General features: G+C 54.3%; 8 protein-coding genes, 2 non-coding genes and 2 pseudogenes across 30 annotated transcripts in view; 11 read left to right on the forward strand and 1 right to left on the reverse strand.

Annotated features, from left to right (window-relative positions):
• LOC142451664 (protein BUD31 homolog pseudogene) overlaps positions 1–2,206 on the reverse strand; it is a 3,802-nt pseudogene extending 1,596 nt beyond the window's left edge.
• Positions 2,207–10,949: 8,743 nt separating this feature from the next.
• On the forward strand, positions 10,950–11,070 carry LOC142452130 (small nucleolar RNA SNORA16B/SNORA16A family; annotated as a pseudogene).
• Positions 11,071–16,550: 5,480 nt separating this feature from the next.
• PIANP (PILR alpha associated neural protein) lies at positions 16,551–20,121 on the forward strand. Its single transcript, XM_075553131.1, has 5 exons — positions 16,551–16,567; positions 16,860–17,371; positions 18,523–18,604; positions 19,533–19,754; positions 20,100–20,121. Exons 1-5 carry the CDS (start codon positions 16,551–16,553, stop codon positions 20,119–20,121), a joined length of 855 nt encoding a protein of 284 aa, XP_075409246.1.
• A 5,840-nt stretch (positions 20,122–25,961) lies between these two features.
• Positions 25,962–44,596, forward strand: ZNF384 (zinc finger protein 384). 9 transcript variants are annotated; one of them, XM_075552137.1, is made up of 12 exons: positions 25,962–26,057; positions 27,184–27,243; positions 33,040–33,110; positions 33,403–33,640; positions 33,874–33,921; positions 34,126–34,459; positions 35,303–35,395; positions 38,797–39,021; positions 39,734–39,916; positions 41,230–41,308; positions 42,136–42,294; positions 43,006–44,596. In XM_075552137.1, the coding sequence occupies exons 3-12, from the start codon at positions 33,045–33,047 to the stop codon at positions 43,420–43,422; spliced, it is 1,842 nt and encodes a 613-aa protein (XP_075408252.1). In that variant the 5' UTR covers positions 25,962–26,057; positions 27,184–27,243; positions 33,040–33,044; the 3' UTR covers positions 43,423–44,596. The 9 variants fall into 9 exon arrangements, with proteins under 9 accessions (XP_075408252.1, XP_075408251.1, XP_075408253.1 ...); XM_075552136.1 differs by lacking the exon at positions 25,962–26,057 and adding an exon at positions 26,068–26,304 and having other exon boundaries at positions 43,006–44,595; XM_075552138.1 differs by lacking the exons at positions 25,962–26,057; positions 33,874–33,921 and having other exon boundaries at positions 26,543–27,243.
• A 1,999-nt stretch (positions 44,597–46,595) lies between these two features.
• Positions 46,596–53,093, forward strand: ING4 (inhibitor of growth family member 4). 8 transcript variants are annotated; one of them, XM_075552150.1, is made up of 10 exons: positions 46,613–46,681; positions 47,104–47,198; positions 48,087–48,542; positions 49,385–49,456; positions 51,065–51,231; positions 51,399–51,513; positions 51,671–51,779; positions 51,889–52,036; positions 52,265–52,326; positions 52,425–53,093. In XM_075552150.1, exons 4-10 carry the CDS (start codon positions 49,429–49,431, stop codon positions 52,462–52,464), a joined length of 669 nt encoding a protein of 222 aa, XP_075408265.1. In that variant the 5' UTR covers positions 46,613–46,681; positions 47,104–47,198; positions 48,087–48,542; positions 49,385–49,428; the 3' UTR covers positions 52,465–53,093. The 8 variants fall into 8 exon arrangements, with proteins under 8 accessions (XP_075408262.1, XP_075408264.1, XP_075408263.1 ...); XM_075552152.1 differs by having other exon boundaries at positions 48,359–48,542; XM_075552153.1 differs by lacking the exon at positions 48,087–48,542.
• A 137-nt stretch (positions 53,094–53,230) lies between these two features.
• On the forward strand, positions 53,231–69,235 carry ACRBP (acrosin binding protein). The gene is made up of 10 exons (XM_075552146.1): positions 53,231–54,588; positions 54,897–55,115; positions 55,315–55,409; positions 55,850–55,973; positions 57,484–57,952; positions 58,427–58,559; positions 65,844–66,023; positions 66,150–66,317; positions 67,651–67,734; positions 68,197–69,235. Exons 1-10 carry the CDS (start codon positions 54,336–54,338, stop codon positions 68,317–68,319), a joined length of 1,848 nt encoding a protein of 615 aa, XP_075408261.1. The 5' UTR covers positions 53,231–54,335; the 3' UTR covers positions 68,320–69,235.
• LOC142452041 (U6 spliceosomal RNA) lies at positions 64,638–64,744 on the forward strand. The gene has a single exon (XR_012785106.1). It is a non-coding gene; the product is annotated as a U6 spliceosomal RNA (small nuclear RNA).
• A 10,961-nt stretch (positions 69,236–80,196) lies between the features above and the next one.
• LPAR5 (lysophosphatidic acid receptor 5) lies at positions 80,197–81,372 on the forward strand. The gene has a single exon (XM_075553376.1). The coding sequence runs from the start codon at positions 80,197–80,199 to the stop codon at positions 81,370–81,372; it is 1,176 nt and encodes a 391-aa protein (XP_075409491.1).
• Positions 81,373–92,927: 11,555 nt separating this feature from the next.
• CHD4 (chromodomain helicase DNA binding protein 4) lies at positions 92,928–122,487 on the forward strand. 5 transcript variants are annotated; one of them, XM_075552157.1, is made up of 40 exons: positions 92,928–93,084; positions 93,948–94,125; positions 97,452–97,573; positions 97,774–97,989; positions 98,195–98,313; positions 98,435–98,676; positions 98,905–99,032; positions 99,203–99,338; positions 99,488–99,666; positions 99,882–100,121; positions 100,936–101,139; positions 101,279–101,484; positions 101,803–101,934; positions 102,032–102,128; positions 103,237–103,428; positions 103,888–104,088; positions 104,246–104,383; positions 104,634–104,755; positions 104,854–105,027; positions 105,335–105,476; positions 105,563–105,694; positions 105,789–105,906; positions 106,910–107,034; positions 107,308–107,545; positions 107,704–107,879; positions 112,350–112,530; positions 112,615–112,701; positions 112,796–112,884; positions 112,995–113,128; positions 113,373–113,517; positions 113,626–113,791; positions 114,048–114,145; positions 114,239–114,380; positions 114,710–114,781; positions 115,013–115,150; positions 115,384–115,492; positions 115,598–115,730; positions 120,617–120,812; positions 121,537–121,700; positions 121,863–122,487. In XM_075552157.1, exons 2-40 carry the CDS (start codon positions 94,026–94,028, stop codon positions 121,878–121,880), a joined length of 5,751 nt encoding a protein of 1,916 aa, XP_075408272.1. In that variant the 5' UTR covers positions 92,928–93,084; positions 93,948–94,025; the 3' UTR covers positions 121,881–122,487. The 5 variants fall into 5 exon arrangements, with proteins under 5 accessions (XP_075408272.1, XP_075408273.1, XP_075408275.1 ...); XM_075552158.1 differs by having other exon boundaries at positions 112,353–112,530; XM_075552160.1 differs by having other exon boundaries at positions 99,527–99,666.
• Positions 113,826–113,965, forward strand: LOC142452275 (small Cajal body-specific RNA 11). The gene has a single exon (XR_012785295.1).
• Positions 122,488–124,067: 1,580 nt separating the features above from the next.
• Positions 124,068–132,504, forward strand: NOP2 (NOP2 nucleolar protein). The gene is made up of 16 exons (XM_075552161.1): positions 124,068–124,190; positions 124,422–124,531; positions 125,629–125,674; positions 125,864–125,952; positions 126,131–126,366; positions 127,554–127,609; positions 127,724–127,878; positions 127,979–128,178; positions 128,290–128,379; positions 129,029–129,116; positions 129,193–129,333; positions 129,719–129,858; positions 129,972–130,061; positions 130,144–130,266; positions 130,389–130,617; positions 131,751–132,504. Exons 2-16 carry the CDS (start codon positions 124,426–124,428, stop codon positions 132,395–132,397), a joined length of 2,436 nt encoding a protein of 811 aa, XP_075408276.1. The 5' UTR covers positions 124,068–124,190; positions 124,422–124,425; the 3' UTR covers positions 132,398–132,504.
• Positions 132,505–132,954: 450 nt separating this feature from the next.
• Positions 132,955–135,691, forward strand: part of IFFO1 (intermediate filament family orphan 1) — a 12,935-nt gene continuing 10,198 nt past the window's right edge. The window contains exon 1 of one of the 2 annotated variants that reach the window (XM_075552163.1): positions 132,955–133,791. In XM_075552163.1, the coding sequence (XP_075408278.1) occupies positions 133,001–133,791 (791 nt within the window). In that variant the 5' untranslated portion in view covers positions 132,955–133,000. The remainder of the gene's footprint in view (positions 133,792–135,691) is intronic. The other variant, XM_075552162.1, reaches the window with a different exon arrangement.

Raw genomic sequence — 135,691 nt, forward strand, 5'->3', positions numbered from 1 at the left:
CCTCAGTATCTTGGGACCATTGTTTCTCTACTTGCCCATTTTAAAAAACCACTTATCCTTTCTTTGTTTCCAACTTCCTAATTCCAGTCTCTAGTAATCGTCGATGCATCTTGATCACAGCTCTGATTACTTGCAGACTGCAGAAATTTTAAAAAAATGTTCGATTTTTCTATCCTTGACATTATTGGTTGTTGCATAAATTTGAGTAACAGCCATGTTAACCAGCCTTCCTTGTAGCTACGCCCATATTATTGCATCATTGGCAGTGTTGTAGTTCAGCTAGACCTTTAAATCTTCTTTTGCCAAGAATGTGACTCGGTTCCTCTTCGTATCATCAATGGATGTGACTCAGTTCCTCTTTATGTCCCCTACTATTCCCGGCATAGTAGATCATATGATTCAAAATGGTAACGCTAGCTCACTTCAGCTCACTAATACCTAGCATATTGATCTTTAAGTGTTCCATTTCATTTTTGACAACATCCAATTTTCTGATTCCAACTTCATACATTTCATGTTCTGATTGTTAATGGATGTTTGCAGGTGCTGCTTTTCAGACTGAGTCTTGCCACACCAGCAAGGGAAATTCCTGGCCCCTTTATTCCAAGTCATCAGGGTGGAGGACTCCTCTTTAAGGAGGCAATTCTTCCCCAGTCCTACTTTCAGTGCCTATAACCTGAGGGGCTCATCTTCCGGCATTGCATCAGGCAGCATTCTGCTGTGCCCTGTAAGGTGTTCACTGGCTAACTGTGGGCGACCTGCCTCCACAAGTGAATAGGTCCTAAGGGGAAGTTGTGTGATTGACAGGTAAATGAAAGAAAAAAATTGACAAGATATGCAAGTGCTCACCTCTTCTGACGGCGGGATGGAAGGAGAGAGGAAGGTCTAATGTGTTCTACAACATGCTTATATAGTCTTGGGCTAGCAAGCTCCAGTAAGCACATAGTTAACAGGAAGGGGATGTGATCGAGCCATACAAATAACAGCAAGGTATGTAGATAACAAGACGGACCTGCTCTAGAGTTAGGATGGTGGCTTAACCTTGGTCACCTGTGAGCTGGCTCGACCTTAAATGTCCTTGAGCTCTCCTCCATGGGAGAAGAGCCTTATGATCTTGGAAGGATCTATGATCCTTAACACAAGGGAGTGGATCATACTTAGAATGGGGTGGTCTGATCGCTTTTTTTTGGCTACAAAAGGAAGCTTTATTGTTCCCATTGGTCCAGGGCTTGGGAGTGGGGCCCCAGGGTGGTGGCGCTGCAGCTGCAGGGGCAGGTTTGGGCAGAGGGGCTAAGGCTGTCGGTGTGAGGCAGAGGGACCTCCGTCGCAGGTGGCTGGGGTCGTATTTGAGGCAGACCGCTGGAAGAGAAAGCCTAGTCTGGGCTGGGGCCTGGCCCACCTGCGGAGGTGGTCAGGGGGTCCCCTCCTCCTCCAGCAAGTGGTGGTTCAGAAAGTCTGAGAGATGGAGGTCTGTGTGCGTGGACCCCACGGCATGCAGGTCCGGAAAGACCTGGTTGAAGCTCTTCTCCAGGGCCAGGGCCAGGGCCGCTCCCTCCCGCAGCGTCTAGGCTTCTGCCCTGCTCCTCTTGGGAGGGCTCTGCACATCCAGGAAAAGGCGCAGCCACCGCGCTGATTCTGCAGCGCCCACAGCTGCTGGGCCTCTCGCCCTTCTTCACCAGCTGCGGAAGAAGTGTCCCATGCCCTCCAGGGCCTCATGGACGCGGTTGAAAAAGAAGCCCCAAGAATGATTCAGAAAAAGAAACGAAACAAACTCCGGAGAGGCGTCAGAAACCTGCAGGTGCGGATGGACCAGGCCTCGGCTTAGGCGAATCATTCGGCCGGTGCTGAGAGCTTGTGATCGGTCCAAGTTTGGAGGTCACCGCACACAAAATGAAACAGGGCTGGCTGGTCCCAATTAGAGGGGTGACCTAGGAGATGGTCCCGGAGGGGACGCGTGGAGAGGAAACTGGAGAGGGGCGAAGGTTGGAGGAAGGGAATCCCCCCAGTGGGGTTTGTCCAAACAGTGTTGGACAAGACGCAGGTCCACGGGTCACCCGGCGAGCCTTCAAGTGTACAGCAGCCACCGCGCGCTAGCCAGCTGCATCTGACAATTGACGTTGTTAAGGGGGCGTGGTGGGGCATAACTTTGAGTCCGGAGAATGTGCTCGGGATTCGCCTCCAACTCACAAACGTGGAGGCCCCCCATCCCTCAGCGTCTGGGCCTCGCAGACTCCTTCAACGTGAGCGTGGAGAATTTGCCCTCATGCACACTCTTCCAGGTTCTTAGTTGACCACAACCAAGTTTTGCAGAAGCAGGTTGGTAGGTCCTTGCCAGTTTGTCGTTGTGTGGAAGCGCTGCTGAAACCATTCAGCACTGGCCATTGGTGACCCTGCTCATATTTGAAATATCGGTGGCCTCGTTTTGAGCATCATAACCAGGAAGTCACAACGGTAGAACCAGCTGACAGAGGAATGATGGTTGATAAGAATACTCATATTAAAATGAATACTTCATGATATTTGAAGATCACTAAAAGAGTGAAAGGACAGGTCACAAACTAATATTTACAACATATATAACAAGCAAAAGATTATTATTCAGAATACTGGGAATCAATAAGCAAAACACAAACAGTCAGAATGATCCAGCTTTTCCCCAAAGAGGAAATTCATGAGACTAATAAGCATATGAAAAAAATGTGCAAGCACATTCATGATTAGAGAAGTCCCAAACAAAACCACAGTGCGATCCGATGGTCCATCTACTAGATGAGCCGAGACTGAGAAATCTGAAGATACGGGAAGGTTGGAGAGAAGGTCGATCAATGAAACTCAAATATCCATGGCAGACGTACAAGTTGAAAAGACGATTTGACATTATATTCCGGTTGATTATTTTAATACTTGCTCACCTAGCAAGCTCACTCCTAGGTATCTGCCCTAGAGAAACCCTTGCACATATACAGAAAGAAGCAAATATATCATTTTCATAACAACAATGGTTATAATAACAAGTGGAAACAATTCATTAGCCTATCACCAGGAGGGTAAATAATTTATGGCATATTTATACATACACAATGGCTCATTATATTCCAGTGAAAATGCTTAAACCTTACCTACATGCGGTAGGAGGCATAAATCTTGGGAACATAATAATGGGTGGTGAAATTTTTGCCACAAAACTACCTAGGATATAATATTGTTAGTTTTTGTTTATCTTGTTTTTTAAATAGAGCAAGATATTGATCTGATCCCATTGTATATGGAGTCACTATGGGTTAGGGTCAACTCTAAGCAGCTAACAATACCAGTAACAAACAGCCTACTGATTAAGCTTATATCCATTTGTGAGACAAATTATGTTTTTAAAACAGCATAATTTTTTTAATTGGGAGCACAGTGATTGTGGGGAGAGGTCAAACGCTTACAGACATCCTCCCCAGGGCAGTCAGTCACCAGACTATATGGCAGGCCTCGCTCCCTGCTACTGGGGACAATAAGCTATTCCTCCTTGAGGCCTGTGGCCAAGCGTTCTCACCCTACTGATAATGATCTCTATCAACTGAGTCAGGGAACAGGCCAAACTGACTCTGTGACATCCAAGTTAAGTTATCCGCCCATCTTATCAAATGTATACCCCAATCCCTCCTTTTACTGTTGCATGTTTGTCCCTAGACCACCCCTCTCATTACTGCATTACCTATGGCACAACCCCTCCCGGTGACGTATGTACTCACCTGTAATTAGGGGGCTTACACGTCCCTAGAGAAGATAATAAGCTTGGGCTAACATTAAAGAAAAATTCTCTCCCTCCACGTGGACCATCAAGTGGGGCTGAGGTGAGCATGCTACCATGAATTGTTTCTGACTCCATTTATTTCAATACTTCACTTCTTTTTTTAAAAAAAAACAATTTATTAGGGGCTCATACAACTCTTATCACAGTCCATACATATACATACATCAATTGTGTAAAGCACATCCATACATTCCCTGCCCCAATCATTCTCAAAGCATTTGCTCTCCACTTAAGCCCTTTGCATCAGGTCCTCTTTTTTCTTTCCCCTCCCTCCCAATACTTCACTTCTATCTCTCATGCTCTCTATGACTTTACTATGATCTTTACTTGTTATGGCTGTACAATTGCGCCTACCGGACCCGTAATGCTGTGTTAGGGGCTGGCTTCCCCTGACAGTGAGACAAATTATATTTTTAAAACAGCATATTTTTTTTAATTGGGAGCACAGTGATTATAGGAGGAGATGGGGATTGAGTAAAATAGGAGTGTAGTGTCTAGATGACTGGTAGCTTTCTAGTTTTAGAATCGTGTGTTGGATTCACCAGCATTCCTGTTTCCCTATGCTAGAACTAACCTAGCTCTTGGATATCACATAAGGTGACTTCTAGATCAAATTTGCCCACGTTGTATCGTTTCATCAAATGTATTCAATCTGCATGCTGAGCAAATAACCCAGGAAGCGGGACTATAGGAAAGTGTGCCATCAGGATCAGAGGAAGGCTTAGTAAAGACCTTCTTCAATAAGCAGAAGACATAAGCTTGCTTGCCGAAAGCGAGGAAGTCTTGAAGCACTTGCTGATGAAGATCAAAGACTGCAGCCTTCAGTATGGAGTGCAACCCCCAGTAAAGAGTACAACCGGGCCAGCAGATAAGATAATAAATGGAGCAAAGATTGACGTTATCAAGGATTTCGTTTTGCTTGGATCCACAGTCAGTGCTCGTAGACTCGGCAGTAAAGAAATGACTGTGCAACACAGAGTCTGATCAACGACACTGAGTGATCCGTGTAAAGCTGTGGACTTGGAGAATGCTTTGTTGTGTATATTTTTGTCACAATTTAAAAAATAATAATTACATGAATAACAATGAGTACAAGGACGAAGAAAATGTTCTAGGATTGACGGTGGGGATAATCGTACAACTCTTCCTGATATGATTGGATTACTGAAGTGTATGACATGTGGATGAAGTGCCAATTGAACTGTTAAAAGAAAAATGAAGTGGAACTCTACATTGCGTTGGGCAAATGTGTTGCTGTAGACGAGACCTCTTTAAGACACGGAGGTCCACTGATGTCACTTTGGGGGTACGATCCCCTTGACCCAAACCACGATGTTTCCATAACCTCAGAAGCATGTGAAAGTTGGACAATGCGTAAGGAAGACTGAATTATGGTGACAGGAAATGATCCTGAAAGTACCCTGGCTGCTAGAAGAACAAATAAATCTACGACAGGAGAAGGACAGCCAGAGTGCTCTTTAGAAGCAAGGATGGTGAGACGTCATCTCGTGGACCTTGGACACGTCGTCAGGAGAGGCCAGTTCCTGGAATAGGACACGTTCGGTAAAGCAGAGGGTCGGGGACAAAAGGGAAGACGCCGAGAAGATGGTCTGACACAGTGGCTGCAACAATGGACTCCAACAGAATTCTGAGGATGGCCCAGGACCAGACAAGACAGTGTTCTCTTGTGCATAAGGTCACAGTGAGTCTTCCCTCGCCCCAGGGCACTGAATAACAACACATCAAATGACACACAGAGAGACGCTAAGGAGTCCTGGGGGCTCAGCGGTGGGTTGCTAACTGCAAGGTCACCAGTTTGAAGCCACCAGCTGTTCCTTGGGAGAAAGATGGGCTTTCTACTCCAGTAAAGAGTTACAGTTTCAGAAACTCAGAGAGGCAGGACAATGGCCACAAGCCTACAGCTATAGATCTTAATTACAAGTGAGTGCAACTCCTAAATCTTTCAGTCAAACTTGTAGGTAAGTTAGAAGAGTTAGATCAAACATCAGCCAAATATTTGTCTTAGTGGATAGCAGACAATGGACCTTTCTACATCTAAGAAGCATTAAAGAAACACTTTCAAGTACAGAAGGACACCTCTAGCATGATGTATGTAGCAAAAGTAGTGTTTATTTTTTTCTATTATGAGCCATTGCTGGTAGAAGGAGCTTCAGAAAGTTGGTGGAGAAATGACATTAAAAGATAATTATGTACCTCTATTGTTTATATAGCAGGCTTTCTGGAGGTTGTTTTGCATGTTACATAATAGATAACATTGTAACCCAGGGACAGCCTATATTTCAAAATAACAGATAGAAGCCACCAGCCAACTATAACCAGAAACAGTTGCCAATGAGTTGACTCCTACTCAAGCAGATTCCATGTGTGTGAGGGTAGACCTGTGCTCCAAAGGGTTTCCACCTGCTGAGTTTCTGAAACAGATTGCCAGGCCTTTCTGAAGCACATCTGGGTGGACACAAACCTCTAACTTTCCGTTACCAACAAAGTGAGTTACTTGCACAACCCAAGAACTCCAGCCAGCTAACACTGAGATGCTTAAAGCAATAACAACAACAACAATCACAATACTTCCAAGGTACTTGTTCTGAGCACCTAAAAGAATGGAGATGCCCCTGATCAAGAGAAGAACCATTGAGGGAGAGGCAGCTGTGCAGTTGGATAGACAACTCTGGGAGCTGGGAAGGAGATATAAACCCGAGAATCGTCAAAAGAAATTATACAGACCAACGACCAAGGAGATTCTCTGGGGAGCAGCCACAGAAAGGATGTGGCAGTTACATAACCTCCTGTCAACTTGCGAAGGAGTGGGGTCCAGCCTGTCAATCAGGTCACAGCTTGATGCCCTCATTTGGAGGCACCATGGAGAGAGACCAGATACACTCCCACACTCTGCTTGTCTTCCTGCTGATAAGCCACATGGAGACCCCTGATGGAACCAGAGCCTTGGAGCTGGAGGAGCCACGTGTGGAGACCCATGCAGGCGCTTAGATGCTTCCACTGCCACTGGATCCACAAGACTTTCCACCCACTGGCCTGTGATCTTCCTGCATTCAGCGTCATTGCATGGCTGAGTGAGTCTAAAGAGGAATTTATGGACTAGTATCCACATATGGGGTAATATCGGACTTGTGGACTTGATCTGGACTGGGCTAGGATGTTTTCTTACTATACAATGATTCTTTGATAGAAAGTTCTTTCTTATACATATATGAGTATCTCTGGATTTGTTTCTCCTAGACTAACACCGAGGAGAAGGGAGCCAAGATGTAGCAGCCAGTGAGATGGGGAAGAACTAGCCATGGAGATTGAAAAGGAGCGACTTGTGTGATAGGACGCAATCAAGGGAGTTTAGGGTCTTCGAAGACAAAGCACATCAAGAGATGAATTAATAGACAAAATGTGTCATCTACACATGAATGCCGTGTTACTGGTCTGAGAGAGACGACGGCCCGATGCATGCACAACTGAGTGGCAAGTGTACGTCGCTCTCAAAAGGACAGTCTATGGTTTCACTCAGAAGACACAAGCAAGGAGAAATCCAAGGTGGTTCGTGGTGAAGGGAGTCCCTGTAAGTGCAGTGGCTGAGTACTCCACTGTTAACTGAAGAGTCGGTTTGAACCAACCAGCTGCCCTATGGCAGAGGGTGGCAGCCCGCTCCCATCAGAATTACAAACTAGGAAACTCGGTGGGGTACTTCTACTCTGTCCTGTAGGATGGCCATGAGTCAGAATCGACTTGAGGGCAATCGGTTTTATAGGACCTGGGGTGCATGTTTGCGGAACATTGAGGATATGTTAATGGTGGTGGTCTCCTTTCGTAAGACGTAGGGAGGATGGTGGTATATATTTATTTATTGGTGGTATACCTTTAAGAACATTGTCAGTGTCGTTGACTTTACATGTAGGAATTGTTTGGATGGCATGTTGTGTTATACAGGTTTTCCCCACAATAGAATGGAAAATAAAAGGCAAATACACAGAGTGCGTCCAGAAAGGGACATGATGAGCAGAGGAAGGGCTAACGATAACAGATAAAATGACACTGACAGCAGACTGCTGAATTTGGAAACATTCACACGAAGAGTGTCAGTCGGGTGGCTTGGCTGGTAAAGCCAGATGAAAATGAGTTCGAGAGAGATTGTGTTCTTCTGAGGAGCAATGGGTGGGTCGAAGCCACTGACCTTTTACTCTTTTTCTTTTTTTTTAATGAGAGTGAGTGAGTCAGTGAATGAGAGTGAGTGAGTGAGTGAGTGAGTGAGTGAGTGAGTGAGTGAGTGAGAGTTGCCACTGACCTTTTGGGAAAGCATTGGACTGCTAACTGACAGGTCAATGGTTCAAATCCAGTAGCTACTCCTAGGGGGAAAGTTGAGGCTATCTGCTCCAGAAAAGATTTGCAGCCTCAGTAGCCCTATATCGCACTGCTGAGTCAAAATCAACTCAATGGCAACGGGCTATACTTTTATATCCTTAAAGTAGTTCCTAAATACGCGAATGTCTTACCAATTCCAAACGACAGGTTACAAAGTCAAATCGTATGGAGCTAAGGTGACAGAATGAAAAGAAGTGGAATGAGGAAAGCGTGGGGCAGATGGTGATGGAGACCCTCTGAGATGTGTTCCTGGAAGGGGAACAGAGACGGGCAGGTGCTGGTGGGGAACACACAGCCAAGGCCAAGTTGTTTTCAGCTGGATCGGATCCAAGCATGTTCACCTGCTGCTGGGGATAATCAGGTAGCAGGAGGGGAGAGATCCTGCCTGAAGGATAGTGACAGGCATTAGGATGGATGCAAGCACCTGGGACTCAGCTCCCTGGAGGAAGCCTGGGGCTGGCAGACAGGAGGGGACAACTCTCCTCAGAGAAAGAACAAGAAGAGGATCAGCTGATAGGGAGAAAAAGGGACTCTGAAAAACCAACAGGAATTTACAGAGACAAACCGGGGAGCCTTCCAAGAGCATGGAGATCGTGGTGAAGATATCAGGAAAGATTGGAACCAGAATATTTATAGACTGTGGATGTGGGAAGTCCCTCAACTTGCTCTGAAGACAAGTTTAACACTCTGTGTGGTCTCCAGGAAGGGTGTGAAGAGTTTGTTGTTCTCCACAAGAGCCCCAGACCTTGCACCAGGTGCTGCCCCCTTGCTTCTGATTCCTGGTGACCTGAGTATGTTGGCATAGGACTGCCATGCCAGCGGGGTTAAGTCCTAAAGAGGGCAAAGACAAGACAAAGGCAAATTGATCTGGAGAAGGGACCATCAGCTTGCAGCCATCGGGGTGCCCAAGGATTCACAGAAATGCAGCCACTTAAATAGGACCAAGGACGCTTTACACAAATCACAGTCGGTCAGGAGCAGATCAATGCGTCACTGTTGCAGCGGGGCGGGGAGCGTGCAAGGAACCATGATTGGTATAAGCACACAATTGAAAATTGGAAAAAGATTGACCGGGCGCACCTCTGACCAAGCCAGTGGAGATGTGACTCAGGACCTTGCAGCGGTGCAGCACTGTCCCCCAGTTTCCACCAAGCGCACACCCAGACAAGCCCCTGAGGGCGAGGCTGCCCCCCTGGCTGGTTAGGGGGAGCTATAGCAATCCACTTTCAAACACATGCTGCCTTGGGGCAAAGCTTTTCCCATATCTGGTCAAATGTGCTATCTGCTCTCGGACCTCCTATTGACTGATTTCTCAATAGTAGATTGCCAGGCTTTCTTTCTTTTATCATTTTATTGAGGGCTCCTACAGCTCTTATCACAATCCATACATACATCCATTGTGTCAAGCACATTTGTACATTTGTTGCCCTCATCATTCTCAAAACATTTGTTTTCTGCTTGAGCCTTTGGTATCAGCTCATTCCCCTTTCCCAACCAGGTCTTTCTTTTGAGGTACCTCAGAGGGGACTTGATCATCCCACCTTTCACTCAGCAGTCAAGGGCAAAAGCTGTATCAGCAGGAACAATGGCCCCCGGCACACTATCTAACATATGATAGTTGTTGGGAGAGAAAAATTAAGCAATTTTTTGGGAAAAAGATTAATCAAGAATATTAGACATAATTGATAATGAGCCAAAGTCTTCATTATGAAAGGCACTTACACTGCTAGTGACTATTCATTTGATAGATTGGGTCCACACCCATTACACAATAGGTTCATTTAGAGTGTATCCTTGGGATGCACACCAGCCTCCAAGAGCCCCGTTTACATCACATCAATGTGCACTGTCTTTCCTTGGCCACTGTGGTTCTGACCTTGGCATGAAGGGCTGTCAGGGACACCCAGGCAACTGCTACAGATACTGGTCAGAACAGCAGGCTGCCTTCCGGGAGGCAGGAGTGCCAGGCTAATGATAGTAATAAGCCATCGGATGAAGGCGAGAATCTGAAGGCGCGTGGGTGTGAGCCTGAATCATTCAGCACAGGGCAGAGATCAGGAGGACTGGCAGATAGTGAGGAAGGGCATGTGGTGCACAGAGGAGAGAATGCAAAAAGTCCAGGGTGGACATAGGTCCCAGGAGCTCGTTAAGCAAATATATACTGAGCATCTACTTTTTATATGCCAGACAACTCCGTAGGCATTGGCATACAGGGTGAACCAAAAATGAGATCTTGGTTCTTTCGTGTACATAGGGGATGTGCGTTTGCGTAGGGGGTAGATAAGAGTATTTAGAAGAGTGAAGGACAGTAATGAGATAGAGGCCACTGTAGATTTTGAAGGAACCCTGGGACATAGTGGTCACATAATGGACTACAACTGCAAGGTCGGCAGTTTGAAACCACTAGCTGCTCTGAAGGAGAAAGATGTGGTTTTCTACTCCCACCAAGAGTTAAAGTCTCAGAAACTTGTAAGGGCAGTTTTATATTGTCCTAGAGCAGCAGTTCTCAACCTGTGGGTCACGACCCCTTTGGGGGGGGTGTCAAATGACCCTTTCACAGAGGTCGCCTAAGACCATCGGAAAACACATATGTCCGATGGTCTTAGGAGCCAAGACACTGCTCCTGTATCCGTCTCCAGGGGGGTCTGCCCACGTACAGATTCCCCCACATACGAATACCCAGCATGAAGACTGTTACCCATGCTACACCATGCTTCAAGAGAAAATTTCATTGATTAGTCATGAGAAATAACTATTTCGTGGCCCTTATCGGAGCTGCAGTTGCTTCCACGTAGCTGCTGTCGTCAAAAAAAGAGCCCACAGAGAGTTTTTCCTTGACGGTCGCCATTCGGTTTGCAACATTTCAGGAAAAGACCTTCCCTATCGTGTCAGCCACTATAGCCGGAGTGAGCTCTTGCTCACTTGGCATGCTTCCCGAAGCCAGCAGCGAGGGCTGGGGACAGGACTGGAGATGAAGCACACAGGTGTCCTTAAAACTAGTGTGCCTGGCCTCCAACCTTGGTTACTGTGCTCACACAGCTGTGCTGAAGATCCCAGGAAACCTCCGATTGGTGCTCTCCGGGGGAGAATTGTGACAGGGAGCGGGGCCATGTGCCCTGGGACCTGGATGTCCTTGCTTTTCCTGGCTGTTAAAGAAACTTGAAGATGTAGCTGTGCTTTTGAAAAGCAGATGTGGGTAGTAAAAGAGCCTTGACATGCGATGACGCACAAAAGACCTAGAGCTTTGCGCACCGAAGCACTGTGGGAAGAACTTCAAGCAAGCCGTTGTATATGCAGAAAAAAATTTAAATGTACCTGGCTTAACAAATAAAAAAAGACGGGGAGTGAAAAAAAAACAAAGGAATAACTATTTCACAATATATAATTATATATTGTTTTTGTGATGCATCACTGTTTTAATTAGGTTCAATATGCAACAGTGAAAATACGTCCTGCAAAGCAGATATTTACATTATGATTCATAACAGTAGCAAAATGACAGTGATGAAGTAGCAATGAAAATAATTTTATGGTTGGAGGTCACCACCCCATGAGGAACTATCTGAGAGGATTGAGAACCACTGTCCTGTAGGGTCACTGTGAGTTGGAATCGACGCAATAGCAGTGAGTTTGGTTTTGGCTTAGGGTTTTTTTCCCCCAAAGACTATTTTCTTAGGCGCTAATCCAGACATCATACCATTCCGTAGTCTAATCACACCAAGCAGTATTGTACAGTTGCTACCAAAATGGTTTAGATAGTGAGCAGAGATCTGAATGACAGAAGGAGCCAACCAAGTGGAGATGGGAAAGGGAGGGGTGCGTTTCCAGAAGTACAGGGGTGCCAAGCGAATGGTTTCAGATGTGCAACAGTAAGGAGCCCCTGGGGGTCACAAATGGTTAAGTTCTGGCGTGACCGGCTCATCCAGGACCCCAGAAGAAAGGTGTAAGGATCTCCTTCGGTGGTTCACAGCCATGAAAACTTAGGGAAGGCAGTTGGTTCTACTTCAAACACCATGGGGTCACCGTGACTGGGTACTACGACAAATCTCCTCTGGAGCATTGTGTGTGTGTGTGAGTCATTTATTTTTACTTAGCTACATTTTCATTTAATCCACATATCATACAATTCAGTAGTTCAATCATTTAATCATATCAAGAAGAATTGTACAATCGTGACGCAATCTATTTTAGAACACCCCCACCCCCACCCTCCATGGTTAAGTTGCCTTTGAAATGAGTTGTGTAATCACAATCAGTTCTCTCTTGCTTACTCCCCCCACCCCAGCATTGTTTATGAGTGGGGAGTACAAGATGGTGGGCCTTTCCTGAAAAGGAGTTCAGATTTATTCCAAACACAATGAGAAGCCACTGGAAATTTTTCAGCAGAGGAGAGAAGGATATGATTTAGGCTTTTAAAACATCACCGAGCATTGTGAAAACTCTCTTACAAAGGACAAGGGCAGAAGCAAGAAACCAATCGGAAAGCTCTTGAGCAACTCCAGATGGGAGACGACGGCATGAACCGAGAGATTGAGACTGATACAGACGGGGCAAAGTTGATACATTTTGGAGGCAGAGCACGCAGGACCAATGCACTCCATGTAGGAAGGGGGCCAGGAAAAGAAGGGTTAAGGAGGAAGGACGATTCCTAAGTTTTTACCCCAAACAACTCGCAGCTGCCGTGCTCTGGGACGGGGAGCACTGAGAAACGGGCTGCGGCTGAGAGGATGAAAGGCATCTATTTTGGCCACATTTGCTTTGTGTGACATCCAAGTGGAGATGTCAAGTAGGCTGTTGGATAAATGAGTCTGGAGATCTGGATATAAATTTAGGACTCCCTGACATTTACATAGTATTTAAGCTCCGGGACTGGATGAGATCATTAGACAACGTTGGAAAGAGAAGAGGGCAAGGACTCAGTCCTCGGGAGCTGCAGAGGTTGCGCAGAGGAGAACGGAGAAGAACCAGCTAGTGAGGCTAGAGAGAAGCTAGGAGAGTGTGGGGTGCCAGCGTGTGGGGAGGAAATCAGAATGTGGTAAGACAGGAACACGATGGAGTGAGAGATGGGGCTGCAGAGGCTACTTGTGGTAGATAAGCCCAAACCCAACCCAAGGGGGTTCAGTCAAGTCTAACCAGGTGCCCCTAGTGTAGGACAGAGTCCAACTGTCCCCATAGTGTTTTCAGGGATGTGGTCTGTGTGGGCGCAGACTGCCACAACTCCCTCCCATGGAGACCGCTGATGGGTTTGAACTGCCAACCTTCCATGAGCAGCCAAGCACTTAAGCCACTGTGCCACCAGGACTCCTCTCATCTCCGATGGGTTAGGAATGCCTCCCAGAGAAGGAGACCTGGGAGCCAGAGGGGCTGGTAAAGAGTGAGTCATTGTGAAAAGCAGTCTGGGCAGACAGGACAAGGGCCAAGGCCCTGGGGCAGGAACACAGGGCCAGGAGCAAGGTGACCTGAACACAGCTAGCAGCAGGAGGTCGCAGCAGGGGGGTCAGCAGCTTGCTAGTGGTCAGGGCTCACAGGGTCCGGGGAGTTTGAGTGGAAACCCGTAAAAAAACCCAGTGATGGGCGACTTGACTTATTTCTTCGGAAGATGAATTGGGTTGCTTTAGCGAGAAGCCAGCACCGTGGTTTGGGTTTCGCTGGGTCTTCGGGAAGGATGCATGTAGCTGGACCAGAATGAAATAGTGCATCCGTTTGTTGGCATAATCCCAGATGGTGTGGGGTCTCCTGTCCCTGAGCCCTCAGAGGGAGGCCGAAAGGGCATGGAATAGAGTTGGGGACCCAAAGGGTTGGGTGACTCAAAATCTCAGAAAAGGATAGAGGCGACCATGAGTGTCCATGTCGTTGAGGCGAAGGAAACAGCGAAGTCCACCATCACAACGCGAGGAACTTCACGGCCCCTCGTGCCCGGCTGCTCTCTGCCCACCCTGCACGCGGCGCAGCGCGGCAGCGGGCGGGTTAATCCGCGGGGCCTGCGGGCGGGAGGGGGAGAGGCGGAGACGGCGCGGTCCGAGCTGCCGCGCCGAGCCCAGCCGAGCCGAACCGAGCCGAGCATCTCCCGCCGCCGCCGCCGCCCGGTGCCCCGGGCGCCCGCCCCCCACCCGCTCCAGCTCCCCGCTGCGGGCCAGACCCCCGGACCATGCCCCGCACCCCCCACGCTCCCACGCCCCCCCAGCCTCGCGAAGCCCGGAGCGTCCGCAGCCGCCGCGCCGCCGCCCCCGGCATGCAGGTGAGAGCGAGGGACCCCACGGCCCCCCGGAGGGAAGCACGCCCGCCCCGCCGACCCCCGCCCCGCCAGGCGCGCCCCTTCCCCGGCCTCCAGTCTCCGGCCCCCGCGCTCCTTCCCCGCCGTGGTCTCCATCCTCCCGCCGGTCCCGGTGCAGCGCTCTCGGGCCCCGCGGCTGCCTCCACCCCTCCTACGCCGGGCCGCCGGCTCGGGACCCCTGCCTCCGGGCCCCCGGGCCCACCTCGGCGCTACCCCCCTCGGCGCCCCCCTGCTCCTCGTCCCGCCCCCGCCCCCATTCTCGCCGCTTCCCAGCCCCATCGGGGCCCGCGGGCTCGCGGGTGGGGTGGGGTGGGGGCCGCGCGGGGAATGGAGCCCGGTCCGCGACCCCCCAAGGCGCCCGCCCCACCCCACCCCCCAGGCTCGTCTCCTGCGCACAACAGGTCTGTGAGTCCAGAGGAGAGGCTGGGGGAGGCGCCAACCTGGGGACTGCGGGCTTCCTGGAAGGGGTGGCTAATAGGGGTGCGGGGTCCCCGGTTGGAGTGGACGCTGGTAGGTGCGGGGTGCACAAGTCGGAGGGGTAACCGAGTCCTGGAGTCGATCAGCCTCAGACGTCCGCGGGAGACCTTCTCCGCTTCACTGGTTCGCTCTAACACTGCTCCCTGTGGCTCGACTCTTTCCCTGCTTCCCTCTCCCCTCGCCGGCCGTCTCCCCACCTCCCTTTAATGTGAAGAAATAATTCGCAACTCCTCCATCTTTGTTGTTTCGGATTCCTGCGGCCCCCCAGCCCCTTCCTGGGCTCATTTTCTTCCTCCGCTCTTGGGTCCTTTCTGTCTCCATTTTCTGTCTCCCCATCCTTGGCCTTGAGGGTGGGGGTCGCTTCCCCAGACCCTCTTTCCACTTCTCCATCTGAGCTGGACCCTTTCCTCCCCCTCCCCCGCACCCCCCCCCTCCGGTGCTTTCTCTTCGTCCTCGGCTCTTTGACCTCTCCATCCTCGCCATTCGGACTTTCTCGGGCCCCTCGGTCCCCCTTCCCTGGACCTGGTCTCCCTTCTGCTTTCCACTCCACTTTCCTTCAGGGCAGACGCCTCGCTTTCACCTTCTACTTTAGGACTGCTTTATTTTCACGGTTCTCCTGCCCCCCCCCCCCTCGCGCAGCCCTTCACACCTCTTCCCACCGCCTACTTCCCATTTCCATTTCCCTGCCCATTCCCATCGGTGTCCCTGTGATCCTGGGGGAGGACACCCTCTGCAGATCGAGACAGGTTCAGGGGGCACAGGGTAGCATAGCTTCATTTATTGTGGGGATCCTGGCCCCCGGAGGGGGTGGGGGCGGCCGTCCACCCCTCCGCTCTGAGAGCGTGCTCTTTTTCAAAGCCAATGGGCCCCAGTGGTCCCAGGATGCCTTGCCCAGGCAGCTCCATGCGTGAGGTGGTCTCTCCCCAACTCTACCTCCCTTCCCAGGGCACCTGTGCATTTGGACGATTACACATCCTGTAGTTTTTCTCCCACCCACCTTTTACTGTCTCTCCCATCTCTCCTCCTCCTCCTCCTCCTCCTCTTCCTCCTCCTCCTGGAAGCAGCAGGCTTCTGCAGCCAGTCTGACTACAAGTGGGATGGGCAGGCTGCCCCCCCCCTTAACCTCTCTCTCACTTTGACTTCCCCTTCCCTCCCCCCCACCCTCAGACTCCCTCCCTAGCGGTAGGTGCTCAAGGAATCACAAGGTTCTTGACTCTAAATTAAGATCTAAGAAAAGCTGGGAGCTGCTGGCAGAGGCAGGGAGAAGGAAGGAAGCTGCCGAGGGGAGAGTAGACCCCGGAATGGGGCGGTAACAGGGCCTGGGAAGTTGGAGATAGGGGGTGGAGGTGACATGCAGTAGAGGGCCACTATGGGAGCTTTATTCTTCAAAAGCTTGTGAAGAAGCCGGTGGGGGGGAGGGGTCTGGGTGGCAGCAGCACAGCTGGCTAGGTAGATTGGGGGTATCGGGTGGGACGAGACACGGGAGTAAGGATGGATGGATGGATGAGCTGAGGACATCCGCAGGGCAGGCTTGGAGTGTGACTGTCCCCTTCCACCTCCCCCAGTAAACGCTGAAAATCTGGGTCACAGCTGAAGAAGACCTCAGACATGGAGCCCAGGATGTGGTAAGTTTGGCACAGCACACGGGGGCCTGGAGCCTATTCTCCCTGGGCCCACCCAGGGTCTTTCACCCGGGGCTCTAGACTAGGGGGACAGGAAATACAATACGGATAGACTCTGCCCAGGGCCCACCTGTTTTGGGGGGGACACCCACAGGAATCCTTGGCAGCCCAGACCTCTGGTATGAGCCTGTCCTTCCTATAGCCAGACCCAGGGGGCGCCTGGGTCCCTTCCTATAGCAAGATGAGGTGGGAGGGGGGGGCGCTGGGGCTTACTCACTTTCTCTCCCTCTTGCAGGCCTGCACTGATGCTCTCCCACCTCCTCCCTCTCTGGCCATTGCTGTTGCTGCCTCTCCTGCTACCTGCACAGGGCTCCTCCTCCTCCCCTAGAACCCCCCCAGCCCCAGCCCGCCCCCCATGTGCCCGGGGAGGCCCGTCGGCACCACGCCATGTATGTGTGTGGGAGCGGGCACCCCCACCAAGCCGATCCCCAAGGGTTCCAAGATCACGCAGGCAAGTCCTGCCAGGCACTGTGCCCCCTGCCACCCCATCAGGCTTTGAGGAAGGGCCCCCCTCTTCCCAGTACCCTTGGGCCATTGTGTGGGGCCCCACAGTCTCTCGAGAGGATGGGGGAGACCCCAACTCTGCCAATCCTGGATTTCTGCCTCTGGACTATGGTTTTGCAGCCCCCCATGGGCTGGCTACTCCCCACCCCAACTCAGACTCTATGCGGGGTGATGGAGATGGGCTCATCCTTGGAGAAGCACCAGCTACCCTGCGGCCATTCCTGTTTGGGGGTCGTGGGGAAGGTGAGTGGGAGAGCCTGGTAGGGATGTGAGGGTGGGAAGGTGGGTTGCAGAACTTAAGGGACAATCCAGGGCAGATGATCCCTTCAGGACCAGTGGTGAGAGTGGCGATACCAGGAGGGTGAAGGGAGGGTGGGGTGGAAAGGGGGAACCAATTACAGGGAGCTACATATAACCTCCTCCCTGGGGGATGGACAACAGAAAAGTGGGTGAAGGGAGACATCAGACAGTGTAAGACGTGGCAAAATAATAATTTTTAAAGATTTATAAATTATCAAGGGTTCATGAGGGATGGAGGAGTGGGGAGGGAGGGGGGAAAATGAGCTGATGCCATGGGCTTAAGTAGAGAACAAATGTTTTGAGAATGATGCGGGCAATGAATGTACAGATGTGCTTTACATAATTGATGTATGTATGGATTGTGATAAGAGCTGTTATGAGCCCCCAATAAAATGATTTTTTTAAAAAGACCTTAAGGGCTGGAATAGGGGCTTTGTCTGTTAGTCCCTTCAACATATGGACCAGTGTTTATGCTGGGCACAGGCTGCAGAGAAGATGATGCCGCCTGAGCCCCAGGAGTCCAGGTCCATTGGAAAAGACAGATGTATAAGTGCTCAGAATGAGTCGACGTTCATGATGTAGGGGGCCTGGTGGCTCAGTGGGTTGCGAGTTGGGCGGTGATCTACAAGGTCAGCAGTTCGAACCCACCAGGCGCTTTGAGAAGGACTGGGCTTTTTGCTCCTGTAAGCAGTAACAGCCTCGGAAACTCACAGGGTGCAGGTCTACCCTGCCCCGTAGGGTTGCGATGAGTCGGCATCGACTCGGTGGCAGTGTGTTTTGAGTTTGAGAGGCATGTACAGCATCTCTTTAGAAAAACAAACAGAAAAAGGAGTGACTGCTTCTGCCTGGAGAGCAGGAAACCGTCAAGGAATTGACATTTGGGTTGGACTTTTAAAAAGGAGCCGTTTGTTCCGGGCAGGGAAACAGTGGGATGAAGGGGGCTACCAGGGTGAAGTCTCAGCTCAGGGAGGATGGAGGGATAGGACCAGTGGTTTCGGTGGGGCCACCATGGAGATGGGCTCTGCCCCTCCTCCTCACATGTGCCCTGCCCCTACCACCTCAAGCCTCCCTAAACTTTCTCCCCACCCGGCCAGGTGTGGACCCCCAGCTCTACGTCACGATCACCATCTCCATCATCATTGTCCTTGTGGCTACGGGCATCATCTTCAAGTTCTGGTAAGTTGGGTGAGGGGGAAGCTGGCCGATGGGGACTGGATTCGAACAGCTGGGCAGGAGGCAGAAATGAAGTAAGGGCAGAGGCTTTGGTACCGGTAGAGGAGGAAGACACGGTGGTGTAAGGCCAGGCCTTAGGACAAAGCAGTGAGGCTTTGAAAGGATGGAGCAGTGCAAACTCAAGTCAGACTCTCTCCGGGGGACGAAGAGCCTTCTGGGAGCTCCAGGGAAGCATTTATACACGCAGAGGCTTTGGGAGGAGCTTTGGTGGTGCAGGGCTTAAAGTGCTTGCCTTCTGGCTGAAGCGTTCTGCTTCCATGAAGATTCGTAGCCTTGGAAACTGGGGGGCAATTCTACTTTGGGGTTATTAGCAGGACTTGGAATCAGCCTGCTGGCAGTGGGGTGGGTACCACTCCCTCCGAGGCAGAAAAAAACTGACCGAGCCTTTGAAACTGACTGGAGAAGAGGGAGAAAACCGGGCCCTTCCTTTGGGCACCCTTAATCATGGGGCACTCAGTCCTTCACACGTTGGTGGAATCATTACTCACCTTCTTCAGGTCATTAGCTGACTTTGAACTAGAAGGAAACCTGCTAGGTGCCTGCTGAGGAGGAAGTGTCTCTTTGGGAGGGGGTGGGGGTAGGGCGTTTTCCTGTGCCTTCCTGGGGAGAGAACACTCCTGCTTCCATCTGGATCAGACTGAGGTGTGGAGGCCCAGCCCTGGGAGCACTGGCCCTGAGCCCCCTGGGAGTGGGGGGATGGTATCGGGGCACACAGCCCCAGAAGACTTGGCTAGGGAACTGTTGGAAGCAGGTTTCTCTGCTGGGAGATGTTGGGAGTGCCTGGGGGAGGCTGAGGGTGACCAGGGCCATTGGCCAGAGTTGGGGGGCATACTCTGTGTGAGAGAGCCCCTTTCCCTTTCTGGTGTCCCAGCTGGGACAGAAGCCAGAAGCGGCGAAGACCCTCAGGGCAGCAGGGTGCCCTGAGGCAGGAAGAGAGCCAGCAGCCGCTAACAGATCTGTCCCCTGCTGGAGTCACTGTGCTGGGGGCCTTCGGGGACTCGCCCATCCCCACCCCTGACCACGAGGAGCCCCGAGGGGGACCCCGACCTGGGATGCCCCAGCCCAAGGGGGCGCCAGCCTTCCAGTTGAACCGGTGAGGGCAAGGGCAAAGGGCTGAGGGCGTGGGGTGGGGTGGGACGGAGGTGGGAAGGCAACTTAGGTCTCCTGAGCTGTGGTGGGGTGTTTCCAGGGTGGGTGGAGAAGGGACAGACATAGCCCTCCCCCAGACCCTGGCTCTCCTTCCCAGGGGACGGACCAGCTCCTGTCTGGGGGTCTCTTCCTCTTCCCTGACGTTGTCTTGCCCTGTGTCCTGTTGCTTTACGGTCCTTGAGCTCCAGCTGTGCCCTCGAACCCGACACCCCATCTTCACCTCAGCCCTCTTGGCTGATGCTGACCTGCCCCTCGATCCCTGACTGTACCCTTTCCCTCTTCCTCTCAGGATCCCCCTGGTGAATCTGTGATGCTCCCCAGTCCTGGGGTGCCGCCGAGCAGGAGGCCAAGGGGCTATCACAGCCCTCACCCCATGAGGGTGGGGAAGCTGTGGGGAGCGGGGGCCACAGGTGCTCCCTTGCACCACCCCCTCTTGGAATGCTCCCTGGCCATGTAGGCAAACCTACCTGCTCTCCCTCCTGGAGGTGGGGGGGCCTCATGCATCGGTGGCTCCTGGTCCCTCATTCTTACCCTTGCACACTCACATGGAAGCCTTGCACACTCACCTTCACCCTCACCGGCCAGGCCTATGTGTGGCCAGTCTTCGGCACCCTGGTTGTGTCCGTCGATACCTGTCCCATCAGCTAGTCCCCCACGTCCGGTCCACCCTCCCTCTCGTTCCACATGTCTCAGGCATTCTCTTCTCCCTCACCCGGCCCCTGGTCCATGCGCACTTCACCCCCCCCCCCCCGTGCATTTCCTGTTGTGTGTGCTGTTGCGTGTCGTGATTACTTTCATCTAACGGACCCCCACTGGTCTTGTCTGTGGCCCCTGCATGCAGCCCCGTCCATGGGTGGGAAGTGTGTCGGGGACCCTTTGGCCCTCCTTTGTCACGGTCCCATTCCCATTTCAGGCCGTGGGCTCCACCCGCTTCCGTCCCACTCCAGGGGTGTGCGCTCAGCTCATTACCCAGTGGGCTCCAAACTCTTCTCCCCACCCCACTGCTACATTCTGTTGTCACAGACCTGGGTTTGGGGGAAGCCACCTACTGTACCCCGGGAGAAAGTGGCTCCCGTTGGCCCTTCCCTTCCTCTTAAGGCCCTTGTGTTTGTCTGTCCTGCTGTCTGTGTTTGTCTGGGAGCTCCCTGAGCCGGCCCTCCACTCCCCAGCCTGCCTTAGGGCCCCCCTAAGTTCACCTCAGCGGTTGCCAGGGATGGAGCCAGCTGGTTCAAGGCCATCGGAACTCTGCTTCCAAAAGGACCCCTCCCCTTGTTGGGTTTCCTCAGTCCCCTTCTTCCCTCCCTTTGTCTTCTCTCCCTGTCCCTGCCGCTCCCCCCCCACCCCCCCAGCCAATTTCCCTCTCCTCAGGTTTCCACCTTAACTTCTCTGCCTTCCTTCCTCCGTCCCCTCTTACCTGGCTCCTATGCTGTGATATATATTTTTGTATTATCTCTTTCTTCTTGTGGTGATAATATTGAATTCTTGTGGGATGTAAGTTTCCAAAATTTTCCAATAAAGCCTTTGCAAGATATTCGAGTCCCTTGGTTCTGCTTTGTGACCCCTGTGTCTAGGGGAGGGGCGGTGAGGGGCAAAGGCTGGAGGGAGGGAAAGAAGGATGGGGTGGGGAGATGGCACAGTCCTGCAGACCAGATGTGACCTGGCCCAGAGCTGGGGCTTTTGCTTGAGACAGGTTGAAAGGAGGGAGACTGGCAGGAGCAGCTCTGGGAAGAGGAGCTTGCTCGTTCCTTGCCAGTGAAGGTCAAGAGAGACCATGAGAACGGAGGCAGGCGAGGGGAAACTGATGGAGGAGATGAGCCAATGCAGTGAGCGGAAGGACGGACAGAGGAGGGAGAAGAGGGAAATGGAGCAAGGGCAGGGAGATGAAAGGTAGCCCCAGGAAAGAGGCAGCCTGGCTTATTTTCAGCTTCCCTCCCTGTAAACTCCCCCCCTTGCCTGCACCCCCAAAACTGTGCAGAATGAGAAGACCTGTGGGAAGGCCTTTCTCTACCCTGCCTGCTCTGAGAGAGGAGGCGCTGGGGGGCTGCAAGGGGTGAAATCAAGAGTTGTGTTCAGAGGAGGGAGTCCAGGCTGCCCAGGTGGGGTCAGTCACCTCAGAGCCCCCAATCCTAGGTTTGCTTCTCCAGTGGCAGCCCTGCCACAGCCCACACAGCAGCCTCTCCACTGTTGCTAGGCTCCGTTGCTATGGTAACCACCCAGGTCCCATTCCCCACCCCCCAATCTGTGCCCCACTTGCTCCCCGGAAATGGGGTAGCCCCCAGAGGGTGGATGACAGACTGGTGTGTGTGCAGGAGCTCTGTCTGGGACGCCTGGGGCTGCACATGGTTCTGGGTGTTTATCTCTGAAGTAGAGAAGCGGGGAGGTGTCTGTGCTGGTAGGTGTGTGTTTGAGGCGTTAGGGAGCTTTGCTGTGTACCCAGGGAAGTGTGCCCCCGTGCCTGCGGCAGGGAGGGCGCGAGTGTTTCAGGACCTGAGCAGTGTGTTCTCGCAGGGCGCCAGACTCCCTAAGCGAGGGACAGACTGCTCCAGAGGAAAAGACGCAGAGTGGGGCCATGGCGTGAGAAGCCAACTATAAACAGAGGTGTGAGGGCGGGCTGGGATCCGCCCAACTGGGTGGGGCCTGAAGAGATGGCAGCCAGCCCAGGGCAGCAGTGCCAGCCTCAGCCCTGGAGGAAGGGAGAAAGTCCCCCAGAGAGCACCAGGGGCGCTGAGAGAGTGTGAGGAGGAATTGGAGGGAGGCATTCTCAGAGGACAGGAAGGGAAGCCTCTTTAACCTGCCTCTTCTCTCCCCACAGGAATCTAGTCCTCGCCAGGTGAGGCTGGGGGTCGGGTAGGTAGGAAGAGAGGTGATGGCACAGCGGGGGGGGGGGCGGGGAGCACAAGGTCCTCAGGAGCTCTTTGGGACACCTGGCTCTATCACCTTCAGCAACTATCAGAGGGACGTGTGACCCCACAGCTCATACATATGCAAGAGGCACACATGGCAGGCCCCTAATGAAGAGGGAATTAATTACTGCCTGATTGGACTGCTTCGGGTCTACATTTAAATAAATTAAAATACACTGCCCTCTCTTTCCCCATCCCAAGTCTGACAGCGGGAAAGACAGAACAGAGGCCACCCAAGCCTCCTGCTTGTCCTAAAGGAGGGACTGTCATTCTCAGGGTGACAAGCGCAAGGAAGCCTTTGGGGACAAACCCTAGCCCGTAACTCTTCCTGGAGTGGAAACAGGGCCTGTGGACTCTTGGGAGGCTCTCAGAGGACTACAAATGGCCAAGCAGAGTCCCTGCTTAGTGATGGACCAGGAGCATAAACAATGGCCGCATTGCCCCCTGGGGAGTCAGGAGGTTGGGAGGCCATGCATCACTGGCCTTCCCTGGGGTCGGCATCTCATCACCAGGCTTCCCTGGCTCCTGGGCTGTGCAGCAAATGACTCAGCCAGACATCTCTTAAGCATTTTTCTGGAATGCTTACCACTGTGCCTCAAAGCGAACCAGAGAATGGGGAAGCCCCCAGGAGGAGGGCTCTCCCCTGCACGCTCGGGGTGTGGAATGATTCAAGATATAAACAGTGTACCAGCTGGAGAACCCCAGGCTAAAATTAACAGCCCTCCTCCCCCTCCACCCCACATTTATCTCCAGAGCTTGTCTCTAAGGAGTTCAAAGCACTTACATTTGCTTCTTATAACACAGGCAGGAGCAGGGCTGACAGCTGGGGACACTGAGGCCCAGAGAGTACCAGGGGGTGTCAATAGGAAAGGAGGAAGAGAACCAACCCTTCAAATGGTCACCATGCTTTTGTTCCAGCCCCAAAGTCAAGGCTTCTCAGAATCGGTTATCTCTAAGGAACCCTTGCAGCTACTAGGTCCCATCCGAGCCCTCAGGACTCTTATCATCCTGCCAACTGTTGCCAGTTAACAAAGTGGGCTGGGTCCAAAAGTGTGATAGCTATACAAACCCGAGGTAAACATCTGTTTAAATATGTAAATGTCCTTTTAGGTGTCTGTGCTACTTCTTTGCTGTGACCTTGGAGAAGTAACTTAAAGGTTGAGTCTGATTTTAAGTAACTAACATATATCATGACTTTGGTTCCATTGCTTTCTAAGCAAGGGGCTGTTGTGTGCCAACTTGTAGCTGCCCCGTGAGGTTTTCTTGGCTTTACGGAAGCAGATCAGCAGGTCTTTCTTCATTGGAGCCCCTGGGTAAGTTCCAATTGCCAGCCTTTAGGTAACTGAGCACTTAACCATTTGCACCACCAGAGCGCCTTAAGCAGCGGCCTCCTACGATTGAAAAGGTGGTCTTCCGCTATGCAGCAGCTGATGTTGTGGGCCCAGCATGCTGACCAGATCAGGCCACACACTGGTGGCAGCCTTCTTTTACCTAAGCAACATAGATTTCCTTAACATCTCTAATGTACTCAGTAAAGCAGAGAGCGAGCGATGAGAGGACAGTTTCTTCCCTAATGGAGTGACGGTCTTGGTGTGGGGGGTTTGTGAGGGGGAGCCATTGAGTCCACGCCAACTCATGGGGACTGTATTCAACAGGACGAAACACTGCCTGGTCCCGGGCCCTCCTCAAGCATTTTTATGGTTGAGCCTATTATTGCAGCCATTGTCAATCCATTTTGTCAAGCGCCTTCACTTTTTTCGCTGCTGTTCTACTTTTACCTATACATGAGCACAGTGGTTATTCGTTGGGACTGCTAGCTGCAAGGTCAGCAGTTTGAAACCACTAGCCGCTCCTCCGCAGAAAGACGGGTCTTACTACACTCATAAACAGTTACAGGGGCATTTCTGCCCTGTGCTCTACAGTTGCTATGAGCCGGCATCGACTCAATGGCAGTGAATTGGGTTTTGGTTTTTCACTTCTCCAAGCATGACGCCCTTCTCCCGGAACTCATCTCTCTTGACAACACGCCAAAAGACAGTGCCACATATGTGGTATTGCAATAAAAGGTACAAACTATTGGCGCAGTGGAAATTTAAGAAACGGACTATTATGGGTTGGAGCAGCCGGGGAAAGCTTCCTGAAAGAATTCGTGAGAAGAACTGCAGCTGGCTTCTTCATACAACCTATGTTTACTGACTGTTTACTAATGGCAGGCTGTGAGGGCACAGAAGTCTTGCCTCTTGTGGGAAGAACTGGACAGTGAACGATGTAAACACAAGTATGGGAATAGAGACAGCAACATAAAAAAGCCGAGTGAAAAAATAAATAAGCTGAGCGTGAAGAATTCATGGTGGAGGATGGCTCCGATTTTGGTGACTGGGGGAAGTTATTAATTACTCTCTGGGTCTGAGGATGGCTGGCGGCAGGGTGGGTTATGTACTGGGCTGCTAACCACAAGGTCAGCAGTTCAAATCCAGCAGTTGCTCCTCAGGGGAAAGGCAAGGCTTTCTGCTCCCTGAAAGATGAACAGCCTCAGAAACCCAAATGGGAACGGGCTCTCTTCTAGAAGGTTTACTGAGTCTCGATCACGTGACAGCAGTGGGGGTTTTGGCAGCCCGAGTGATGATTTCAGAAAACCGCGGGACACATCCTTGATGGGTTAAAGCAAAGAGCTGTGACATTCCTGGGGTTGCGGGTGTCAAAGAGAAACAATTTCCTACATCTCCGCTTGAGTGGAGAGAAAGGAGACCCCAGCCTTTTTAAAATTTATTTTGCATACATAGATGTTTTAAATTTTGTTTTACATTTTATTAGGGGCTCATACAACTCTTATCACAATCCATACATAGACATACATCAATCGTATAAAGCACATCCGCACATTCTTAAGAACCTATACCTTTCCTTGAGTCTTGACGCACAGTTAGGGACCTGTGGCGCGTCTCCACGCCCCCACTCCCCGGAAGCCCTGCGCTCGGGGAGCCCAGCTCGGCTCCGGGCGGGACCCGCCTCCACTTCCGCTGGGCGTCACGGCCTCCGAGAGCGGCACGGCGTCCCCGGCGGAAGCCACTTCCGCCCCGACTTGTCGTCACTTCCGCCCGGACGGTCCTGCAGCCCGAGAAGCGCCGGACGTGCCCCAGCCCGTCCCGGAAGTGACTCGGCCTCGCCCCCCCCCTCTCCACTACTGCCCCCCCCCGTGCTATTTCCCTCCCCCCCTTTTCGTTTCCGGCTCCCGCCTTCTCTCCGCGGCGGCTCTTCTCTCCGCCCCCGGGGGGAGGGTGGGAGGGAGGGGGGCGTGGAGGAACTGGGGTTCTCGGGAGCCGGAGCTGCAGCACCACTTCCGGGTGAGTGAACGGGGAGGGAGGGGGGCCACCCACCGCCTCGCGCCCCCGCCCTGAGGGTGTCTCGCGCGCATTCCGCGCGTGGGAGCGTGGGGGGATGTCTCGCGCTTGAAGCCGTGCCCGCGCTCCGCCTGGCGCCCGCCCCCTCCCTTCGCCCCCCGAGCCCGCCCGCCCCGCGGGGCGCCCTCCTCCCCCCGCAAACGCCGCCCCGCGCGCGCCCTGGCTCTGCCGCCGCCGCAAACGCCGCCGGGTGAGTCTCGCGCCGCTACTGCCGGCGCGCGCCCAGCTCCCTGCTCCTCCCCCCTCCCATTTTGTTGGGGGGGCGGAGAAGGGGGGGTCCACGGTGTGACTGTGTGTCCGTCCCGGAACCGGAAGTGGTTGTGGAGGAGCGGGCGATGGGCAGGAATGGGGTGGGGGGGTGCCTAGGGGGCGGGTGCGGGTCTGGTGGGGAGCAGAGTTCAGCTCCCTGGAGGGAAGGAGGGGCATCCTGAGGCAGGGTCGTTGAGGAAGGGGTGTAGGTAGGACGACATCTGGAGCAGGTTCCCAGGGGCTGTCTCAGGGGAGCGAAGGTTTGGCTGGGGGGACAGCTGGGGTCTCCAATAGGTGGACCCCTGTGCAGGCTCGGGGAGGTACTTCTTGGCGCAGGGTCTCGGAGGGGGCAGGGGGCGAAGTGCTCACAGAAGTGGGGGGAGGCTCGAGGAAGTGGCTGGGCCCGGACTGGCACGGAGCCTGACACCGGGGCTCGTGCATCCCCTCCCTGCCCTGCGCTCTGCCTTCTGAGCCACTCAGCAGGGCAGGCACCTTCCTCCTCCTCCTCCTCCCATGCTCTCTGACCTCTGGGTACCTGTGGCCCCGGCCTGACCGCGGACCAGTGTCTGGACCCGGGAGTGCATTCCAAACGCTGGTGACACGAGTTCATCGTGTGGAAATTGGATTTCTTGCCCTTGCGCCCACCTAGGAGGTGGCACCGTAACTGCCGCTGTGTAGCCTTTCATCATTGGACTGTTGGCTGGGGGGCAATCTACCTGCCTCCCAGACAGCTGACAGCCAAGCCATTCCTGAGGTTCTCCACAGCAATATCAGGGTTGCACCTTTACTGGCCCCTGTAACCCAGGCGATTTGTTTACAGAGAGTTCTGGAGCCCTGGAAAGGAGAAGGTATAAATCGGCAGGAGGAAGAGAGAGAGAGGGTAAGAAATGCGAGGGTAGTGGTGGTGGTGGGGGAACAGCGGTAATAATCTTATGGGCTAATTTGTGACAATGTGGCTGACCTGCACTGGGGGTGGTTGCCTTTTCCCCACCTATTACCACTTGAGGGTACCAGGGAGCTTTTGTGTTTACAGTTGGCACTGCAACCTGTACCACTCTCCAGCCCCGTCGGGATTCGTGGGGAATAAAATTCGAAACGCGCACAGAATCCGCTGGGTACTGTTGCATTGTGTCCAAAGGAGACATTCCGTTTGGGGGGACACATGACACCCTATGGAGTTAAAGCTCTGCGCACAGAGAGCTGAGTGAGAGTGCAATTTCTGGAGAGCACTCCAGTGGCGGGCCTGAAGTCGACGTGTTGGGTGCGCAGAGCCCATGGCACAGGGTTATTTGACTGTGGTGGGGGGGGGCGTGTTTTCAGGAAAATAGCTTGTTCTTGGCTTGTTGGGAGTCACTAATGCATGTAATGGACTCCAGACGTTGAGCTGGACGGATTCAGAGCGAGAGGCGGGATGGAGAAGGCCAGAGTTCTAGGTAACCTGAAAATGACGAGGTGTGCGTCACCTCCAGAGTTGCAATTGGAGCTTGCGATCCTCTAGGTCTCTTTTCAGAACCTGTACCGGGGCTGCTTATAAAGGGTATTCCTCCAGGCTTCTGAGCCCAAACTATTTGGTGCCATCCCTTTCCCTCCACCCTCTTTTCTTTGGCGGCTTCACTTTTCCCCAGCTCCATCATTTTTAGTGACAGTGGCAGGCGAAGAGGAACTGCTCTGTTGTCCTTCCCCTGGGGTACAGGAACCCAGTGGTGCCCAGCGTAGAAGTTGCTGGCCCAGATCGCCAGCTGTGTAATGGTCCTGCTGGTCTGTGTAGGCCTGGGGTGTCTCCGCAGAGTGCTTCCCGAGAGATAGAGTTGGACTAAGCCTGTATGGAGTTACTTTTTTTCGTACCGAGTGTTCACACAGAGTGCCAGGCCCACCACCATCGAGTCAATTCTGACTCACAGTCACCCTGTGCAGGGTTTCAGAGGCTGCGGATCTCTCTAGGAGTAGCCTCAACTTTCTCCCGAGGGGTGGCTGGTGGGTTTGACCCTCCAGTAGTTCACAGATGGGAAGAGGGTCCCAAACGCTTGTGGGTGGTCTTCTTGGATGTCCGTAGAACTTGAGAAGGAACTTTGGACTCCTTGTTGAGAAGAATTGGTTGTTTGTTTGTTTGTTTTTAGAGTTGGTTTTCTGTGTTTCTTCATTTCGGTCCCTTGGACCCCTGGCAGCATCGTGGTCTAAGCCAACTGCCAGGTTAACCACATTTCCGTGGGAGAAAGGTGGGACTATCTGCACCTGTCAAGTTTTAAAGTCTCGGAAAGCCAAAAGAGCAGTTCTCCCCTGCCCTATAGTTTCCCTATGAGTCGGAATCAACTTGAAGGCGATGCGTTTGGTTTGGTTTGGGGGATTGTTTTTTTGTTTGCTTGCTTTTTCATTTCAAGGCCCTAGCTAATCGATCGAAACTTTTCTGTAGCTGGGCGTTTTGGAGTGGTTTCTCCCTGGGTAGTGCAAACCTTTGCACTCAATTACTAATACTAACCTAAAGGGGCTGGTTTGATCTCACCTGGTAGTGCTGAGGAGGAAAGGCCTGGCGATCTTCTGTGAAGATTTCAGCCAAGAAAACTCTGGGATGGGACGGGGAGACCTGCAAGAGTCAGAACTCAGCGCCTCGCGCTACACATTCACATCTTGTTTTTCTGGGTCTCGCAAGTTTTCCGCCTTTGACAGGATGGTCTCACCGCTCTTCTGTTGCTCATTGTAGTAGAGAAGATTTGAATTTTCCATCGGAACTGTTTCTGCATTACACAGGTTCCAACTTTGATGTTTTACTGTGACCATGGGTCTCTGCGTCGGTCGGAATTGACAGCACCGGTTTGGCCTTTGGTTTCTCCCGATACAGTGGCTTAGTCCACGGGCTGGGTTTTTCTGTGGTTGATTTTGAATAGCTTACTCATTCTCTCTCTTTTTCTTGATGCCGCGTTGGTCCATGTTGGTGATGGTCAGGCTGGGGCTGTAGATCTAATGCCTTTGGCTCGTCCCCTTTGGCATCAGGCCGGCAGTGTCATTTTCCCTAATCACCACCAGGAGTTCTCATCAAGTGGCAGTAGTTCTCTCTCTTCCTTTCAGGGGCACGTTGAGACTTTTTCTTTTTTGTGCTTCCTTTCTCCCATCACCATATGTCTGTGAACTTCTTGGGGGGGGGTCATTCCCTTCTTCCCTCCACCCCAATAGAAACTTGTTTGTGTTTCTTCACTTCTGGCCACTGAAAAACCCCGGCAGCATAGTGGGCCATGCAAGGTTGCTGGGAGCTGCAAGGTTGGTGGTTCAAACCCAAAGTCATCCCTGAGTTCAGAAGTCCCAATTCCTAGCAACTAAATTTGGTTGATGTGCTTTATGATTTTTTTTAATGGTTGAATGTGTTAAGGGAATGTTATTTTCTTGAGAGCTGAAAATCATCCTGTACTTGAGAGAGAGGTTTTGTTTTTTTTTTGTTTTTTTGAGAGACAGTCTAAAAAAATAGTGGTAGCTACCAGGAAAGAGGTAGAGGTCACCACTGTGTCTTCCCGAAGCACATGTTGGAGCCAATGGCTTCTTTATCCTTGGATGGTGGATAGCACTGTGGGAGAATGTAGTCGGAGAGTCCAGGGGCTGAGCCCGGAGTTGGAGTGTTACTGTGGAGAGAGAGAGAGAGAGAGAGAGAGAGAGTGTGTGTGTGTGTGTGTGTGTGTGTGTGTAGACTTCGTAGGGTTGTAAGAATGTTGATATGTGCCTACTTGGATGGTGGTTGATGGTTGGCTTGATGAGATTCCTCCATGTACGGTCGGTCCAGAGTAGGACAGCCAGAGGCATATGGACAGGAGACAGCTGTTGGTGGATGGGGCGCCAGGGACACATCTGCACGGGAGCCTTTTACTTTGTGCACTGGCCACAGGTGTCATTCGTGCTGCTCCAGCCGATCTACAGAGATTTAAATCTGCCTCACCCACCCGAGAATGGTTTAATATTTCTTTGGTGTCGTTTCGCAGGCAAAGAGCACCTGTAGTGGGGCCACTATTCTCCATATGCTTTTTGTATGAAAAGCCCGTGAGTTCCTTGATCTTGCCCCGGGACCTACTCTAGTTCTGCTCTTCAGCGTTGTTCTTTAAGGAACCAGATCAGGTGTCACTGTGAGTGGTACATGTAGAAGCTTTACTTGTATATTTTTCTGCTATTTGTTTTTGTTAACAGAAATAAATTAGGGCCCTAGACTGGGTATCCAAATAAAGTAGAGGGACCTTTTCTTTAACCCCCTCTCCAGTCTGGCTTTTCTTTCCATACAGATTTTATTCTGAAATCTGTTCATCTTGGTAGTCAAGCCAGGACTCATGGGCTGTGGACTGAGAATGTGATCGGAACTGTGTGTGGTTCTCTGTTCTCAAACTCTTTGATTCTGAAAACACTTCTTGCGATCTGCCTAGAAAATGTATAGAGTACATTCCTTGGGAGTATTCCACATTTAAATTCCTGGCTCATGCTACAACGCCAGAGTCGGCGGGGTGAGCTGTGTGGGTTAAGTGCCTTGTAGAACCTTTTTCCCTGGCTTGATTTTTGGTGCCTGGATTCCAGTCCCTCCTTCGCTGTGTTCCACAGGTTTGAGTCATCTAGGAGATGGGGATTACAATGCCCCTCAGAACTGGGGTGAGGGTTAATCGGTGTCATAACTGTAAAATGCTTAGGGCACCACCTCGTTGGGAGTAAGCCCTTAATAAATGTTAATGGTGATGATGTTGGCTACATAACTGTGTGTGTGTGTGTCTTTCTAAGAACCCATGGGGCTACTTTCTAAGCAACTCTGATTCACCAGTCGGACAGTGCGAATGACTGGACGGGTTGAGGCGGTGGGGAGAGGTCTTGTTCAGGATTCCCATCTGAAAGTGTTCTTATTCCAGGCTGTCAGTCCCTCCTCCTGAGAGTTCACATCCATGGCGGGGTCTGGAGGAGAGTGACAGCTTATGTAGCAGGCGCACCTGTTTTAATTTTCTGCACCATCCTTTCCTTCCTTGGCTCGCTGCTCTCCGCTGGAAGGTTAGACAGGTCAAGGTGTGAGCCCCTAACATTGTTTCAACCTGTGCACACACAATCCGCTTTGGGTTGGCTCGCTGTATGTGTGATTGTGTACGTGCTCAGTGAACACGTATAGGAAATGTGATCTCTGCCCCCAAAGAGCGTAAACTGTCATCTAATTTTTACCCCTATAGAAAGCTAGGGCAAGAAGGACTAGATGAACGCCCAGACTGTCTGGTTTTACTGTGCATACTTGATAACTCAAGAAGTAGGACTGACTGCAGCTAATTCCTTAAACTGTTCTAGTCACAGATTTGCACATTTTCCTCCTCTATATTGCTGCCTTTTAACTAAAAGGCTGGGATTCCGTTCTGCTTCCCTCTATACCGATATAATGAGTAGTAGGGGCCCTGTTTTACTGAGCAACAATTTTGATGAGATCCTTGAAGAAAAATAAGGAGAACAGGCTTACAGTTAGAGCGCTGTCCTTTCTCTTGTAACGCCGTTGTTGAAAGTATTTCCCTAATTGTCTTGTTGGCCACTTGAAATGCAATTTCCGAGACCAGTCCGGTCTCCGTCTCCCAGCATCTCTGCTCCCAGCACGTGCTCAATGGGCCCCGTGTGCTTGGGAGTCCCATCTGATCCCTCTCTGCTCGGTGTGGGGTAGGTGGGGGTGGTTATTTCCCTCTGGTCCTCCTGTCCTTCCCACCAGTGTCACACTCCCCGTCTGCCTGCCTTCTGCCAGGCTGGATCTTGCCCAGGATTTGGAAACTATTTGTGACCACACAACTGCCACGTGGGACTCACCCAGGCTAAGTGATCAGTGTGTGGAACCTGGGTGGTGGGATGCTCAGATCCTTTTCCCACAGGGGCTTGCAGTGAGACCCCGAGTGGCTACTTTTCTTGAATCATACCTCACTCCCAAAGCTTTAAACCTGCGGTAGCCCCATCACAAGAAACATTGGCACTCTTGTCAAGCAGAGTGTTTGAGATGCACACTTGTCCCGGTTCTGACTCCCCGAGGTGGGCATCTGGGAAGCTGCTGGCAGGACCCTTTCTAAAGTGCCGGGTCCTCGCTGCCCACCAGCTCACAGGGCACCAGCATGCTCTCAGACCTTGGTGGGCTTGGTGGGCACGATCACCAGACCTGAACTGATTCCCACCAGCGCCATTCTTTGACCCCTTTAAGACTTTTGGACAGGAGCCCTGGCGTAGGAAGTAGGTGCAGTCTCAGAAACCCACAGGCACTATAGACAGATTGCTTGGAATGCTTGAAATGTTTATTTCAAGGAAGGTGGATTTGAGGGGTTAAGAGAAAGAGGAACAGTGATAAGTACGAGTGATTGGCTTTGTGTAACTCTGGGCACATCCCTTCCCCTCTCGGTCTCGGTTTCTCTCTCGTCAGCAAAGGAAAGCCATACTGATTTCTGCTTCCCTGGGGCCTGGGGAGATCCCGCGGGTACCGGAGCTCGGTGTTAAGTGCTTCCGCAGCCATTGCTTCAGCCGGCATCGCTTGGTTGTGGGGGGAGCTAGTGCCGAGGAGTGGGTGTGATCAAGGGTACTGCTATCTAATATCCCTAGGGCTGACGACGACGAGCCTGTGGTCAGACCACAGACCCTTCCCCTCGCATTCTCCAGCACTGAGCTGCTTCCGTTTCATTCCTGGGTGTAACGTGGTCTCCCTTCCTTCCTGCAGGTAGAATGGAAGAATCTCACTTCAATTCTAACCCGTACTTCTGGCCTTCTATCCCCACAGTCTCAGGACAGGTAGGTGGCATTTGCTCCTTTGTCGCTCCTCCATGGGGTACTTTTATTTTTCTTCATTGTGAACTTTAAACCTGAGTCGTAGGCTGTATGATGTGGATGCAGAAGTCGGCTAACCCACAGGCTGCTCCACTGAGTCCCAACCACGGCACATCGTGCCCCACTTCTCTCGGGAAGCCCAAAGCAATCCACTCCTGGCTCCTTGATCTCTGAGGCAGACAAATGATGAGAAAGGGGCCAGGAACAGCCCGAATCGGGCTCTGAAGACGGCGCCCCCCTCCTCTCTCTCTTGTAGATTGAGAACACAATGTTCATCAATAAGATGAAGGACCAGCTGTTGCCAGAGAAAGGCTGTGGGCTGGCTCCACCTCACTACCCCACCTTGCTGACAGTGCCTGCCTCAGTGTCCCTGCCATCAGGCATCAGCATGGACACAGATTCCAAGTCCGAGCAGCTGACCCCACACAGCCAGGCATCCGTTACCCAGAATATCACGGTGGTCCCTGTGCCGTCGACAGGACTGATGACAGCTGGTGAGCCCCTCTGCTCCTCCCCGCTCTGAGGTGCTGATCTCCAGTGATCAGTACCCCAGGCTGGAGGGCTCCAAGGACACGGGGAGTGGGCTGTGCTTGATTGCTCAATCAGATTTTTATTAAGTGCCTACTGTGTGCCTCGCCATGTGCTGGGCACTGTGGGGGATACAAAGAAGTAGAAGATGCGGTCCCTGCCTTTGAGGAGGTGACATTCTTTCCTTCTCTGAATCAAGGAGTCTCCTGTTCTCAGAGGTGGAGAAGAGAAGGGAGTCAATCAAGGGGTAAATCTCACTGTTACCAGGGGGGCGGGGACAAGGGTTAGGAGACCATTATTTTTCTATAGGGTTTGGGGTTTCCTCTGTACTTTGGGTTGGGGGGCGGTGGCGGGGTTATTTAGACAGTGGTCTGGGGGGCAGTGACATGAAATACAGGCCCAGGAGGCGGCCTGGGCGCCCTAACCCATCTCCCTTTTCTCCCAATCCTAGGTCCGGGGCTGGTCATCACATCCCCCTCAGGCTCTCTTGTGACCACAGCCTCCTCCGCTCAGACCTTCCCCATTTCGGCTCCCATGATTGTCTCAGCTCTTCCCCCTGGCTCACAAGCCCTGCAGGTGGTCCCTGACCTTAACAAGAAGGTAGCCTCCACCCTCCCAGAGGAAGGAGGTGGCGGTGGCGGCGGCAATGTGAATGTGCCTCCTAAGGCCCCCCGGGGCCGGAAGAAGAAGCGGATGCTCGAGTCAGGGCTTCCTGAGATGAATGACCCTTATGTCCTCTCCCCGGAGGATGAGGATGACCATCACAAAGACGGCAAGACCTACAGGTAGGAGCCAAGGGACAGGATGGGGCAGGGATCGCTGCCTTGAGCCCCCCACACCTTGATCAGCCCCTTCCTCTGACAGCCTGCCGCCTCCGGTCCACTTGCATGTCAGGTGTTCTGGTGTGCGGAGGGCACGTGGAACACCGGCTACTGGCTAGTGCCTCTTTCCCCAGGAGGCTGGCCCACATCACTCTGCCTTTTCACTCAGCTCCAGGGCTCTTCAGCTTTGGCTTGTTGTGAAGTGACAGAATGTCGTTTCTGTCTTGTAATAATGGCTGTGGACTTGGTTGGAGATTTTGTGACCAGCTCTTTTTTTTTTGGCTCTCTCCATTTTCTATTCCTATTTTTCCTAGACACCTTTCTTGGAAGCACCTAGTCCTCACCTGGGTGCCACCTCGTGGTTTTTGGGCAGTATCTGAGCACTGAGCCTGCCGGATCGTGCATGGTTGGGATGGTGGGAGGGGCCTACAGGAAAAGGTGGGAGGAGTAGGAAGCCTCCCCTGCTTTGGGTTACACGCTGAGAAAAAGTGGCTGCTTGCTCACGTTCCAATTCATGGAAACCCTTAGATCCTTTACGTCCTTCATGTGGTCCATGAGCCCAAGAGTATGACATGCCTATTTGCATGTGGTACTCTCCATGCGTGATTCTGTGAGTAACGCCCTGCCTTTGAATGCTGAGAGGCTTCTAGTCACGGTGAGGCTGCCAAGGGCCCTCGTGGGTTTGGGCCCCAGTGTACGGAGCGGGGAACCACTGCCACAGCTTGGCTGCAGACGGGCAGATGTGCATGGCTGGGAGACGGGTCTGTCCTTAGTGTACCGAGATGGGCAATGTTGTTCCCATTTTAGGAGCGAAGGGAACTGCGACACAGGAAATGGACAGAGCCTTGGGCTCATGGATTCAGTTCCCGGCTCCACCACGAACTTGCTGTGTGACCCTGGGCAAGTCCTTTTCCCCTCTCTGGGCCTCAGTTTCCTCATTTGTAAAATGGGGAGAATTCTGTGTATGCCTCCCATTTGTTGGGGACCGCCAGAGAAAGCGCGTGCAGGAGTCAGCCATCGGCGTTTAGAGCAGCCACGGCGACGGGCTGTCTACGTCCTTTGTGCATGAACGTGAGGGCAGGGTTGCTATGCAGAGAAGGAGTGAGCACTGCCCAATTCCTGTTCATGGCAGCCACCTTCTACAGTACAGGCACGCCCACCCTGTGAGGTTGAGGTGTCCCTGGGAACCGCTCACACCCCATCATGTCTAAAGCACACCTGGCATTCTCTTATGTGTCATTTCATAAGGGAACTCCCCCCCTTTTTTTTTTTGATTGATTGTATAGAAATCTGGGTTTTTATGCATTGGCCCTGGATGGGGTCACTGGGACATGTTGTAGACGGAGTGTCTCTGAACATGCTCTAGCACCTTGCGAGTGGCCCCTGGTCCTCTGGCTCTGACTGGGGTCTTTTGGATCCCCAGACTCTGCATGTGGAGAGAATATACCACCGGGAGGAGGCCGTGGTGGGCTTCTTCCTGCCTCCCCGGGCGACTGAAAAGATAGCTGAAGCTTAAGGAGGAGTAACTCATCTAGGTGAACAGGTGGGACGTCTTCAGAAATTCAGAACTCTCTGTTCCAAAAGAACTTGTTGCTCACAAGGAATCCCAGTGTCCACTGACGCGTGAGAAAGCCCCTCCACCCGTGTGGCAGCCCCACCAGGTGCTTCCTTTGACCCTGGGCAAGTCCGTCAGCCCCTCGCCTGTGTCCCCCACCTGTCCCTGGGAAAGTTGGTCACAAGGAGACCATCAGACTATCTGCTGGAAGTGTTTTAAAGGAACATTAAGTGCCTGAAATGAGTTTGAGCATCTCAGGAAGGCGAGTTGAATGATCATTCAAAGTAAAGGTAGCCCAGAAAGTTGTACTGTGTGCTTCTGAGAGCACGCTCCTGGCTGCGTTTGGTGTGGCCAGTGCCCCTGCAGCTGTGCCCCTCTGCTATGGAGGGCTGCCCTCCTCTGCCCCGGCCTGCAACTCTCCTGAACCACGTGCCTTCCCAACGGCCCACAATCTCGTACTCTTCAGAACGGGAAGCACTTTGATGACCGTGCAGCCAGTCCCTTCTCTGTGGCTTCAGTCCTCAGGGGACTCCATCCTCTGCGCGAAGGCCTCCAGCGCAGGGTTCTGAAATTCCATTGGAGTCGTGGCAGCGTGGGGAAGGACTGGTTCCCCGGGACATAATCACCTCACCCTGCGAGCATTACACTTGCCAGGCCGGTGTGAATAGAAACCGTGTCCTTCTGGAAAGGGTCTATCGGGTCCTGCAGGAGCAGCACCACAAATGGCAAGAATTTTTATTATCATTGTCTGACGTGGACCGGACCCCGGCCCTCCTGCACGCCAAGCCGTTGTCTGTGTCTTCCACAGACTCTCCTCTTGTTGGGAACGGCCGCAGCGGGTCCTGCCCTCTCAAAGTCACTGTGACGGTACAAGTGCAGCAGTGTCACACAGGACTGCGAGTTGGCGAGTCTCGGGGTGTTCTTTGATCTGGAGAAACTTTGACAGGTGGAGTGCTTTGCAAGGTCACCACGGCTGTATCTGAGTGAAGGCCATAGTGGCCCGAGCTGCTTGCCCTCAGCACTGATGGTACCGTGGGCTTACCCAACTGTCCTGAGTGTTTGCCAACCTCCTGAGGGCCAGATGTCCCGTCTCCATTTGACAGATGGGAAGGGCGAGACGGGCACACAGCCCTGTACTAGAACCCTGAGTCCACCTCGCTGCCCAGGCCCCTCTTGGCTGTGCCCGAGATGGCGCGCACAGTACGCAAACTCTCCTCCTGTACAGCGATTGAGCAACCGTCAGGGATGGGAAACTGGCAGCCAGATTTCCTTGAGAGCTACCAAGTGAATTGGGAAATAAATAGGAACAGGCCTCAGTTATTGGAATCTCAGCAAAAATATTACCACAGGGACCTTCTCCCAACAAACAGTGATAACTCTTCGCCTGCTGAAGACCTCAGGGTTTCATCTTCAACCATGACCTCAGTTGTCCTCTGAGAATGCTCATGAGATCAGGAAAAAAGGTCAAAGCCAACACCTCCTGCCCTGTCCAGCACTTCCTTCTGACAGAGAGAGGCTGGGAGAAGGGAGACTTGCCCGGCTTCGCGGCCGCTGCCTGTCTGAGCACATTTCATGCCCTGCCGAGCCGCTTGGGAAAACGAGGCTCTCACACATACCTAGCTCTTAGCCAGGAAAGGCTGAGTGCGGGGCGCTTTCATGGGGCGGAGGCCTCCTGGTTTGATGCTTTCGGACGGCCGCTGAGCAGGAGGCAGGTGTGCCGACTTGGGCCCTGGGTGCAAGCCCAGCCACATGGTGCTGGCGTGGCCCCGGGGGCCATGTGCTAGGGACAGCACGGCTGATGGTGTTGGGAGATTAGACCCCACCAGCACTTACATTGGCTCAATGGAAAGTGATTCTCACTTGTGTGCAGAGGCCTGGTCAGGAGCTCTGGTGGCGGCGTGGCTACGCATTGGGCTGCTACTCGAGGTCAGCAGTTCAGATTCACCAGCCACCCCAAGGGGGAAAGGCGAGGCTCTTCATTCCCATATCAAGCTACAGTTTTGGAAACTCCCAGGGGCAGTTCTGCCCTGCCCTGGGGTCCCTGTGAATGAGAATCAGGAGGATTGCCAGGAGCTTTGGCTTTGGAGTTTTGCTGGGGGCTGGGAGCGGGGCGGGGTGGAGCACATCAGACAGAGTTGGGGGCCAGTCATAGGTGGTTTGGAAGAGCCCCTCCTAATGATTGTGCTAATTCTTTCCACCACTGCCCTCCCAGGAATCACTGCCAAAGAGGAAGTCAGGGGAAACCCGAGAGAGGAAGGCTGACAGGGAGGGGCTAGAAACGGAGTCTTTCTGGGGGTCTCTCAGAGTCATCTGGTTCCTCATTTGTCATCGCTTTCCTTGGGAAAGGAGTTCTTTAAAGGTTTGAGATCAAGTTGTCGGTAGAATAAAACCGGAGTAACAGAGGTTCCCGTCTAGTTCTGGCCCATTGAAATCCAGTTTCCCAGAGCCCGCAATAAGGTTCGGTTTCTTTTTTTTCTTCTGGCTGGTTTCTCATTGTTGTGTGCTCTGAGGTCCTGTCCCTCCGCAGCCTTTGGTCAGGTGTCTGTCTGTAGCGTGCGGGACACTGCGTTAGGGGCTTGAGCTGTGGCAATGCACAAAGCGACCCTTTGCTGGGGCCGCCCTGGGTAGTTGGAATGGTGAGAGGTGAGCGAGCTAGGTGGGCTCCGCTGGAAAGCGGAGGGGAGGGGAGGTTCGGCCAGGCCTTCTTGCCGGGACGCCTTCTAACCGTTGCCCCTCGCTTGGCCAGGTGCCGGATGTGCTCCCTGACGTTCTACTCGAAGTCGGAGATGCAGATCCACTCCAAGTCCCACACGGAGACCAAGCCCCACAAGTGCCCGCACTGCTCCAAGACCTTCGCCAACAGCTCCTACCTGGCCCAGCACCTCCGCATCCACTCGGGGGCCAAGCCCTACAGTTGTAACTTCTGTGAGAAGTCTTTCCGCCAGCTCTCCCACCTTCAGCAGCACACCCGGTAAGACTGCTCTCAGTTTTGCCTGGCTGTGGCCTCCCTGCCCGCCAGGGCCTAGTGGCCTACTCCTGCGCCTCTCTCCACGTCACTGTCTTCTCCCTCTCCCTCTCCCTTCCCAACTGGCCCTCCTCCAGCCTCCGTTTGCTCCCGTCACTGACTGAAAAATGAGCGCTATCCTGGCGGCTTGCGTGTGGTGTGGCGGGGTGGAGGTGAGGTCTGAACAGTTCTGGCCACCAGTCCCAAAGTCTGGCACAATTGTTGTGGTTTCTCTCTGTGTCTCTGTGTTTGGAACTCTGCAGAACAGGCCCTGCTTTTACTCTGTGCTTCACTTGAGAGCCGAGGTGTGCATCCCACGGCAGGCCCTTGGGGCACAGGCGGTGTTGGTCTTGGTTCAGGTTACTGTTTGGAAGCAGGGTGTCTGTGGTGAGTCTGTGACCGTAGGTAAACAGAAAACAGCAGAGGGTCGACGAGACTGACTACTCCCGGAAGGTCACCAGGCTCCCTGGTTGCCACATTCCATCTCACTGCCGCGCTAGCCAACGACTAGAAACCAGCGCCGGGCGTCCTCGCCGTGAGCTGCTCCACGCTGGAGCGGCTTGGGGAGGAGGGCGGAGGGGTGCTTCCATCCTTCGAGCAACATCATTTCACCCAGCAGAGAGCTGAGCCTCGGGGTCGAACGGCTTCCTCCTCCCCCCCTTCCTCTCCTCTCCGGCAGGATCCACTCCAAGATGCACACGGAGACCATCAAGCCCCACAAGTGCCCGCACTGCTCCAAGACCTTCGCCAACACCTCCTACCTGGCCCAGCACCTCCGTATCCACTCGGGGGCCAAGCCCTACAACTGTTCCTACTGCCAGAAGGCCTTCCGCCAGCTCTCCCACCTCCAGCAGCACACACGGTAAGGGTGAGTGGCAGGCTGCTGCCCCCCGCCACGCTGGCATGCCCTCCCCACCCCCGCCCTGGACACACAACGGCCCGCATGCGGGGGGCGGGGGAGAGACCTGGCTGGAGGAGAAGGCCTCTGGGAGAGGAAGACCAAGAGCGGCAAGAGGCCAGAGCTGCGGCGGGAAGAGATGTGGCTGTGACGACCCCGTGTTACGGAGGAGCAAGGACTCTCTCTCCACCGAGTCTTCCTCTGCAAAAGAAGTGGCACACCTGGCCAGGATTCCTCCTCGATGCCAAAGCCGGGCACGTGACCGCGGGAGAGGGCACCTCTGGCCCCGAGGGACCAACTGTGAACGAACAGGAAATGCCATCGGACGGGAGCTGGGAGCCAGCCTGGGCACACCTAAGACAACAAACCAGCCTCAAGTCAGGAAAGCACACACACCGAGCAGCGGCATAGGACTGAACTTGCAGTGCACTGTGCCCGTCCGGGCCCACGCTGCCCCACGAGACTGCGTGATTCCGAGGACCCAAACCTGCCCTGGGGAGAAGTGGTGCTCTTTGGCGGTCTCAAGTGGAACTCTCAGCCTCCTCACCGGCTTCCCGTGGACGTGGGGCTCCACCTTCGGGTGTCCAGTCACTTCACTTTCGGAAGAGGAGCCAGCTGTCCTCTTAGGGAGGAGACGTATTGTGCAGTGTTTTCAAGGTTGCAGATTGGAGAGACACAGGAGCACTGGGACACTCGGGTTGTTCTGAAGGCCGTGGCTGATCTCAGTGACAGGCCCTGTAGACTTGGGCATGGAAGTCAAAGGGGTACCAAGCTAGGGATTTGTGCCACGAGGGGCTGGCCTGGGCAGAGTGCCGTGGGGTTTGTGACGACTGGCTGTTCCTCAGCTCTTCTCTGACCGGTGAGCTTTCTGAGGCTTGAGGCGGAGCGGTTGACTTCTGACTGTTGGTGGACCAGAGGAGTGTTGTGTTGTCTCTGTGTTAGCTGTACGTGTCTGGACAGTGATGCGAGACAGGTGCTGGAGGACCTGGTTTGTGAGCCACACTGTGGTGCCTTTCCCCTGGGTGTCGAGCCTCCCGTTCCCCTGGTGTCCAGTAGGAAGGAGGTGTGGCTTGAGCTCAGTCATGTTGGCAGTCCAGCCTGATCCTGGTTCTGGTCCAGCTCAGGGAGGACCTGAGGCTGCTGCCTCCTGGAGAGACCTGCCCAACGTGCCCCTCGGAGAGCAGGAGTGGCCGTGGGAGTGAGGAGGAGGAGGAGGAGCCCCTTTGGAGGGGCCTTGTTGACACCCTCTCCCTTTGCTGTGTTCTCATCCTGTGCAGAATCCACACCGGCGATAGACCGTACAAATGCGCACACCCGGGCTGTGAAAAGGCCTTCACACAGCTCTCCAATCTGCAGGTAAGTGCCCCTCCCGTCACACGCGACCTGAGCCTGAGGCTTGAGGCTCGGGTCTGCAGCATCCTCAGGACTGCTCCTTACTCTTAAAAATCACAGAGGAACCCAAAGAGCTCTTGTCAGGTAATGTCTTTCTACAGACACTGAAACAGATAAGCCTGAAGGGCTCTTAATAATTTTAAAATAACAATTTAACACATACTTACATATGAGAAGAATGGTGGGTTTAACTGCCATCTTTGTAATGTGAGCGTCTGGCCTCAGAGAAGCAGAGGGGGTGGTGTTTCTAGCTGCTGTAGTTCAGTCTGCTGCAATGTCACGCAGTATGTAAACCAGCCGCCTGCCTGCCCTCGGGTCCAGTCTGACTCAGTGGTCCCCACGGGCAGGGTGGAGCTTCCCCTGCGGGTTTCTGAGCTGTAGCGCTATGGGAGCAGGAAGCTCGTCTGTGTCCCGGGCCTGGCTGACCTTGTGGTCAGCAGCTCCCCCTGCCTTGCCCCCCATGCCGTACCTGCTGCACCCCTGGGGCTCCTTTGCCCTCTGTGTCATCAGGTGGAAATGCGTAGAAAGGGACAACGCGCCATCTTGATAGGACTTTGAAAGCAGTGTTGACCTTGTTGGGCCCCAGATAAGGTCTTGGGGTTCTCTAGAGAGCCCCATTTCCCACTTGGAACCGGAACCCTGGCGTGTGCTGCATGAAGCATGCTTGCTGCCGCCTCTGGCTCCGGACATTCCACATGTACCATCTCCACTGCCTGTGAGCAAGAGCCCGGAGAGCAGGGTCCTGGGAGGAAAAGGGCATGCCCTCATCCAGGTTCCGCCGTTGTGCTCAGTCCCACAGGCGGCAGCACAACAAAGACAAACCCTTCAAGTGCCACAACTGCCACCGGGCGTACACAGACGCGGCGTCCCTAGAGGTGCACCTCTCCACGCACACGGTGAAGCATGCCAAGGTGTACACGTGCACCATCTGCAGCCGGGCGTATACGTCGGTGAGTGCTCGCTTCCCCGCCTGCTGCCTGGACAAAGGCCGGCCCCAGCACAGGGAATAGCACGCTGCCGCCGGAGCAGCACCTCCAGAGTGGGTAGAGAGAATCCACGTTAGGAAGTTAGGGGGCCCCTGACCCATAAGCCCATAAGCAATGATTGAGAAACAATAACTATTTCTCTTAGGCATCAAGCAAAATAAAGCTTCGGAGAGCTTGCGGGGTGGGGTTGTTCCATGACATGTTTTCCATTCGACTCCAGGAAGAGGTTCTAAAGTGCTTCAGGCAGACATCTCTGCAAAAGGCCACCTGATCCTCCTGCCAGTTAAATACCCATGGGGTCTTCTTAAAGCACCCCTCTCCACTCTCTGAAAAGTGAACACTGAAAACTTGTCCTTGGGAGAACCTGTTGTGACTCTAGACCAGCGGCTCTCAACTTGTGGGTCGCAACCCCATTGGGGGCTTCGAACAACCCTTTCACAGGGTTGCCCCACTCATAACAGTAACAAAATGACAGTTATGAAGTAGCAAAGAAAGTAACTTTATAGTTGGGTCCCCACCACATGAGGAACTGTATGAAAGGGTTGCGGCCTGAGGAAGGTTGAGGACCACTGCTCTAGACTATTTGTGTGTCCAAAATGCTCTATTTAAAGCATAGGAAGAGCTCGGGAACTACGTCTCTTTCATTCCTCATTCATTTTTAATCATCTCTTTCAGGAAACCTACCTTATGAAGCATATGCGCAAACACAACCCTCCTGATCTCCAGCAACAAGTGCAGGCAGCGGCGGCGGCAGCAGCAGTGGCCCAGGCCCAGGCCCAGGCCCAAGCTCAAGCTCAAGCTCAAGCTCAGGCCCAAGCTCAAGCTCAGGCCCAAGCTCAAGCTCAGGCTCAAGCCCAGGCCACCCAGGCATCACAACAGCAGCAGCAGCAGCAACAGCAGCAGCAGCAGCCACCACACTTCCAATCCCCTGGGACAGCCTCCCAAGGTGGGGGTGGTGGGGACAGCAACCCCAACCCTCCCCCTCAGTGTTCCTTTGACCTGACCCCCTATAAGACGGCGGAGCACCACAAGGACATTTGCCTCACTGTCACCACCAGCACCATCCAGGTGGAGCACCTGGCCAGCTCTTAGAGACCTGTGCTACCACCCACCAGGAAGAGGGGAAAGAAGTTCTGGTCCCTTCTTTCTCCGGTTCCTCTTCTTCCTTGACAGGCCTTGGCTCCAGCTCCTTAGGCCTCAGGCACAGCCTTTCTTCACAGGATGCCGTCCTTACCCTAACTCTGCAGAAGGAACATCAGCCCTCCTAACTGGCAAAAGAATGCTGAGCTGGTAGTGTAATCCAGCAGCCCCCGCCCCGCCCAAGCATAGCTTTTAAAACTCGGGGGTTGGTGCTCAAGGGAGGGATTTGCTGTGACCTCATAGAAACTTGTCCATTGTAGGCACTTACCCTCTCCTTCACCCTCCTCATCCTCCACGGTTGGGCTGATAGAAGACTAGAGGCTGGCCCTCCCAGATAACAGAGAGGAGGGAGCCCTACATGGAACCGGCCTCCTGCTGTGTTCTTGCCTGCAGAAGAACAGCGGTTTCTCACATGCCCTCCCCCGGGAGCCCTCCCTTCCCCTCCGTGCTCTCACTGCACCTCCTACCAAACGCTGGAGGAAGGCGCCCCGGGTGGGAGCCAGGCCTCCCTTTATTTATAAGAGGGCAAGGGCTGAGAGGTGGTCCCCAAGGGGCCCAGGATTCTCAAGGCGGTCAAGGATGGCTTAGAAGTAGTCCCTCCCCCTGCTCTCTGTCCACCAGGACCCTGGACCCTCAGTCTCCCTATCCCAGACCTCAGGGGGCTATGGGAGCTGTGCGCCCTCTAGGAACTCCCCGGCGAAGCGGGGTGCTACAGAGAAGGGAGAGTTCAGGGCAAACCCAGACTGGACTCAACTCCCCAGGTGCCACGGTCGGTTGCCGGACATGGATTTATATATAAATACATATATATATATAAATATATATATACCCACTCATCACAGCCATCTTTGTTGTAACCATTTCTGTGTTTATAAATGCATTATCTCTTAAGAATTTTCATACTGGTTTATTTTAAATTTTTGGCTTGGTTTTTCTTTTCCACCCTGTCCCTCTGGCCATAGCATTTTTGTTTTCGTTTCTCTCTTTTTAAATCATGGCAGATTTCCGAGAAAATGGAAAGAAAAAAAAATCAGGAAACCAGTTGTTACAAAGCAATTTACAAATGAAGACAAAAAAAACCCCAACTACTTCTGTACAAAACAAGGGGGGTTTTTAGAATATTGTATAGAAATAAATTCATGTTCAAGGATCAGAGGCAGTGCAGCGACTGATGTGAGTGAACGAGGTCAGTGTCAGAGACAGACTGAGGATTTACACCATGATGTGCGTGCATGTGTAATCCCCAAGCCATGAAAGGACTGCTGGGGGGGGGGGTTCACTGAAATCTTGATTTATGGGGATTTCTTTAAAAGTATGTCATGGGGCTACATTGCCAAAATTGGTGAGACCCAGATTTGTTACGGAAGCGAAGGCTCCTTATCAAAAAGAGCAAGCAAAAGGTCCGTGTCCGCTCCAGTTGGTAGGTGAGTGTTGTGCACATGCACTGTTGCCCGTGGCGCCTCCCACTTGAGCTTCCCAGTGGGGTGAACGGCCACCAGCTACTGGGGACAGAATTGAGTTTAGGAGTGTTCCAGTGCGGAGGAGAGAGTGGGTCAGGAAACGTGGGTTTCTGCTCTGGTTCTACCATCCACTGTAGCGCAGTGCGAGCCAAGACGCTCTTCCTCGGAGCAATTGGGCTAAATCGCCTGCAAGGTACTCTTGAGAACTTGACCCTCCAAGCCCTGAAAAGGGGGTGACAGCTCCCCCATCTGAGAGCTGGTGCCCGATCTCTGACACTGCCCGCCAACAGGGCTCAGGACCCCAGGGGCATGTGGGCAGCTGATCACGTGACGCCCATATAACTTCAGTTAGAGGTCGTAGCTAAGGTTGGTATTGCGACATCAGTGACTGGACCACATACGACCACATGCACTACTGGGTTTTTTGCTTCCAGAATACTTAGCTTTGACTTGCTGCTTTCGCCCACTGTTGAAAGGCAGCGGCATGAGAACCAGTCTGCTCTTGCTAAGGGCCCTGCGTTCTGTGTGAGTACCCATATCCTCACCAGTCCAACGACCTTACGAGGTAGCAGTTGATATTCCTATAATTAGAGGGAGGTCTGTTCTGTACTGCCGAAGGGTGCCTCACCTGGCCGCTAGTCAAATTGAGGTTCGTTTTGTCTTCTCATGTCAACTAATCCAAGGTACAGGTGGGAGATGTGTCGTCTGAAAGCTTGAGCGCGTTTCATTTCTGTCAAAGATGTGAGTTCGGGGTGATAACTCCAAAATACATTCTGCTGACAGTCTGGTGGTGGAATTGTGGGTAGGTTTTGTTTCCTAGTGTGGGGGCACTGGCCAGGCATGATGGCTTATGGCGTTGTCAGGGGTGGTGTCAGCAGTGTGGGCCCAGCAGGTCTTCCACTGCAGTCCAGTTACAGCCTGGGAAACCCACAGGCGCAGCTCTGCCCTGCCCTACAGGTCTCTGAGTTGGAGTGGACCAGGGCTGGGGCGGTTATTATTTATAACGATGTTGGCATCTAACGGGCTCAGCCAACCACGATGGAGCCCAGATTCAATGCTAGTTAACATTACACAAAGCCCCTTAAGAAGAAGGGAAAGGAAGTGCACGGGCTTTCAGAGACGGCAAGGTCAGACGTGGTTAGCGTGTTACACGTGGCAGTGTCGGGGCTGCTGCCCACGGACCATCTCCGAGACGGTGGCATCCCACTTTGTTAAGTAATGGCGTGCCTATGCTTCGGAAAGAGTGCTGGGGAGAGGGTGCCCGTGGAAGGAAGGCGTGTGAGCCTCACAATGCCAATTCCTACTGCGCTGGCCGACGTCGCCGCCCGAAGACGACCCTCCCCAAGGGAAACACGCGCGCCCCCAGTCCCGAGAAGGGGCATTTGAGCATGAAGGCGAGGACGCCCCCCACCCGCTCTGCGCCCCCCGTTACCGCACCTCCCCGTTTTGGAGGGAAAAGTTGGGGGCCTCATTCAAAATGGCGCCGCCCACGACGTCGCGCGCTCCGGCGGCGTCCGCGGGCCTGGGGGGGCGGGGCGGCTGCCCGGAGCGGAGGCCGGCGCCGCGTCGGGCGGAAGTGCCCGGCGGAGGCCTCACTGAGGGCGGAAGTCGTCCTTTTGAGGGCGGAAGGGATGCACCCTGGGGCTCGCTCGGGCGCCCCGCGCGTCCCGGTCACTTCCGAGGTGGAGCGGAAGTTGCTTTGTTTTGCTTCAAGATGGCTGCGGGGATGTATTTGGAACATTACCTGGACAGTAAGAGCCGCTGGGAGGAGGGGTCAGGGGTCAGGGAGCGCGGGGGCCGGGCGGCGAGGCCCGGCGGACGCGGCGGTGACCGAGGGGGGCGTTCCGCGGGCAGGAGGGGTGGACGGCGCGGGGCTGCGCAGCGGGGCCCGAGGCCGTCCCTGGAGCCCGGCCGCCACTGCCCGCCGAGGCGGCGGCACATCGCTGCCGGCCGCGCCCCGCTTCTCCCCGAGACCGGCTCGCGGTGCGGCCCGCTGCCAGCTGCGGGACCCGAACGAACGGCTTCCGTCGTGCCGCGAAGATCCGAGGCCCGTTCCTCGCGGCGCCCGTGTTGTCGTTGATGCTGCGTGTGTGAGCCGCCCCGTCACAAACCTGTCACCTACAGGATGCTCAGGAATCAGTCCGTGTCTTGTTTTTGTGTTTTTTTTACTGAGGTGCTGCTCTTGAGTCGAGCCGTAACGTCAGACCCAGGCCTTAAGATTCTCACGGTCGAGCAGGAAACATTCTGTGTAGAAATGGTTATTAAACGGTAGGACGAGACATGTATCAAAAAGCCGCACTGAAGAAAGCGACAGTAACTGTCTGGGTTGGTAGGGAAAGCTTTACCGAGAGAGGGTGGTGTTGGAATCGAATCTTGAGGTTTTGCGTATTTATTTGTCAGTATGAAAGGGAGAAGAAATTCTGGGTATAGTGACAGGCAGGTGGGGGGGGGGATTGACGTCAGTGTGGTTGCTATTTAGGATTTTATAAGGGAAGATGGGGAACTGAGATTGAATAGAGAGGCGGGGGCAAAACTGCACAATATATATTTTAAGCCAAACTAAAAAGTTTGCATTTTAAGGAGAGAGGAGCCAACCAACTTCTTAAGCAGGGTGTGATTTTTATCAAAGGAAATGACTGATGTGTGCTAAATTGATTGGTTACAGATCAACTAATGATAGCAATCCAGGAGAGATCAGTTCCCGAGACCAGGGACTGAGGGAGCAAAAGGAGTTCAATAGGACCGAATTTGTGAGATGACTGACAGGTGGAGGGAGGGCAGCAGGGAATCCTGGGTGACTTTTAGATCTCCTGCTTGGGGGGGGTGGAGGAAGGGAAGTAAGGTAGATATATACTAACAAGGTAGGAAATCCAGAAGTAAGTGTAACTTAATTCTCTGTTAGATTTAAGCATATGAATGGCAGTTGTATATTAGCATGAATAACTCCTTTCAGGGGAAACAAGTGAGAAAATGCGAGGATTAATGGGTGGGTACCTCAAGAAAACTACCATTTAAGGGAAGGGCTAAGGAGACCACAGTGTTAGACTTACCAGAAGGTATATGACAAGATAGGGAATTCTAAAAGGAAGAAAGTTACTTGAAGGGGAGGACACTGTATCAACTGCTACAGTTACTCTTTTTAAAAATGCCCTACAGAAACTAAGCCCATTACCATTTCCACTCCTGTCCACCCTACAGGACAGAGGAGGGACTGCCTCCTAGCAGGCTTCCAAGGACGTAAGTCGTGTGGAAGCTAATGAGCACATCTTTTTCCCGATAGAGTAACAGGTGGGATCGAACCACCGACCAGCACTCCGTTTTAGGATAGGACTGATTAACGACCGTTTGATAAATTATTGGTGACTGAAAAGAAAAAGTCACAGTAAACCGCGGTTGTAGGCTGAAGGAGTGAATGTTTTTTTAAAAAGGTTGAGGTGGAGCCGGGGAAGCAACTGCACCTGTATGGGAAAGACGACTGTATTTATGCATCTGTGCGAGTATTTATTATCTTCCATATCCAAGCCACCCTTCCAAATACCGGAGAAGTGCAAGACAGGCATGTTCCAGCCTTCCTGGAGGTCAGAGAAGACCCAGAACTCATTATACAGTTAGGTGTGTGAAAAGCGAGACATACAAGACCTTCACAGCATACATCCTCAGAGGCTGAGGAAGTCATATTTGACCTGAGCTTTGAAAGATAAACAGGAGCTTAATAGGCTTAGAGATAAGTTGGGGTTGGGCTTGGATTAGGTTGGGTGTGAAGGAAGGCTGGACAGAGAGAAGACTCAAACCAAATGCACCGCCACTGAGTCGATGCCAACTCCTGGTGATTCACAACAGGGCAGAGCCGCCCCTGTGGGCTTCCTAGACAGACTGTGGCAGTCCAAGGCCCCGTCTTTGTCGCAGGCAGGGAGGACAGCGCGTCAACAGCCTCGGGGCTGGGAAAGCACTGGCAGGTGGAAAGCACTAGAAGACCAGTGTGGTTCGCAAAGGCAGAGTGCACAGTGGGGCGCTAGCAAGTGTGAGGTAAGCAGGGCCCCCAAAGTGCACAGCGTCCCAGAGCAGGACGTCAAGAGGGGGCTGTGAGCAGCAGGAAAGTGACCTGATCCAAAGAGCACCCTGGCTGCTAAGGAGTAGACTGTGTGCATTATGAGCAGTAGCCGATCCAGGGAGGCCCTTTCTAAGTGGCGGGCACGAGGCCTAGAGGCAGAGATTGGAAACCAAGGACGGAGAAGGGCCAATTTGTAGCACCAGGCTGGGAGAGCTGCCCAGATGAGGTGAGTGGTGGGCAGAGATGGACGAGACTTTCCCCGAGAAAGGAAGCGGGCAGGCGGTTTCGGCTCCACCTGCAGGTCCCCAGGAGGGCAGACTGGACCTGTGGGCCCGCTTTGGAAATCCCCTTTAAAAAGCCTCAGGCCTGTGGAGTGTGACTCCGCTGCTCTTCCTCTCCGTAGGTATTGAAAACCTGCCCTTCGAGTTGCAGAGAAACTTTCAGCTCATGAGGGACCTAGACCAAAGAACCGAGGGTACGTAAAGAGTCAAGAGCCCATGCAAATAGTGAACGTCCGTGGTCATGTCTTTCTCTACTAAGTGTCCTAAGTGGCTGGAGAAGAGCTGGAGAAATGGCTGGCCTCTCTGTCTCCCTCCCTCCCTCTCATTGTCACTGTGAGTCTTAAAGAGAAATTAGAGACCCTCATTTCCGTGTCAGCTCTTTCCCAACAAGTGGACTGTGGAGACAGTGTATCAAGAACCAGGTACTGTGTTCTGTATACCTTCCTCCAGAAGAACGGAGGAAGCGAGGTCCACTCCAGAATCCTTTCTGCCGCCCGTGTTGGTCTTAACACCACCTTTACAATGGCGTCAGCCTGCAACTCAAGTGCTGGTAGGATCTTTGCTGAGACAGATGCTGCAGAGAAAGCCGTCAAGAGAGCGGTCACTCACACCAGGGTCTCTGCGCTGTGTTCTTCAGTCTTGCGAGGATCCTTAGCTACCATCCATCCATGGCCTTGGACTCCAGAAACCGTTGAACAGGTTTGGCCGCCTTGGGTCCTTCTGATGTCCAGGCGGAGGCTACACTACAGGGGTCCCGTGGTCTCCTCAGAGTCGAAGCTACCTGTGGGCACTCTTAAGCCCCTCCCCTCTAAGGGCATCCACATCTCCTCCATCCTCACGAGGCCCTGCTCCAGGATGTAACCGGCCGTGTGCAGATACCTGACACTGGTGACGTCCCTGTTAGTCTAGGCAGGTTCGCTTGGGAAAAGACAGCCCTCGTCTGAAATCCTGGACACAGCTCGGAGAGCTGCCTGCGGAATGCTAAGGACCAGCTTGCTTGCTTTGTCAAACACCCGAGTACGTCCCCAGAAAGGTCCGTTGAAGATTCTGAAACCCTTTCTCGGCTTGCTTCAAAGGCCTGGAATGAACTGGAGTCGCAGAGCCTCCCTGGTGATCCCTTGCTGCCCCTGTGGACAGCCTGACGTTTGTCCCTCTCTGTCTGCCTTGTTTGTGGTCCCTTCCAACTCCCGGGCAGGACACACATCCGTAGCCTCAGAGTTCTGGGGTATCCCCAGGCTTCCAATGCTGAAGTCTCCGCTCCAATGAGTCACTTGCTCAGACAAGCAGAGCGGGGGATGGGAAAGGCAAACAAGTTGGCCGATGATGAGCAGCCAGGCCTGTGTGATGGGAAGGCCAGGGCCTGATTTTAAACGGCGAACTCACCGACCGACCTAGAGACCTGGAAGTGGGTAGCAGCATTTCATCACCTGGTGTGCAGCCGTCTGAGCTGCTGAGGAGTGCTGTGGAGAAGCAGAACCAGGCGACTTGAAAGCCAAGTTTAGGGTGAAGCAACTGCAAGTCCCGCAGAGAGGCTCCCACAGACCTCAGCAGAGTGACAGTGCCCCTCGCTGCCTTTTGCCCATTTTACGTTCCCACGGTGAGGGCGGCCGTAAGACAAATCCCGGTGCGTGTGTTGCGTCCCTCTGGGTGCGTGGCAGGCCCCATCCCTGGGAACGCGCAGTGCCCGTTTCAGTGGAAAGGCTGCGGTGGTGAATGGCAAGGCCTGCGGAGCGAGAGGAGGCAGTGGGTTTCCGGCCTGGCCACCAGGGGCCATTGTGACCAGGCCTCTGTCTCTGTTGTAGACCTGAAGGCTGAGATTGACAAGTTGGCCACTGAGTACATGAGTAGTGCCCGCAGCCTGAGCTCCGAGGAGAAGCTGGCCCTTCTCAAACAGATCCAGGAAGCCTACGGCAAGTGCAAAGAGTTCGGGGACGACAAGGTGCAGCTTGCCATGCAGACCTATGAGATGGTAGGGCCCTGTTTGTGGCTCCCCGCCTACCTCCCGTCTGCTCCTCAGGGCCCTACACTGCTCCTTCTGCCGGGCTGGTGCCGGGCCTGGCCCATCCGTGTCGCCTTTGTCCGCCACTGTGCTGGAACCCGCCTTGTAGCTCTCCCCTCTTGTGCCTTGCCGCCCAGGTGGACAAACACATCCGGCGGTTGGACACAGACCTGGCCCGGTTTGAGGCGGATCTGAAGGAGAAGCAGGTCGAGTCCAGTGACTACGACAGCTCCTCCAGCAAAGGCAAAAAGAGTGAGGAGGGGGCGGGGCTCCGAGAGGTGGGGCAGGGAGCCAGCGCAGGCTCTTCACCGGTCCAGGAGGGGTGTCAGCTTGGAGGTCGGGGGAAGAAAGCTGGTACTTCACCTCTCTTTCTGTCTCCCTGCCTTCTGGCGCTCCCCTTTTTCCCTAGAAGGTCGGACTCAAAAGGAGAAAAAAACTGCCCGGGCTCGGTCCAAAGGGAAAAACTCCGATGAAGAGACCCCCAAGGCTGCCCAGAAGAAGCTCAAGCTTGTGCGCACGTGAGTGCCTCCCGGAGGACTTCCCTGGTAGACCCGCTCTTCCCTCTCCTCAGTCACCCGGCCAGCGGCATTGCCCCTGCAGGTGACACTCTCCCCTGTTGGCCTGCAGAAGTCCTGAGTACGGCATGCCCTCGGTGACCTTCGGCAGCGTCCACCCCTCCGATGTGCTGGATATGCCCGTGGATCCCAATGAGCCGACCTACTGCCTTTGCCACCAGGTCTCCTACGGAGAAATGATCGGCTGTGACAACCCTGATGTGAGAGCCAGTCTGCCTCAGGAAGGGCAAGGGCTCGGGCTTGGGCTCGGGAGGGCAAGCCAAGGGTGGGGGGCGCCATGCTTGAATAGGAAGCAGGTGGATGCTGGCTGGCCTGGGACTCCAAGGCGTCTCCAATGGGATGGAACAAAGGTGTTGGTTGAGGAATCTGAGAGCACCCCCCTCCCACACACACTCACTCAGCTCTCTCCCACCATCTTCCTTTCCCAGTGTTCCATTGAGTGGTTCCACTTTGCCTGCGTGGGGCTGACGACCAAACCCCGAGGGAAATGGTGAGTGCGCACCGTGGCCGGAGCTGACCGCCCTGCGTTCATGGGCGCGGCCGTGGTCCTTCCTCTTACTCGCCTTCCCCGCTCTTGTGCTACTCCAGGTTTTGCCCACGCTGCTCCCAAGAACGGAAGAAGAAGTAGATGCGGCCTGGGAGTGCAACACAGTTTCTCCCACGCCCTCCTGCCCCCCCACCCACCCCAGATCTGGGCTGGTGGGGAGAGGAATGCCTGTGCTGGGCCCGGGGGTGCAGGGAGAAGGGGGCGGTGTAGTCCCGCCATCTCTCCTTCGGCCCTCCCCCTCTTCTGGTGCTGAGGCTGCATCCCAATCCTGCAGGGAGGGGTGCGCAGCCACCATGGTGTGGGTGCGTGCTTGCTCTCGTCCCCCCAGAGGGCAGCGCTCTCGCCCACTCCCTTCTGCCTCCACGCCGAGGCTGGTGCTGTCTTTCAGAGGGGTGGGCTGCTCCACGCCCCTTGCTTTGTATTTAAGGACTGGCGCAGTAAGCATGGGGCCGCCACCAGCCCTCCAGCTTCTCCCCACCCACCCCCATGGGGGGCGGCTATGGTGTGACCAGTTTTCTTCTTCGTTCTCTTCCTGCTTTTTCCACGGTGCGGGCTCCCCAGAGTATCTGGGCTGTGGCCCTGTTTGCAAGGACACACCTTCCCCCACGCCAAGGGGATTCATCCCGGCCTTGTGACTAGGGGAGGGCAGGTGATCCTCAGATGACACATGTAAATGAATTGGGGTAGGTGAATAAAAGCTATACATGTCAGCCTGCTGTGTTTATTGTACACGCACCATGTCCGAAGAATACGCAGGGCCCCCTGTTTGTGCCCCCCAGAGTGGGTAAGAGGCAGGAGCCGGCCCTCTCCACCAGGAGTTTCAGCGTCTCCGCTTGGCCCTCCGAAAGTAGAGAGACCAGCCTCCAGTCAGGGCTCTCCACCCCAGTTAGCTAGTGCAGCTTCTCCGGTAAATAGGTCTCATGTCTTCAACAAGGACGTCTGGGTCCTATGCCTGTGCTGCTCTGCTGCAGCACAGGGCGTTTCCTCTCAGCCCATTGGCGGGCTTGCCCTCCTCCTGCTTGAGAACTGCTAGCTTAGACCACTGAGCCGTCTCTAGACCCTAGCCCTGCTTCGGGGCACATGTATTACATGACCACACAGGCTTTTCCAGTTCTGTCGCATCGACGCTGCTTTGTTGCATGTCCCTGGTCTCTGCCCCAGGGCCCTGCCTGGACGTGCATCCCAGCCTCACCAGCTCGAGCTAATCGCGCTCTCAGCCCTGTCCTTATCTGGGACGCCGCCGTACGCCCTGTGGGGTGACTGGACGCTGAACAAGGTAAAACGAGACCACTTCATTGAAGAGTGTCAAAAGCGAACATCTCAGGTCCCCCAGGTTGAAAACCCTAGCCGCTCCAGGGCCGTTTACTCCCGTGGAGAGTTCGTCCTAGAAACTCGGGCAGCGCTGCCCTGTCCTAGAGGCGCGTGGTTTTCCGTTTTGTTTTGACGTACCATGATTGAACATGAGGTTTCTAATGGAAAGGCCAATGGTTCAAAGGGCCCGTGCTCTGCTCCTGGGAAGGTCACACCCTGGGGAGTATACGGCCCTCCATTGTCGTCGTGGGTCCCAATAGCACACCACAATATACAGCGCAACTGGGAACTCTGAACAACAAAAAGGCTCACTGGCTAACGGGTCAGTCAGTGGGTGGATCTCGAAACCACGTGCTCCTGAGTATGCAGGCTTCTCACCTTGGAAACAGGACACTGGTTATCGTCTGCGAATGAATTCAAGTCTGAATGTCAGTGGACCTCACGCACACGGCACAATGAGTTGAAGCAAGGTACGCCGCTTTTTAAAAGATACATAGTTAAAAGCAAAGCTACAAACATTAGACACAAACTTGCACCGTGCTTAAGAGCAATGTGTTCCGAATATATGTCAGGTTCTACAGCAGCTCACGGGGAACCTTCAGTGTCATGGACGAGACAGCTCCATTCAGCCAGGCAGTCTCATGTCACGGTGCTGCAATGGACGGCTCTGGGCCTCGTCTGGGTGGGGAGGGTCCAGGCCAGGGTCAGTTTCCCGAGGCCCCGCCCCCCGCGCTTGTGACGTCAGCCCCGCACCTTCTAAACCCTCCCGTGCTCCGGCCGCCGCCTGTGTGGCTGCGCCGGCCCGTTGGAGGCTCCTTTGGTGCGCGCAGCTCCGCGGATCTGGTGGGGCCATGAGGAAGCTGGCTGCTGGCTTCCTCCTGCCCATCCTGAAGGGTAAGCCACCCCCCAACTCCTGCCCTGCACTCCCGATCTGATCTGAGCACCCGCCTTTCCCTGGCGGTGCCCTGGGCGCTGCTTCCTAACTTCCGAGACCCTCCTGGGATCTGCCTCCCTGGCGCCTGGCCTTCGCCTCTAGAACTCCTGGAACCCCCTCAGCCCCCAGGACTCCGCCCTCTCTCCCCCGCAGTTCCTCCAGGACACACCACGCGGGGCTGCCAGACTGGCTCTGTCCTATGCCCTGAGCCGGTGTGGGGGTTCTGTCCAGCCATCTGTCTGCCCCGACCCCACCCCCAACCCTGCAGTGCTGCTCCTGAATCCACTTCCTGTCCGAGCGCAAGATTCCACTTCCAGCTCCACCCCAGGCAGTCCCCTCTCCCCCACCGAGTATGAGCACTTCTTCGCCCTGCTAACCCCGACCTGGAAGGCCGAGACCACCTGCCGGCTCCGAGCGACCCACGGCTGCCGGAACCCCACCCTGGTCCAGCTGGACCAGTATGAAAACCACGGCCTGGTGCCTGATGGTAAGGAGCTAGTTAGTGGGGAGACGCGGGCAGGGGGGCAGAAGGCACCCCACCCCTCAGTGCGTGCTCACATGGGACAGGCGAGGAGTATGGTCCACAGCCCCCAGGCCCATCTCCACTCTCCAGCACCAAGGAACCCACCGCCCTCCTGAGGAAGGGCCTCCCCTGGGTGTTCACTTCCCACCCGGCCTTTTCTCAGGTGCTGTCTGCTCCGACCTCCCATACGCCTCATGGTTTGAGTCCTTCTGCCAATTTACTCAGTATCGCTGTTCCAACCACGTCTACTACGCCAAGGTGAGGCCCAAGGCCGAGGCTGCCTCTAGCGCCCTAGGGTCAAAGGAGAGGTGGGGGGGTGGGGGGCGGGGACAGGCATTTGAAGAGCTTCAAGAGGGTACTCCCTCCCGGCCATTTTGCCAGGGGTTCACAGGCATGAATCCAGTCTGGCCCGGAGCTCCCAGGCTACCTGAACCACCTTGACATTGAGAGAAGCTAGGGCAGAGAGAATGGACCAGGGCGGAGATATGCCCGCTACCATTTCTTCTGAGCTCAGTGGTTTCCTCCAGGGCCAATGCAGGGGAGCCCCAGCAGGTGTGTGGTCAAAATGAGTTTGCTCTTCCAGGGGGTACGGCTTCTAGCATCCCTGCCCAAGGATTGTGAGCGGTGAGCATTGGTGGGAACAGGAGTAGGAGGACCGAGCCCGCGGGAAAGACCTTGCTTTTCTTCCCTTCTTGCAGAGGGTCCGTTGCTCCCAGCCCGTCTCCATCATCTCCCCTAACACTCTCAAGGAGATTGACACTCCCTCTGAAGTCCAGTCCACCAAGCCACTCGTGACCTCCCCCACCTCATCGCATGCCACAGGTGAGATCTTGCAGCACCTGACAGTCTCCCAGAAACGCCTTCCACAAGTCCCAGAGGCCAGGAGGTACAGCATTCCAAACAAAGTAGGAAGCACCATCATAGCGTTCATTTCAACCCACATCGGACCTGCAGGACAGACTCAGCTGAGCTGCTCCACCTGTCTGAGGCTGCGAATCTCCACTGACACAGCTGCTTCCCCTTTCTCCCACGGAGGGGGCCGGAGGGGGCCGTGGTTTCCAATCACAGACCGCGTCTTTAACAGCCCATCATTTAGCCCATCATTGGTAGGGAAATGGGAACGGGGCAGCGGGAGGGGGAGGCCCTGGTGGCATAGTCGGCTAATGAGCTGCGTTGGTAACTGCAAAATCAGCAGTTCAAAGCCATCAGCCCCACTGAGGGAGAAAGATGAGGCTTTTTACCTCCATAAAGATGTACAGCTTAGAAACCCACAGGGGTGTTTCTACTCTGTCCTATGGGGTCCATGTGAGTCAGAGTCCACTAGTAAGTTTGAGTTGAGAGGGAGCCCGGGAGGAGCTGGTGAATAGGTCTGTTTTGTGGGACTATAAGTTAGGGTTTGCTTTTTTAATTTAATTTAAATTTTTTTAGGGTTTTCTTTCTTTTCACTGTGTGAAACCACTTATTAAATAAAATTTTTTTAAAAGTCAGGAATACACTGAAAAAACGGGTGTCATTGCAGCGAGCCGTACATCTTTGGTGCCATTGTTTTTAGGTTTTATCAGCACCTCATCTACATGTCGCACAATTCAGTGACCCCAGCCTAGCAAGAAGTGTTGTACAATTATCACCACCGTCCTTGAACGCCGTCTTCTTCCTTGTGCTCATTGTTATTCTTGTAATTATGATTTTTTTCTAGTTGTAGCAACAACACACACAACAAAACATTCTCCAAGTCCACAACTTCTACGGGCATGACTCAGCGCTGATGCTCTTTGTGTAGACCAGCCATTAGTGAGCTCCTTTTCCAGATGTTTCCACCACGAGTTAGGTTTTCTTATTCCAGACCCTCGCCCACTAGCTCGTCACTTTCTGCCCCCTTCCTTTCTTTGGAATTTCCCTCCATTTGGAAGCCCTCGAGACTTAAGCTGGCATCTTTACTTTAGAGAAGACTGGTTGCTGGCTATTAGGTGTTTCCTAAATAAGGTGGTAGTTGAGGTGGGAGTTAGGGAAGCAGGTCACTGGTAGAAGTTGGAAGATGACACATACTCCTAGTACCACCATTTTGCTACAATGTTATTCTTTTTTAATAGGCACATTCTTCTTTGTGTGTGTCTGTTAGTTGCCTATGAATGATTGGTTCGCCTTTCCTTGGCCTCTGTGTGCGTGTGTGTGCGCGTGTGTGCGCGTGTGTGTCTGTGTGTGCGCGTGTGTGTGTGTCTGTGTGTGTGCGTGTGTGCGTGTGCGTGTGTGCGCGTGTGTCTGTGTGTGTGCGTGTGTGTGTACAGAGGCACTCAGGCTATGAGCTTAATTGTCTCTTTCCCGTCTGCTGCAGCCACGGAGCGACCGTCTTTCCAGGCCTGGCCCGAGCGACTGAACAACAACGTGGAGGAGCTGCTGCAGTCCTCCTTGTCCCTGGGAGGCCAGGAGCAAATGTTGGATCACAGGCAGGAACAAGGGCAGGAGCACAGACAGGAGCAAGGCCAAGAGCATAAGCAGGAGGAGGGGAAGGAGCAAGAGGAAGAGCAAGAGGAAGAGCAAGAGGAGAGGGCGAAGCAGGAGGAAGGACAGGGGACACAGGAAGGCCTGGAGATAATGTCTGAACTACAGACAGACCCAGAGCCCAAGTTTCAGTCTGAATCTTTGTCTTCCAACCCTTCCTCCTTTACTCCCCGAGTGCGGGAAGTGGAGTCCACTCCTGTGGTGATGGAGAACATCCAGGAGCTCATTCGGTCAGCCCAGCAAGTGGATGAAGTCAGTGAAGTCTCGCATGACGGACCCTGGAAAAATACCAAGCGTGGCAGGTAAAGGAGGTTCTCAGTCCCACGCTGGCCCGGCCCTCTCTTCCAAGGCTGCCTCTGGGAACAAGAAGCCCACCTTCCCAGCTCCGACCTCCAGACCCACTCAGACCTGCTTGGGCTTCAGGCACATCACGCAGCTGCTGCCTCACCCGGTCTGTGCCCGTCACTGGCTTCAGTGTGGTGCTTGACGTTCCTTCTCTACAGGATACAATAGAATGAGCCCTAGCCCTGGAGCTGCTGGGCCTGGATTAGGCCCCCTTGGCCCTGGTCCTGTTCAGCTCTGCAGCCTTGAGAAAATCACTTCCCCTGCCTGGACTTCAGTTCCTCGTTGGTCCAAAAGCCTCTAAGGCCTTATCCAGCACACTCACTGTGTGTGTGATTGAGACCAGATGCTAAGGGGAGGGGCAGAGAGTGGATGTGGCCTTCTGCTCCCCGTCCCCCGCCCATTCCCCACCAGCCAGTGCTGTCTTCTTGCAGCCTCCTGCAGCTGCCCCATGTGGAAGCCATGCTGGTACTGTGCTATTCGATTGTGGAGAGCGCCTGCATCATGACCCCCACTGCCAAGGCCTGGCAGTTCATGGAGGAGGAAATCCTTGGTTTTGGGAGGCCGGTACGCCCTTCATGCTCTTTAATGGATCCATGTTCCCTGGGCAGCTTCTGGAAGTGGGAGATAGGCAGTTATATAAACACCGTGAGGCATGGTTGGGGAAAGGCTTTCCCAGCTGGGATCCCTTCTCTGGAAAGACATCTCCAGCCCACCTTCTACAAGGAAGGGTTGGTCCCAGTTGGGAAGTCATTCCGGTCCAGCAGGCATTCTTCAGCGGTCCACGTTGTTGGGCCTTGAATCGCCTCTTGAGCCATTGTGAATGCCTGGCATTGCCTGAGACTCCGCTCTCCTCCTTCCCAGAGCGTGTGCGGAGCGCATTCCAGGGAACTTGTAAAGAGAGTCCAATGTTAATGTATCCTGAGGACCCATCAAGTTTGCTCCCAGGAAAATACACTTAGATTTCCAGTTTCTGTAAGTGAACAAAATGCATCTAATTTGTCAAAAACTTGAAAACATCTTTTTAAATTATAAAAGCGGTATAATTTAAAAAGAGCATGACTAGGCCATCCACTCTACAAATAGTGGTTGGGCACCAACTCTTTACAAGGTCTTAGAGATCTTAGCAATGAGTCCAATTGATGGAATCCTCTGTCCTCTTGGAGTCTAGTTGGGAGAGTCAGATGAGAAGATGGACAGTAACGTCCGATGGGGTCATTGCTGGGCTAGAGAGAAGAACATAGAGAATGAGGGGCGGGGGCGGGTGATTTCCCCACCTCCACCCCCGTTTGAGAGGGGCAAAGGGACTGACAAACTAAGACCTGACGAAGTGGTTAGGCAAAAGAGGGGGCCTGGTAGAAGGTTGCTAGCAGAGGGAATAGTGTACCAAGGCTCTGGAATCCGGAAGAACAGAGAGTTCATGAGGGACTAAGAATGGGCATAATGCTCCTGCCCTCCAGGGGCCGAAAGCCCATAAAGGGGGTTCCGTGGCCACCGCTGTAACGGGAGTACAAGAGGTGTTGGAGAGAGGTGTTTGTTATTCACGTAATGGCTCAGAACTCCGGAATACCGCAGTGCTCACTGGATGTTAGGACTTGGTCCAGGGCCTAATACAGCATCCATTGACTCGGAGCAGAACAAGAGGGTCGTAATCTGAAAACTCTGAAATGGTAGTCTAGAGCATTTGGCTTTTCATTGGTCAGGGAGAGAGAATACAGCCCAGGTTGGGGGCAGGGCCGGGCTGTGGTCATGAGGATTGTCCACTGGGCTGGGCTGCATGGGGCTCGTGTCCTGGGACAGGCTGTGTCCACCGGTGAGGAAGGAGGGTGACAGACTTGACTTGAGCTGCGGCTTAGCCAGAGCCAGAAAGTTCAGCCAGGAGACAGGTGAACCTACTGTACAATACCCTCCAAGGACATGGAGGTTTCAAACCTGGGTGCTCGGGTACAGCATGGATTTTGGACCTAGATAGACCTCGCTCCACATCCCAGCTCCACCCTATACTAGACATAGGACTTTGCGCTGGTTACTGAACCTCACCGGGCCACAGCTTCTTCAGTCAAATGGGATTGTTACTCATGTATTTTCTATTATAAGGAGCCCTGGTGGTGGTGTGGTTATGCTTTGGGCTGCTAATCACAAGGCCAGCAGTTCCAAACCAGCAGCAGCTCCTCAGAAGAGGAGGCTTTTCATGCTCATAAAGAGGCCGTCTCGGGTGAAGTTAGGAAGCGTTGTTGCTTAGGGGGCATTGAGTTGACGTTCACGGTAGTGGAATAACTTGGGAAAGGATCTCAATTATGGTTGTATGAAGAGTATCCTCAATGGCACTGAATTGTACACGTAGGAGTTGTGGAATTGGAGGATGTTGTGTTATGTGTATTTTTGCCACAGTTAGAAAAAAATAGTTTCATGAATAATGAGTACAAGGAAGAAGAAAATGTTCTGGAATTGACTGGTGGGAACTGTACAACTCTTCTTGATATGATCGAACTATTGAACTGTCTGACATGGATGAAGTGCAAACAAAACTGGGAAACCCACATGGTCACTGTGAGGCAGAATCGACTTGGTGGCAGAACGATCAAGAAACACTGGTGATTGGAAGGCAAACAATGGAAACTAATAGGGAGGAAAGATTAGAAGCTGGATTAAAAGGATCGGTCACAGAAACGAAGATTCCCTTCACAGAATTTTGCCAGCCCAATAGCTTCATTGCAAAGATTTTTTTTTCAACAACATAAACAGCATCTATCCACGCGGACCTCACGAGAGGAACCAATTTGCCCACATTACTAGAGTTACTCCGGAGGAGTTGCCAGCACCAAGTGGCTTATAATAAAAGGAAGGACTTTATTGGGTTCTTATCTAGAGCCTGAGCCCCACCCACCCCTACCCCCCAGGAGCACCGTATAAGGTAGGAGAGTGGATTCATGGGGTTGTCTGGGTCGGTCGGTCAGTGAGCCAGCAAGCTGTTGGTTACACAAGGCCGTGCGGGGTGTGGGTGGGGGTAGCAAGTGGGTTACAGAGCAGAATGGAGGAGGGTGCGTGTGAAGGTTGCCGGGGAGGGGCTTTGCCCATTCCACAGGCTGCTTTATCTCTGGAGCTGTCGTGCCTCAACTCTACCTGTGGGAGAGATGACAAAGAAGGCAAAATAAGGCGGGGGGAGGGGGGGGAACTACTGTGGAAGAGACCCTCAGTCGCTCATACGTAAGTGTAAGTTGAAATTGGAGAAAGTCAAAACAAGTCCACAGGAACCAAATTGATGCCCTTGAGGCCGCCCCCCGCCTGAAGTTAGAGACCGTCGCAAGAACATCTGTGAAAGGACTGACGCGCTGGTGAGTTGAGCTGACACCAAAGACATCCTCTATGAAGACAGCAAGAGAACAAGAAAAAGACAGGACAGAAAGAAAAGACCAGACTGGATGGCAGCGTCTCTTAAACATCAAGAAGCTAAAGGCGGTGGAAGAAATGAAGACAGCTGAGCAGGAAACGTCCGAGAAGATGCATCACAATGAAATCCTTCAAGGCCCACAGCAAAGGAGAAGGCTTTGCAGACTGAGCTGGGCCACCGAGAGGAGAGGCTCTGAAAATTACGGAGAGAGGGACGCGGGGTGGGAGGGGAAGAAACAAAACATAGATGGCGGTGTGACGTGATACTATTACTGATTTGATGTGGTGAGATCACTGCAACTGTAGAGAATGTTTTACTTTAAAAACCAAACTAGTGAAGATTTAAATAAATTTAATTTAAAAAGTGAAGCATCCTGACCCCTCTGATGGAAACCTATGTCTGAGTGGCCCATCGAGGAGGAAGGTAAACTGAAGCAGCTGTGGATTCACTAAGGATGCACAGTTCATTTCAACGCTCAGTGGGTCTCAAGCTACAAGAACTCAAACCCCCAAAAAGTCAAGCATCAAGTTGTAATAGTGAGTGGATTACTGGAGATAATAGGTTAAAATTTAGCATTATCATTTGCTATCCCTTTTGGTACAAATTTAATTTGTTCCGGTTCCTAGTTTCTCCTGCTTTCTCTTGGGTTGTAGTTGTTCTGTTTTGCTTTTATCTTTGGCTGGTTTGGCATGATTTTCTTATGAAATCCAGGATCGGCAGACCCATAGAGACAGTGACTAGATTACTAGTTCCTCAGGTTTTTGATAAGGGAGGTGGGGAGCTAACAACAACGGGTGCAAGAACGGATACTGTGAAAAAATAATAAAATGTTCTAAAATCGTGATGAGTGAATAACTTTTCAATCTGTTTGAGCCACTGAAATTGCATGGTACGTGAATTAGATGCCAGTAGAACAGTTGTGGTTTTTTTTTTAAGTTTTAATCCTGATGGACAAAAATACTGAATGATACAGGACGCATCCAAAGCGAATGTAGCCTGAGTCTGGCCAGACCCTGGAGGAGTGGGCGCTCCTGCCCCAGCTGCTAAAGCAGTGCCTGCGCCCCGGGCACGTGGAGCCTTTCTCTGAGACCCTGCCTCGCACCTTCCTCCAGAGACGACTTCTACAGAAAGAACACACCATTCCAAGGACCCTGGCGCTTCACTCGCCTCCCATGCCGGTGCCGGCCCACAACAGCTTATGGCTTCTGTCCAGACACCTGAGCAGCAGACTGGCACATCCCCTGCAGGCTGGATTTCTGTAAGAATCTTGAAGAGTTTTGATAGTGTAAATGTCAGTTTTGCTCCTCTAGGACAAACACCAAGATATGCAACATTTTTGGTGGGAAAAGAAATTGTCCTGTGACTTCTACCTAATCCTTGAGGCCTGTGGAAAAAAACCTGTATGTCCTTAAAGTTATACAGAAATAGAATAAAGTTAATATTTTTAAATAAGCGATGATGTAGGGAAATACACAGTCACCACACCAAAAAGAGTTGGCTGACATTCAACCATTGTGAGAGATGGCATATGATCCAGAACCAGTGGTGCTGGAGGAAGAAGTCAAACGTCATTGCAGGCATTAGCCAGAAACCAGGCTCCTGAAGCCGATGGAAGGGTTTCATCAAGCTGATAAAGCACTGAACCAGTCCACGCCAAGAAATTTGGCCAACTAGAAGAGATCCATGTGTTCCCCTTCTGATAAAAGGTGACCCTAGAGAGTGCAGAACTTACCAAACAACGTGATACCACCTGCAGGTAGAATTTTGTTGAGGATAATTCAGATAGCTGCAGTAGTACATGGACAGGGAGCTGCCAGACATGCAAGCTAGGTTCAGAGGAAGACAGGCACCCGGGATGTCATTCCTGCACATCGATGGTTCTTAGCTGAAAGCAAAGAGTACCAGAAAGATAGTGACGTGTGTTTTATTGACTGTCCACAGGCATTTGACGATTGACCAGTGAACTGTGAGAAGATCAATGAACTGTGAGAAGAATGGGAATTCCAGAGCACTATACTCAAGTGGAATCTGTACTTGGAGAGCAAGAGGCAGGCATTGGAATAGATCACTGCAGGGTTTGAAATCAGGGAAGGCGTGAGGCTTGCATCCTTGCACTATCCTTACTCAATCTGTATGCTGCGCACAGGATCCAAGAAGCTAGGCTCTGTGTAGAAGAACGCAGCATCAGGATTGGAGGAAGACTTAGTAAGCACCTCGATCCACAGATAACACAACCATGCTTGTTGAAAGTGAGAACTTGAAGCCCCTGCTGATGAAAATCCAAGACTAGGCTTCCGATGGATTGCAACTCGGGGAAACCAGAATCCTCACAGGGGCCAACAGATAGCATCCCGATCAACAGAAGAGATGGACGCTCCCAAGGATTTCCTTTAACTTGGACCCACCATCAGTGCTCCTAGGAGCAGCAGTCAAGGAATTAGAGGGTCACCGCCACCTATCTGATATGCCCAGGGAGGGGCAACCTGTCTTGATGGCAAGCGGAGTGAGTCACTAGACAGGAGCCACTGGGTAGGGCCCTGGCTCAGTCTTGTCAACTGCTCTTTCTACCGCAAGGTGGACATCCTAATCACGGCCCCGCTCCCGTGACAGTAACCCCACCTGTAACTGATATTTTCATTTGCCACATGCCATGCAGGTGAGATGGTTTTCCTTGACTTCCCACGTCCTTTCCAAAGTATATTAGCAAACCCTTGGGCACCATTATGCCCCATGCCAAGGGCCACCCCCCTCTGGGTACTACGCCTTTGTCTTGGTCTGCCATGTGTTCTGCTCAAGACGCTAGCAAATGTGTCCTCACAAGTAAAAACTATGTCCTGAAATGACCGTGGTGGTGATGGCACACTTCTGAGGGACTGACTGAATAGTTGAATTGCATATGTGACGGACAGGCCAGTAAAATTATTTTAAAAGTTAGTCTCAGAAGCCCAGAGGCAGTTCTGCCCTGTCCCATAGAGCCACTGTGGGTCGGAAGCTACTCAATGGCCATGAGTTAATGTCATCGAGAGACAGGAAGCAAGATTTGAAAATAGACAGATTATTTTAGGAAGCTCTCTCCCCCCCCCTCCCCTGTACTGTGTGTTCCATTTGATTCTGAAGCATTGCGATCCCCTCTCGGGTTTCTGAGGCTGGAAACCTGTATGGGAGCAGAAGCCGCGTCTTTCTCTTGAGGAGCCACTGGTGGGTATGAAACACCGACCTTGTGGTTAACAGATTGCATGCTAAATGTCAGCCACATGCTCGCTTCGGCAGCACGTATACTAAAATTGGAACGATACAGAGAAGATTAGCATGGCCCCTGTGCAAGGATGACACGCAAACTCGTGAAGCGTTCCATATTAATAAATAAATGTCAGCCACGATGATTTGTTTAAACCCTAGAAAAAGTGTGAACTTCTGGCTTAAACACCATCGGTTTTGTAAGGAAAACAGACTTCAAAACAAACGAGCACATGAGAGACAGAAATCAAAGGACATCCTATTGCACTGGGCACACCTGCTGCCCAAGTCCTCTTTAAATTGCTAACGAGCAAAGATGTCCCTCTGAGGACCAAGGTTTTCTTGACCCACTTAATAGCCTCAGATACACTTGAACGCCGGGCAATGCATCAGGAAGACGGAGGCGGAATGGATGTGTTTGGAACCTGGTGTTGGTGAAGACTGGAAAGTAACAGTGCACTGCCAGGAAAGCGGTCAGTGTTGAAAGTCCAGCTGGAATGCTCAGAATCCAGGGTGGGGAGACCTCATTGCATGTCCATGTTCTCAGGATCAACCTGGAAAAGCACAGCATGCTTGGTAACAGAGTCAGCGACGAAGAAGAAATCATAAATGACATGGATTAACTCAGTGGTGCCAACCGGCGGGCTCAAAGATACCAACAGCTGTGAGGACGGGGCCATGCCTCCTTCCGTTGTGCACAGGACGGCGATGTGTCGGGGAAGACCCTTCATTGTCAAAAACACTATTATAGGGTTCTTGTGAGAATCGAATGGCATTTACGGTCAGAGTACCTAGCGCTATGTCACTTCTTGAGAAATATCCTGCTACCAGCAGAGTTGGAGAGGGAAAGGGTGTGAGCGCTCTTAAGCTAGACAGAGTTCGGGGTTATTTTAGATCACCCCGGGGCAGCATCTATCAGGCACGTGGCAGTGAGGGCTTGATGATGGGGAAGTGAGCGGAGCGTGTGAGAGAGCTGAGTGCCACCTGCAGAGAGACGAAGGTGACCTGCAAGTGGACAAGTCACCCAAGAAGAGGGTGCTGAAAGGGCGAGCTGAGGCAAGACATCCTTGAGGACCCTTTGGGGAGGGATGCAGGGAGATAATACAGAGGCTTTCTGAAGCGCATTAGTGCAAAGACCTGGGCCCGGCTGGGGCCCTCTGCGGGCTTTGGTCTGGGAGAGGGCAGGCTGCCGGGTCTCAGCATCTCCCCGACTTCCACCCCAGGTCTGTGACAATCTCGGGCGGCGACACACACCTACCTGCGGCCTCTGTGACTTCTGCTCCCTGAAGCTGGAGCAGTGCTACTCCGAGGCCAACCTGCAGCGGCAGCTATGTGACAGCTCCCACAAGACCGCCTTCATCAGCCCCTTGCTCACGTCCCAGACCATATCTGTGGGCACGCAGGTAGGCAAGGCAGCTTAGTGGGGAAGGTTGGGCACCCCAGGTGCCAGGTGGAGCAGCAGTGGAAAGGGAGGAGGCCTGAAGCGGACCAGGAGCCCGCACCTCTCCCCTGTCCCCTGTATACTACAGGCAGGGCCCAAACAAGCAGGTCACTTTTATGGACTGGATTTGTACGGCGGGCTCCGCGTGGACTTCTGGTGTGGCCGGCTCGCCACAAAGGGCTGTGAGGACCCTCGGGTGGCCGGCTGGCTCCAGACTGAGTTCCTCAGCTTCCAGGATGGGGATTACCCAACCAAGGTCAGAGACACCACCCCCACCCCCCAACTAAGCCCCACTACCCCTGTCCCTGCTCCTTGTCACCACAGGAACTGGAATGAGGCGGGGAGCCCCTCATGTCCACCATGCCCCCTGCCTCTCTGCCGTGCAGTGGCACCCCTCCCAAGCTCACTGAGCAAGATTATATTTGACAAAGGGTGCATGTGGGGGGGGGGGGCGGGGGGAGGTACACAGCACCACCAGCAAGCAAGAGATCAAGGTTCTGTTCCCCGCTCTGCTAGTCATTTCCCACCCTGGGCCCAAGTGCTCAAAGCAAAACCCCAAACCCACAGCTTTCTGGTCCTGCCTGACGCATAGGGCACCTGGAGGAGAGAATAAGCTGCCCCACGGGGTTTCTGGGCAACAGGCATGATGGAAGCAGACGGCCACGTCTCTGCTGTAGAGTTGGCTGGTGGCTTATCCACAGCCGACCTTTAGATTGGCAGCCCAGCGCTGAACCAGACCACCTTAAAGTTGTGACTCATCCCTGCATTGCTGACTTCCTCCCTGCCACTGAGTGGAGGCTGACTCAGAATGGCCCTCTAGGACAGGGTAGACCTGCCTCTAGGAGCTTCCAAGACTGTTAAGGTTTAATGGGAGTAGAAAGCCCTGCCTTGCTCCCAAGGAGCTTGGTGCTTTAGAACTGTGAATGAACCCTGCGGATCGCAGCTACTGTGCCACCGGGGCTCCTTTGACTCTGACAAGGTGATACAACACGTGGAGGGGCCAGTCCTGTGATCTGCTCAGCGCTTCCTGACCTCTGTGCCAAGTTCCTTCCCGCCGCCTCCAGCCCCTTCCCTGCTCCCTGCAACCACCGGTGCCCCCTCTGTCCTCAAGGTCACAGCCCCTGTGCTCCTACCCCTTGTTCCTGAAAACCCAGGCGAGGGAAAGTAGGGGCAGAGGGCCCCTGGCCAGCTCTCCTCTCTCGACCCCATGAAATGGAGAGAGGTCTCAGACCCATCCCGCCACCCTTCGGGGCTCATAGGTTGAGGGTCAAGGGCCAAAGAGGAGGTGATTCCTCCAGAGTCCCACATGAAAGACCCTTCTCCGTGCTCCCTCAATCACATCACCAGAAGGAACCTGATCTTGGGCTTTCCCATGCCTCCATCACTTTCCCAGCAAGCTGGCTGGCTGGCGGGACAGCCGCTTCCCATTCTCCCAGAGTCTGGCTCCTTCCTAGCGACTCTGCTCTGAAGCCTGCAGCCTGCTCCTCAGAGAGGAAGGCCCCAGCTCCGGGAGCACGTGGTCCCGCCGCTGCTTCTGACATGGTGGGTATCTGGAGGACTTCTGACACCCCCTCCTCTCCTGGCTTTAGATTTGTGACACCGACTTTGTGCAGTATCCGAATTACTGTGCCTTCAAAAGCCAACAGTGTCTGATGAGAAATGAAGACCGGAAGGTGAGCACCCCCCTGCCTTGCCTGCCTCCTCCCATCGGCCTGATCTCAGGCAGCCACCAAGAGCAGCCTGGTGAGCACGCGTGGGCAGTTCCCACCTGCATCTGTGGGGCAAAGGCCTCCCTCCACCAGAGCCCCGTCCGCTCCAGTCTGGGAGCAAGCACGGCCTTCCCCAGGCAGGAGCGGAAGGCTGGCAGCTGCGGGTGGGGGAACTGCTGCAGGTAGAAAGTGGGGCCCTGAGGGTACCTGCTCTTACTCACCTCAAAGCCTGGGATAAGTCACTTCCCTCTCTGGGCCTCCTCCTCTCTGAAAGGAGGGGGGTTGGGGCTACTTGGTGTCTCTCACAGCTTTTAAAAAACCCACAGCCAAGCTCCCTCCACTGCCCTGTGCTCCTGCCCGCACCTTCTGGTTCTGGTAGGGCCTCTAATGTGGCCTCCCCGTCCCCCCTGCCCCCCCTTCCTGTAGGTGTCTCGTATGAGGTGCATGCAGAATGAGACCTACAATGTGATGACCCAGGCCAAAAGTGAGGACCTCGTGCTTCGCTGGAGCCAGGAGTTTAGCACCTTTACTCTGGGCCAAGCTGGATGAGCTGGGTGCCGCCCATCCTGCCCCCCACCTCACAGCCCGGCCTTGTCAGATTCTCCAGCACTCCCGAATGCCAGCCTCTCTCCAGGCGAGCCCACCGACAGCCCCTGCACACGATTTCCTGGGGTTGGGTCAGCAGTCCTGGAGGGGCTCATCATGGCGCTCCAAGGATCCTGACGGATGTTTTGTACATAAAGCATTTCTTTGCAGCCTGTGTGGCCTGTGCTGGTTCTGCTCCCCTATCCGTAGCACTGCCACCCTGCCCCATGGGAACCAGCCCCCCACCTGCACCCTGCCCCGGTTCATGGGTCTCCAGGTGAGACACTGTTCCGGAGCACGCTCTATTCATGGAAGCAGCTTCGGCAGCTGGGGCATCAGGACTTGCCATCGGAGAAGACCGCGGCTGGGGCTTGGGGATCACACAGGCCCCGGAGGGTAGGTGCCTGTGCAGCTCTGAAGTGGAGCCTCTGTGGAGAAAGGCCCCAGCCTCCCTGGCATTGTAGGTGGCATGTGGGAAGTGGGAGCAGAGAAGGCGGGAAACTTGAACTTTGATCAGGAAGGAGGGAACTGCTGTGGCCAGCCGCCCAGAACCCCTTAATTGGACAGCCAAACGTTTGTCAAGGGAATCCCAGTGCGGCAGGGATTGGGTTTGGCTGACATGTTGAGGTTTGTCTAAAACGGACCCTTCACCACTGGGACCTCCCAGAGAGTATTCTGGGGACATACATATTTGGAAAACAACACAGCTGCTGCTACTAGAGGTTCACAGCATTTTAAAAACATAATTTTATTGGGGCACATACAGCTCTTCACAATCCATCCACCCATCCGTTGTGTCAAGCACATTTGTACATATGTTGCCATCATCATTTTCTAAGCATTTTCTTTCTACTTGAACCCTTGGTAGCAGCTCATTTTTCCCCTCCCTCCCTCATGAACCCTTGATAATTTATAAATTATTATTTTTTCATGTCTTGCACTGTCTAATGTCTCCCTTTATCCCCTTGTCTGTTGTGTATTCTCCTGGGATGGGGTGATATATAGATCATTGTGATTGGTCCCCCTTTTCTCCCCCCACCTTTCCCTTCCCCTCCTGGTATGGCTACTCTCAATATTGGTCCCGAGGGCTTTATCTTGTCCTGGATTCCTTGTGTTTCCAGCTCTATCTGTATCCATGTACATGCTCTGGTCTAGCCAGATTTCACAGCATTTTTAAAAAGGCATGCGTATTATGGGAGAGTTGACAATATGCACAAAACTAGACTGGTCTAACGCACCAACCCCCACCCCGTGTCCTTCACCCAGGTCCAATGACCAACATCTGGTCAGTCGTCCTAACGGCGTGTTAAAGACTGAGAAGCCTTGGTTTTTGTTTTTCATTTCATTTCACTTGAGAAGCCTTGTAATAGCGAAATCTCCGTAGCGTGCCCCAAACTCGCTGGATCACAGTATGCTTTTTCCCCTGTTCACCCAATGATTTAACTTACTGTGGTTTACGGACTAGCAACAAGAGGCCCCACCCTGGGCTCAGTGGCAGGGGGCCAGGGGTAAGGGGCTTTTGTCTGAAGGGCCCTCCTTCACAGAGCCCCCCAGCCCCAGGGGAAATAGATACCAACAAAGAGGAACAATGCGGTCTGGCTGCTGGTGTACTGGGGAGGGAGGGCCCAGCCGAACAGCCGCGGGCAGAGGGGCCCTGGGCAGCATGGGGTACAAGCCGAAAGCAGCAGAGGCTATGCCACCTGACAGGCCGAGAGAGGAAGGGAGACACCCAGGGGGAGCGGGGGAGAGGCGGGTTGGTTAGTCATTTGGCATCTGTGGGGTGGGTGTGACAGCAGACCTTAGCGGAAACTCCGCTGTGTCTCAGTGTGTGTGTGTGTGTGTGTGTGTGTGTGTGTGTGTGTGTGTGTGCACATCAGTGTACGTGAGTGCAGGGCAAGGGATTGATTGCTCATCTGCCAGAGCTGGGGGCTGGGTTAAGTGGCATGTCCTGTGGAGATCCCTTGAAGGACGGGCCTCTGGGGAGGGCCATGCCTTCTCCTTTCGCCCTCCTTGCCCCTTTGTGGGGCTGGGTGCGTCAGAGGAGCTGGAAGGGATGGCCCATGATCTGCTGAGGTGGGTGTGTCCCTACCCACCCCAGAAGCAGGTCTTACCAGCCAGCCGAGCCCGGGCCAGAGCCAAGCGGGCAGCGGAAGCCGGCTAGGGACAGCGGCAGAGCAACAGGAGCACAGGTATGTGGGTTCCACAAATGGGGGGCTGACCACCGGCCACAGGGGCCACGGGGCAGCACCCCTCCCTTGGAAATGGTGGGGAGGGGGCGCATAGGTGTGGGTGGAGATGAGAGAGGGAAACCTTTCTGAGTAACAGTACATAGAAACTGAAAGGAGGGGCTGCCTCAGACAGACAGACCTTCTCAGTAGACGAGCCAAAGTAGGTGGTCGGCATGCCAGACAGGACACTCCTCTGGATGTCCTCTGATGCTGGAACCCCCCACGCTGGGCCAGCTAGGGAAGGCTGTGCCCTCCCCATCACCGGTACCCAGTGCCCTTGCTGAACCCTGGATGACCCAAGGCCACTAGGCGGGCTCTCTGGGGACTGCTTTCTACCCTGCTCTCTCAGTTAAAACAATGTAGCCTCACCTCCCCACCCACTCATTCCCCAAGGCCAGGCCCTCTGCGAGGAGACAATTAGCTATCTGGTTCAACCACTGAGTTCAGTGGCACAGTTCGCCTCTCCAGATAACCAAGGTATGTTTTAATGGAATCTTCTGGAAGCACTGCCTTGTCCCCTAGGGTTCATGCCTAGAAAGGGATTGGACGGGACAGTCTCTGATGTGCTGGATCCCTCTGACAGTGTGGTTGGTGAGAGGGATGGGATTTCAGGTGGAGGCACACTATTTGGGGGCCAGCAGGGCCTTCTGATACCTATGTCACACGGCTGAAGACACGGCCTGCCTATTATCTATGCTGAGGGGGGTCTCTGTGACAAGGTGAGGGCTTCCCACTAGATTCTATCCCCAGAAGTCTTCCTTTTTAGGGTGAGCTAAAGTTGTAGCCCTACTGGCAGATGTAGGCAAGGATTGAAGGGGAGGTAGAAACTCACCTCCTGGCCACTCAGATACCCTAGAGCCAGCTCTGTCTGGTCCCCACTCTCAACCCCCCCGCCACCCCACCCCCCAATCTACACAGAAAGCCTTTTGCGGCCAGATCCCAGGGAAAGAAACCGCAGGTAGAAGGGCTGGTTGTGCCGGCTGATTGCTGCCAGGGTTCAGATTGAAATCATGAGGTCAAAAGGCTCAGGGAGATTTGGTGGGAAGGTGAGGCCTCTGAGCAGGACCAACGTGAGGGTGGGGAGGGGGGGGGGTGGCCAGCCGAGGGCCGAGGGCCCAGGGCTGTGGGGAACTGATCCCCTCTCCCAGCTGGCACGCAGCCACTTCCTGGCACTTCACTTCCTGTTTTTCCAGCTCTCGAAATCAGGGTGGAGGAAGATGTGCAGGCGGTGAGGTGACATCCATTCACGGGAGAGTGGGGGCAAAGGAGACCAATAATTAGGCTGGAAGGCTGCCTTTACTGTCTGTCTTTTCCCTGAAAAAAATATCGGGAGGGGTGAAGTCAGAGGCCCGGAGAGGGTTGAGAGGCTCAGGTAGGAAGGGGTCGGGGAGAGGCTAGAGCAGGACTCTGGGCTGGAGACTGCCCGTGGGCCTGCACCGGGGAGGAGGGGAGGACAGGACAGAGGCTGCCAAGGGTAGGGCAGAGGTGGCACATGCCCTGGGCACCACTTGGTGGTGAAAGGGGGCCGGCGCCAGTCACCAGCTCTGAGTGCTTATCCAGCAATTAAAAACTGATTGCCAGAGGCGCTATTACCCTAGATTCACTGCTGCACTGGGCCCATGCCAAGGAGACTCCTGCCTGGAAGAACATGGCCCCTGGGGCAGGAGGAACGCCCCTGCCCCGCCCCTACTGCCCCCAGACCTTCCCACTCTGCCTGGCCCTCTGTCACAGGCTAAACTGACTGGCAGGATCCACTCGGGGAAAGTCTGCAGTTTGTTTTCTTCTGGGGGAACCTGGAGTCACCCATACCGAGGGCTCTTTACGCAGACAGGAGCCCAGGGGGCGGACTGGATACACCTTGTTGTTGGGCTGCTTAACTGCAAGGTCAGCAGTTTGACCCCACCAGCTGCTCCTCGGGAGAAACAGGAGGCTCCCTGATCGCATAAGGATTTAGTGTAGGTCAAATAGATTGTAAATGTTTAGAAAATAATGACGGCAACGTAAGTACAAATATGCTCGATACAATTGATGTATGGGTTGTTATAAGAGCTGTAAGAATTCCCAATAAAATGATCTTTTAAATAAATAAGATTTAGTCTAGGTCTGAGAGCAGTGATGACTGTATAACTCCACTCAGAGGAAGCAAATGACAGAATTGTAGGTGAAAATTATATATAATAATAGAATATTATCCAGAAACTCTCGTCCCCACTTCCGGCCGCCTCAGTCCCTTTCCGCTTGCCCTCAAAAAATTTTTTAATAGAATATTAGTAATATATAACAACCACAAGGGTTGGGAGGGGGGAAGTGAGGGGAAGGGAAAGGAGGGGAGCTGAGATAGGAGCTCAAGGAGAAAGAAAATGCTTTGAAACTCACTGTCGTAGCAACTGTACAATGGTGCCGGAGCTGTTTGAATTGTGGAATGTTAACTCTGTGAGAGCTCCCCCAAAATGATGAATTTATTTTTTTTAATTAAAAGATCTCATGTAGGAAACCCTAAAGAACAGTTTTTCTCTGTCCCAAAGGGTCGTAATGAATTGCTATCAGCTGGTTGGCGGTGAGCTGGCCTGTTTGGGTTTGACACAAATGATGCCGCATCACTCAGCCATTTGCTAAAGGCTGCTGCTTCAGACCCACCAAAGGCACCTTAGAAGGCAGGCCTGAAGCTGGGGCAGCTCATTGCCTCGAAGCCCCTCTGTGGGGCGTTGTTCTACTCTGCACACCTGCACACCACACGAGGCCTCTCAGCGACCGAAAGAACTTGCTGGCAACTGAAGCAGTTCTCATGGGAAGGGCAGTGTGGGTGCTCGCTCCACTGACAGGTTACTGGGCCCCCCTCGGTCTAGAAAGAGGTTGGGGGCGGAGCAAGGGACAAGGGATCTGAGGCACCATCTCTTTTCAAACTTCTGACCCAGGGAAAGAGGCAGAGAGAGGAGGCATTTGGTGAGTGTGTGTGTGTGTGTGTGTCAGGAGGGGAGATGGAGACGGTGGTGGGCAGAAAGAAGTTGGATAAGAAGATATTTCTCTCCCCTGCACCTCCTTTGAGGTGTCCAGGGGCACAGTGCTTGAAGGCTAACCCAAAGGCCTCAGTTGGAATTCACCACCTGCTCCCTGGGGGAGAGACCAGGCAGTATCTGGCTCAAGATGACAGCTCTGGAAACCCTAGGGGGCAGTTCCACTCTGTCCCCCAGGGTCACTATGAGTTGGGATCAGGGCAGTGGGAGTTTTGGGTGTGTGTGTGGGGGGGGGGGGTTGTTTGGGCCCCGCCCTTTCTCCCTTTCCTCAATCCCCTCTCGGTGATCCCTTTCTCTCCAGCATCACTGGCCAGAGGGGGGGATGCCACGGGCTGGTCCCCAGAGGCACAGTGAGGGAAGAGCACTGGACAGCCTTGGGCCAACTCTGACATAGGCGACTCCACTTCCTGCCTGGGGCACAAAACAGCCCTGCCCTCTGGCTTATCTCAGCCAGGTGCCCGGCCTGGCCCAGCTCAGAGGGCACGCAGGACATGAGGGGCTGGAGCGGACTGGGAGGAGAGGAGCCGCCGGCTGGGCTGTGCACTCCCGGGTGGTGTGGCTGGGGAGGCGGATGGAGATCCCAGGGCACCTCTGCATCTAGCGGTTTCTTTGCCCCCGGCACCTGCGGCTGCCTGGAGCTGCCCAGAGATTCTCGGTCAGTGCGTGTCCAGGGAACGGGTCCTTGCCGTTTGTTACCTGCTGCGGAGATGCGTGGACTTGTATGTTACTCCGGCTCTGGATGTACACCTCTTCAGTGCGTGTACTTGTGTGATGAGGCCAAGCGTGCGTGGGTGGGCCTCTAGGTCCTCTCCCCTCCTCCCTCCCCCTCCCCCGGGGAGATGGAAACGCTGGTTCTTTTCTGAAACAGGTGCTGTTTGTGCGCTTCCTGCTAGTCCCTCCCAAGCAGAGCTCTTCGGCCAGGCGGGGGCACGGGGAGAAGGGGGGGCATCCCTCCCCCACACCGAGATCCCTCCTTCTATTTCCTGTTTGCCTTCTTTTTGGCTGCTTTCTCCATCTTTGCCATCTGGCCTGGCCCCGTGCCTGGTCAGAGCCACTGTCTGTCGGGAGCCTTGGAGTTCAGGGCGGCAGGGGGATGGGCTGGGGGCAGGGCAGGGGCTCAGCTTGGGCTGCCCTGTGAGCAAGGGAAGGCCCTCTGACAAATAAGCTCATGATAAAGAAGCCTGGAGGCCCCTCTCCTCCAAATCAGGAGGGCACCCCATTCCCTTTGCTAGAGGATAGCCGAGCTGCCAACAGCAGCAGCTCATGTAATGTGTTTTCGGTCTGTTTAACGCTTTTTGACAGAAGTTCTTGGAAAAGAATTCACTCACTCAGTGTCTAGTATGCGCCTCCTAATTGTTAACAGCTACTGGTTCTCCAAATGCAGCGGTTCAGCGCGATAGAATGTGGCCGAGGCTATAATGTGAACTGCTATTGAAATTTTAATACCAGCTATTTTCCAAACAGGCCTTGTAAGGGACTTGATCTTTTACTAAGTGAGTTATTCTCAATCGCCTGGCGTTTAACAAGAGTGATGTGACTGAGAGGGAACCCTAGAAACGGGCAGATGAGTGGATGGGAGAGGACAGCTTTTCTGCCAGCAGCCAATGAGGTCTGTCTTAGACGTACAACCAGCAGTTCCTTAGCAGCAAGGTGTTATCAGAAGGGACCAGTCCCAGGAGCAGGTCATTGAAAATGAGGAAGGCCCTCTGGGAGGAATTGACAGTGCATTCGGCTATAACCAGAGTCCCGATCTGCTGTTCATAGGGTGCCAGCTCCAGGCACCCAGTGACCACGCGAGTATAGAGACTGGCTGGACGAAGAGCATGGCCTCCATGGCTTACCATCTATTTGGTTACAGGGAGCAAGTACACCTGAAACCTGAGGGGTTCAAGACAGCAAGCGAAATGAGCAAGGGCTTAAGAAGAAATCATTACATCGCAACGTGTGTGTGTGTGTGTGTGAGAGTGTGAGAGAGAGACCTTTGTGTTAGCAGCGCTTGAAGTGAGAAAAAGGAAGTAGGCTTGAACTAGATAGATTTCAATGACCCAAAGAGGAAGTATAATAGAAGTGTAACCAAAGAGACACACCAGAAAAGGCCAGGTGCTCCCCGAGCACCCATCCACACCTTCACCCTCCCACTCTGGCTGGCAAGCAGCTGAGGGCAGCCTGGACTTTGGAGCCAGGTGAATCATGACTTCACTCCTCATTGACCTCTGGAGCCTCCTGTTTTCTTTTCTTGTAAAAGCTGGATCAACACCACCCTCTGGGATTATTGGAAGGAGTGCGGGTCATGTACAAAGACTATCTCTGGATGTGGTGAGTGATAAGTACATGGGAGCTATTGGTTTTCACTCAACATCTGTGGAGGTAGGTGCTGGCGAAAGCGGCCTCAGGCACAGTCCACAGTCACTCCCATCCTGGTGGGAGGTGTGGACGAAGAACAGCTCAGCGCAGCACATTGGGTAACAGCTCTGAGAACCCTCTACCCAAAGTTGCCCTCGAAGCCCAAGTGAGGGAGGACATCTGCCTCCTGGGGGAGGAAAGGCCGCCCGGAGCCCTGAGGAATGGCTCCGTTGGTGAGCTGGCGAGCAGGAGGAAGGGCATTCCAAGTAGAAGACACAGCACTTGCAAAGGCTTGAATCCTGAAAAGAATAAGGTATGCCCCAAATTGCTATTACCTGGTCTGACAGGAGCAAAGGGACAAGGGTGGGATGGGATGTACCCGGAAATGCATCGGGTTTTATTACGGGTTGGGGCCTTGTAAAAAGCGGCCTGGTGGGGGCACTTCACAGGGAACTTGAGACTCAAGACCAGCCCCAGACAGATCCCTCTGAGGAAGAGGTCAGACTTCCTCAGCTCCAACCTTTTTTTTTAACCAATTCCTGCCAGCCCTCCATGCCGGGCTGGAATTAACCAGGGAGCAAGGGCTTGCTTGCTAATGGAGCCCTGGTGGCATAGTGGGCTCAGTTCTGAGTTGTCCACCACAACCCAGCTGTTACTCCTCTGGAGAAAGGGGAAGCTGTTTGCTTCTGTAAAGGTTTAAAGTCTTGAAAACCCCAAGGAGCAGTTCTACTCTGCCCTATGTGGTCCCTCTGAGTCGGAATCGATTGGATGGCAGAGTTTGAGTTTAGGTGCTTATTGATTGTAAGGAAGGCGCCCGAGTGGCGTAGGAGTTACACGTTGGGCTGACATCCTCAAGGTCAACAGTTCGAAACCACCAGCACCTGCACAGGAGAACGATGGGGCTTTCTACTCTCAATAAAGTTACAGTTTTGGAAACTCACTGGAGCAGTTCTATACCGTCCTATAAGGTCGCTCTGAACCTGCCTCGACTGGATGGCAGTGAGTTTGAATTTGGTACTTACTATAATTGTTAAGGGGCCTTGGGGGTAGGCATTGGGCTGCTAACCGCAAGGTCAGCCGTTAAAATCCATCAGCTGAATTAAAGGCGGAAAAGGAGGCTGGCTGCTCCAGTAAAGATTTACGAAACTTTGTTACAGATTAGTAAAGCGGCACAAGTTCTCTCTTATGGGAGGCTGCATCCCCGGGATGGATTTTACATTCCAGGAGAGGTGTGGATTTTGTCGGAAGGTGCTGTGGGGTTGGGGACAGATGCCAGCTACACCTAGAGGCAGAGACTTGGCTGCAGTGAAAATGTTCACCACAGATTAGTGAAAAGCACAAGTAAGCCTGTGTTTCCCTTATTGGAAACCTGGTACTGCTCATGCAGCACTCTGCTGCTCTCCTGGGACCAGGAATGAACTGCAGTGGCCACCCAATCCTTATACTCATGCTTCAGTATCGTTATGGGGTTTACTAGGGAAATAACAGATTCAGGATCAGGAGTGAGTCAGGATACAGTTTGTCAGCCAGAACAGCTTCTTGGGCAGGCCCACAAGCAGGCCCGCTCTCTCGTTGACCCTTGGTGCCTCGCCCCTTGGGCTTCTTGGGTCAGTCTGGCCCTGCCATGCTTGTGCCCATGTTACAACGCTCTTTAGCTCTACGACTAAGGGCCCAGAGGGCCCCCACCCTGCCAGTAAGCCTCCTGCCAAAAGCAGCACGGCTTTCTCACCCCGGGAAGCCCGCAGCGCCGTCTCCTGCCAGTCCCCGCTGTTACAGCTCGGTCTCTGGATGTAGAGTGTTCTCAGGGCAGAGATCCTGGATCCGAAGGAGATATTGCCCTCCTAGACTATTCTCTCCTGGTGGTGAGGTACCCCTTTTCTACCTCTAGGATAGCTTGTTTTAAGCTTAGTAGGATAGAAAACGTAACCAATCCCCTTGTTATGACTCCAAATACCTTAGTTGCATGGTCCCACCCTTAGAAGAATTATTTACAAGCTGTCTAACCTCCTTGGTGGGCCATACCCACCTTATTTGCATGACCCCACCCAATTATTTGGTAGGTGTTATGGGACCATGGTGAGAGAAGCCATATAGAAGTGGTCCTTCCTACAGGGATGGTTAGACCACATATAGTAATACTGTCTTCAATAAAATGGTCATTTCCCAGAAGCTGTGTTCCTCTATTCCCTCTAGCCCAGCGGTTCTCAACCTGTGGGCCCGAGACTCCTTTGGGGGTCAAACGACCCTTTCACAAGGGGCTGCCTGACTCAGTAGCAAAATGACAGTGATGAAGTAGCAATGAAAATAATCTTATGGTTGGGGGATCATCACCACCTGAGGAACTGTAGGAAAGGGTTGTGGCATGGTCGAAAACACTGCTCTAACCAGTCTACCCTTATCATATGAAACAGCTGGTGGTGGTGGTTAGAGGGAGAACAAACCAAAAACTGCCTGGGTCAACCTGTGTAGCTCCATGTAGGAGTTCTAGCAGATGCTCCTGGTATGCTGGTTAAATGCTCAGCTGTTAAGCAAACGGTTGGCTGTTCAAATCCACCAGCTACTCTGGAGAGAACGATGTTACAGTCTTCCACTCTAAAGATTTACAGCCCTGGAAACCCTATGGGCTCATTCTATTGTCCATCAGGGTCGCTCTGAGTCGGATGAACTCAGCAGCCATGGGTTTGGGTTTGAAGGGAATAAGCTCAGTGTCTTAGGGGAATTGTTCAAGGTCTCAGACGTTACCTCTCCAAAATGGACGCGTGGCTTCTCCTGTCATGTGGTGCCGAGGCTGACGGGCCCGTCAGGTCATTTCCTCTATGCTCGCTCTTGCCTCTCAGCACTGCCCTCCATCAGCCTGATTTTCCTAAAGACTGCCTTCAGCCTGTCAGTGTCTGAATCTGTCTGCAGCCCGTTCAGAGCCTGTGGTTACTCTGAGACCTGCCATTGTGTGGGTGTGTGTGGGGGGGGAGCACCTAGTGAGCCCTCCTTACCAAATTACCATCCCTTCCTCCTCTTCCCCATCTGAGAAGCTCCTTCACCCATGGGGGCACCTGAAAAGGTTTAACCCACAGGCTCTTGAGAGGGAGACCTGGCAAACTGTGCTGCCAAGTTTATGCAGACGTGGCTGTACCCCAGTTTGGAGAGCTCCATTGAATTATTTCCATTTGACAGACTGATGAAGAAGCAGAGTGAGAGAGCTCAAACCGGCTGAACCCAGGTTGCTCTGACCCTAACCCTTGCCCACACAGGAGCAAGGGTGGATTCGATAAGTATACAAGGGACTTTGAACTTTATTCTTTAGATAATGGCCAAGCCAGGCAGTCTCTGGCCCAGGGGAGGTGCTCCACGTACTCCTGACATACTACCTATGTATCTGCCTGCCCGCACATGCTGCTACCTATTATACTTCTTTAAAATCTCTCTCCCTCTGACAGAATGCAAACTCGGTGGGGCAAGGCCTTCATTTTGTCCACTACTGGGAACATGTTTGGGTCCTTTCCAAGGTCCCTTTTAAAGTGCCTCACAAGCACTGGTGGAAGAAAGAAGAGATTAGAGAAGTGCTTTACATAAACCATCTAAATCATGGTGTAGGAACTCTTCCATCTCCCCCCCCCCAGGAAAATGAGGTTCAGAGAGATGAAGTAACTTTTCTGAGGCCACACAGCTAGGCAAGTTGGCAAAGGCAGACTTGAAACCCAGCTAGTCTGGACTTCAGAGCCTCGGCACTTAACCCCTGTGCGCCAGCCCTGCTGTACAACCTGTTCTGGCTGGATAAAAGGCGGGGAAAGACTGGAGGCAGCGGGAAAGAGGTCAGTTTGTCTAGCTCAGGAGGTGGTAAACTGCAGCTGGCCAGCCATCTGAGGCTCTTATGGGGCTTACACGTGGCTCTGAGGCTCTTATGGTGCTTACATGTGGCTCTGCGGTAAAATTGAAAATAATTTCAAGGGTATGACTCATGAGAATGGTGATCTCATTTGTAAAAAATATACTTAACGGCTCTCAAATAATTTTTAAATTGTGAGGGTGAGGATTGGCTCTTCCACCCCAAAAGTTTGCTGAGTAGCTAGGTAAGTATTTACGCCCCTATCCCTGCATTACCTTGACTTTCCGCTCACCTTTCATCCCAGGTTTTCCCTGCCGCAGCTGTGACCAAAGGCAGCCCACTGCCCTGGAGTGCGCGCGCTCCGCTTGCTCTGGAACCCCCTCCAGACGTCCACTCTGTGGGTGAACGTGAAGCCAGCACCCTGGTGCGCCCCATGATGATGATGATGATGGCACTTAATTACCCCTCTGACTTGGGCAAGATACTGACCAACGCAACAGCCAGCATCAGTGCCACCAAAGAGCCTGATGCGTGTCCAGACTACCGGCTCACGCACCGCGCGCACATGGTGGTCTACAGCCTGGTGCTGGCCGCCGGGCTCCCCCTCAATGCGCTGGCCCTCTGGGTCTTCCTGTGCAAACTGCGCGTGCACTCGGTGGTGAGCGTGTACATGTGCAACCTGGCGGCCAGCGACCTGCTCTTCACCCTCTCGCTGCCCGTGCGCCTCTCCTACTACGCCCTGCACCACTGGCCCTTCCCGGACCTGCTGTGCCAGACTGCGGGCGCCTTCTTCCAGATGAACATGTACGGCAGCTGCATTTTCCTCGCGCTCATCAACGTGGACCGCTACGCCGCCATCGTGCACCCGCTGCGGCTGCGCCACCTGCGGCGGACGCGCGTGGCGCGGTGCCTGTGCCTGTGCGTGTGGGCGCTCATCCTGCTGTTCGCCGTGCCCGCCGCCAGAGTGCACAAGCCCTCGCGCTGCAGGTACTCCGACGGCGAGGTGCGCCTGTGCTTCGAGAGCTTCGGCGACGACCTGTGGCAGCGCCGGCTGCTGCCGCTGGTGCTGCTGGCCGCGGCCCTGGGCTTCCTGCTGCCGCTGGTGGCCATGCTCTACTCCTCGGGCCGCGTCTTCTGGACGCTGGCGAGGCCCGACGCCACCCGGAGCCAGAGGCGCCGCCAGACCGTGCGTCTCCTCCTGGCCAATTTTGTCATCTTCCTGCTGTGCTTCCTGCCCTACAACGTCACGCTGGCCATCTACGGGCTGTTGCGCGGCCAGCTGGTGGTGGTGAGCCAGGCGGCCCGCGACCAGGTGCGCGAAGTGCTGATGGTCACGGTGCTGCTGGCCAGCGCCAACTGTGTGCTGGACCCGCTGGTCTACTACTTCAGCGCCGAGGGCTTCCGCAACACCTTGCGCAGCATAGGTACGCCGCCGCTGCGAACGTCGACCTTGTCCACTTCCACAAACGGGACTCAAGGGACGACGCTAACCGAGATGTTGACTGACACCACCCACTGCTCCGAAGCAAATGCCTCCAGCCAGGGGCTGCTAGGACCCGCCTCCCCCTGGCCTCCCATCACTCAGTGCCCCCAGGATTCGGCCCTCTGAACGCTCAGGGCCCAATCGATGGAACCGTCAGCCCTCCCTCCCCACTTTCTGTCTCACAGTGCGCTCGTGGAAGTGGGGCGTGGTGGGGCGCCAGGGCTCACGGATGGCGATCCCAGCTCCTAAGTGCACAAGAGGAAGAGTGGCTGGTAGGGGCACGGGGCAGGAGGCGCGCTGGTGGAGATTCTTTACATCGGTCAGTCTGTGGTGTCGCTGTCTTCCTAGCTGGTAAAAAGGATGCAGGCAGCCTGCCTTCCCTGCTGAGGCGCGTTGAGTCAGGTTAGGGCAGGGGCTGGCTGATGCGTGGGAAAACAAGCATCCTGGATTTCCTGGACCCAACACAGCCGTCTGAAAGCTGAGGAACCTCAGACCCGGGTGGACGAAGCCACCGAGTTCAACGGCTGACTTCTCTGTGGAGCTTGGAGCCATGAAGTCTTTCCCTGTCATCTCCACCTGGGCGGCAGCCTCAGCTCAGCCGCGAGGCGTAATAAAGATGGAGGGCAAGAGCTTATTTAATATGGACAGAAATGGTAACCTTCTCGTCTCATTGATAACCTTGCAATCACTTACACCCAACGTCCAGCCCGGCAATTAGGGGTCAGACAAAAGGAGAAAGAAGTCCTGTCAGTACCTCCCTGCACGCTCTCCCCCACCCAATCCTGGTCCCTTTCAAGATTATCCCTCAATCTCCATGTCACTCCCGTGTCAGGGTCTCCTCCAGTCCAAGTTCTTAATGTTGTTTTTATATGTTTCTCTCTCTCTGCTGAAGTCAAAGAGAAAATTCTTTGTACTAGAGGGACCTATGGCACCCCCGATGGCTTAGTGGTTGTCTTGGGCTGTGATGTGCAAAGCCAACAGTTTCAAACCGCCAGCCACTCTGCAGGAGAAAGATGGGCTTTCTACTCCTGTAAAGAGAATCAGTCTCAGAAACTCTCTGTCCGATAAGGTCACTATGAATCAGCATCGACTCAGTGGCAGTGACTTTTTGTTTAAAGGAACCTGAGACCCCTTGACACATAAAAATGGAAGGCCTCAAAGAGCATTTATTCATGCTTTGTTCGCCTGACATTGGCCATATTTTCCCCCAATAGTTTTATAGGTACATAATTCACATATGTACCAATATGATACAATTGAACGGCTGAATTGTTCAATCACAAGAGGAGTTGTACAGCCATATTAAAGTTTTAAAGCACGGGGATCCACACATACGCATCCCATGTAGGCTTGTAAGAAAATGAAAGTGTAAAGGGAAAACATCTTCAAAGTCCTAGTAAAATGGCTTCAACCTCATCGGCTTCCTCAAAGGCTCCATCTCTGGATGCTACTTTAAGAACCACACCTGTAGGAGAGTGATAGTATTACAACTCATCGGTCACTTATTACATGTTTGCAAACAATGGTGGTGATGGTGGTGGCTGCTGGGGGGAGTGGGGAGAGCAGATGAATAGCCCACCTGATGAGCATCAGCCTTGAGGTGGGGCTGGAACTAATCACACAAACTCCCAAGGGCAGGAGGTGAGAGTTTTCAGGGAAGTGAACATGAGATAGGAGGGCGGGCCTAGCCTGTTCTCAGCAAGCTGGGGGGGGGGGCGTATAGAAGGCTGGTTCATGCACCCACGTGCCAACTTTTGTTTCCACTCTAAGTTGAGGTGGTTGTAGAAGAGGCTGCAGAGTTGATACTATGACAGCTTCAGCCACTCATGTGAATTGCCGCTATCCATATGTCCTGTCCATACTGTATGCTTTTCTGTGTGTAGGGGAGTGGGTGGGCAACGCTAGGATTTTCCACTGTGTGTCTCCACGCCTTGTAGTTGGAATAAGTGAACCTTTTCCACTGTCTTTATGTGTGGGCTCCGGATGGTGATTTACAGGGGTAAAATGACCCCTGGTGGCCAAACTAGGGAACTGACCCACGTTTTTGTGAACACGCCTTCTTATATACACCTGCTTATTTCCACCTCAGCCTCTGGGTTCAGGACCTGTACCCCTTCCTGTACCCCTTCCTGTCCAAAGCCTAAGCACTTTTTCCTACCCAACTGAACTCAAACACAGTTAAAATGTTCAAAAAGTACGTGACTTACATGCAGGTCTGCAAAAACAGCAACAAGAAGACCTTCAAGGAGCTGGATGGCCACAGTGGCTGAAACAATGGACTCACCCATAACAGGATGCGAAGGACTGGGCGGGGTCCTTTTGTTGTACGCAGGTCCTTGTTACTGCTCAGAACCACCTTGAAGGTACCTAACAACAAACTGGATTCCCAGGAAATGAAAACTCACGCAGTACACATCACCTTCTACTATACTGCCGTACTTGCTCGTGTAGAAGCCGAGTTTTCCCAGCACATTTTTAATGCAGTTTTTGTGGTAAAATTAGGTGCCTCGGCTGATACTCGAGTATATCGAGTACTTTCGTTTTTTCTGATGGTTGCCTATCTCTTTCCCTCCCACCTGAGCAGCATGTAAGCTCCTCTGGAGTAGGGTTTTCATCTGTCTGGGTCCCTGATGTGTCCCCAACATCCAGAGCAGTGCCTGGTGCAGGAGAGCTCAGTCCAGTGCTTGCTGAGTGACAGAATGGTCGGACCGGCTGCAGACTCGTTTGCTACCTAGTGAGGGCCACAGAAAAGTCAGCAATAATGCTAATGCGAGCATGCAGGGCCAGCATCCGCTGATGATGCAGTGGGCAATGTGGAGCTCACCCTGACACGATCTGCAGGGTAAACTCTAGGGAAGTAAGACAGAGTCCAAGAGGAAGGAAGATGGGCGAGGGAGGGAGCTAGTAAAATAGTCCAGGAGAGGTGTGACCTCAGCCTGTGGAAAGAAATGAGCAAGGCTCGGGACTAGCGGACCGTGTGGTGGTCAAGATTGTCCTCTCACCTTCAGTATCTTCTAGGAATTTCCATCCCCAGAACAGAAGCAAGAATGGACTAAGGAGACGTTGCAGGCAGAGGAGGGCTTGAGCAGAGTGCAACAAACAACACCCGATTGGGTGAGGATTCATCTGAAGCCCTTGCTGCCTTCCAGAAATGCTCCCCTACACACAGAAACGCATACAGTATGGACAGGACATATGAAACCCTACATCCACTGCCACTTTTAGGATTCCCCACTTACAGAATGGATCCTTCCAGAACGCTCACCTCATGTCCTGAAGCTACTCCATTTGAGTAACCACCATTGGAAAGGGAGGAGGAGGATATTTAGATACAGGAGAAAGAGCATGAGCTGTGTGTGTGTGTGTGTGTGTGTGTGATACTGTGTCTGCCAGGATTTCAATTTAGTGTGTTCAAGATGCATTATTTAATTATTACAATAACCCTCTTGAGTGAGGTGCAATTATTATCCCCATTTTATAGTCTAAGCACCCGAGAGAGACTGAGGTCTCAGAATCGTATAACAGCACAGTTCTCTCTGGTTTTTAAACCCTTATCCTGCAGTAGTCTTCTAGGTACCTCTCACCCTCCTATTCCTGCCTCTTATATTCCATCCCTGGCTTCCTTCCCATCCAGACCACCCCTTTTGCCTTCCTCCTCCCACAGGGAATCTCTATGATTTCTGGGCCCCTCTCCCAGGTCTCCCTCTAATGCTGATTATCCACATGCCCCACCTGTAACAGGCACACATGCCCCAGCCACCTGTGCAGACTGACCCTGAGCCACTCCCCATCAGAGGGCTCTCTGGAGGAGGAGCTGCTGGTGGGGCTGGCACACACGGGTCACAGGATCGGCCAGCCACTGCTTACCTACACTCTTCCCACCTGAAATGGACTAACACCCCCGCGGTAGCAGTCTGTCTTGGACGGACCCTGACCTTGGTGGGACTTGTGGGAAGGGATGGTCACTGGGTGTGGGGAGGACCAGGTCAGAGGTGAGGGATCCTAAAGCAGGGCAGAGAGGCTTCCTTCCCATCTTGTGAAAACCCCCGCTGGGTTGCTATCTGGAGTGCCACGTTAGAAATGGGCAAGGTTGGGGCAAGGAATTCCTTTCTCACCAAGCCAGCCTTCTTCATTCCTTCCAGAAGCCTTGCAGACAAGAGGGGCTGGGGTCATTCTCAACAGGTTACCCTTTCCAGAGCGCTGAGGCCCTGAAAAGGGAAGTTTCTCTCACGGGGCCTGGGGATTCCCGAAGGTTCCCTGAACTTTGGGGTTAAACAATCCCGGGAACTAATTTAGCTCTGCCATTTCTTGCAAACGTGACTTTAGGCAAGTCACTTATTAGCCTCTTTATGCCCCTTGCTTTCTGCTCTGTGAGGTTCATGCTATGGCCTCATTGAGTTGTTGGGTGGGCCATCACCTTTGAAAGGTACCTGAGAAGCAGCTCCTGTTTGAAAACCCTCTTTCCAACAAGAGCATAGGGAAGGAGAGGCCGTGGGAACTTCTGTGATGCCCAAGGGGAGCATTTCTGGAAGGCAGCAAGGGCTTCAGATGAATCCTCACCCACTCGGGTGGGTCAAGGGACCTGGAAAGGGTAGCAGGCTGGGCAAGTTTGCGTGGTGCCTAGTCAAGAAATGGGAGAAGGATGGGCCTTCTGCTCCCACAGTAAAGAGTTACAGGCTGGGAAGCCCACAGGGGCCCTGCCACTTTGTCCTTCAGGATCAGTCCGAGTGGGAATGGACTCTGGCAGTGATCGAGGTCAGGGCAGCAGTTTTCAAGGGCAGTGGCTGGCCTGTTGCCCTCTGGGGGCACTCTCTTACCACTAAGCTGATGTCCATCCCACAGAGACCAAGGGGTAGGTGGAAAAGTGCGTGGACAGAAGAGGAGAGGGGGCATAGGGAGAAGAACAAGTAAAGGAGAAAGGGCAAGGGAGGAGGCTGGAGGGGAAGTGAGGGCCCAGGCAGGCACAGGGTGGGGCTGGGAGGGGGCCCGGGGCAGGAGGGCGGGAGGGAGCCTGGGAGGGAAGATGACTGAGGGAGGAGGGACAGGGAGAGAGACCGGCAGCCGCTGACACAGCCTCAATGTGTGGAACGGGCTGGGGTTTGGCCCACAGGTCAGGCGTCTGGCAGTATTATGGGATGGAGAGGCCTTAGGAGACAGGGAGAGTATTATGGGCTGGAACAGTCTTAGGAGACTGGGGAATATTATGGGCTGGTGAGGCCCGGCTCCAACTGGAGGCGGGAGGAAGGGGTGCGGGGCGGGGTGGTGGTGGAAGGGAATATTATGGGCTGGAGGCCTCCTGCGACCAGAGGCAAGAGTATTATGGGCTGGCAAGGCCTTCGGTGGCCAGAGGGGGGAGCAGCGGGGGATGGCACCGGCTGCATGTGACTGAGGGGGGGGGCCAAGTTGGGGGGGTGAGTGAGGGTGGGGGTGGGGGAGCTTATTATGGGATAGCTCTTTGTACCTACTGCGGGGACTGCTCCAGAAGATATTATGGGATGTCATGTGTGGGAGGGGGAGTGGGGCTAGGGGGATTATTATGGGATGGTGGTGCAGAATGGGGAGGGCCTGACGCACTCTTCTCCAGCCTCCCCCCCCCACTTACTCTCTCCTACCACCCTCTCTAAGGTCAGCCCCTCTCCCAGAAGGCTCCAGGGGAACACCTGAAACCCATCTCCCCACAGAGACCCTTCAGGCCCCTCCAGCGGTCCATGGCCTCTCCCCTAACTAGCAGTGCCCTCCAGGGTGCTGAGGGCAGCCACGGGAGGGAGAGCAGAAAGCCCCACCGCAGTTGTGGTGGGTGGTCAGTGGGTCACACCTCCTACCTGCTCAGCGTCCCCTTTGGCTTCTTATTCCCTAAGCAACTCTCCTTCCCCTTCCCCCCACCCTTCCATCCCGGGGGTGGGGGTGGGGGGGCCCTGCTTCTCCTCCCCTCCCCCCTCCATTTCCTCTCCAGCTCCCTCCACAGCCGTAACCAGTAAAACAGGCGGCCGGCTATTATGGGATGGCTGCTCCCGGCAGGCTGCTCTGCAGGGAGGGGGCGGTCACCGCGGAATGTCTCCTGTGGGTGGCTATTATGGGATGGCCGCCTCTCATTTGGGGGGAGGGTGGGGGCGAGCGAGGAGGATTATTATGGGATGTGCCCCGAACAGCTGGGTGGGGCTGCCCTGGGTAGGTAAAGCTCGGGGAGGGGGAGGGGCAGAGAAAGGAAGGAAGAGGGAGGGGAGAAGTTGGGGTGGGTGGGGTGAGCCCTGGAGCCAGACCTGAGGCTCGACAGGAGTAACTGGCTGGAGAGGTTTCTCCTGCGGCCGCTGTTGGGAGGGCCGTCCGGGCAGGCTCAAGTCCGCCGAATCCGAACCCTGCACAGCTGGGTCTTCTCACCGCTGGCGGGCACCCAGACTGCTCCGTCGTGGGCCTGCAGGGAGGACGCCTGGGTTGGGGGCCCCTAGGTGGCCGTCATACCCCAGGACTCCCCCTCTCCTCGCTGCCTCCCTGGGTTTGAGCCTGGGACCACCGCGGCTCACGCAGAGAGGGGGTTTGGCAGGGGCACCTCTGCCACGTGCAGTTAGACTCGAAGGACGACGGACGGCGCCAGAGGTGGTCCCTGAGCACGCCCCGCCACCGTGGCTGCTTCCCCCATGTTGTCCCCCACCCCACCCGACCCCGTTGTTCCCGACCAGCACACAGCCCGGACCTCCCCTGAGCAGGCTTTGGGGCTTGGACAGACAGACTAGAGGTGTCAGGAGAGGAAATCGCACGTGCTCAAGACTTAGCCGACCACGCACTCTGTGATTCTAGGTTCTTCTGTGCCATGGGATAGAAACAGCTCGGGTGCCTTAATCGGGAGATTATCCCACCCTGGGTCTCTGTGGGCCAATCAGGCTAGTGGTTGGTTTGTAAATTATCTAGACCGGTAGCAGGGAGCCAGGGGGAGGGCGGGAGACTCAGGGAGACCTCATGGGCCACACACAAGCACACAGCAGAGAGGAGGGAATGTCCACCTTCATGTGGTGTCAGAGATGTGAAGAGCAGGAACTGGGTAGTCGCTGCAGGCATGGGCAGAGGGCTTGTGGTGGGCTGAGGCTGCCAGGACTCCATTTTAAAGCTCTCACTGATTCATATTTTGAGTTGTGGCGGCAAGGCAGTGGATATAAGGAAAGGTGTGTGTGGCAGATGGAGATATTACAGAAGTGAATTTGGGGCTCAGAGACAGGCTGGGTCCTCTGGAGAAAAGTGGTGATGGAGAGGGCTTAATCGGAATTCACAGGCAGCTCTATGGACGGACGGATGGACAAGAGACTTTCTTGAAGAGAGGTATGCCCGCATACCCACCCACGTTGTGGCATCTGAAGAGAGCCGCCCTGCCCCCGAGAGGAAGACAGTGTTCATCCGCAGTGTCCAGAGTGGGCATGGGGGAGGGAGGGTTTGGAGAATGGGGCTCCATCTCAGAGTCAAGGACAATTAATGGGAAAGATTGTAGACAGACTAGGCTGCAGGGGAATCTCCATCTTCCTGATGCCTTTCATACAGTTCCTCATGTGGTGGGGACCCCCCCCACCCCAAGCATACAATTATTTTCGTTGCTACTTCATCACTGTCATTTTGCTACTGTGATGCCGTGGGCGACTCCTGTGAAAAGGTCGTTTGACCCCCCAAAGGGGTCGCGACCCACAGGTTGAGAACCACTAGACTAGGGGAATCTGGCATATTTGCCATCTGAATGTGGCAAAAACGGGGGCGGGGGGCATGGAGTTGGAAATGAATATTGACAGAAGAATATAAATGAACTGCAAAGGTAGTAGTGGGAGTCCTGAAAGGCAGGGGTATTCAGTGTCTAAGGGCTTATAAATTCCTTCTGGAAGAAGCAAGCTCTCTCCTCTTCTGAATTCATTTATCCTTGACTCTCAGTGAATTGGTGGAACTGGGACATGGCTCTCACTCCAGTCCTGCTTCTCTGGGAGCCAGGAAGAAGGAAAAGTGACAGGCACATGGGCTCATACTCTTTGAGGGCCAAGCGGGTCTTAAGATGGGGTTCTCTCCAATCTTGCTTAGGGCTGGGTCCCCAGGATGCCTGGAGAGGAGGCACAGTTAGGTAAGGAGGAGATTCGGTAGTGCCGCTGTAGGGCGAATACCACAAGTGGCTTTGACAAACAAATTCATCTCCTCACGGTTAGGAGGCTGTGTGCGCACGCACGCACGCACGCACGCACGCACGCGAAGGGTTGGGGGCGCTCCAGGGGGGCTGCCATACCCAAGAGCCCCCGTTCCTGTTCCTCCCTGCTCACTGTACTCACTGCCACTGGTGCAGACGCTTAGCGACTCAGACTCAGGACAGGGTAGAAAAGGCCCCGTGAGTTTCTCAGACCCTAATTCTATTCAAGGGAGTAGAAAAACCCGTCTTTCTCCCTCAGAGCACTGTTGGTCTAGAACTCAGACCTTGAGAATCACAGCCTACCTCATAACCCCCATGCCACCAAATTCAGAGCACTGCCTCTAAGGTAAGCCGTTTCCTCCCTCTTGGCTCTGGAGGGAGAACCTTGTCTCTTCAGCTTCTGTTTCCTGGACCTTTAGCCATCTAGGGTGCTGACTGCACCATCTCTGTGTGCTACCCTGCATTACTTGTTTAATTGGTTTTATACCTCAAAAAAGGATTGAGGACACACCCTATACTAATCCTGTCTCATTAACATAACAAAGACTCCTGGTCCCAAGTGAGATTACAACCCCAGACCTAGAGGTCCGGATTTACCACACATTTTTTGGGGGGGCGGGGGAGGGTGGGAAGGGGAGGACACAACTCAAGCCATAATGAAAGGTATATATTGGGGGAGGCTACCTTGTGTCATCATTTGTGGCATAGTTGAAGGAGGACGTTACTAGGTTCACTGGATTTGTACAGGGGGAGAGGAAGATGGCTAACATGCTGCTCAGTTTATGTGGGGTGAAGAATGGGGGCTCAAGAAATGGAGATTTAGGCAATTGGGATATTATGAGACTTCAGGACATAAAATCAGTAAGTTTAAAAACATAAATACATAAGCAGTGTATTATATAATACACATATAAATACATAAGCAGTATATTATAATAAAATTAATATATATGACATTGAGGGCAAACAGGATGGGGTTGCCTGAGAATGAGAGTAATTCTTCCGGCATGTTGATTTGTCTCTCAAGGAAGAAACAATGCTACTATAGGATTTCTGTATTAGGGATGCTAGGTGGATGAGTGTTGCCTTTTACCCAAATCCCTTACCATGTAGAGATCAGATTGTTCTCATTATCCATTTATATTGTAAACACTATTGGAATATACTTTCTAGCCTAGGACCACCAAAAACCTCTAAGAGATGTTCTGTCAAAAAAAAAAAAAAGAAAAAGATATGCTCTGGCTTGAGACCAGGTGGGCAGTTTTAGTCTCCATAGCAGGAAATTAGGAAATAGAACTCAGTTCTCCCTTGATGTTATTGTTGTTGTTCGGGGCTCCTGACTTGATTCTGACTCATAGTGACCCAATGCACAACAGAATGACACACTGCCCAGTCCTGCACCATCCTCACAATTGGTCTTAATTCTGAGCCCCTTGTAGCCGTGATGCCAGTCCATCTCATTTTACCAAGCATGATGTCCTTCTCCAGCCACTGTTTTCTTCTGATAACATGGCCAAATTTTGTGCGATGAAGTCTCACCATCCTGCCTCTAAGGAGCATTCTGGCTGTACTTCTTCCAAGACCAGATGTGTCTGTTTTTTTGGGCAGTTTATGGAACTCTCAATATTCTTTACCAAGACCATAGTTCAAATATGCTGCTTTTTCTTCTCTCTTCCTTATTCAATGTCCACCTTTCATGTGCATATGAAGCACAATTGAAAATGGCTTCTGTCAGGTGCACCTTAGTCCTCAACACCCTTGCTTTTCAACACTTTAAAGAGGTGCAGCAGATTTATCCAATATAGTCTGTCATTTGATTTCTTGGCAGCTGCTTCCATGAGCACTGATTGTGAATCCAAGCAAGAAGAAATCCTTGACAACCTCAACCTTCTCTGTTTGTCATGATGTTACCTATTGGTCCAGCCGTGAGAATTTTAGTTTCTTTACATCGAGTTGCAATCCATACTGAAGGCTGCAATCATTGATCTTCATCAGCAAATGCGTGACATTAGACATTTCTATTTTGCATCAAAGTTTGTTTAATTGTATATGCTTTCTGAAGGGAGGTGCCATAGTCTTGGCATTCTCCAAGGTGCTTAGCAACATCTGTCAAAGTTAATGTGAGGGGTGATAAGTAGTAAGTAGAAGGTGAACAAGTCCTGGTTCTTGGTATACACATGTAAGTCTCTCCTTGGGAGTGGCCTAAGTCCAATGAGCTGGGGGACTGGGGAGAGAACTACTTGGGATGTTGAAAAATTGTCTTTGAATGGAAGTGTTTGATTATTATGGATGTCCTGTGATGGATGAATCTTTATATAAACGTTTCATCTGGCCAGTATGGTGTTTAGTTGGTCTTACACAAAACTTAAGTTCAGGTAGGGGGCAAGTATCTGAGAGATACTTAGATTTAGTGTGAGATGTGTGGGGTCCTGGGTTGACTCTCGGCTCTCGAGTGCCTGGAAATTATAGGAGGCTTTATGCCAGGGTAATACTTTGTCCCCCAAAGGGGTGAGGGTGGGAACAGGCAGTGTGGGTTATAAAAGACTGACGGCCGTTGGAGATGGGAGAGGTACATGACTATTCTAGGATGCCTGGCTAGAAGAGTATAGAGGTGGTGGGGTGGAGATGACAGCAGTATGGTAAGTCTGGTTGACCACGGCTCCCTTGCGGTTATGATTGGATGTCAGGTAGGGGAGTAAAACTGTGTATGTGAAGGCATCTTTCTACTGTTCAGGGAAAGGGTGCTCCGGTGTCCATTTGCGGGCTGGTAGAGAGCTAATGATCACTATGGCCTATGGCTTTGATAGGGAAGGCGTGGCTGTGGAACTAGAATGTGAAGGCTGGGAGTGATGTGGGCTCCAGAAGGGACGGAGGGCAGCTCCGGGGGTTAGCTATTATGGGATGCCAGTATAGAAAGTGGGAGACTGATTATTACTGGATGTGTGTGGGAGGAGGCCGAGTGTCCGTTGTTAGACTTGGGGGGGGGGTGAGTTTCTGACTATTATGGGATATCAAACTGGGGGTGGATGAAGAGTGGTTATTATGGGATGTCTGTGGGGGACGGACTAAGTATTATGGGATGTGAGGTTGAAGTGCTGGGAGGGGTGCCTATTATGGGATGGCCCTGGGAAGGGAGGGGTAATGAATTATGGGATGTCAGCTTTAGGGCGAAGAGTGAAGAAGTTGGAAGAAGGATGGCTATTATGGGATGCTGCAAAGGGTTAGTTGCAAAGGTCTGCAATATTATGGGATGTCAGCGGCCCTGACACATGTGTACGGAGGGAGAGAGTGTGTGTGTGTGTCTAGAGGGGACTGATGGGGGTGTGTGTATGTGTGTCCGTGTGTATTATGGGATGGCCAGGAGGTGGGTGGTTGCCCGGGTGACACGCGCGCGCGCTCGAAGGGGGCGTGGCCAGTGGTTGCCTGAGCGACGAGGGGGCGGGGGTTGCCCGGGAGACCTAGGGAAGAGGGTGGAGGTAGTGAGGGGGGGTTTGGAGTTGGTTGAGGTTATTATGGGCTGTCCGCGGGGGGGCGGGGCCTGTGCGGTGGGATTTCCCGGCCGGTGTTTCGGGCCCTTTAAGAGGCGACGCCGGAGCCGGAGCCATTTTCCCCCCTTCGGCCGCGGTGAGGAGGAGCCGGAGCGGGAGTGACACCGGGCCAGACTCTGCGCGACCTGCGGCGGCTCCGGGGTGAGGAGAGCGCGGGGTTCCCACAGAGACGCCCTTCACGGCGGGACCAGCCCCGAGGGGCGCTCCTTCACGGGTCCCTTCCTCAGGCGGCCCCAGCCCCGCGAACTGCTCCCTGTCCGGCAGAGCCGACCCTTCCACTCCCTTCCCTGCACGGTGCCCAGCACCCTCCCTTCCCTTCACCCACTGAGCCCTAGACTCGTCCCCGCACCCCCTGCCCTGGGCTTGGTCTCCCACAATGCCCGGCGCCCGCCCCCTCGCCCTTTGCTCAGTTGCCCCCCGGGACACGTGGCCCTACCCCCTTCCCTCTGGAGGCTCCTTCGCCCCCAGCCCCTGCCTGGGGACCCCCGGAGTGCCCGAGCCTCCACGCCCCCTGGTCCCCGCGGCTCCTGAGGCGAACCGGAGTTGTCCCAGCGGCCAGCCTTTGGAGAGCTGCCCTGTCTGGGGACTGGCCCCTCCCTGGGCGCAGGGAGGCGCCCCCCCACCCCCAAGTGACCTTGTGTCCCCGAGCGCCTCGCCGCCCGTCTCTCCTGCTCCCCCCCCGCGCCGCTGCCATTCGGACACCCCCCACCCCGTCACACCCTGCTCAGCCCACCCGACCTCCCCTCCCCACGCCTGCACCGGCCTGCCCTCGGCGGGAGGGGGTGTCGCTGCCTGGCGTCAGGGGGCTCCTGCTGGGGAGCCGGCTTCCGGGCTGTCCCCCAGGAGTGTGGAACTAAGTTCAGCCTGAGTGGCTCGGGTGCCCCGCTAGGGTGGCGGGCCGGGGGGGGGGGGCGGTGGTAGTGGTGGGCGGAAAGAGCGGGTGGGGTGGGGGAGGGGGCTGCGCGTCACTGACTGTTCTCGCTCTTTCCCCCTCCCCCGCACAGTGACTCGGGCCAGAGTCGAGGGCCCCAGGCCGCAGGCAGGAGCAGCTGGGCCCGTTCCCTGGCCAAGAGCGGAAGGGGATGGCGTCGGGCCTGGGCTCCCCGTCCCCCTGCTCGGCGGGCAGCGAGGAGGAGGACGTGGATGCACTTTTGAACAACAGCCTGCCCCCACCCCACCCAGGTACCAGCGGCCCCCAAGGGCCCGGGCAGGAAGGAGGCATGTGGGTCCTCCCTAGTGACTCCGGGAGGCAGGGTTGAGTTTCCTGTCGCCGGCTCTCAGGTGGAAGGCATCAGAAGGGAGTGGTTCCCGGCGGCTGCGGCCCCGGCCCTGGCGAGGGGAGGGTGGGAGCCATGTGCCTGTGGACCCCTCGCGCCTGCCTGCCTGCCTGCCTGCCGCGCTCCCGAGGAATGCGCCGCTGCAGCTCCCAGCTGCGGGGGCTGGCCTGCGCGCAGGCGGTGCCATGTGCGGACCCCCAGAGACTGTGGGGAAGGGGGTCTTGAGGGTCTCCGTGGAGGGGCCCAGCTCGTCGGCCCCTGCACTTGCCACGGTGGGAAGGAAAGACAGGCGTGTTGCTTTTCCCTCGCTCTCTGATTAGTCTTGGCTTCCGAGAGAGTAGCAGTCACCGGTTCTCTGTGCTTCAACTGTGGGAAGTTTGAATCGCGCTCCTCCGCTGGGATGGAGAGCGCTTTCAGGCAGGCAAATTGCTAGGCTGATTTGAGTCGAGAAATGGGGGCTGGAGGAGCCAGAAACAGCCTGAAGGTGATCCTAGGAGAGGTGTCCGTCGGCCCCTGCCTGGGCACCCCCCTTCTCTGGTGAATGGACATCACCCTGGCTTCTGCTGCTGCCTTAGCTTCGTGGGCTGGAGTGATGGGAAGGTGTTAGGGCTTGTGCGGTCTGTGTTCTGGGGTCCTTCCTAGGACTGGCCTGGCAGCATGGTCATCGCCCCGCCTCGGCCCTCAGTGATGAGTGCTGCCAGGCTCCGGAGGGGAGGCCTCTCCTGCCTTTGCTTGTTCAGAGCCCTTCTCGAAGGAGTCCCTGCTTGCTGGCCCTCTGGACCTGCTTTCTCTACCTGCCTTTTCTTTATCATCCCTTTAACCTGAAGCCCCGCTGCCCTTGTTTTGTTTCCCTGCTGGACGGACGTTCAGGTGGTCTGGGGAGATGCTCTCACATGTGGCTTTCTCTAAGGTGGGACCCTTCTCTTGTACCTGAGGCCACTGAAGAAAGGAGCAAGTCTGTGTCTTCTCATGTTATTGCGTCTTCAGCTGTTGGGGGAGAAAACTTGGGCGTGAGGCCCATCATCGTGTGGGGCACCATGGCCAGCTGCTGTGTCGCTGCCCAGGGAGGATGGTGTGGCGGTGATGGTGGTGGATGCTCCCGGCCTTTCTGTCAGGACCCTAGGAATGAGTAGCCTGGTTGGTTCCACATCTTGGCCTCCCTCCCCTTGGTCCCTTGGTGCGGGACTGCCCCGTGTTGACTGGGTGCTGTGCAGACTCCCTGGATGAACTCTGCCCCAAGCTGTAGCGTGACCCAGTTTTTCCACTTGCCACACCCCTTTTCTGCCCCTTTCCCAAATCTCTCTATCTCAGCCAGTGTGCCACTGGCCACGTCAGCTCATTAGCTGCCTGAAAAGTTTCGGGGGCCTGTGGCCCTGGAAGGGTGTCTCCTTGGCCTCTGGGTTTGCCTTGCCCTCGCTGCCAGCTTCAACATAGTTGGCGGGCTGGAGCCCCCTGGAGGGGCGCCACTGGGATAGCTGGGGAGAAGCCCTGCAGAAAGTGACTCTTCCTGGTGAGAATCCAGCCTGGGGTGCTATTCCCAGGGGCATGGGAGGGGCATTCTTGTGCCTGGCCTGATCCTGGGCTGAGGGGGGAAAGGGGAGGCTGTGTTGGCGGGTTGTCCGGGCCCCAGGTCTCAGGTTTCCTCATATCTGTCTCTCACAGGAGGGGCAGGGCCAGGGCCAGAGGCATCTTAGGGTTACTTCCCTTCTTGATGCCTGCAGCTCTGAGCCGAGCCTGTGTGTCTTGAAGGAAGCCCACCACTAGGCCGGTGCTGTTGATTGGTCCTGGGTGGCTAAGAGTCCCTATCCGTTGGATCTGTAAGCAGAGCTCTGGCATCTTGTGGCCCACACTCTGGCGGGGGAGATGGAGTTGGTGACCTCTCAGAGACGGCTCGTAGACTCCCACTCCCACTGCTCAGGCTGGCTATGTGAGGTGTCCGAAATGTGAGGAGCAGGGAGCAGGTTGGTCTGTCCATCCACTCACCATTCCAGCAGGCCCCGTGTTAACCCTTCAGCTCTGGTAACTGAATGGCAGGAGAGAGCAGCCCCGGCCACAGCCAGTCTCTCCCTCTGCCTTTGCCGCTGCCCCAGAGTGGGTGATAGGTGCCATTTGGGAAGTCTTCCGTGAGGGCAGTCTATTCCTTCACTACCTCTCTCTACCCCACCCCCTCCCTTGCCACTTCCTGTCTGTCCCATGTTGGCAGCTGGGTGCCCTGGGCTGGCTTCTGCGGTCAGGAGCCATTTTCCCTCTCCTCAGTGGGTGAGGCACTCCCTCCTTTCCACTCCCTTCTCCACCACTCTCCTCACACACACCCCCACCCGCCCCGCGGGGTGGCTTGGGAAGAGGGAGAGAGGAGGGAGGGAGCTGGTGTGCTGGTGTGAATGTCTTATTACAAAGAAAGCTGCCTTCTGGCCTCACCCCCCCCACCCCCACCCCCCCTTTCCCTGTGCCCCTTCCCACCTATCCCTGCCCTGGAGCTCTTAGTATTACCCCAGGCTTTGTGTGTGCTCCCAGCCAGGGGAGGAGGTGGGGCCAGATGGGAGGAGGATTGGTGGGGGTGGGGGTGGGGGGATGGTGACAGCTGGGCTGATTTGGGCCCCTGGGGAGAAGAAGCTACTGACTGACCCAGGAGAAGCTGGGGAGGAAACAGCAGGGCTGGAGATGGGGGGAAGGAAATTCTGGGGGGAGTGGGTGGGACACTGTGCTGGCAATAGAACTTAGGCCCAGGAGATTTGGGCTTTTGTGAGCGGTGCTCCCCAGGGGGTTTGTTGAAGAGGGTGGCTTCTGGGATGGATGGTGTAAGGAGGTCTCCAGTTGGGGTTTTCAGAGAGGCCCTCCACTTTCTGTGCTCTCGGTGGCTGGTTATGGCACAGGGTCACTATAGAAGGCTGGGCCTAGTTCTCATGTGGTTAACAAGATTCAGCTGCACTGGTGAGCGTTTGGAGAGAGGACGGCTCCTCGGAATGGGGGCCAGGAGCTGGAGGCTGGACAGCTGCCCGCGGTGGGCTTGGCCTGGCAGTCCTATTTCAGGGACATACAGCTCTCTTTGTCTGTTTTTGTCCTGGGTATCAGCTTCCTTCTGTGGAGAGTATAGCTGTTCTCTTCAGTGGAATCTGGGACAAGAGGTGGGGAATCAAGTCTAAAGCTTCCGGATTAGGCCCTAACCTTTTGCTATTGGTCTTTTTCCCCTGCTGACCCCACTTTGCTGCTCATGCACGCATGTGTGTGTAGAAAACGAGGAGGACCCCGAAGAAGATTTGTCAGAAGCAGAGACTCCAAAGCTCAAGAAGAAGAAAAAGCCTAAGAAACCTCGGGACCCCAAAATCCCCAAGAGCAAACGCCAAAAAAAGGAGGTGAGTGGGTGACTGGAGTGTTAAGGGGTTACGAGAAAGGAAGAAGGGTGGAACCCTGGGAAGGGCTTGGTTGGGACTTTTGTTCCTTCCTCTGGAGAGGTGGGCCAGGTCCTTGGGATGGTCCTCAGGGCTGTCCTGAGGCCAGCATGTGTGTAGCATGTGTGTGTCTGTCTCCCTCCTCACCCCCTCCCCTGCTCCAGCGTGTGCTCTTATGCCGGCAGCTGGGAGACAGCTCTGGGGAGGGGCCGGAGTTTGTGGAGGAGGAGGAAGAGGTGGCTCTGCGCTCAGACAGTGAGGGCAGTGACTACACTCCTGGCAAGAAGAAGAAGAAGAAGCTTGGGCCCAAGAAAGAAAAGAAGAGCAAATCGAAGCGGAAGGAGGAGGAGGAAGAGGAAGACGATGACGACGATTCAAAGGTGTGTGGACCTCCATCCACTCTGAGTCAGTCCTAGTTGCTGCTCAGACCCGGCCCTGCCCCTTGAGATGGTTTCTCCCCCACCTTTCTTATTCTTTGTTCTCAGCCCTCTCAACCCGGTCTCCTAAGCCTTAGCTTCAGTTCCGATCCTCGGAGACCATGTGGGGATGAGATTGCAGGTCTGTTGACTTCTTTCCGCTCTTCAGGAGCCCAAGTCATCTGCTCAGCTCCTGGAAGACTGGGGCATGGAAGACATTGACCATGTGTTCTCAGAGGAGGACTACCGCACTCTCACCAACTACAAGGCCTTCAGCCAGTTTGTCCGGTAAATGGGGGTGGGGCGGGGCGGGGCCTGGGGAGGAGGGTGCGCCTGGAATCCCTTCGTGCTTCTCTTGCTCTCGCTCCGACTCTTAAAACGTTTTGTCTATTTCCCATTTCTACACCAGACCCCTCATCGCTGCCAAAAACCCCAAGATTGCCGTCTCCAAAATGATGATGGTTTTGGGGGCAAAGTGGCGGGAGTTCAGTACCAACAACCCCTTCAAAGGCAGTTCTGGGGCCTCGGTGGCAGCGGCGGCGGCGGCAGCTGTGGCCGTGGTGGAGAGCATGGTGACTGCCACGGAAGTGGCGCCGCCACCTCCCCCCGTGGAGGTGCCGATCCGCAAGGCCAAGACCAAGGAGGGCAAAGGTGAAGAGGGCGCCGTGGGACTGGAGTGGCCCTAGGGTGGCTCAGTCACAGCACGGGGAAGCAATGCACTCCTAGCACTGAGGCTGAAGATGGGGCTCTGGGAAGGGAATTTGGGGGACTGAGCAAATTTGCAGGGACTAGTTAGGTGAAGATCATATTTTTCCATGTATTTATTTTTTGGTGTCCATTTGGGAGGGTCTAATCTTAACTGCTCTGTCCTGATGTCAGGACCCAATGCTCGGAGGAAGCCCAAGGGCAGCCCTCGAGTCCCAGACGCCAAGAAGCCCAAACCCAAGAGAGTGGCCCCTCTGAAGATCAAGCTGGGGGGCTTTGGCTCCAAGCGGAAGAGATCCTCGGTGAGTGCCCAGCCCTTAGGTAGAAGGGCCTGCCCTTCCTTCACGGCGCGTGAGAATGGGGGTGGGCAGCCGGCCCCAGACCCACTGTCCATAGGACCCATACACCCACCCCAGAACTCTGTCCTTCCCCTTGGCTGGAACCCCTACCCGTCTCCTTTTCATCCCGCCAGAGCGAAGACGATGACTTGGACGTGGAATCCGACTTTGACGACGCCAGCATCAACAGCTACTCTGTTTCTGACGGCTCCACCAGCCGCAGCAGCCGCAGCCGCAAGAAGCTCCGCACCACGAAAAAGAAAAAGAAAGGTGTGTCTCTCTGTTGTGTCTCTGCATGATGGGCTGGGGTGGGTGTGGGTGGGCAAGAATCTCCCCTAGGAGATCCGGGTGGTGTTTTTTAGGGGGCGGGGGGAGGTGGGTTTGTTCCAATAACTGGGCTTTCCCTCTTCCTTGCCCAGGCGAGGAGGAGGTGACTGCTGTGGATGGTTATGAGACAGACCACCAGGACTATTGCGAGGTGTGCCAGCAAGGCGGCGAGATCATCCTGTGTGACACCTGTCCCCGAGCGTACCACATGGTGTGTCTGGACCCGGACATGGAGAAGGCGCCCGAGGGCAAGTGGAGCTGTCCACACTGTGTGAGTACCTGGCCATTGCGGCCCACGAGGGGCAGGGTGGGGTGATGAAGCCTTTGGGAGACTGGGTGGGAGTGGAACTGGCCCTGGGACTGGCTGGGTGCTTGGGGGAAGCCGTCAATGGAAGGCCGGGCAGTGGGCTCGGACTGGAGTGGTGGTGGTGGTGGTGGGAGGGGGGGCGGGGGGGTGGTAATCTGAATTTCTGGTTTTTGCTGCAGGAGAAAGAGGGCATCCAGTGGGAGGCTAAAGAAGACAATTCCGAGGGTGAGGAGATCCTGGAGGAGGTCGGAGGAGACCCTGAGGAGGAAGATGACCACCACATGGAATTCTGCCGGGTCTGCAAGGATGGCGGGGAGCTGCTGTGCTGCGATACTTGCCCTTCGTCCTACCACATCCACTGCCTGAACCCGCCCCTCCCGGAGATCCCCAACGGCGAGTGGCTCTGCCCGCGCTGCACAGTGAGTGACTGACTGACTGACTGACTGGGCACTTAGCCGAGGGACTTAGCACTAGTCAGTGTGGCATCAGGAGGCTGAGGTGCAGGTGAGGGGTTTTTGGAGAACCATGGACCTTTAAAGAGCCCGTAGCATCGTGGGTTACGCAGTCGGCTTACTAAGTGCAAGGTCACCGGTTGGAAACCAGCCCCTCGGTAGGAGGAAGCTGAGACTTCCTGCTCCTGTGGAGTTGTGTACAGCCTTGGAAACAAACAGGCAGTTCTGCTCTGTCTTACAGATCACTCTGAGTCGGAACCATGATGGCAGGGGATTGTGTTTTGTTTCTCTTACGGACCATGTAGCCTAGCATGCTTCCTGATGCTGTCCTCCTTAGCGTGCCCCTGTGTTTTAGGGAAACGTGAGGCTGACTTTGGACAGAGGAGTGGATGTTTTGCCAGCTTGGTTGGGAGGAGCACAACACTGTCCTAGCCTAGTCCGTGCTGTCTCTGGCCTGCCCCATCGCCCTGCCTCAAGATCTTGATAGCATAAACGGGTGGAATTCTGAGCCCTCGGTTATGTTTGGTAGGCCTACTGGTTCTGGGTTCGTGTGGAAGTGTAGCTGTCGGCTTTGTGGAGCCAGGTGTCAGCCAAATCTGGGCATTTTGGCGATGGAGAGGGGATTCTGGGCATTCTCTTAAACGCCCTCCCCAGAAGGGTTCTGGGATTAGATCCTACTCTGGGGGTGGAGTTTGGTTTGTCCTTTGACGAGCTTGGTGCCGTGGACTGTCCCGCCTCCTCCCCAGGCCTGTGATTTGTCATCGGTTCATCTCTTTCTCAGTGTCCAGCTCTCAAGGGCAAAGTTCAGAAGATCCTCATATGGAAGTGGGGCCAGCCACCATCGCCTACACCAGTGCCTCGGCCTCCAGACGCTGACCCCAACACGCCGTCTCCGAAGCCTTTGGAGGGGCGACCCGAGCGGCAGTTCTTCGTGAAGTGGCAGGGCATGTCTTACTGGCATTGCTCCTGGGTGTCTGAACTGCAGGTAAGTCCGAGTTAAGGCTGGACTGGGGGTGGGCGGGGGCGTTGGCGTTGAGGAGGGAGGGCGGGCAGTGCGGAAACAGCCTTTTGTGGGAAGGGCTGAAAACGGTTCCCGGTGACTTTGCATCTCTCTCTGCTCATAGTTGGAGCTGCACTGTCAAGTGATGTTCCGAAACTATCAGCGGAAGAATGATATGGATGAGCCACCTTCGGGAGACTTCGGCGGTGATGAAGAGAAGAGCCGGAAACGGAAGAACAAGGACCCTAAATTTGCAGAGATGGAGGAGCGTTTCTACCGCTACGGGATCAAGCCCGAGTGGATGATGATCCACCGAATCCTTAACCACAGGTATTAGCAGCTTCCGGCGGGGATGGGGGTATGGGTGCTGGTGGCCTGCGACACCTGGGTGGTAGGCACCACGTGCACAGGGCGACCTCCTGACTGAGGGAGTTAGAAGGTGTGAGTCATCAGCCACTTTGATTGGGAAACCATCAGGAGAGTATTAGTGATGGACGGAATCTTGCTTTTTAAGCCATGGGAGAGTGAGGTTAGCACTGATAGAGGCGGTGAATACACAGGATCTCTGGCATGCCTGGAGGTCTGTCCTGGAACATGATTGTTGGCCACTTCTCTGCCTCTGAGGGTTTTCTCTTCTTGACCTTGCAGTGTGGACAAAAAGGGTCATGTCCACTACCTGATCAAGTGGCGGGACTTACCGTACGATCAGGCCTCCTGGGAGAGTGAGGATGTGGAGATCCAGGACTACGACCTGTTCAAACAGAGCTATTGGAATCACAGGTATGTGGCTTTGGGTGAGGAATGGAGTTGCTGCTTATGGGGAAGGAAGGGGCTGGGCAGGTGTTTGATATTCTTCTCCCCCCCTCCCCGCTTCCAGGGAACTAATGAGAGGAGAGGAAGGACGGCCCGGCAAGAAGCTCAAGAAGGTAAAGCTGAGGAAGCTGGAGAGGCCCCCCGAAACGCCCACAGTTGACGTGAGTTGGGGCAGAACATGGAAGGGATGACTGGCTGGGTGGGATGATTGGGTCGGTGATGCTGTAGGGAACGATAGGCGGAGAATGCATTCATGAGAGCGCTTCATGAGGTCTCCTCCCCCTTTTCTCCACATCTCTGGAAACTAGAGAGACTACTGGGATTATTGCTTCTCATCAGCACCAGAAAGTAACAACATAGCAGCTGGTGCTTAATACGATTGAGGAAGAAGATGTGCTCTTGGGAAAAGTCACTCAACCAGGCTTTCGTGAACAGATTAGAACCTGTGTCTTTTGACTCAGTTCCTCTAGAACAGCATTTCCCAAAGTCGCGATACTGCCCCCCGGGGCCCCGGAACCATCCAGAGGGGCTGAAACGGCAGATACTTATATTTTACCTTGGATTATGTGCAATAACAAAAAAGTTTTTAATTGCTGGTGTGCGTTTGGAGGGTGGGGGAGGTGTTAAGAATTGTGTGTTCTTTTTCTGAAAGTGGGGAGCAGTAGGCCAAGTACACTTGGAAACCTCTGCTCTCGATTTCAGTTGTGTAGGGCAGGGTGAGGGCGGACCCAGGGTCAGAAGATGGCTTTAGGAAGAACACAGGGCATTCTTAGCTGGGTGGTTCGGCCCGCAGACTTGTCGTGTTGCTAGGGACAGGCCTAGTTGCTAGAAGAGGACATCGTGTGTGCTAAAGAAGAGGGTCAGCAAAAATGAGGAAAGTCCTCAATGAGGTGAACCGACACCGTAGCCTTCACCACGGGCTCAGGCATACCCACGACCATGGTGATGGCGCAGGCCCGGGCAGCAGCTCACTCTGCTATACAGGAAGCTGCTGCGCCTTGCAACTAGCTCAGTCACACACCACCAGCAGAGTCTACGATGGGTCTGTCTGCAGAGATGTGTAATGCCAGGACTTTGGTCTGTCTGACGGGTTAGTTGCCTTGCTTCCCGGAGGAACCTAAATCAGTACAACACCACGAGCCATAAGAACCTTGTGCGCCAGGATTCTTGTGCCTTAGTCAAGGAGGATCTAGTGAGGACGTGTTGAGGCCGCTCTGCTTCGTGGAAGGAAGGCTTGCTAGCTCTTGACGGCCCTGTTTTACCCTCCAGCCAACAGTGAAGTATGAGCGACAGCCAGAGTACTTGGATGCCACCGGTGGAACCCTGCACCCCTATCAGATGGAGGGCTTGAACTGGCTGCGCTTCTCCTGGGCGCAGGGCACGGACACGATTTTGGCTGACGAGATGGGCCTCGGGAAGACTGTGCAGACGGCGGTCTTCCTCTACTCCCTCTACAAAGAGGTGAGACAAGCCGAGGCCATTCGCCTTTGCTGCTGTGGGTATTTTGAGTGCCTTTCCCCTTGCACTCTGAGAAGAGAAAAGATGAAAAGTGACACCTCGAGGCACACTGTTGAGTGACAGACAGACAGAGATTTGAGGTAGTGGAGCCCCAGGGGTAGAAGTAGCAGTGGGGGCACAGAACCTCAGTGCTGGGCGCATGGCTCATGTGGTCAGCAGGTGTCGGGTGGAATTAGTATGGAAAGACCCAGTGGGGGAGGTCAGGTCCTCGGGCGCTCTGTAAAGGTGGTCATGACTTGGTGGGAGGGACAGCAGGACGTTTCCATAGAGAGGATCGAGAGGGTAGCAGCAGTGCCGTGCAGGTCCGTCCTCTGCTGGCTCTCGGGGAGCAGGGCTAGAGAGGGAAGCTGGGCTGATGTGATGGGGAGCTTCGTCCTTACCTGCTTTTTGGTTTCCGATCAGGGTCATTCCAAAGGCCCCTTCCTTGTCAGTGCCCCGCTTTCCACCATCATCAACTGGGAGCGGGAATTTGAAATGTGGGCTCCGGATATGTATGTGGTGACCTACGTAGGTGACAAGGACAGCCGTGCCATCATCCGGGAGAATGAGTTCTCCTTTGAAGACAATGCCATCCGTGGTGGCAAGAAGGCCTCCCGAATGAAGGTATCTCATTGGGAGGTCCCCCTCCCCTGCACTAGCGGCCTGCTCCGGGCTGGTGTGGCTCCTTGTGACCAGCGTGATAGGGGCGGTGGGGCGGTGGGAGCCTGGGAATACCACAGGGGTGGAACGGCAGTGACCGCCAGGCTTGCCTTGTCTCCAGAAAGAGGCATCCGTGAAGTTCCATGTGCTGCTGACGTCCTATGAGTTGATCACCATCGACATGGCCATCCTGGGCTCCATCGATTGGGCCTGTCTCATTGTGGATGAAGCCCACCGACTGAAGAACAATCAGTCTAAGGTGAGAGGACAAGGGTGCAGTTAGTTCCACTCACGAAGGGGATGCCTAGGAGGAGGAGAAAGGGGAAAGATGGTCTTTGTCTCCTCCGCTCACGTGTGGCCTTGCTTGGAGACCAGCGGAGGGAGCCTGAGGGAGCGGGGTGGGTGCGGGAGCATCTCGGCATTTGCCAGCGAATGACATAGGAGCTGGCCAAGAGCTACCGGAGCCCTGCTCTTCACTGCACCTCTCTCCCCACAATGCGCTTCCCCAGTTCTTCCGGGTCCTGAACGGCTACTCGCTGCAGCACAAGCTCTTGCTGACCGGCACGCCGCTACAGAACAACCTGGAAGAGCTGTTTCACCTGCTCAACTTCCTCACTCCTGAGAGGTTCCAGTAAGTATCTCCCTTGCTGGCTTTCTGCTTCCTCCGTGTTGTCCATTTCCGACACCCCTGCCCCTCTCCTGCGCCAACCACCTTTCCTCTCTCTGAAGCAATCTGGAAGGCTTCTTGGAGGAATTTGCTGACATTGCCAAGGAGGACCAGATCAAGAAACTGCACGACATGCTGGGGCCTCACATGTTGCGGCGGCTCAAAGCAGATGTGTTCAAGAACATGCCATCCAAGACCGAGCTGATTGTGCGGGTGGAGCTGAGCCCGATGCAGAAGTGAGTCAGTCGGAAGGGGGGACGGCAGGCCAGCTTCCATTTTCCAGACACAGCTAGGCTTCTGCCAGCCCGCCAAGCCTGGCTTGGTGCTCCCACACTGCGTTCCCAGGATTCCCCAGCAACCTGGAGCACGCAGTCCCGTGTCGGTTGCACCGTTCCTCAGTCGAGCTCACCTTGTTTAAAATCACGATGACGGTGGCCGTGGTGGGTGGCAGGCGGCCTATGCTGCGTCTGTAGGGGGGAGAGGAAATGACTGAGGGCTGGGAACTACAAGGGGACGTGTCTGACCTGCCTTCCTAACTTGCAGGAAGTACTACAAGTACATCCTCACTCGGAACTTTGAAGCCCTCAATGCGCGAGGCGGCGGCAACCAGGTGTCCCTGCTGAATGTCGTGATGGATCTGAAGAAGTGCTGCAACCACCCCTATCTCTTTCCCGTGGCTGCCATGGTGCGTGGCCCTCCCTTTTGGTCCCTGCCTGGTTGGGATCTCCTGCACCTGGGCTTCCAATGGCTCTTTGTCCCTCCTTTCTTCAGGAAGCCCCTAAGATGCCTAACGGAATGTACGACGGCAGTGCCCTAATCAGAGCATCTGGGAAGTTGCTGTTGCTACAAAAGATGCTCAAGAACCTGAAGGAGGGCGGGCACCGGGTGCTCATCTTCTCCCAGGTACCGCGAGCTGGACGGAGCGGCAGAGGCCCGCGGTACGGGGGGAGCGAGTGCCATCTGCCGTCTCCGTAACTAACGGGAGCACCTTTGGCAGATGACTAAAATGCTGGACCTGCTGGAGGATTTCCTGGAGCATGAGGGTTATAAATATGAGCGCATCGATGGCGGGATCACTGGGAACATGCGGCAGGAGGCCATCGACCGCTTCAATGGTAAGCGCAACCTCGCCGGCCTCCCCTCGCGTGCTGTCAGTAAGACCCGTCGCTGCTGCTTCTCGTCGGTGGCCTTCCACGTAGCTCTTGTGAGTTCCTCGTTGTTTGGTAGCGAGGATGAAGGTGAGGAGGAGTGTATTGTGGAGTGTTCCTGGAAGGAATATTCTGTTAGGAAGAGGCAGGCCCACCTCACTGGGTCTGTGTCTCGGAGAAGGACCGACACTTGCCCAGGCTCCACAGCAAGTTAGCGGCCGGCAGGCCTCGGGGGACATTTTATAATAGCAATAATTTTGGACTTGACACCTGGAAAAACAGTGCAGGGAATTGCACGCGCACTGTCCACCTAGCTGCTCTCACGGTATTTGATCACAGTGCTGCTACCCAGACCAGAAGATTGATTAGCATGGGGGTATTTCTGTAAACTACAGACCTTGTTTGTGCTCTGTGCAGTCTTCCTGTGAGGGCCAGGCCGGGCCCTCACGCTGCAGCTAACGGAGCCTCCCTCGTCTCCTCCTCCTCCTCCTCTCTGGCACTGCGTTCTTCCCTCCAACCTCCTCCTCTTGCTACTTTTCCTTAGGGCTGGTCAGTTCTTTTTGGAGAAGGTCTCTTGAGGCGCGTTTGCCAAATGTTTCCTTGCCCTTGGATTGAGAATGTGCGTTTTGGACAAGACCTAGACGAGATGCCGTCTTGTTGTCAGTGCATTCCGTTAGGGCGCCAAGGTGGTGCTGTGTCCCGTCACGGGTGCCGTGAGCCCTGGTCACTCGTTTCTGTGGAACCTGCTGAGTAAAAGTGGCTTTTCCCATTGTAGTTGAAGTGCTGCGAGGGTCTGCTAATACCGTTACTCTCACACGCCATGCCCTGCTCTGCGTGTCCGGGGTGCCCTTCACCTAAGAACACTTCCTGCTGTGATTTTCCCCAATAGGGTTTATCCCTGCCGTTTCTCCCACGTGCGTTACCTGGAGTTGACGAGAGCCTCTAACGGCCTGTTTGGTTCCTTCCTTAGCACCGGGCGCTCAGCAGTTCTGCTTCTTGCTTTCCACTCGCGCTGGGGGCCTTGGAATCAACCTGGCCACCGCGGACACAGTTATCATCTATGACTCGGACTGGAACCCTCACAACGACATTCAGGTGAGCAGGACGGTAACTGCGGAGTCCTCTGCCATGGCACCGCCCGCTGGAATTAGAGACACATTGGATTATTTTTGTCTTTTGCCGGACTGTGAGGGCGTGGGTTGGCCGTCGTCCTGTTTGGGATCTCGTGGCATTGCTAAAGCCAGTGTCATGAGGGCGAGCTGCAGCCTGTCTTGTCCTGGCTTTGCTATTAGGTGGAGGTCAAGGCGAGAGCAGAAGCAGGAGAGTGCGGTGACTTACTTTCCACTTTGTTTTGCTCCGCGCCTCCAGGCCTTTAGTAGAGCTCACCGTATTGGCCAGAACAAGAAGGTGATGATCTATCGGTTTGTGACCCGGGCGTCCGTAGAGGAGCGGATCACGCAGGTGGCGAAGAAGAAGATGATGCTGACGCATCTGGTGGTGAGGCCCGGGCTGGGCTCCAAGACGGGGTCCATGTCCAAGCAGGAGCTGGATGACATCCTCAAGTTTGGGACTGAGGAGCTGTTCAAGGATGAAGCCACCGATGGAGGTGAGCTGGTCAGAAAGGGCACTTTTGGTGTGCAGCTTGGCTTGTCTAGAGGGTAGGGGCGGCTTTGATCCCCAGGGGTCCTGTGGGACTTGTGTTTCCCCCCGCAGCTGCTGAAGGTAACTTTTGCGTATGGCTCCCTCCCTCCCGATCCTTCATAGGCGGAGACAACAAGGAAGGAGAAGACAGCAGTGTTATTCATTATGACGATAAGGCCATTGAGCGGCTACTGGACCGGAACCAGGATGAGACTGAAGACACAGAATTGCAGGGCATGAATGAATACCTGAGCTCATTCAAAGTAGCCCAGTATGTGGTACGGGAAGAAGAGATGGGGGTGAGTATGAATCCAAGACAGTGCTGGGTTAGGTCACTGGTGTGCAAGTTGGCATCGACACCAAAATGGCATTTGAGCCAGGAAGAAGACCTGTAGGCAAACTCAGTACCTGGAGGAACTGAGCTACCTCTTCCTGGGAAACAAAGACGCTTAACAGGCCTGGCCACCTTCGCAGCTTTGCTTGGACTAGTCAGGAAGCTCACAGCCAAACCTCAGACTCCGGGCAGCTCTGGTCGCCCGGCACCCAGTGCACATTGTGCTCTTTGCTATTAAACCCTACAAGTAAGTTCCGTCTGCCGCGTCAGCGCTCCTTGAGACAGCGCAGGGGTGGTCCTTAAAGACAGACCTCGGCCACCTGTATGTAACTGCTTTTTCTGAGAAGGTGAGCAGTGTTCCCCTGCCTGCATCTTTCAGTTGGTCATCCCTCCACCCCTGTCTGTCCCATGCTGCTCTGAAGAAAAACTCACGACCAGCAAGTCAGTTCTGACTCAGCAACACTAGAGGACAGAATCAGATGAGCGGCTCCTTAGGGTGTCTGAGACCGTCCACGTCCGTGGGAGCAGAAAGCTTCGTCTTTCTCCCATGGAGAAATCACCAAATAACAAATAGCCCAGACTCTCTCGGTCCCCTTTAAACCACTCAGCGCAGGATTCTTTGAGTGGACGTGGAGTTCTGGTGGAATCTGCCTTATTCTCTCATCCTTCCAACTCCGGGAACTCTTCCCCTTGAACTGTTGCTTCTTGTTTCATCATTTTATTGGAAGCTCCTGCAGATGGAGCAATCTGTAATGCAATTTGATCAAGCGTAAGTGGGCAGTTGCTTTCACCATCCGTTTCAAAACAGTTTCTTTCTTCTTGAACTCAGAGATCAGCTCCCCTTTCGATCCCCTCTCCCCAATCCACCCCCCAGGAACTCTTACTATACATTGTGATTACTATTACTCCTTTCGTATTTCTGTGGTGCAGTGAGTGTGTAGAAGTGATGGGACAGCGCTTGGGAGGTGCTCTGAGAGGCTGGGAAGTGAGTTCAGTGGCCCGCAACCTTCCTATTGCCGCGACCTTTTAATACAGGTCCTCATGTTGTGATGACCCCACAACCAGACAATTATTTTCGTTGCGAGTTCACAACTGTAATTTTTGCTACTGTTATGAATCAGGTGATCCCTGTCCCCAAGGGTCATTCGACCCCAAAGGGGTCAAGACCCACAGGTTGAGAACTGCTGCTCTAGTTGCTAATCATGACTGCTTATTCACAGTGACCTACCAGGCGGGACCGGGCAGAACTGCCCGTGTGTCCCACACTGTCACTCTCTTCACGGGAGTAGAAAGCCTTGTATTTATCCCAAGGGGCGGGCTGCCCGTAAAGCACACACATGGCCTTCTGATTAGTGACAACAGCTGCCATTTGCTTCTTTAAAATGTTCCACTGCCCTCGAGTGGATGATTGTGGCTTGTAGGGCCCACAGGATTGCTGAGGCTGCAGCTCTTAAGGGAGCAGAGCAGCCTCACCTTGCTCCCTCCCATGAGGCCCAAACTGCTGACTTCACAGCTAGCAGTCAAACGCGCAGTTTATTAGCACCTTAGGCTCCTTTCCTTAGAGCAGCGGTTCTCAACTGTGAGTCGCGGCCCCTTTGGGGGTCGAATGACCCTTTCACAGGGGTGGCCCAATTCATAACAGGAGCAAAATGACAGTGATGAAGCAGCAACAAAAATAATCTTGTTTGGGAAGCGGGTCACCACCACATGAGGAACTGCATTAGGAAGGTTGCAAATCACTGCCTTAAAGTGTGTGTGTGTGTGTGTGTGTGTGTGTGTGTCCGTCCATCCGTGTGTCCATCTGTCCCAGACTATGGGCCTGTTAAACCCCCAGGCCTAGAACGGAACTCACGCTTTGGCTCATTTTGTGTGTGTGTGTGTGTGTGTGTGTGTGTGTGTCCGTCCATCCGTGTGTCCGTCTGTCCCAGACTGGGCCTGTTACCCTCCAGGCCTAGAACGGAACTCACGCTTTGGCTCATTTTTTAGCTGAACAATAGAAGGGTGGGTCGGGTGAACAGTAAGCCCAGAGAGGCATGCCTTCCTTAGTAATCAACCATTTGAGATCCAAAGGGCAACTTTGGCTCCAGGACTAAGTTGAGAAGGCAGGCAAGGTTAGGACAGGGAGGACTGAAACCAGGGATCAGGGAGGAGGAGGTATTAGTGATGAGACCGTGAGAGTTACAATCGGTGACACCAAACAACATATGTGAATTGTTGAGTGGAAAACTGATTTGCTCCAAACCTTCACCGAATTCACATAGAAATGTTTTAAAACATTAAAAATTGTATATGTTTAATATTTCATTGCACTTTAGGTGAAAGTTTACCCAGCAAGTTAGCTTCCTGTTTGACAATTTCCTCACAAACCGCTCCGTGACATTATTCGTGTTTTTTTTAATCATTTTATTGGGGCTCATAAAACTCTTATCACAATCCATACATACATCAATTGAGTAAAGCACCCTTATACATTTGTTGCCCTCATCATTCTCAAAATTCAACTTCTGCGTGGGTTTCTGGAATCCGCTCGTTTTCCTTTTTTCCCTCCCCCTTCCTGACATTATAGTTTTATATGTGTGTGTGTGTGTATATACATACATACATTAACAGTTTCACTCATTTCCCTGCCTCTCTAGCTTCTCATCTTCATGTTGGAGTAATTGTATTTCTTTTTTTAAACTGAAATGCCTTCTGCAGCTCCTAGGCCAAAGAAACCAAATTCATGGGCAGACCTGGCCACCAGAGTACGTACGTAAAGTACACCCTCTGGCGCCCCTTCACTTGGTTCCCAGAGTGAATCGTTAACACAAAGGCCTGGAGTAATAGATACGTTTTTTTCCAAAACATTTCATTGGGAGCCAATAACAGATACATAGTGTTCTGTAGTTCAGTCCCATCAAGCAGTATTGTACAATTACTGCCACAGTCAGTTTCAAAACAATCTCTCCCTTCTTGACCTCGTGGACATCAGCTCCCTTTTACACACACACCCCCACCACCACTGTACCCCCAGAAACCCAGCGTTGACTTGCTGTCTCCAGAGGTTCCTCATAGAAAAGTGAGACATGGAATGAACAGTTCATGAGTCAAAAGGCACACAGCATCATTTCCTCCTGGCTGGCTGCCCCACTGCGGCCAGTGAAGTGCTCTCACCTTCTGGCACAGCCTACAGATGTATACAAAGGACAGATGTACATAGATGTACACATGCACACCAGACAAAAGTACATTATTACACAGTGCTCTTTGTAATGCACTTTGGAAACATTTTGAATCTGCATAAAGGCCTATAGGACTTCTCTCTTCTTTCTTTTTTAAAGTAGCAGGTCTTTGTTCAGGAAGACCATATTGATGCAGTTATCTTTTCCTATAAAAGGATGAAGTTTTAAATCTAATGTAAGGGATTGGAATCTGTCAGGGTCTTTGAGTGTCTGAAAATACCCCGACCTTCAGAGGAGCATAAACATTGACCTTGGGTGTTTTTTGTTTTGTTTTTTAACCTTGCAGACAGTTGGCAGATTTTTCATGTATAAAAAATAGCCCTTCTGTTTTCTCTCTCAGGAACCCCCCCCTTTTTATTAATCATTTTATGGGTGCTCTTACAAATCTTATGGCCATCCAACATTGAATTGTATTAAGCACACTTGTACATATGTTGCCATCAACATTTCCAAAAGAGAGATGATTTTTTTAAGACGGTAATTGGTGTTTTAATTTGTATTTGGTTTTAAAATCATTTTATTGGGGGCTTATCCAACTCCCATCACAATCCACACACATATCCACCGTGTGTCAAGCACATCTGTGCACTTGTTGCCATCATCATTCTCAAAACATTTTTTTTCTACTTGAGCCCTTGGTATCAGCTCCTCTTTCTTTCCCCTCCCTTCCCTGCTCCTGTGTTTCAGGAAATTCTTTTGCAGTATTTCATATGCTTCTCTACTGTGCTTTGTTGAGACTCTAAAGCCAGTTGCCCTTGAGTCTGCTCCGACTTGGGGAGACCCTGTGGCAACCGGAGGGAGGGGTGACATTGTCGACCCCCTTGGGTGCCTTGGAGGAAGGACTGGTGCCGTGCCTTGGAAGGGCCATCCCTGACAGCCAGGGTCGCCAGGCGATAGGGCTCTCTCTTCTAGCTTCTGCCGCCTCAACGAAAGATCCGTTTATCCAAGGAGCAAACGGCCCATGCTTTCTTTCCTGTTACTGGTGACAGCAGCTCCGTCCCGTGTTTTTCTTCTAGTTGTAAAGACTGCGAATCTACACGGAATTAAGAACTGTCTTGCCACTTAGGTTCCTTCGCCATTAGACCTGAGCAGACACGACACATTTTAAGAGTCCAGTTAGGAGAGGAGCTAGCAGAATGGGACCTGTGAGGACCAGGGGTGGCTGGCGGTGCTGACTTCAGCACCCCTGAGTCCTGGCCCTCCCTCTGCCCCAGGAGGAAGAGGAGGTAGAACGGGAAATCATAAAACAGGAAGAAAGTGTGGATCCTGACTACTGGGAGAAATTGCTGCGGCACCATTATGAGCAGCAGCAAGAAGATCTGGCCCGAAATCTGGGCAAAGGAAAAAGAATTCGTAAACAGGTCAACTACAATGATGGCTCCCAGGAGGACCGAGGTGTGTGTGGCCGGCCCCGCCCCCCACCCATGGGCCGATCTACTAGAGCAGTGGGCCCCGCTCATCTGCCCTCTCTCCCTCCAGATTGGCAGGACGACCAGTCCGACAACCAGTCCGATTACTCGGTGGCCTCAGAGGAAGGTGATGAAGACTTTGATGAGCGCTCAGAAGGTGAGCGCTCGGCCTTTCTGCTGGTTCGCCGAGCACTGCGTGCGTGCGGCCGCCCTCCCCAGTGTCCCTCAGACAGGCTTTTCTCTCGTTGCAGCTCCCCGCAGGCCCAGCCGCAAGGGCCTGCGGAATGACAAAGATAAGCCATTGCCTCCTCTGCTGGCTCGAGTTGGTGGGAATATTGAAGTAAGTGCCCTGAGATTCTCCGGAGGGACAGGGTGTGTGCCGGATAGTGCGGCTTTGGGAGAAGAGGAAGGCTGGCGCTCTCTCAGCCCAGACTCCTCTCCTCCCCCCAGGTTCTTGGTTTTAATGCTCGTCAGCGAAAAGCTTTTCTTAATGCAATTATGCGATATGGAATGCCGCCTCAGGACGCTTTTACCACCCAGTGGCTTGTGAGAGACCTTCGAGGCAAGTCGGAGAAAGAGTTCAAGTAAGTCGAGCTGTGGCCACGGCGTCAGGGCATGGCTTTCTATCCAGTGGTCACACAGGGCTGGGCAGGGCCTCGCTGGCAACCAGGCGTTCGCCTCTGGTGAGCGAGGCCGGTGGCTGTTGGGCACAGAATGCTGTGTGTTCTAGCTCTCCAGGGGAAGCGCCTGTCTGCCATCGGTGCTGTTGTGGAAGCCTGGCCATCGTTGGCCCCTGTTTTACTCACCCGCTCTGCTGCTTTGCTCTAGGGCCTACGTGTCTCTCTTTATGCGGCATTTATGTGAACCGGGAGCCGATGGGGCCGAGACCTTTGCTGATGGGGTCCCCCGAGAAGGCCTGTCTCGCCAGCATGTCCTGACTAGAATTGGTGTCATGTCCTTGATACGAAAGAAGGTGAGCCGAGACCCTGTCTTCAGGTGCTCCGGGTTCCCGAGGGAAGGTGGCGGGACCAGCAGGAAAGGGCTGAGTGGGAGACTTCAGCTTTGTGTCCCGTTGCTACAGGTTCAGGAGTTTGAGCACGTTAACGGGCGCTGGAGCATGCCCGAACTGGCTGAAGTAGAGGAAAACAAGAAAATGTCCCAACCGGGGTCACCGTCCCCAAAGACTCCAACACCCTCCACTCCTGGGGACACGCAACCCAATACTCCTGCCCCTGCCCCACCCTCTGGTACGTCTCCATGTCGGCTTTTTCTGTCTCGCGCCCGTCCTGGCCCATGTGTCCCTGCTCCCCTGTGCCGAGCTGTGGCAGGGGGGCCAGAGGCAGGACGTACAGCATCTCCCTCTCAGTTTAGGAGGGCTGTCCTAAGCACAGGACTGGCTCTTAAAGGCACGAGAGGACACTTCGGAATGTGACCGTGGGAGGGCGTGACCTTCTCTCCCATCTAGGACCGTTTCCTAATTGATTGCCTCCTATTGGTCCACAGAGGACGGGATAAAAATAGAGGAGAACAGCCTCAAAGAGGAGGAGAGCCCAGAAGGAGAGAAGGAGGTTAAATCTACAGTCCCCGAGGCCACCGTGGAAGTAAGACTGCAGGGGCGGGGTGTGGCTGGTAACCCACGCTTCCCTTTCAGTGCTGACCTCCCTGCTTCATGGTCGGTCTGTTTTCCTTTGAAGGGTACCCAGCCTCCTGCCCCTGCCCCTGCCCCTGCCCCCGAGGAAGAAAAGGCCCCCGTTGAACCTCCTGAGGGAGAGGAGAAAGTGGAGAAGGCAGAGGCGAAGGAGCGAACAGAAGAGCCCATGGAGACGGACTCCAAAGGTACCTACGTCTGCAGGCACTGCGGTCCGTGTGTGAAGCCCAGTGGCGCTCGGACGTCCAGCCAGGCTGCCAGGGAAAAGGGATGTTCTGGACTTAGGAACCCTTGATTTTAATCGGACATCTTTCTCCCACCACTTACAGACTTTAACATTTGTTTAATTTATTTAAATGACTTTAAGGCCGGGCCATGACTTTGAGCACTGACTGTAATTATCTGAGTTTTCCTGGATCTTAATCACTGCGTTTTAGGACTATCCCGTTGGCGGAGTGGACCAGGGGACAGGACAGGCTTCTTTCTTTAGGTGTTCTAATGCCATCTGTCCCCACAGGCGCTGCTGAGGTGGAGAAGGCGGAGGAGAAGTCAGCAGTAGATTTGACTCCCATTGTGGTCGAGGACAAAGGTGGGTGTTTGGAGACACTGATCCGTGTGGCTGAGGTGGACTCTCAATCAGCAGCCAGACTCATCCCCAGCTGCCCCGTCCACACTCAGAGCCACCTCCTTCCAGGCTGAGCGGCTGCCCGTCCCCAGGCAGCAGCCCCTTTTCCCTGGGTGTGGGCCCGGGCGGCGGGGGCTGGGTATCGTGCCACTCTGGGCTGACAGTAAGGCGTCCTCCCGTGTGTGTACCCTCCAGAGGAGAAGAAAGAGGAGGAGGAGAAGAAGGAAGTCCTGCTGCACAATGGAGAAACGCCCAAGGAGATTCACGACGAGAAGCAGAAAAAGAACGTCAAGCAGCGGTTCATGTTCAACATCGCAGACGGAGGCTTCACCGGTATGGGAACGAAGGCCCTGGCCCTCGAGGGATCTAGCAGGAAACGGAATGTCTTGTCAGAAATGGGGAACCGAGGCCAGGCCCTGAGTAGAGCTGGGCCTCTGGGCCTGCCAGGCTAAGGGCTCACTGCCCGCAGGCGCTGCTGAGGTGAGGGTACGGAGCCCGTGGGACCCTTCAAATCCTCACAGCGACATGCTTTTTCTTCCCTTCCCCCTCCTCCAACGCCGCCTCAGAGCTGCACTCCCTCTGGCAGAATGAGGAGCGGGCAGCCACCGTCACCAAGAAAACGTACGAGATCTGGCATCGGCGCCATGACTACTGGCTGCTGGCTGGCATCATAAAGTATCCTTTGCCCGAGTCTGGGCTTGGGGGTCTGGGCGACGGGTTCTGAGGGGTTCCCACAGAGGGCTGTACTCCGACGTGCTTTTCCTGAGCCCTTCCCATTAGTCACGGCTACGCCCGGTGGCAGGACATCCAGAACGACCCCCGCTACGCCATCCTCAATGAGCCTTTCAAGGGTGAAATGAACCGTGGCAATTTCTTAGAGATCAAGAACAAGTTCCTAGCACGAAGGTTTAAGGTAGGCAGCATGGGGTGAGGGGGTGGGACACACACACACACACACCTTTAAAGTGCAGTGGCATGTCCCACAGAGGGGGCTGTTGAGTCAGAGTTGGGCAGTCTCATTTCTTCACCCACACTGCTTGCCGGATGCTCCTGGGCTCTTCAGTCACTTCCCTGAGCTTGTCTTTGATGAAGGGCATTCCTCCCAAGTGTTGGACGCATGAGAGACAGAGACACCGCTTGAAGGGTGGGGAGAGGGGGCAGCACCGCGTGTGAGGACTGCAGGTGGCTTTGCCTCATGAGGGTCACTGGCTAGTACAGCGGGCTTGGGGTGAGGCGGCAGGGAATCACACTAACTGGGTATTCAGGAAAGCTACACAGAAGCAGCCTTGAGTGGGGTCCAGGAGGACATCAGTCCATCTGGGGGCCCTTTTTTCTGGGTCATAGAGTTAACTACGTGGAGGAACAGTAGTGATGGATGCAGAAAGGAGATGTTCAGACAGAATCATTAGGGCTAAGCCTTAGACTGAAGGGAATCTGTCTAGTTATTCACAAATGTTTATTGAAGGGATAGGATACGAAGGCCATCACATGGGAGAATAGGATGTGGCCCTTGCACTGTAAGAAGAATTGGGGTGGGGAGTAATGTACAGAAATGAACCTTTGTGTGAGCTAAGCCATCACTCGACAAAGGGATGAAAAGCAAAGAGTGGGGTGGCGCCTGGTCTTGAGAAACGGTTTCAAGTAGAGGCGGATGTGTGCCCAGATGCCCACCCTTCAGTGTAGTGGAGGGAGACCCTCCCCCCCGGAGGAGTCTGGGGGAGGAAAGGTGCTCGCAATTGACTTCATGGAGATCATGACATTGGACTCATGGGTGGGACAGCAATTGTTACATAGACGAACTGAAGGGATTGGATTGGGCAACGACATAGACACCTAGGGCATTCAGGAAGAGGAGATAGTCCATTGGGTTGTAGAGGACATTTGTGTTAGAGATAAGTTGGAAAGCTAGGGGTACGGGCTAGAGGGCAGTGGGTGGGTTTTCCCACTGAATACGCGGTGGACTTTACCTGCTAGTTAGTGGGCAGCCATTGAAGGGCTGTGACGAGGTTAATGTGGCGAGGGAATCGGTAGCCCTCACGAGACCACAGAACTGTCACCAAACCTTGAGGTGTCAAGACTTGTGCTGTGCAGGTAGTGTGGGGACGGACAAAGCTAGGATCAAGGAGTCAGTCCTGGCGGGTTGGCACATGTTCTCTACATGGGGCCATTGGACTTCACAGGCCATCCGTCTCTGCAACCATTGGGTTTGGCCATCAAAGCAGCCCTCCGCCATAGCCCATGCTGACTCACGGTGAGCCTATAGGAGAACTGCCCGTCTCCCTGTGAAAGCCACCGCAGCGGGTGCATCAATGAATAAGCCTGAGCGCATGGGTGCTGGAAAGAGCTATTGATGCATTCTTAAGTTTTGATTTTGTATGCTCACAAAGTGTTGTGAAATAGGTTTTATTTTAATTTTTTTTAAATTGTTTTATTAGGGGCTCACACAACTCTTATCACAGACCATACATACATCCATGTGTAAAACACATTTGTACATTCATTGCCCTCATCATTCTCAAAACATTTGCTCTCCACTAAAGCCCCTGCCATCAGCTCCTCGTTTTTTCCCTGTCCTCCCTGCTACCCTCTCCCTCATGAATCCTTGATAATTTATAAATTATTATTTTGTCATATCTTACCCTGTCCGACGTCTCCCTTCACCCACTTTCTGTTGTCCGTCCCCCAGGAAGGAGGTCACATGTAGATCTTGTAATCGGTTCCACCTTTCCAACCAACCCTCCTTGTATCGCCACTCACACCACTGGTCCTGAAGGGATCATCCGCCCTGGATTCCCTGTGTTTCCAGTTCCTATCTGTACCAGTGTACATCCTCTGGTCTATCCAGACTTGCAAGGTAGAATTGGGGTCATGATAGTGGGTGGGGAGGAAGCACTTAGGAACTAGAGGAAAGTTGTATTTTTGATCGTTGCTACATTGCACCCTGACTGGCTGAGATCCTTCTGTAAGAGGCTCTCCAGTGGCCTACAAATGGGCTTTGGGTCTCCATTCTGCACTGCCCCCCTCATTCAGGTTCTGATGATACCTGATCCCTTCGGAACCACATGATCACACAGGCTGGTGTGCTTCTATGTGGGCTTTGTTGCTTATGGGCTAGATGGCCGCTTGTTTACCTTCAAACTTTTAAGACCCCCCAGATGGTGTATCTTTTGATAGCCGGGCACCATCAGCTTTCTTCACCACATTTGTTTGTTTATCCGCTTTGTCTTCAGCGGTTATGTTGGGAAAGTGAGCATCATAGAATGCCAATTTAATAGAAGGAAGTATTCTTGCATTGAGGAAGTACTTGAGTGGAGGCCCAATGTCCTTCTGCTATCTTAATACTAATCCTATAAATATATGCACATAGATCAATTTCCCCATCCTCATATATAAATGTTTCATATGTACATGCCTTTATGTAGACGGTGAAATCGTTCTAGTGATGCTTCAACCACTGAAAACTCTTAAACAGAGCCTTAGTGGTGCAGTGCTCACGAGCTGAGTTGCTAACTGCAAGATCAGCAGTTGAAGCCGCCTCTGCCCCCAGGTGTCAGATGAGGCTCTGTGCCCGTAAAGAGACTCGCAGCCGCAGAAGTCCATGGGGGCATTTCCACTTGGTCCTCTGGTTGCCACGGGTCAGACTTGAGCAGATGGCAGTGAGAGGGAGGAGGGAAAATGGAATCACTTTCCTTCGCTCCTAGATTGCACAGAACTAAGGCAGTGGACCATATTTCACCCGTGAGCCAGTGTGCTCACTTTTGAGTTTTACTGTAAGGAGCTCTGGTGACGGAGTGGCTATTTGTTGGGCTGTAACCATAAGGTCAGCAGTTCGAGCCCGCCAATCACTCCATGGGAGAAAGATGAGGCTCTTTGGTCCCTTGAAGATTTATACTGCTGGAAACTCGGGGACAGTTCCACCTTGTCCTTTATGGTCACTCTGAGTTGGCATCCACTTGATCACAGTGGGTTTGCTGGTGGTTTTCTATTTGGAATTTTACTAATTTGAGGTTCAAGGGAGTGGAGCTCCAAGCTGATTTAAGACTGCCTCTAGCTTAGTTTCTCAGAACTGCTGTCACAGAAGTAACTGCCGCTTAGGAGGCTGGAAATGCAAATCCAGGCTCCCTGCATCTCCACGGGGCGCTGGTGTGTGGCGTCACTGGCTCCCTCTGTGCTAATGTTCCAAACCTGCTCTTTTGATACCCAGGGCTGCCTGCTTGCTTTGAGGCTCTGGGCTGATGGCGTATTGACCTAACAAAGGTAGGGTTTGGTATATAGGAGTTAGGCTGTACAACACTTAATTTTTGTCAGACGTAGTAATTTAGTCCACAGCTGAGAACGTGAAGTCAGATGGGCAGATGACGAGAAATGAGAAGTCTGCAGGAAAACCATGAGTTTGGTTTTAGACCCGTTGTCTGTCTGGTGTTTGACCACCGCCATGAATGAGAGGAGCAGAGTGGGGCAGCAGGACCTCGGAGGAGGCTGTTGCAGCGTGAGGTGCAGGTTTGAGAAACCTCAGTCGCCTGCATAGAGGTGCTGACGGAAGCAAGAGGAGAGCTCTTGGGAGAACACTGTGAGAGAATAGCAGTGAGCCAGAGGCTGAGCCTGGTTCCTCACACAGCACCTCGTCTTCCAGTTGGGACCGAGGTATAGATGGAAAGGAGATGCTTGGTCTCTTGGGGTCTAAGTTCTCAAGTTACGAAAACCCATACCCACTGCCATCGAGTTGATTCCCACTCAAATCAACCTTTGTGAGGCTGTCCATTTCTAGGTGAGCCGACAGCCTCATCTCCCCAGGGCGGGCTGGTGGGTTTGACCACTGATGTGTGATTAGCAGTGCGACACTTACCTGACGGTGCCACCAGGGGCTGCTCGGGACGTATAGGGCCATGCCCTGTGGGAGAAACACAACAGCCTGCCACTCTGAGACCATTCCTTTGCCTGGCCCCTGTTGAAGTCAGTCTCTTTCAGGACCCGTGGACACGAGCAAATTAAATCTCCTAACTTATGACCTAACATCTCACTCCCTCGCAAATACACTTTCTGAGCCCCGTCCACAGCTCTTATCAGGGACGTGCAGGAGTGTTCATTGCAGCACGGTGTTTGGATGGGGTGCGGGGCCTGGAGGCCAAGCGGGTATCTGACGGGAGAGTGGGTGGGTACCAGGCGGCTTTGTATCGTGGATGATTAAGAGCCAGAAGCAACAAGAGCTAAGTGCACGCACGTAACAATGTAGACAACCTTTAGGAACGCGTGGGGGAAAGGACGCTTCACATGCACAGAGCAATCTTTCCGAAGTTGAATTAGGCAGCTGGAAAAATTTACACACGTTTTCAAGAACACTCACAAAAAAAAACGACAATATATTAGAACCCCGGTTGACCACTAAGGGAAGGTGGAGAATGGGACCGGGATAGGAGATACACAAGTATTTTTAAAGCCTAAAACCACCTAAGTGACATGGTAGGTATATCTTACTCTGGGAAATGGCTCAGGCTCCCATTCCACCTATTGAAAAACAGCCTTTGAAGGTGGAAACGTTAACATTTTTAAATTTCCTTATACCTTCTACATTCTCTAGGAGCTCTCTTAAACATTTGTATATGAGAATCAATAAAGGGTAGACTTTTTGAAAAACATGCTGGCCCCAATCAAAGCAAATACACAGTGTTGAGCTGTGGGGGCTTGGGAGCGTCTGGTCTCACTGATGACCTGGAGGATGGAGCAGGCAGCTGGGGAAGCTGGGAAGCCTGTCAGATAGTTGGTCCAACTCCTCTCTCTCTCTCCCCCTTCCCCCACTAGCTCTTGGAGCAGGCCCTGGTGATTGAGGAGCAGCTGCGCCGGGCAGCCTACTTAAACATGTCAGAGGACCCCTCCCACCCTTCCATGGCCCTAAACACCCGCTTTGCTGAGGTGGAGTGCTTGGCGGAGAGCCATCAGCATCTGTCCAAGGAATCCATGGCAGGAAACAAGCCAGCCAATGCCGTCCTGCACAAAGGTAGCCAGTGGCTCCCCTGCCTCCTGCTCGGTCGGCTGCCTTCACCCTGCTTACTGTTCCTCCAACGCGCGCGTGCTCGCGCGCACACACACCCAACCCCCCTTGTTCACAGACCTTTGCCAGGGCCCTTTTGGGAGCTCAATGTGCTGGGAACCTTTGCTTTTTTCCTTGGCACTTTATCATTTCTTAGAGGCAATCAAGGACAGCTGTTCTCCCCGTCTTGTAGCTCTTAATAGATCAGGTTGTTGGAGGTGGGAAGCAGAGAGATTAGTATTGTGTCACCTGGGGACCTTCAGAGGTGATGTCAGGTGATTGGAGAGGCCTTCAAATTCTCGGCCCCCTTCTCCATTTTGCTCCTAAGCATTGCCGGGATGGTGGAGGGTGGAATGAGGGGAAGCCTGCCACAAGAGGGCAGGAGACCCAGCCCGAAGGCGGAGAGGACAGCCAGCAGGGGGTGAGGGGAATAGGCTGCTCCTGAGCAGCAGCAGCAGCAGAGACAGACACTAGAGAGCAAGGTAGGGAGGACTTACTGCACCCCTGGACACTTGGACGTGAAACAAGAGAAAGGAATTTGAGCACGGTGTAGCGCCAGGTCAAGTGACTCTGGCCAAAGACAACACATGACCATCTAGCATCTAGCAGTCACTTGGCCATTAGCGGTGCTGGGCGGCTGGCCCACAGTAGTAGGTCTGGACCACTCCAGCTCATTGGCTTCCCCCTGCAGTTCTGAAACAGCTGGAAGAACTGCTGAGCGACATGAAAGCTGATGTGACTCGACTCCCAGCTACCATTGCTCGGATCCCCCCCGTAGCCGTGAGGCTACAGATGTCAGAGCGCAACATTCTCAGCCGCCTGGCCAACCGGGCACCTGAACCTACTCCACAGCAGGTAGGACCCCCTTCCAGCTAGCTCGTCTAGCAGAACTCTGCAGCACGTGGCTTTGCGGGATGTGTCTAGGCCTAGATGCTGGCTTCTGAGTGAGCTTTCCTTGGGACTTGGGGTGGATTCCTGGCGTCTGGAATTCTGACCCTCCTGTCTCTTTCCCTATAGGTAGCCCAGCAGCAATGAAAATCAGATTGAAGATACCACCTCCATCACTGAGCAGTGACCTTCCTCTCTTCCCCTGTCCCAGCTTCTCCTCTGGGGGCCTGAGAGACCCTCTCCTTCCTTCTGCCCCATCGTCCACGTTGTAAAGGAACAACCCCCACGCACTGGGGGAGGGGAGTGAGGGGCAGCGGTGCCCTTCCTGCTGGAGAGACGTGCAGCAGTAGCGCCGGCGCCATCTGCAGGGAGCTGGCGGGCTGGCCCTCGCCTGGGCCGGGGCTTCTCCCCACAGTAACGTCTGTTACACACAAACTGTTGTGGGCTCCCGCCAGGCTTGAAGATAATGATCTGGATTTCGTCCTCCTTTTGGTTTTATTTTTGTGTTTTATTTTAGTCCTTTTTTGGGGGTGGGGGGGATAATTCAGAGCGGGCCGGGCCCCTGGGCGAGACACAGCTACCTCTGTTGGCATCTTTTTAATACCAGGAACCCAGCGGCTCCAGCCACCGAGCGGCCAGAATGAAATACAAGTGAAGGGAAGAAAAACAAAACAAACAAAGAAGAACCAAAAGCATAGAAAACCACAGCAAACTTCTTGATGAGAATTGAAAATAAAAGTTTCCTTGTATTTTAGTGCTCTGGCTCAGTGTGGGCATAGGTCCCAGTGGGTGAGTGTGCTCAGGACAGAAGCCGCATCCCCTCAGCTCCTGGAAGGGCCATGCTATGCCTGTGTGCGCTCTGACCAAGGATGATTTTCAAAAGACCCCGTGGAGTCTAACTAATCAGACTGGTAGGTCAAGACGGGCTTCCATGTCTGTGTCCAGCATTGTAGTTGGTGAGTTCAAGCCCCGCTGACCTTTCCGTGAAAAGCTGAATGCGTCAACCACTGGACAGAGGACATACCCTGCACTGCCATTAATGACACCACGACCCTGAGAGGAGCCTGGCGGGCGGCAGGGTGGGTAACAGGCTGCTACCACAGCCGGCTGTTCGTGATCACTAGCCAAACCCGCAGTAGGGCACGATGGATCGGGATCGACGGTGCCAGCAAGCTTGGTTTTGGAGCAAGTTGCTTAAAGAGTTGTGGAAATTGAACCAGGGAAGTGCTGGGAATGATTTTGGAACGGAGGTGGTGGTTTAGTAGGTTTACACCTTGGTCACCTAACCGTCAAGGGCAGCAGATTTTGAACCCACCCACCAAGGTCTCCAAGGAGAAAGATTGACAGCTCTGGAAGCCCACAGGCCGCTCCTCTGCCCTAGAGGCCCACTGTGCGCTGAAATCACTTGATGGCCGGCAGTGGCGGGTAAATGACCACTGCAGGGGGCCCTGGTGGCTCCGTGGGTTAAGCACTGCACTAAGCACGTCAGCAGGTGGAAGTCAACAGCTCTGGGGAGGGGGCGAGGCGAGACTGCTGCGTTGGTGCCGTCTGGGGTTCCTGAGAGGAAGCTCGTAATGGTTGAGTGTGTTTTTGTGATGGTTGACCTGTGAACTGAGCCCTCCCTACTGTCCTAAGCAGAGGGGCCGAGCAACAGCCTGTAGAGCAGGGCTTCTCAACCTTCCTCATGCCACGACCCTTTCGTGCAGTTTCTCGTGGTGGTGACCCACACTATCATTTTCGTTGCAGAACTAATTTTACTACCGTTCTACAACGGGCGAGCCCTGTGAAAGTGTCGTTCGCCGCCCCCCCCCCCCCCCGGGGTTGAGACCCGCTGCTGTAGGGTGGAAGTGGGTCTCCTAATAAAAGTTACACCCCGAACCCCAGATTCGCTGCCATCGAGTCGATAGCGACCCTAGTCCGGATACTGTAACTCCAGCAGAGCGGCTGGGGGTTCGTAACTAAGCGACGCGGGCTCCAGGACTGCGGGGCGGGGCGGAGGCCCCCACGTACCGGACTGTACCAAACGCTCGGGCCCAAGAGCCGATGGGGGCTCCGCGACCCTGCAGGTCCAGGGTCGGAGCGGAACTGCCCTGTGAACCCGGTGGGAGTGGCCGTGGGCACCCACTTCTCCGGGCTCCACAACTTCCGCGAGGCAAGAAGGCGGGGAGACTGAACGGCTCCGACCCACCTCGCCCGCCGTCTGCGGCCGGTCGCAGCCCCGCGGCGGTCCCGGCAGCTCGCGGCCGACGCCGGCTCGGCGTGCGTTCCCACGGCGACCTCAGCTTCCGGCCGGGCGGCCCCGGAGGCAGCCGGAAGGGGCGGGGCTTCGGGACGAGGGCGCCGTGCGCCTGCGCGAGGCGTTTCCGGGGAGCGTGACGTCGGGCGACCAGCCCGCGGAGTGCACGTGGAGTGCGGCCCTTGCTATTAAGGGGTCTGGGAGCCCGAGCCCCTTTTCGGGTGAGCGGAGGCTTGGGGCGGGTTCAGAGGAAGCCGGGGAAGGGAGGGCGCTCGCCCTGACCAGGCCTGGGGCGGAGGGAAGGGGCGCGGCAGCAGTGGCGTGGGGCCCGGACTCGGGTCTCGAGGCGGCCTTGGTCGGGCCTCCAGGGCCGTCTGGGGGGCCGAGCTTGTGTTCTGCGGCGCCCCTTCCGACGCACGCGACTCTACTGCCTCTGCTTTTCTTCTCCTCAGTACCATGGGGCGCAAGTTGGACCCCACGAAGAAGGAAAAGCGTGGGCCCGGCCGAAAAGCTCGCAAACAGAAGGGTGCTGAGACTGAGCTTGCCAGATTCTTACCTGCAGGTAAGGGTCAGAGGTGGCCGCCTGGTCCCCCAGCTTTTAAGCCATTAAGAAAAAAAAAATGGTATCATAATGCCCGCTACCCTCTTTCTAAGTCTGTCTTTAATCTCTGCTCCAGTAGAACCTTCTCTCCGAGTTACTAGGGTGAGGGACACTGTCAGCGCCCTCAGAGTTTAGGACTCGGAGAAGATGGGACAGAAGGAACTCTAAGTACGGATGCCACAGGAAAGGGTTTCGTCTCGTGGGATTTCAGAGGACAGGAGGGAGAGAGGGTACCCTTAGATTTGAAAAGACCTTGGTAAAGAGTTGGGTGTTGGGAAAGAGAAGCATTTGGGGAGGAATAGAGAGGGGAAAGCATCCCCATCAGCTGCCCGCAGTGGTGCTGGTGTGTAGTCTCTGACTGTAGGGTGGCAGCCCGGTACCAGGAGGGCAGGAGGTTCGTTTGCATTGGGCTTTGGAGAGATGTGGTTTATTGTGGTATTAGTGAGTGCCTGGTACTATTCTGAACCCTTGAGATACAGTCTGTTACTTAATCTTCACACGGTTGTCTGCAGTTACAGTTGAGGAAATACAAACGGAGAAGCTATGTAACTTGCATACAGTTATTAAATGACAGGCCTGAGGTGTCACTTTTGATTTCCTGGAGAAGGTATGAAAAAAACATAGCAATTGTGAAGGCTAAAATCCTGGGCCTGCCTGGGGATTAAGTTGATTAAGCGAATAGAACAAGTAGAGATGTGTCAACTCTGTTGCCATCAGACTCAATTTATTGAATCTGGAGGCTGGTATCTTTTATCCTGCTCCTGTACTGTGGAGTGAGAAGCAATCTCCCAAAACAAAAATTGTTGCCCATCCTGACTCACAGAAATATCCTGGTGGGTTTCCAAGACGGTAGCTCTGTAACTAATGTTTCTCCTGCAAAGTGCGGGTGCTTCCAAACTGCTGGCCTCCCAGGTAGCTGCCGAAGGCGTAACCATGATGTCGCCTCGGCTCCCCACGCCACTGTCGACTCTCTTTACTTGGTACACTAATTGCCCACCTTTGTGTGCTTCTTCATTTCCCCTGTCACTTACTCTGCCCTTTTTTTTCTTTTCAAACAGATGCTGACGAAAGTTCTAAGAGGCTGTCTAGTCGGGCTAGAAAGAGGTGAGTGTAGTATCCTCACTTATGTAGATATGTTGGTACTGCTGTATCTTGAGTGACATTGGGGTGGGGGGAGGTGTTCCGTGGATGGAGAGGGCTCCTTTGGGATGCTCATTGTTTCTGAGTGGTGGTGGGTGGGCGAGGTGGAACCTGGAGCTGTGTTCCCATCTCCTCACCCCTTTATCTTGTCAGGGCGGCCAAGAGGAGGTTGGGCTCCGCTGAAGGCCCGAAGTCGAACCAGTCCCCTGGGGCCAAGCCATTGCCTGGAAAGCTGCCCAAAGGTCTGTGAAAATAGCTGGGGGTGACGGGAGGGGTCCTCTGGGTCTGGGTGGAGCAGGACTCACAGACATTAGGGGCGAAAAGAACAACCAGAGGACCTTTTTTAGGAGTGGCAAGTTTGGTTCTGGGTGTGGGTGGCAGCCTTCGGTCCGGGGTCCTTAGTTGTTACCTGCACTGCAGGAGTTGTCCAGACCCAGGCGTCCGCCAAGAAGGGAGCCCCGCCAGTGCGAGCTGCTGGTCACGGCCGGAAGCGCCCGGCGCCATCCCCTAGCAGTAATGAGGAGGAGGACTCTGAGGAGGACTGTGAAGGTGGTGTGGCGAGCCAGGGGCTCCTCTGGGGCTCAGAGGACAGTGACCCTGACCTGGTGGACGACTATGGAGCCGACTGCAGCTCAGAAGAGGATGAAGGTGAAGAGGTGAGGTTCAGGGAGCACCAGAAATGGATTCTCGCCTTTCTCGTTTCCTTCTCGAGCCTTGAGACTGTCCCTCCGGGACTTAGGAAAGGGATTTAGGGCTGCCCCTTGTTCAACTGTCCAGCGCCCTTTCCGAGCGGGTCAAGTGCAGGGAGGCATGTGGCCAGATGAGAGCTTGTTGCCGGCAGATGAGGTGTATGTGTGTTGTTACTCAGTTGTTTGTGCTCTAAGAAAGTTTCTGCGTTTTTGCCCTAGTGATTCCCTGTTGAGTAAGATAATCCAAACGCGGGCAAAGAATTACTTGTTGCATAGTTGGTAATGTGTGCATATTAGCAAAATCAGACTTAGCACAGTGCCGGAAGTCTCTCTCCATACCAGTGGCTACGACCCCTCTGTCTCTACAGTTCCTTGTATAAGGTTTGTGGGCACCAGGCTGCTGCTGAGTGAATGAAAATCTCAATTGCAGCACGTCCTCACCCACGATGGGGTTTTTCAGATTGCAGTCTTCTTGTGTTCAGCCAGCCTCCACTGCACTCCCCAGGAGCGCTGGTGGGTGTGAACCCCTGACCTTGCTGTTAGCAGGCTGTGTCCCTCACAGTGCCACCCGAGATAGTGCCCTCCAAACCTGGAAATTTCCATAGTGGCCAACGCACTTGAGTAAGTAAGGCTGTGTATAGATGGTAAAGTCACATTTGGCCATTGTATTGTTTATGCAAGAAACAAACTTGTGAATACACTGATTTTTAATTCACGTGGGATATATAAAGCACAAGTCTAGGGGAAAATACCATTTCTGGCCTTCCTGTATACAAAGATGTGAAGTGTTTCGTTTTGGAAAAGTGAGGTAGAGGAACAAGTCTGTCACTTAGTTTCAACATGCGGTTTGTTTCTTTACAGTAACCCTATTTCCTTCTGAGAACAAGTGTTACATTTGTATCTGAGAAACAATAAAGTGCAGAGAGAGAAAGTATTCCCTGGGGTGGCGGGCAGCCAGGTTTTGCTTCACAGCCACCTAGTCTCTTTGGCGTCCCTGGGTGACATAAAGGCCAACACACTCAGCTGCTAAGCAAAAAGTTGGTGCTTCTAGTCTACCTAGAAGCAAGCCCTCGGGAACTCTGTTCGCTGATGGAGATGGGGCTCCCCGAGTTGGAATCAACTTGACGGCCAGTGTTTTTGGTCTCTTTTCTCAGCTGCTGCCCATTGAAAGGGCTGCCCGGAAGCAGAAGGCTCAGGAAGCTGATTTGGGGTGAGTTTTGTAAACAGGATAGAAACTGGGCAGCAGCTGGGGTAGTGGTGGTGGTGGTACTGTAAGGATGGATGAGAGGGTCTGAGAGTCATCTGTCTGGGGTCCTGTTCCCAGGAGCCAGTGGAGTGAGGAGGAGACTGATGAAGAGGAGGGAGAGCCACCAGCGGAGCCAGGCCCCACCAAGGATGAGGAGCAGGAAGGGGACCTGCAGATCAATGTGGATGAGGAGGAGCCGTTTCTGCTGCCCCCTGGTGGGGAGGTGGAGCAGGATATCCTTCCAGTGCAGGCTGGAGCGGGGGTGGAGGGGAGGAGGTGCTTTGGAAGGCGGTTTTGGCTCTGGCTGCAGGACCAGTTCCTTAGCAGGCCCACGTGCCCAGGCTGCAGACCTGCAGCGAGTTCATAAGCGGATCCAGGACATCGTGGGAGTGCTCCGGGACTTTGGCAAGCAGCGGGAGGAAGGCCGGTCTCGCTCTGAATATTTGAGCCGCCTTCAGAAGGACCTGGCCAACTACTACTCCTATGGGGACTTCCTGCTTGGCAAGCTCATGGACCTCTTCCCGCTGTCTGAGGTAGGGCCACGTCTCCTCCCCTGTGTAACGAAGGCTGCCGCCCGCTTGCTCTCTTCTCTGACCGGGCTCCTTGGCCGGCCGACCGACCGACCGGCCACCTTTTCTCCCCAGCTGGTGGAGTTCTTAGAAGCTAATGAGGTGCCTCGGCCCATCACCCTCCGAGCCAATACTCTGAAAACCCGGCGCCGAGACCTGGCTCAGGTGAGGGCTGGGTTGTCTGGGTGCGGCTCCCCTATGCCTACCTGGCTTTCGGGGCTTCTTGCCTAAGCATTTCTTGGTAAAGCAAGGTCGTCGCATGGTGGCGTGCTGGGTTGACCGCCTTGCACTCAGGGCGTCTGTGGAACGAGCAGCCAATACTCCAATCAGAAACACAATGCCCGGCGTTCCCTGTAACTGGGCTGAGCGCTGCATCAAAGCCCCACCTTCCGGAGAAACTGGAGGAGCTGCTGTCTGCCTTCCAGATCCTCCAGAGGGTGGTGACAGCTGCGATCCCCCTCCCCAGAAGAAGACTCACTCTCTGAAGCTGGTTACGCCTAGGGGCTGAGGGCTCCCGGGATAAAGGCTGCTGGTCCAATGCTGCTGGCCAGGGCCTGTATTGGCTTCTGGTGTGAAAACCCGGTGCCCGGGTTTCCTGGGCGGAGCCTCTTCCAGGAACTTTTAGAGTAGGAGCTGGGTGTTAGGACCTCAAGTGAGGAGCCTGAGGCTCAGAAATGGAACACGGTGGGGTGGAGAGGGGAGGAGAAACTGGTCTGGAATGATCCTGTTCTGGGTGGGACCTCCCAGGGGGAGTGCCTCAGGCCTGCCAGTGGGTCGGCCCTGCCATAGCCCTCGCCCTCCTCTGCATCCTCAGGCTTTAATCAATCGTGGTGTTAACCTGGATCCCCTGGGCAAGTGGTCCAAGACCGGCCTAGTAGTCTATGATTCTTCGGTGCCCATTGGTAAGTGCCCCCATGCCCACGAACCCTCCCTGCCCAGCCGCTGGGGCTGCACGTCACTGGCGGTTGTCCTCCGCAGGTGCGACGCCTGAGTACCTGGCTGGGCACTACATGTTGCAGGGGGCCTCCAGCATGCTGCCTGTCATGGCCTTGGCGCCCCAGGAGCACGAGCGGATCCTGGACATGTGCTGTGCCCCTGGAGGGAAGACCAGCTACATAGGTAGGAGGAAGGCGGGTGCTGGGGTGTGCTGGCTGTGAGTCCCAGGTGGGCTAGACCCCGGTACCCACACCTTGTCAATCTGTAAAACGGGGTAGTATTGTTGGGGTTACGAGGACTGAGGCCTTGGCCTGCTTGTAGTACGCCGTCATGACCTTTCCGTTAAGGAGTTACCACTAAAGACAAGTAATTCAGTCTGCTGTCCAGATAGCATCCCGATGAGAACGATAAGTTCCCCACAGCAGGCTGGCTTCTCACTTGGCAGCCTGTGCTGGGTGGGCCTGTCCCATAGGCAGCAGGAGTGGGGCTTCCTGGGAGTGAAGTTTCATCCAGGGATGCCCGGGCCAGAGCGGCAGGTCAGCACTGTGACCACCTCCCTGCTCTCCAGCCCAGCTCATGAAGAACACAGGGGTGATCCTTGCCAACGACGCCAACGCAGAGCGGCTCAAGAGTGTCGTGGGCAACCTGCACCGTTTGGGAGTCACCAACGCCGTCCTCAGCCACTACGACGGGCGCCAGTTTCCCAAGGTGGGGCTTGGGGCTGTGCCTCTGCAGGGGCTCTGCCCTGACTGCTGCTAGGAACGGGAAGGGACCGCCGCCCGCCTGCAGCTTTCAGACAGCACTGATCCCCCTCCCCCCAGGTGGCGGGGGGCTTTGACCGAGTGCTGTTGGATGCCCCCTGTAGTGGCACTGGGGTCATCTCCAAGGACCCCGCTGTGAAGACTAACAAGGTAGTCGGGCAGGCCTGTGGGGTGGGGGCAGCTCGGGCAGGAGGGTGCTTTGGGAGTGCTGATGCCCCTGGCCCCGGGACAGGACGAGAAGGACATCCAGCGCTGCGCTCACCTTCAGAAGGAGCTGCTCCTGAGTGCCATCGACTCAGTCAGTGCCACCTCCAAGACGGGAGGCTACCTGGTCTACTGCACCTGCTCCATCATGGTGAGCCCTCTGCCAGGGAGGGCAGGGCAGGGCGGGGGAGAGGAGATCGGCTCCCCTTAGAGCTCCCATCGGCTCTGGCCTGCTTTTCCCCCGTGCACCTGGGTCTCTCCCGCCATGTCCAGGTGGAGGAGAACGAGTGGGTGGTAGACTATGCTCTGAAGAAGAGGAATGTGCGGCTGGTGCCCACGGGGCTGGACTTCGGCCAGGAAGGTTTTACCCGCTTTCGAGAAAGGCGCTTCCACCCTACTCTGCGTTCCACCCGCCGCTTCTATCCTCACACCCACAACATGGATGGCTTCTTTATTGCCAAGTTTAAGAAGTTCTCCAATTCCATCCCCCAGTCCCAGCCAGGTGAGTGAGCGATCGGCTGCCGGTTCTTCACCACTTTCCCTTGCTTGGGCGAGAGGCCGCTCCTGCCCTGGGCCCCAGCACAGTAGATGTACTCAAGTGCCGACGGGGTGGGGCCTCGTGCTCCTGCCAGTGGCTGTGGTGCTTCGGTGTAAAGCGCCTTCCAGGTGAGGACTGCAGTTTCTTTTTTCTTCTTGGCCCCGAAATGACTTTGTGGTGATATCCTGTGTTGGTCCGGCATACTTTGCACTGGCTTGGCACAGGGCTTCTGGGCGCGCTCAGCAGTTCTCGGCCTGGCACAAGAATAGCAGGTCGTCTGCTCAGCCACCTTGAGTGTGGCCCAGGTCTGCCAGGGGAGAAGGCTGTAGCACTCTCCGTACCCTTGGCTCTCACCCTGGGTTTCTGCGAAGCAGGGGGGGAGGGCTTCGGAATACAAATGGCATGATTTATGGAGGGCGCCCCCCCCCATGTATTAAACAGTGCCGTTTGCCAGAGTTAAATGTAAACCTTGAGACAGGAAGCCTTCCATCTGACTGGTGTGCTTCCAGGGGCTGTGGCCGTGCCTTTCCTCACCTCACAATTCAGCTCTTCAGAAAACGGGCCTGGATGAATAAAACAAGCCAGTGCTTGGGCTTCCTTCCCCTCCCCTCAAAGTGTCTAGATGCCTGCTGTCCTCTAGAGGGCACAGTGGCATCGGGAACCCTCTGGCCTGGGGATAGACGGACACTGCTCCCCTCTCAGCAAGAGTGGTACCTTCTGGAGCCTGTTGTTGCCCCAAGGGGGTGATAACCATCCCCTGGGGGTGTTGGAGTCATCGAGGGGGGCTGCAAAAGCCGATCCCTCTACTTTATCCAGGGTGATAATTCAAAAGTTTTTCATTGTGGAGGGCCCACTGAATCAAAAAGGTGTTTTCCCCTGAAAAGGGGGTGACAGACCAAATATAAGTTTGGGAACCTGGGTGTAGGACATGAGTCAAGGCCAGGCAATGTTCAGTGGTCGGCTGGGTGCTGGCCTAATTATGTGGAACACAGTCCAGTGGCAGTGACTTGGAGGTTCTACTGATGCCCGTTTGTCCCCCTGATGGTGAAGGCCATTTCATGAGGAGACCCATTTTCCCACCATCTGTTTAATTTCAGCTCCAGGCGATTCTGCAACAACCGCCCCTACAAACGGAGCCTTGCTGGCCCTGAGTGGCCAGGCCACCTCCAAGGCTGAGAACAGCAGTGAGCCGGCCAAGAGGGCCAAGCAGAAGCAGAAACCTCCCAAGAAGGCCTCCTTCCAGAAGCAGAACGGCATTTCCAAAAGGACAGACTCAGCATTACCCACTGTCCCTTCTGCCACAAAGGCTCAAGCAGCCTCCCAGCTCCAGGGTAGCAGTCTACCAGCTGAAAGTGCTCAAGCTACCAGGGGACCAAGGGCACCTGGGAAGCTAACACAGCTGTCCCCGAAACCGAGAACACCCAAGAAAGGGGCTGGGCGGAAGCAGAATGCTCCTGCCATGGGCTCAGACCCCCAAATACCTGCTCAGCTGTTCTCCAAGACCCAGGCTGCCCCAAAGCCTGAGGACCAAGGTCAGCCCCCTAAGAAGGCCAGAGGCGCTGAGCAGAGGAAGCAGCCAGTGCCCGGGCTGTCTTTGAAGAAAGCTGCCTTCCGCAAACAGAATGGCATGCCTAAGGGTCCTCAGAGGCCCCCCATGCACCCCCGCAGCCCCAGCCGGCCCCCACCAGCAAAGAGGAGGAAATGGCCATCCAGTAGGCAGCCACCGCCAGAAGCAGACAGTTGAGAAGTAGACTGGACTCCTTGCCACTGTCACTGGGTTGGAATTCTTACCTCTGTGAGGATGCCTTGCCACTGTACACACACGACATTTAATAGACGTTTTGCAATCTCTGGCTGTGTCCTGTCATCTTTGGGGAGGGTGGGGGGTGGATGGCACGGACTGCGTGCGGCTTTAGGGTGGAAGGGCAGGAGCAGTCAGGCGCGGCTGGTAATGGGACCCACAGGAGAGTCATTTGCGCGTGCCTGGAGACAGGGAGAGGCGGGCGATAGACAGATGTTAGAGGGGGGCAGTCGGGACGCGGGGGCTCATGCCCCCGGGCACCCCAGCTTCATTGCAGCGGGGTCTGGTGGCGCAGAGGCGAAGGTGCTGCCGCGCTCCTCGCAGTCCTGCGCTAGTCGTCAGACCCGGAAAGGTCCCGGACCCAGCTTGGAGCAGAGCCTTTCATTGGCCCGCTCTCTGCCCTCCTCCGCCCCCGTGACCTCTGCCCCTCTCGCCGAGCCGCCTGATTGGCTGTCCCGGAGCCCCCGGCCGCGTCATTGGCTCCTGTCCCTCGCCCTCCATCCCCGCTCCTGCACCGGTCCCCAGCTCCCAGCAGAAGGCGCAGCCATGAATCCGTTATTCGGCCCCAACCTCTTCCTCCTACAGCAGGAGCAGCAGGGCCTGGCCGGGCCGCTGGGGGACCCTCTGGGAGGCGATCCCTTCGCCGGCGGAGGGGACCTGGGCCCGGCGCCGCTCGCCCCGGCCGGCCCCGCTGCCTACTCGCCGCCCGGGTCGGGGTCGGGGCCGGGGCCGGCGCCCCCAGGCGCCATGGCGCTCCGAAATGACCTGGGCTCCAACATCAACGTGCTCAAGACCCTGAACCTGCGCTTCCGCTGCTTCCTGGCCAAGGTGCATGAGCTGGAGCGCCGGAACCGGCTGCTGGAGAAGCAGCTGCAGCTAGCGCTCCAGGAGGGTCGGCGGGGCGCCGCGCGCCGCGACCAGGCCGTGCAGACCGGCTTCGTCAGCCCCATCCGGCCGCTCGGGCTGCCCCTGGGCGCCCGGCCCGCCGCCGTCTGCTCCCCGTCGGCGCGGGTGCTCGGCTCGCCCGCGCGCTCGCCCGCCGGCCCGCTGACGCCCTCCGCGGCCGGCCACCCGCCCGCGTCCTCCGGCCTCGCCGCCGCCGCCACCTCGACGGCCTACTCCTCGTCCGCCCGCTTCATGCCGGGCACCATCTGGTCCTTCTCCCACGCACGCCGCCTCGGGCCGGGCCGAGAGCCCACCCTGGTGCAGGGACCCGGCCTGTCGTGGGTGCACCCCGACGGGGTGGGCGTCCAGATCGACACCATCACCCCGGAGATCCGCGCCCTCTACAACGTGCTGGCCAAAGTGAAGCGGGAGCGGGACGAGTACAAGCGGAGGTAGGGGCTGGGCCCCGAGGGGAAGCCCCCCGCCCTGGGGCGCCGGGAGGACCGTGGCGGTGGCGCGTCGCCCAGGGGGCCAGAGCTGCACCCAGCAGGACCCGGGCTGGTGAGATGGGAGTGAGGGGCTTGGCAGCGGATGGGCGAGACTCCCGCGAGACTAGAGCCCACAGCGGGTGCAGAAGTAGCCCTCGTGACAGGAAGAGAGATGCAGCAGCCGAGCCGTGCCCGCCTGCCGGGCTTCCCCCTGGCGCGGCTGTTAACCGTGGCCTTGTGTGGAAGGGTATCCTGGGTACCATTCGAGGCTTAGAGGCTCAGCCCTCGGAGCTGTTTGCTGGTCCGAGCGCCACGTACTGAGCCCAAGTCAGAGGCAAAGGCCATAGCTGGACTTTGGGTGAGGGCAGTGGGGCAGGGACCCTCCCCTGGGTGAGGGCAGTGGGGCAGGGACCCTCCCCTGTGGAGGGTGACCCTGCCACCGCCCACCCAGGACTTCCCACCCACAGCAAGGTCAGGGGAACCCAGCTCCCCGCCCTGCCCCCACATGGAAAACTGGGCACTCGAAGGCCTTTGCTGGCAGGGGTCAAACAGGTGGGAGCCGAGAGTAAAGGGAAGGCCCTAGAACTGTGATTTTCAACCTTCCTAATGCTGCAACCCTTTCGTACAGTTCGGTGTCATCTTACTACTGTTGTAAATCGGGTGACCCCTGTGAAAGGGTCGTTCAACACGCCCCCCCCAAGGGGTCGCGATCCACAGGTTGAAAACCCCTGTCTTAGGGGAAGGGAGGGGCTGCTGGTTGACACAGGGCTGCGGGTAGCTAAGGGAAGCCAGGGCTTGGGATGTGGACACACATGGCCGTGAGAATAAGGCGGGTGGGCAGCCCGGGCACGCTGAAGAGGATTTCACTCTCACGGGAACCCAGCAGGCTGTGCAGGGCTGGGCCTCTAAGATGTGCTCCCTGGTAGAAGAGGAAGTTGATAATCCGTAGGTGTAGGATTGGGGGACCTTCAGCTACTCTGACTCCCGGTAGCAGGCCTGGGAAGTACCCATGCAGCTCAGGGTGGCTGAGATGGGTGCCTTTGAGGGGCTGCGGGCGGGGGATGGTCTGGGAATTGACTGCTGGCTCTGGGGCGCATCCTTGTCAGATAGAGGACTTCCTTGTGGAAGCTGAGGTCCACCCGCCCTGGGGCTGGCTTCCTTAATTGTCTGTGGCATAAGTGTCCTTGTCCACACCAAATACCACCCTCTATGGCGGCCCCTTGGTTCCGACTGCCAGTCACCCTAGAGGCCAGAGGAGAACTGCCCCTGTGGGTTTCCAAGGCGCTGATCTTGGCTACGGCAGGTGGTCACATGTTCCTCCCGTGGCGTGTCTGGGGTAGGGGAGTGGGTCCCAAGAACCCACCTCTGGGCTGGCAGCCTAGCGCTCTAAGCTGGTGCCATGAATGTTCTTAGCACCGAGTTCAGGTTCCACCAGGACCAGCCTGCCCCTGCAGGAGTTCACTGACACAGCAGTTCAGAAATAGACCCCCAGCCCACAGCGACAACTGCTAACGGCTGATTTGGGGGGCTTGTTATTTGGGGGCCTCACTGAGAGAGGGTCTGTCCGTGGCCCAGCTGTCCAGGGCAGCAAAGCGCCCCTTAGTCCTTCCTCAGGCCTGATTAGCTCATCGCTCTGCAGCACGCTGCTGGGTGGAGGGGCCCAGAGCCAGAGCCCTGCAGTATGTGATCCGGGCACCCACCCACTGTCCCTCGCTCCTTGCCCTTTATAGCAGCCTCCACCCTCCTTGCTGTCTTCAGCCTGGGGTAGCTGTGGAGCCAAACACAGGAAGAAGCCAAGGCCTATTTGCAGCAGCCCCCCACCCCTGTCTTGTGTGACCTGGGGGTGTTCTCTCTTTCCCGGGCT

Source organism: Tenrec ecaudatus, chromosome 6 (assembly GCF_050624435.1).
Source record: "Tenrec ecaudatus isolate mTenEca1 chromosome 6, mTenEca1.hap1, whole genome shotgun sequence".
In the NCBI taxonomy this organism is placed as follows: Eukaryota; Metazoa; Chordata; class Mammalia; order Afrosoricida; family Tenrecidae; genus Tenrec; species Tenrec ecaudatus.

Excerpts from the sequence above, each read along its gene's own strand:
- ACRBP (XM_075552146.1), top strand. The coding sequence starts at position 54,336 with ATGTCACGGTGCTGCAATGGACGGCTCTGGGCCTCGTCTGGGTGGGGA. Across the intron at positions 57,953-58,426 it reads AAAAATACCAAGCGTGGCAG|CCTCCTGCAGCTGCCCCATG; the intron begins GTAAAGGAGGTT and ends GTCTTCTTGCAG. Across the intron at positions 66,318-67,650 it reads ATGGGGATTACCCAACCAAG|ATTTGTGACACCGACTTTGT; the intron begins GTCAGAGACACC and ends TCCTGGCTTTAG.
- LPAR5 (XM_075553376.1), top strand. The coding sequence starts at position 80,197 with ATGATGATGATGATGATGGCACTTAATTACCCCTCTGACTTGGGCAAG.
- PIANP (XM_075553131.1), top strand. Across the intron at positions 17,372-18,522 it reads GTTTGGGGGTCGTGGGGAAG|GTGTGGACCCCCAGCTCTAC; the intron begins GTGAGTGGGAGA and ends CCACCCGGCCAG. Across the intron at positions 18,605-19,532 it reads GGCATCATCTTCAAGTTCTG|CTGGGACAGAAGCCAGAAGC; the intron begins GTAAGTTGGGTG and ends CTGGTGTCCCAG.
- ZNF384 (XM_075552137.1), top strand. The coding sequence starts at position 33,045 with ATGGAAGAATCTCACTTCAATTCTAACCCGTACTTCTGGCCTTCTATC. Across the intron at positions 33,922-34,125 it reads AGAAGGGAGTCAATCAAGGG|GTCCGGGGCTGGTCATCACA; the intron begins GTAAATCTCACT and ends TCCCAATCCTAG. Across the intron at positions 42,295-43,005 it reads GCAGCCGGGCGTATACGTCG|GAAACCTACCTTATGAAGCA; the intron begins GTGAGTGCTCGC and ends CATCTCTTTCAG.
- NOP2 (XM_075552161.1), top strand. The coding sequence starts at position 124,426 with ATGGGGCGCAAGTTGGACCCCACGAAGAAGGAAAAGCGTGGGCCCGGC. Across the intron at positions 129,334-129,718 it reads AGGGAAGACCAGCTACATAG|CCCAGCTCATGAAGAACACA; the intron begins GTAGGAGGAAGG and ends CCTGCTCTCCAG. Across the intron at positions 129,859-129,971 it reads ACGGGCGCCAGTTTCCCAAG|GTGGCGGGGGGCTTTGACCG; the intron begins GTGGGGCTTGGG and ends CCCTCCCCCCAG.
- ING4 (XM_075552147.1), top strand. The coding sequence starts at position 46,645 with ATGGCTGCGGGGATGTATTTGGAACATTACCTGGACA. Across the intron at positions 51,232-51,398 it reads CCATGCAGACCTATGAGATG|GTGGACAAACACATCCGGCG; the intron begins GTAGGGCCCTGT and ends CTTGCCGCCCAG. Across the intron at positions 52,327-52,424 it reads ACCAAACCCCGAGGGAAATG|GTTTTGCCCACGCTGCTCCC; the intron begins GTGAGTGCGCAC and ends GTGCTACTCCAG.
- CHD4 (XM_075552156.1), top strand. The coding sequence starts at position 94,026 with ATGGCGTCGGGCCTGGGCTCCCCGTCCCCCTGCTCGGCGGGCAGCGAG. Across the intron at positions 105,028-105,334 it reads GAGCTGAGCCCGATGCAGAA|GAAGTACTACAAGTACATCC; the intron begins GTGAGTCAGTCG and ends CCTAACTTGCAG. Across the intron at positions 112,702-112,795 it reads CTTTGATGAGCGCTCAGAAG|CTCCCCGCAGGCCCAGCCGC; the intron begins GTGAGCGCTCGG and ends CTCTCGTTGCAG.